This window comes from Dendrobates tinctorius, unplaced genomic scaffold, assembly GCF_039654945.1.
Source record: "Dendrobates tinctorius isolate UK_male_01 unplaced genomic scaffold, ASM3965494v1 ptg000062l, whole genome shotgun sequence".
Lineage (NCBI taxonomy): Eukaryota > Metazoa > Chordata > Amphibia > Anura > Dendrobatidae > Dendrobates > Dendrobates tinctorius.
Window position 1 is genome coordinate 37,957,826 of NW_027361730.1, and position 144,179 is coordinate 38,102,004.

The following is a 144,179-nucleotide window of genomic DNA, read 5'->3' on the forward strand; positions in this document are numbered from 1 at the left end:
TATGCCCTCTCCTTCTCCCACCTGCTAACACTCTGTCTGCTCCTCCTCACTGCCAGTAATATTTCTCCAAATCTTGGTCCTCCTCACCACGTTCCCAGTCATTTCTACCTCCCATCCACGCTCTATCACACATTTCCGTAATCTCTCTCACTTTATACCAATACACCCGGTCCACGCTTCCCCAATCCCACTCACAGGAGCTCTATGGAACTCTCGCTCTGTTTGCAAAAAAACTTTCCTACATCCATGATCTTTTCATTACTAATAAACTTTCCTTCCTCGCTATCACCAAAACCTAGCTCACCCCCTCTGACACAGCCTCTCCTGCTGCACTTTTGCATGGTGGATTCCACTTTTCCCACATCCCCCGCCCCAGCAGCATGCATGGCGGAGGAGTTGGTTTTCTCCTGTCAGATAACTGCTCCTTCACCCCAATCCCACTGCCACCCTCTGTAACCCTCCCTTCTTTTGAGGTGCACTCTGTGAGCATCTACAACCCCTCCAACCTCCAACTGACTGTCATTTACCGCCCCCCAGGGCCAGCCACCACCTTCTTCGACCACTTTACCACCTGGCTACTTCTTTTCCTTTCCGCTGACATCCCCACTATCATCTTGGGCGACTTTAACATCCAAAATGTAGGCAAAGATGCTTACCTGCCAAGGCCACAGAACAAATGCACTAAACAAGGTGCAGCGGACCCATTAAGATGGCACTGGTGCAAAAAGCCCTCTCTTGACCCATCCTCCTTATCTAGCTATCGCCCCATATCACTTCTCCCCTATGCCTCAAAACTACTGGAACAACACATCCATCTTGAACTGTCCTCCCACCTCTCTTCTTTCTCCCTCTTCGACCGCTTATAATTTGACTTCCAGCCGCATCACTCCACTGAAACTGCCCCAAAGTCACCAATGACCTATTAACCGCCAAAGCCAAGTGACAGTACTCTGTCCTCCTCCTCCTGGACCTGTCCTCTGCCTTTGACACAGTGGACCATTCCTTATTACTACAGATCTTCTCATCTCTTGGCATCACTGACTTGGCCCTATCTTGAATTTCATGATACCTAACAGACCGGACATTCAGTGTCTCCCACTCGTACACCACCTCCTCACCTCGCCCCCTATCTGTCAGAGTCCCTCAAGGTAACTAGGAGGATAGCGTGCACTCAAGTCCAATGGCGAGGTGCAGGTGTAACGGACCAGTAGGTCCTATTACTAATAATAGTCAAATTCACCGCACACTCAGAGGGATTTATGCGCTATACAGCGGCGCTCCCACGCCTAGCTGCATGACGCCACTGCAGCTAGGCGTGGGAGCGCCGCTGTATAGCACCCTATCAACAGCCATCTTTCTTGGGCTATTCTCTTGGGAGTTCTATTCCTCTTTATTCAAAGATCCGACTTTCAATTCAGCGATAAAAGTGATAAAGGCTCGGTCTGAGCCGAAACGTCGTGTTATTATATCGCTTCTACTTCGTGCTACATATTCTTGTTTGGCTCCCACATGTTTTGTATATAATAAAATAAGCACTTATTTGCATAAATCCCTCTGAGTGTGCGGTGAATTTGACTATTATTAGAGTCCCTCAAGGTTCAGTCCTAGGGTCCCTGCTCTTCTCCATTTACACCTTTGGCCTCGGACAGCTCATACCATCTCACGGCTTCAGTATCACCTCTATGCTGATGACACACAGATCTACATCTCTGGACCAGATATCACCTCCCTACTAACCAGAATCCCACAATGTCTGTCCGCTATTTCATCCTTCTTCTCCGCTAGATTTCTAAAACTTAATATGCACAAAATAGAATTCATCATTTTTCCCCCCATCTCACTTGACCCCCCCCCCCAATGGACCTATCGATTAAAGTAAATGGTTGCTCACTCTTCCCAGTCGCAAAAGCTCACTGCCTCGGGGTAATCCTTGACTCTGATCTCTCCTTCAAACCACATATCCAAGCCCTTTCCACTTCCTGCCGACTTCAGCTCAAAAATATTTCCAGGATCCGTAAATTCCTCAACCATGAATCTGCAAAAACCCTAGTCCATGCCCTCATCTCCCGCCTTGACTGTTGCAACCTCCTGCTCTGTGGCCTCCCCTCTAACGCTCTCGTGCCCCTCCAATCTATTCTAAAATCTGCTGCCTGAATAATCCACCTGTCGCCCCACTATTCTCCAGCCTCTTCCCTCTGTCAATCCCTGCACTTGCTCCCCATTACCCAAAGACTCCAGTTCAAAACCCTAACCACGACATACAAAGCCATCCACAACCTGTGCCCTCCATACAGCTGTGACCTCGTCTCCCGGTACTTACCGGCACGCAACCTCCAATCCTCTCAAGATCTCCTTCTCTCCTCCCCTCTTATCTCCTCTTCCCACAATTGCATACAAGATTTCTCCTATGCATCACCCCTACTCTGAAACTCTCCAGCACAACATATCAGACTCTCACCTACCGTGGAAACCTTAAAAAAAATAACCTGAAGACCCACCTCTTCCGCCAAGCCTGCAACCTGCAGTAACCACTGATCAACCAAACTACTGTACAACCAGCTCTACCCTCGCCTACTGTATCCTCACCCATCCCTTGTAGATTATGAGCCCTCGCGGGCAGGGTCCTCTCTCCTCCTGTGCCAGTCGTGACTTGTATTGTTTAAGATTACTGTACTTGTTTTTATTATGTATATCCCTCCTCACATGTAAAGCGCCATGGAATAAATGGCGCTATAATAATAATAATAAAATAATAATTTCCAGGCTGTGAAACATGGCTCCTGATTTCATGGGGGAACAAGTGAGCCGTGGTCTGGGCTTGATGATGATTACCAGCCAAAACGTGAATGCCAAACAAATGTATAAATCAGAGCATAGACCAGTATTCTTACCAGGTTCCATACAGTTAGCCTAAAGTAAAGGGACCACAGCTGGAAGAAAAGCATAGAGGCTTTCACTGGGCATTAGTGTAAGAGAATGGTCAGCTATAATATACTGATCTGCCATGATCAACCAGGCAGCCATCTTGTGAAAGTTAGGAAAGAATATATTCAACTTTTACAATAGAACTAATACGATGTACTCTGGAAAAGCAGATGGAGGATATAAAATGAGATCATGCCCATTAACAAATTTAGCAGATGTGCATACACGTAAATTTGATCAACCTCAGGGCTATGAGAAAATAGAACCAACGAATATATGGTAAATATGTGTATTTATGATAGTGTTAGTAGGAAACAGACTTCTACAATTGTCAAATGTATGAATTTATGGGTTTAGTCTAGGAGCAGTAATGAGAAAAATGTCAGTAGCTAGAGAGAATATTGAATTCATAGGTTTTTAATGTGGTTTGGTGAAGAGTTAATTAATGATGTAATATTGTGTTACTTCTTCCTTTGTCCAAAAAGATATGATGTAACCATATACGCCCTTTTGCTATATGTATACAGCTTCCTTTGTTTGCATAATGTATAAAAAGCCCGTTACTATTGCTCGGGGCCATTCCATCGCCATCATGCCACTGTGCCTCACCATGGCCAGGGCACAGAGCCTTATCACCGCCAGACTTCCTAGCGAATCTCTGCCAGTCTGAATTCCTGTTTTTGCCCGCATATTTCAACTTCTCTGATTTTCTATTCTGTTTTACCGTGTATCTCTGAATAAACTTCGACCTCAGCTTTAGAAGATTGTCTGCAATTTTGTCCGGCTCTTCCAACTCTCCCAATCAGGACTTTTTCTTACAATTAGTGCCAGTGAACAGGCCAGGGTTCTGCTAGGAGGGGAGACACATGCTTCATGGATAGCACATGCTGCATAAGGGTATGTGCACAAGTTGCGGATTCTCCAGTGCGGTTTTGTCTGTGGATTTGTATGTGTTTTTGTAAGCTAAATAAAGATATGTTATTTAACAAACAAAAAAAGATTTGTGATGTCATTTCTGTCCAACCTCCTCTTTTACATTTGTTCAACCCACACTCCATTACACACACAGATAGACAGATAGATATGGGATAGATAGATATGGGATAGATGGATGATAGATATGGGATAGATAGATATAGCTATATGGATAGATCTATCCATCCATAGATATATCTAAAGATATATAGCCATATATATTTTAAAAAAAAAAAAAAAACGGGAAAAAAAATGGCGTGGGCTCCCACGCCATTTTCTTCGCCAGAGGGGGAAAGCCGACAACCGGGGCCAATATTTGTAGCCTGGGAAGGGGTAATACCCATGGCCCCTTCCCAGGCTATGAATATCAGCCCGCAGCTGTCTGCATAGCCTTTACTGGCTATTAAAATAGGGGGCCCCCATATATTTTATAGCCAGAAAGGCTACGCAGACAGCTGCGGGCTGATATTCATAGCCTAGGAAGGGGCCATGGATATTGCCCCCCCTGACTACAAATACCAGCCCGCAGCTGCCCCAGAAATGGCGCATCTTTAAGATGCACCAATTCTGGCACTTAGCCCCTCTCTTCCCACTCTTGTGTAGCGGTGGGATATGGGGTAATATAAGGTGTTAATGTCACCTTGCTATTGGTCCAATTAATAATGAGGGTCCCACGACGATCTCCCCTATAGAACAGTGACACCAGGTGATGTCACTGCTCTATGGGTCCTGCCAGTGATGAATTGACAGGAGACAATGCCTCCTGCAGTCCATCACTGAGGTTACCTGAGTTCAGAGTCTCACTTTACAGCTCTGCTGCTTGAGAATTAGGGTAGCGGTGGGATATGGGGTAATATAAGGTGTTAATGTCACCTTGCTATTGGAAGGTGACATTAAGCATGGTTAATAGAGAGGCATCAATAAGACACCGATCCATTATTAATCGTATATTAATAAAGGGTTAAAAAAATACCACACATAAGAATAAAGTCTTTTAATGAAATAAAACATAACATGGTTTTCATCTTTTTATTTTGCTCCTAGATCCAATCGACACCCTCGTCTCAGGAAAAAAACTGAAAAATAATAAACCAACAGTATACTCCCTGTCCGACGCAGTCCAATTAATAATGAGGGTCCCACGACGATCTCCCCTATAGAACAGTGACATCAGGTGATGTCACTGCTCTATGGGTCCTGCCAGTGATGAACTGACAGGAGACAATGCCTCCTGCAGTCCATCACTGAGGTTACCTGAGTTCAGAGTCTCACTTTACAGCTCTGCTGCTTGAGAATTAGGGTTACGGGACCTCTTTCCCAGCGGAGGGATACATAGCTCCGCCTGTCATTTCAGTGCTGGAGCCCCTGGAGAGCGGTCGCATCAGCTGATGCGGCTGTTCTCCACGGGAGATCGTCGTGGGACCCTCGATATTAACTGGACTATGGCGGAGAGGTAAATATAGGTTGCTTTATTATTTTATCTTTATTACAGGAGATTGATGGCTTCGGGGAATTAGGTGTGTGCGGTGAGTACGTACTCTGTTATGTGTTGTATGTTATATGTATGTTCTGTATGTTGTATGTTATATGTTCTGTATGTTAGATTTTGTATGTTATATGTATGTTCTGTATCTTATATGTTCTGTATGTTATATTTTCTTTGTTATATGTATGCTCTGTATCTATGTTGTATAGTCTGTATCTTATATGTACGTTCTGTATATGTTATGTTCTGTATCTTATATGTATGTTCTGTATGTTATATGTTGTATGTTCTGTATCTTACAACATACACAGAACATACATGCATGTTCTGTATCTGACATGTATGTTCTGTATGTTAAATGTTGTATGCTCTGTATCTCATATGTATGTTATGTTATATGCTCTGTATATTATATGTATGTTCTGTATATTATATGTTCTGTATGTTATATGTTGTATGTTTGTTTTTTTACATTCAACACATTAGCTGGATGATGGGACTACTGCTGTCCCATCATTGGCTTTGTCAATCACTGTCAGGGTAGCAGGCATCGCTCGATGGGACTTGTAGTCCCATCGGACGATGCCTGCATACACACACATACATACATACACAGCCCCGCAAACCTCCCGACAGCCCGATGAGCCCCGCGCACACCCCAGACAGCTCCGCACAGACCCCTGATAGCCCGATGAACCCCGCACATACACCATACACGCACAGTCACCGCCCACACTCCGCCCCCACTCTTCCCTCCTCCCGATCTGCAGCGTTTCATCCACAGCAAAGCTGCAGATCTTTAGACCTGCGGTTTTGCTTCGGATCAATGCAAGTCAATGGGTGCAGAAACGCTGCAGATCTGCACAAAGAAGTGACATGCTGCGCAAATGAACCCGCAGCTAATCCACGCTGACTTTTCTGCAGCATGTGCACAGCGTTTTTCACATTCTATTGACTTTAATGGTACTGTACAACGCAGCAGAATCTGCTGCGGACCCGCAGGGCCAAAACCGCTGCGGATCCGCTGTAGAATCTGCAACGTGTGCACATACCCTAAGAAGTCCTAAGGAAAACGGTAACCTACTAGTAAAAGCAATCAGATGGCTATACATGGTTCCCTTTAAGGCTGTGTTTTGTTTTTTTTTGCATCTTTTTTTCTTGCAGGCAAAACCTACTCTCTTGATCGTAAAGACGCTACTTACAAAAAAGCAGGTTTTGCTGCATTTTTATCAGGTACATGTCTCTTGTGCATGCTGATAAAGTTTAGTGAAGGTTTTGCACCAAAAACACAGCAAAACCTGATACCTGCATTTTTTGCACTTACTACTATGGGTGAAAACATTCTGCAAAAACACTGGAAAAATGTGAAAAGTGACATGATGCAGTTTTCCAATTCAGTCCGGAAAAAAATGTGTGCATGAGATTTCTGAAATCTCATAGCTTTTGCTGGTACTGTAAAATGCAGCTTAAAACATGCCTTGGTATCCATATTGCAGTCACCAGACCTAGACTTGCTCAATTCAAGCTCAAAATTTCATTACCACTAAAATCTGTGGCATCATCTGTTACAGTGAGCAACCAGAGTACAAGTTTGTGTGACAAAAATGACAACGTCAACAGATGGGTGAGGCTTTAGGCAAACTATTTTGACTTTAGAACTAAATCCTCATTGTGCCTATGTGCCTTGTTTTTATCTGCCTTGCAATTTTTCTGAATGCAGATTCATAGTATTACCATTTCAGAAAAGTGGGTGAGATTTTTATAAACCTAATGCCCACTGCTTTTTACTTTGCTTTTTTGGGGGGTCTTAAAAAATTAATTTAAATATACTTTTTTAATGGTATAAAATAAGAAAAGTAACTAAGAGTAAGTGCACACGTTGCGAATTGTGCTGCGGATTTAGCTAAAGCCGCAGGTAAATCTGCAGGTCAAAAGACCTGCGTTTTATCTGCGGATTAGCCTGCGGTTTGACACCTGCACAATGGAGCAGGTGTAAAACCGCTGCGGATTCTGCACAAAGTAGCGACATGCTGCAGATTGAAAACTGCAGCAAATCCGCGCGGAAAAATTTGCAGCATGTGTGCACTGTGGTTTTCATTTTACATAGAAAATAAAGGTACTGTACAATGCAGCAGAAACTGCTGCGGATCCGCAGGGCCAAAAACGCTGCAGATCCGCAGCAGAATCCGCAACGTGTGCACATACCCTAACAGTCTTCATATTTTCTACTTTTATATACTGGGGGGAGAAGTGGCTGTCATGTTTGTCATGAAAATGTAGTGTACTTCTAGCTTTCATTACGACTGCAGTAAATATGGGCTGGATCTGCTCATGTGTGCATGGACAACTGTACAGTGATACTGACAAGTAGACCGTTTCATCGAGTGTGGCAGACAGCAGCGATTCTATTAGTTGCTGCTTACTGTATCACGCCCTGAGATTAGATATGTGGACTGATTCACACAATAGTATTAGATACCAAGCTCAGTGAATTGTCACATGTGCTGGGGTTAGATACACCGAGTCTACCACACAGGACAGGGTTAGAAACGGGGCACAGCGGACTATCACACAAGATGGGATTAAATGCATGGATCAGCAGACCATCTCTCACATGATGGTATTTGATGCACGATTCTGCTCAGTCAGTGCAACACCTCACTTCCAAATTAGGCTTTACTGCTGTATCTGCGCAGACATCTGAATTTGGCATTATAGTGACTCCGCAGAGTAGATATTACTGATGTCCTCTGAACACTGCAGCAACAGTCACGGTGACCGCAGTTTGGCAGCCTGGTATTGTACTACTAATCCTGGGCTATCTAGCTATTCTCACCGCTGGAAAAAGTTACTGCTGCAGCCAGGGCTGAGGAGTTGGTAAGCCAAACCTCCAACTCAGACTCCTCAGTTTCCATGACACCGACTCCTACTCCACAGCCCTGACTTCAGCACTGCCCTCATCATTCAGAGCAGCCCTGTGATGTATTCTAGTGGCTAGAGCAGCTTATTAGCCTGGCATTAGTAGTACCTTACCAGGATGCCTGACCAGTACTCAATGCCCACCGCTATAGTCACAACTTGCAGAACACTCAGCGATTACAGGGGGAATTGTAGTTCAGAGCACAGCTCTGGACAATGAAACGCAGCCAGATCAGCTAAGAACTGGACAACCCAGGAGGCATGCCACAGCTGAGGCAGCCATAGTATAGTCTGACCGAAGTCTCCTATGCCCAGGAGCTGCTGTATTTGCATTGTGCTCAATTTACATTTACACCATACAATAACGCACATGGTTATTCAAGTATCGCAACAGAGCTTCTCCCTAAAAAAAAAAAGTAAGCCGATATCATAACTTTTTTTTCCACCATGCCTCTCTAGGACAACCTAATTCAAGGCATACAATGACCACTCTCACCAGTGTGACATTAGTCCATAAAAAGGTGGTTTAACTGGCTTCATCCCAACCATTCAGAAGGGACCAGGTATCAAATATCTGCACCAGTTTGGAAATGTTACCTTTTCCTGACAAAAAGGGGAAAGTCCCCAAAATGTTGCAGCAGGTGCAGACATTTTGTCCCAGATGACACCTCTCTGCTGACTGAGTGCTTTCACATTGCATTGTGTCCATGTGCCGATTGAGCCATAGACTCTAATTGTGATGGCAAAGCAAACATGAGCTCTGTCGTGCCCTTTTTCAGGAATGTATGTCTACAGGAGGTGGACACTCAGGCGCAGTCTACTGAGTGTCCGCCTCCTGTAGGCCTAGACGCCTGAAAATTATGCACCACTACAGTCTTAAGGCCCTGTCGGCGCATCCATATGCCCCGAAAGGGTCACAGAACGCAATGTGAAATCACCCCAAGGCTTACATGAAGCCTGTCACACCTAATCAATATAAGCCAACTTCACAATGGTGAGTGGTGGATGTTTTTATTGTATATTTATATGGAAGAAAAATGTTTACTGTAAACTAATTCTTTATAAAGAGACATTGGAAAGAAAAATAATTCAGTACTAGATACTTTGCCTGTGAAAATTTTGAACTCAAGTGCTTCACAGTGTCAAAGATCACAGCCAGATCCCACCGCTAGTCACCAGTTTGTCAGGGGACCAACTCTGCTGTCTCCAACAGTCAGGACAATTACACATTTGACTGACGAGGGATGGACAAAGCCACGGCTGCTTCCACTACTAGGCCGGCTATTGGGTAACTCGAAGTGAATATATATATATATATATATATATATATATAAATTAATGTATGTGTATATCGGCCACACCCACTCCACATAGCCCCACCCAATCACTAAGCATCTTTCATTTCACCAGAGCTGTTTAAAAGAAGCTGAGCTGTGATTGGTTGCTATGAGCAACAGTTTTCCCACTCCACAACACCTCAGCAGACACTGACCGGGTGGGAGAAATCTAGCATCCCCAGGAACATAAGTTCCCAGCCATTGTCTGCCCCCCCAGAAAGCACGACAAAAATGAATCACCCCCTCCCATGCCCATATACCCATCACACATCCTCCATTCCATAGGCACATCTTCCCTCTTAAAGGGATCTCCGGTATGGAGGTCAGGGCAAATCCACTCAGCGCTCTGGTTCTGACCCCAGACTGACAGGATGATGTGGGATATTAGGGGTAGTAGTTCGGTGGCTCTGACGGGATGTGGGATATTAGGGGTGGTTGTCTGGTGGCTCTGACGGGATGATGTGGGATACTAGTGGTAGTAGTCCGGTGGCTCTGACGGGATGATGTGGGACACTAGTGGTAGTAGTCCGGTGGCTCTGACGGGATGATGTGGGACATTAGGGGTAGTAGTCTGGTGGCTCTGACTGGATGATGTGGGATATTATAGCAGATGTGGCTAGGCAGAGTGGGCGGGGATATATTTTGTAATGATAATTTATTAGAACTAATCATAGTTACTATGCCTGGGCAACGCCGGGCTCTTCAGCAAGTGGTATATAAACTTCCGATTCCCAGCTTAAGGAATATGGAAAATATGTGTAAATATACACACACCCAACCCTGATATGGTCACTGCCGACAGTCACTGCCGACTCCACAACAACAAAAAGGAACCACTAATTGGTTAAACAGGCCATTAGACACCAGTTACAGATAGCGTATGGCTTCAGAGATGCAGTTTAGAGAGCAAGAGGAACAGGGCTACTACATTTTATATATTTAATCCACAATGGTAGACAGCGGTTATAAAGATATATACAAAGATGATGTGCAATGGAAACAATGCAAGCTTTAGTTACATAAAATAAGGAATAATGACAGAATTCCTAACCCTGATGTCACAGAAATAGTTCAGAGCTTAGTGGAAGTACTCCTTAGCAAACCAGACAATACTTATAGCAGGACTGAAATGACAAAACCCAAGTTTTGCTTTTTATTAGGTTACACCCACAAACCTTCCCTTGGTGAGTTTATGTGGGGGCCGATTGTGGAATGTGCTAGAACCATCAGAACTTTAGGAAATCCTCAACTTCCAAGGATATCTGGGCCCTGGAAGTCCCAGACGGTAGAGAATAGCTTAGTTACTCACCGATAACGGTGTTTCTCGGAACCCATGACAGCACCATGGAGAAAGGGGATCCGCCCTTCAGGGACAGGAACCTACAGAAAAAGGGCGGTACCTCTCCTCCGCCTTCAGTTGGTTACAGAGCATCAGAAGGTCTCCAGGTTAGTTAGACAACAGAAATACATACACAATATTATAATACTGCTTACTTATCAAAGCACCGTGCCTAAACGGAAACACTCTACTAACAATAACACGTGCTCACCATACTCGTGAAGGGGAGGGGAATAAGCGGGTGCTATCATGGGTTCCGAGAAACACCGTTATCGGTGAGTAACTAAGCTATTCTCTCTCACCCATGACAGCACCACGGAGAGAATTTCAGAGATTGGTAGCTTAGGGAGGGACCACCGCCTGAAGGACCCTTCTCCCGAAGGTCAGGTCAGATGTAGAGGCTAGATCTAATCTATAGTGCCTAAAAAAGGTCGAAGGTGATGACCAGGTGGCCGCCTTACAGATTTGTTCTATTGATACCTCAGATCTTTCAGCCCATGAGGTCGCCATTGCCCTTGTGGAATGAGCTCTCAGCCCTTCTGGGATGGTATTCCCGCTGGATGAATATGCCAGGGCAATCGCATCCCTTATCCACCTTGCCAGGGTACTCTTGGATGCTTTGAGCCCCTTCCGAGGACCCTGGAAACATACAAAGAGAGAGCCTTCCTTCCTACACTTTTTGGTGGCCTCTAAGTACTGTACTAGGCACCTTTTAACATCTAAAGTGTGGAACTTTTCTTCCCCCTTATTTTTTGGATTTGGGCAGAAGGAAGGAAGCACTACCTCCTGGGACCTGTGAAAATGTGATGACACTTTGGGCAAATAGGCTGGGTCAGGTTTTAAGATAACTCTATCCTCTAGAATTTTTGTGAAAGGAGGCCCCGCTGACAAGGCTTGAATATCGCTCACTCTTCGGGCTCATGTTAGTGCCACCAGAAGCACCGTTTTAAGAGATAGGATTTTTAGGGGTGCCGAGTGAATTGGTTCTAACGGAGGGCCTGTCAGTGTTGAAAGTACCAGATTCAGGTCCCATGATGGTAATCTTTGACTGGCTATTGGCCTCGATCTGGTTGCGGCTTTAATAAACCGTGCTACCCAGGGGTCACCTGCCACATCATGGTTATAGAGGGCGCCTAATGCCACTATTTGTACTTTTAATGTGTTGACCGCCAGACCCTGTTCTAGGCCCACTTGTAGGAATTCTAGGATCTTATCAATCTGAACCCCATCCTGAACCTTTGCCCTAGAGGTGGATAGAAATTTTTTCCATATTCTACCATAAGCTCTCATTGTAACCGGTTTCCTACTCTTTTGTAGTGTAGTTATCAGGTTTTCTGAAAAACCCCTGTCCCTCATCAGTGCCCTCTCAAATTCCATGCTGTTAAATGGAGGTTCGGTGCCTGAGGATGTAGCACTGGGCCCTGCGATAGCAGGTCCAGGAGATCCGGTAGGACCCATGGGTCGGTTACTGAGAGCATTCTTAGCCAGGAAAACCAGGTTCTTTTGGGCCAGAAGGGGGCTATCAGTATCATTCTTGCCCTGTCCTGCCTGACTTTCTTTAGGACTGCTGGAATGAGCATGATTGGGGGAAAGGCATATGTTAGATTCTGTGTCCATGGGAGCATAAATGCATCCAGAGTTAGAGGATTCCCCCTGGGATCTAGGGAGCAGAAGGCGTCTACCTTTTTGTTTTTGAAGTCGGCGAACAGATCCACGACTGGGGTCCCCCACATTTTTACAATCTGCCGAAAAGTGGACTGCTTTAGTACTCATTCCCCCTGTCGCAATTGGGTGCGGCTCAGAAAGTCTGCCCTTTGATTCTCTGTACCGCGGATGTGTAGGGCTGTCAGAGATAATAGGTTTGCCTCCGCTAGTTTGAGGATTTTGGCGGATGTGTCCATTAGGGTTCGGGACCTGGTTCCCCCCTGGTGGTTTATATAGGCCACTGTGACCCGATTGTCCGAAAGGATACGGACATGGTGGTTCTGGAGTAGGGGTAGGAAGTGTGTTAGGGCATAGCCTACTGCTAGAAGCTCCTTTTGATTTGAGGCGGCTCCTAGTTCTTGATTTCCCCATTCGCTCTGAGTCACCTCGTTGTTCTTGTGCGCTCCCCATCCTGTGGGACTGGCATCTGTTGTCACTACGTGTGTTATCTTTGGTGCCCAGGGGATCCCTTTGGACAGGTTCTCCTGGTTTCCCCACCAAGCTAGGGAATGAATAGTGATTGAATTTAGGGTAATGCGACCCTCTAGGTGTCCCCCTACTACTGCTTGGTTGGCCAATACGTCCCACTGGAGATTTCTTGTGTGTAACTGAGCCCATTGAACTGCTGGTAGGCAGGCAGATAGTGAACCCAACAGTGACATGGCCTTCCTTAGTGTCATGGAGGGATTTTGGATTGCTCTTGCTGTAATTTGAGCGATCTTCTCCTTTTTGTGGTTTGGGAGGCGACACTCCTGAATGTTTGAGTCTGGTGTTAGGCCCAAGAATTCTTGTACCCTGCTGGGCTCCAATCTTGATTTTTTTAGATTTAAAAGCCAGCCCAGGTCTTGTAGAGTGTTCATCACCCTGTCTCTCTGTTCCCTGCATTTTTGAGCCGAGCTGCCCGCTATTAGGAAATCGTCTAGATACGGGATTATTATTATATCTTGTTCCCTTATATGAGCCATCATTTCCGCTACTATTTTGGTGAATACTCGCGGGGCTATCGATATTCCGAACGGCAGGGCTCTGTACTGAAATTCTTTGACCTTGCCTTTTATTGAGACGGCTAACCTCAGATACTTCCTGGAGTCTTTGTGGATAGGGACGTGATAATAAGCGTCGCTGAGGTCCAACACCGTCATGTAGCAGTTTGGGAACAGGACTTTGGTGGTAGATTTGATCGACTCCATTTTGAAGCTCTGGTTCTTGACGTATTTGTTTAGCTTTCTCAGATTTATGATTGTACGAAAGGTGCCATCTGGTTTGGTCACTAGAAAAAGAGGGGAGTAGAACCCTCTGCCCATATTCTGCAGGGGGACCTCCTGGAGGACTCCTTTTTTTTTACTAGGCCTAGAACCTCGCTTTCTAGCGCTTCCTGTTCTCGCATGCTGGATCTCAGCGGCGTTGCTACATATTTTTGAGGCGGGAGAGAGAAAAAGTTTATCCTTAGGCCCTCCTGGATTAGGTTTATTATCCAGGGGTTTGTTGAAATTCTCCTCCAGGCTGGAAGGAAAAAGGATAACCTTCCTCCCACCCTTGGCGTACTGTCACTTGGAGGGCTTTTTGTCCCGGGGAGAGTTATTAAAGAAGAAGCCTCTCTCTCTTCTTTTATCATCCCACTTTTGTTCCCTTGGTGGTCTTCTCTGAAAAAACCTCCTATTCCGAAAGGGTCTTTTAAATGCCGCTGGCCCTAAATTTGGGAATCCTTTTTTCTTGTCCCCTGCTTTCTGGAGGATGTCATCTAACGTTTCCCCAAAAAGGAATTTTCCTTCACAGGGGATGGAGCATAATTTCATTTTGGTCTGAAGGTCCCCTGGCCAACTTTTAAGCCATAGTGTCCTTCGTGCCGCGTTTGAAAGTGCTGCTGTTTTGGACGACAGTCTGACTGAATCGGCCGATGAGTCTGCTAGGAATGCAGCCGCTCCCCTTATTACTGGGATAGAATCTAGAATTTTATCTCTAGGTGTCCCTTCCCTCAGCTGTTTCTCAAGTTGGTCCACCCATACCATTAGGGCTCTTGAGGTACATGTCGCCGCTATCGCTGGCCTGAGGTTACCGCCTGCAGACTCCCAAGCCCCCTTTAGAAAGGTATCTGCCTTCTTATCTAGGGGGTCCCTGAGGGTGCCCATGTCCTCAAAGGGAAGGGCGAATTTCTTTGAGGCTTTAGCGACTGCCACATCGAGTTTCGGGGCTCTGTCCCAAGACGTGGATGCCTCCTCCTCAAAGGGGTATTTCCTTTTAAGGGAAGGGACTGTAGTATTTTTCCTGTCTGGCTTGTCCCGTTCCCTTTTGATTAGACCCGTGACGATTTCGTTTAGCGGAAATACTCTCCGTTTTTTCTGGCCTAGCCCCCCGAACATTATGTCCTGGACTGTGTTATCCGGCCTCGTGTCCAATACCCCCATAGTAGACCTTACAGCTTTCACCAGTTTGTCTACCTCTTCTAGGGGAAAACAATGGCGTCCTCCTGTTTCCTCGTCTGAGGAGCCGGATTCTGAGGATTTAGTCGAGATTTCTCCCGATGTGGAAGAGTCTGACTGGGAGATTTCTACCGTGTCTTTTTTCCTCGTTTTATCCTTATGTTTAAGGGATTCGAGGGCACTCTGGACCTCTGATTTAATTGCGGCCCTTAGGTCAGATGCGAAATCCGGAGTCTCCTGACAAACAATTTCTTTTGTACAGGACTCGCATAGTTTTTTCTCCCATGATACCGGTAGGGGTTTAGCGCAAGTGGGACATTCCCTGTTCTTTTTAGCCTTCTTCTTTCCCTAATAAGGGAGAGGGATTGCATTACAAGGGTGACATTCACGAAGATCACTTACCCCAAAAAAAAGGCGCGCGGCTGCAGGTACCGGTTCGGGAGACGGAGTCAGGTCCTGTATAGGCTGATCTCCTGGTGGCGTTCTGCTCCTCGCTGCTGACGTGCTACGCCGCGTGGAGTGACTGCTGGAACGGCACTCTGTTTCGTTCCTTTTGTCGGTGGTGGTGCTGCTGCTGTTTCAGCTGCTGCCTCTGCTCCTGTTGCTGGTCGCTATCCTCCATTATTAGGATCGCTTCCAGCCAGGAGTTTCTGCACCTCACCTTTTTTAAACTTGGCGCCGCGTGACGTCACCGCTCCCCCTGCACGCGCTGGTCGGGGAGCGCGCTCCTGCGCATGCGCCCGGTTCCGGGACCCGGAAGTCGTTGGTCTACTTCCGGGGCAGCGGCCATCTTGGTACTCTCCGTACCATGGCGCTGCTCACGCTCCACCGGGTCCCGCTGAGCCCCGACCTCCTTTCCGGAGTGGCGACTCCGGCGTCTCTCCCCCCCGCTCACTCGGCAGCCCGCATCGGCCCCGGCGGTGGCGGCTTCGGGCACCGCACCTGCCGCGACAGGGGCCTCCCCGCTGCCGATACCCGGACAGGCCGGCCCCGGACTCCTCACAGGTACGCCGTACTGTGGGTCCCTCCGTCAGGGACAGGAACCCAACTGAAGGCGGAGGAGAGGTACCGCCCTTTTTCTGTAGGTTCCTGTCCCTGAAGGGCGGATCCCCTCTCTCCGTGGTGCTGTCATGGGCGAGAATGGTCTTTTTTGTTGCGATTTTATCTTGATTTATATATGAAACATTGCCTGGATAGTATCATCCATCAAACCATTAAGTTGGAGGGGTTAGAATGGCCTTACAATGACGTGAGTAAACGTGTAATGTTCGACCCTTCGCTATGAAGCCGGAAATACGTTTCCCATAAATATTGGATTAGTGCAAACCCCAATATTCAATACGGACTAGTGGCTCCAACATGTGCTTTGATCAGGTTTGTTAGTTTAGAAGTGTTCTTCCCGCCTCTGTGTAATCAAATCCCAGCCTTTGTGTCCCTTTCTGAGCAAATCTCACTGCTGTAATTACCTTGTTACTGCAGGGGGGCGCTGCTTCAATGGAGATTGAAGTGTCAGCGCTCTCACTTGTTATAATTCGTTCTCGCTCTTCCTCAGTCATAATTAATCTCTTGAGATGTCTGTATTGATTTTTATTTTCCTCTGACAGAGCAAACATGAATACACAAAAAAAATTGTTTTATACAGTAATGCTGTTTTAACCCCAAATTTTTCATTTTTACACAAAATAGAAAATAAACCCACAATTTTTTTATACAATTTTCGGGAACAAGTCATACCAAATATGTGATCAAAACTAATGTTTGTGAATGGGTCTGCTCCGATCGAGGAAAGATTGACGTAGGCCACAACAAGCAGGTAGTTTACCCCAGAGGGATTTCAGAGCCAGGAACTTGGGGAGAATCTGATTTGACATCACAGGAAGTCAGGAGATTTTCAGCCAGGCATCATGTGATGGCATTTTAGGTTACAGAATGATTTGGAAATACAAAAGGGGAGCCCATCGGTGGCAGTTAGTTCACATTATTAGTTATAAAGTTAGCAACCCCTTTAAGAACCATTCCCTCCACTACACATTTCTAGATCTGTCACTGTCCATTTTTATCCATTTGTTTTACATTCCTTTACTTCCCTGACAAAAGATTTAAAGTGTGATTTATATACACATTGCCTTGGGTCCTGCTGCAAAAAACAAGCAGCTGATCCATCACGTACTCTACTCATTTAGAGGTGATGTATAAAGATTTTATAGGGAGTTTCAGAACAGAATGACTGTTCAAACCAAGTTCAGGCAATCGGTGCACCCTTGTGGCCAAACATTTCAGCACACCATTCCATCTACTTGTTTTCTATCCATCTCCTCCCTAGTCTCGCTCTGTAAAGCCAGAGCTGTCAAAGAAGAGTTATATAAATAAGCAATATGCAAAGCCACAAAGAGGCACAGAAAGATGCACCTGTATTTTTTTTTCAAAGATAAGTCTGCTCATTCATCCGCTGTCTGGAGCCCTTTTGCACGTGTAGAATTATCCAGTACTTCATACCATTAATTTTCCATTTTCATTTATTCTTAAATACAAATTAGGCATCAGATGACATGTAATATCAAAATCTCTTAATCATAGCTGGGAGACAGGAGGGCACAAATGGCTTGTTAAAACCTATATAATCTGTAATCAAGAACATGAATAATGGCTTAGTACAATATAACTATTTAAGCTTAAAACATCGTTCATAACATTCTCAGATATAAAGTGGGCCTGTCCTAATAAGGGATCCAGAATAAGCGCCTGCTCTTGCATTAACCTTCGTTACATGCTCAAAGAGCAGACATGTTATCTCATAGCTGTGATTAAACGCCCCATGCTCATAAGACTGATGTCAGCCGGACCTGCCTAAGGTCTAATGTATATGAAGGCACCGACCGACTGATGGTCAGGGGAGATATCGATTGCGCATGTCCGATTTCATTATTCTCCTGGAGATAAACTACCAGCCAATATGTCAGTCTGCGGCTTTCTCAGAACACAGGAACGTTTGGCCAAACAAGAGCTACCAAGCTACTATACATGTGAGAGTTGTCAGATGGCCTTCATATGAACAATCGCCCTTAGCGTCGTTTGGCCGACATATGTCCTATATGTCTAAGTCCGGTTTAGAGCTCATGATTTAGGAAAGCTGATGCCATATACTGTATTCATGGATACCACAGAGCACTATGAAGTAATTTGATGTTTCAGTCTTCAGTTTCAAGAGACCTCATAACTGTAATGAGAGCCAGTGTTCATTTAAGCTCAAAAAAACTATTTGTTGATATTTTACAGGGTCCATAAGATCAAAGAACATTGGCACAAGTATTTGGTTTTCCCAAGTTTATTGGAAATGGTATGATACAAACATTTAAACAGCCCCCCGTGGTGTTTTGAAGTTCATGCCAACAGTAGGCTGGGTTACTTGCAGGTTGGACAGGCCGCCAAAGTCCTGAAAATTAAAAGATAAAAAAAATTAATTAACAGATGCTTTAAAACTTCTGTGTGCGTTTTATATATTCCTACGTAAACACCATCAGTATTTTAGATTAAACCATACATTTTCAACTTTATTATTTTCGATATTTAAATGGAACCTGTAACTTAAAAAGCTATAGAGGTAATCTGCAGGTACTGTTTAAATCATGTTAGGATTATTCACTGGAAGTGCAACTACAGGGAGAAAAGGAAGATATTTTCTCTCTGCAGCCTCTGGTGCAGGAAGCGGCTACAGTCCCCACTCATAATACAGCGAGCGTAGCAGTAATCATTCCCCGGCACATTGATAAATCACCTGCTACACATGCACACACTACAGTGCAGTCTGTCATGCAGGGTGAGCGAGAACAGTGCACTCACTGTGTAATAAGTAGTGACTGCACTGAGACTAACTTTGTTCTCTCCCTGTAACTGCTGCTCCAATAAGACCCCCAGACATGTACAAAACCAGGAAAATACTTCCAAATATTTGTAAAAACATAGGGAAACATGGTAAAAGTCAGTGCGACTATAACTTGCTAGTAATATCAGAAATATTGTTTAACAATAATACATCCCAGTACAAATAGTAATACCTTGAGGGTTATTTTATCTATAGTGTCTTAAAGGAACAGGATTTGGGATGTACCAGGGACACCCAAATACGGAAAACCTTTAATATTGCTTTTCCTGCAGTATCAATGACTAGGTCACCGATCAAACCATAATCACTTTCGATGCAGGTACAATTAGAAAACAGCATCTGGATCCAGACTTATATGCCCCATTTGAGTGGAAAAAAAAAAAAAAAAGTTTGCATAACACCTACCAGCAACTTCAGCATTTCCTTGGTGTCAGGGTCAACTTCAATGATCTCTTGATCTAGGGCAGACACCTAAAGAAGATAAAGTGAGAAAGTTAGCTATTCAATTATAGGCACAACCAAGATCTACAAACTTATGCCTCTATAAATTATCACACGGGTTGTTTAAAACGCTTCTCCCAATTTCTGATAAACTGTACTCTACAAAATAGGATAAAAATGTAATGTGTGAGCTAACATTTTTAAAGAATATTAACACTACATCATCTAATGATTCTAACAATAATAAGCCTCCTAAAACTTAAACCAAGTACCTAATTTAAGAATGATAAACTAAAAGATAACTGCATCGAATTTTGGGCCATTCATATGAATTAGTTGAAAGAGCACATCAATACAACCTTAGAAACTGCTATACATCGATCCTTACAAGAGCCCTGGCAAATGTGATTGAGGTAAGAATATCAGGATGTAATAAAGCAAAACCAAAGCGTAGTTAATCCCTTCCTGACAAACCAATTTTCATTTTTTTCCCTTTTGCTTTTTTCCTCCAGTTCTTGCAAGAGCATCATTTTTTTTCTGTCCACATAGTTATGAGGACTTATTTTGGCAGGACAAGTTTTAGCTTTGAATACCACTCATTGTACTAGGAGAGATTTTTTTTCCTTCCATGAAATTGCAAAAAGGAAAAAACAAAAAACACATTTCCACAATGGTTTTCACGGTATTCTTTGTGCGGTAAGTATGAGTAGAACAATACCATGTACAGTTTTTTTTGTTTTAGTGGATTTTTAATTTCTTAGTCTTGGGGGGGGGGGGGGGGGGGGGTGTCTTAAGCCTCTGATCAATCACACTATGTAGGAGGTTACAGCTGTCATTACAACACATCAGATCCCTGTGATTGCATCGCAGGGACTGGAGGATGCCTGTGACCACGCATACTGGAACCGACGTAATTTCAATGCCACTGTCAGGAATTAACAGAGGTACTGAAGTGGTTAAAGTACAGCAAACGCAGAGTGCTCCAGCTGGTATCGTTAGACAGATGCCAGCTACGTATCACAATATAACCGGCATCTGCCTGGTTTGGCTCAAGCTCCATAAACAGAGAACATACACTACTGTTTAAAAGTTTAGGGTCACTTAGAAATTTCCTGATTTTTGAAAGAAAAGCAGTTTTTTTTCCAATGAAGCTAACATTAAATGATTCAGAAATACACTCTATACATTGTTAATGTGGTAAATGACTATTCGAGCTGTAAACGTATGGTTTGTAATGCAATATCTTCATAGGTGTATAGAGGCCCATTTCCAACAACCATCACTCCAGTGTTCTTATGGTACTTTGTGTTAGCCAACTGTGTAAGAAGGCTAATGGATGGTTAGAATACCCTTGAAAACCCTTGTGCAAGTATGTTAGCACAGCTGAAAACAGTTTGGCTGACTAGAGAAGCTATAAACCTGACCTTCCTTTGAGCAAGTTGAGAATCTGGAGCATTATATTTGTTGGGTCCATTAAACTCTCAAAATGGCCAGAAAAAAAAAAACTTTCATGTGAAACTCGACAGTCTATTCTTGTTCTTAGAAATGAGGGCTATTCCATGGGAGAAATTGCCAAGAAACTGAAGAATTCCTACAACGGTGTGTACTACTCCCTTCAGAGGAGAGCACAAACAGGCTCTAACCAGAGTAGAAAGAAGTGGGAGGCCCCCCTGCACAACTGAGCAACAAGACAAGTACATTAGAGTCTGTAGTTTGAGAAATTGACACCTCACAGGTCCTCAACTGGCAACTTCATTAAATAGTACACGCAAAACGCCAGTGTCAACGTCTACAGCAAAGAGGCGACTCAGGAATGCTGGCTTTCAGTGCAGAGTGGCAAAGAAGCAGCCATATCGGAGACTGGCTAATAAAAGGAAAAGATTAATATGGGAAAAAGAACACAGACATTGGACAGAGGAATATTGGTAAAAAGTGTTATGGACAGACATCCAAGTTTGAGGTGTTTGGATCACACAGAAGAACATTTTTGAAACGCAGAACTGAAAAGATATTGGAAGAGTGCCTGACGCCATCTGTCAAGCATGGTGGAGGTAATGTGATGGTCTGGGGTTGCTTTGGTGCTGGTAAAGTGGGAGTTTTGTACAAGGTAAAAAGGATTTTGAATAAGGAAGGCTATCAATCCATTTTGCAAACGCCATGCCATACCCTGTGGACCAGGGCTGTGGAGTCGGTAAGCCAAACCTGCGACTCCGACTCCTCAATTTCCCTTACACCGACTCCAACTCCGACTCCACGACTCCGACTCCCACACATATTGCTTATATTTAAGTGAAAAATGTATTGTAGTACAATGTGAACCTCAGACATTTAATCATTTTTATGATCCAATAATCAAGATATTTAGATAGAACAGAATATATATTGGTGTACTACCCGGTTTTCATTCTTTTTGGTACAGATACGATATGGATAGACAGATATGGATAAATGGATAGATAGACTAGAAATCTGCTCTGCTTTTGCTATTGAGTAACATTATCTATGAGCTCAAAAACCTTTCAGGTGATGCAGTTTTTTAAAAAGATGATCAACTTTTGCAGCTGAAAAACGTATCCTCAAAAAACACAGGAAAAACGCTGTGTGTGAATGTAGCCTTAGATCAGGAATATAACAGCCATTTATAGGACATTTCATAACTTTCCCAAACTCCTATGAAAAAATATTCAGCACATCCTGCATTGAATTACTGTACCCAATTTATTATATATTTTAGGAGTCGGTCCATTTTATACCGACTCCAACTCCACCAAAATGAGCACCGACTCCACGACTCCGACTCCACAGCCCTGCTGTGGACAGCGCTTGATTGGAGCCAATTTCATCCTACAACAGGACTATGGACCCAAAGCACACCTCCAAGTTATGCAAGAACTAATTAGGGAAGAAACAGGCAGCTGGTATTCTATCTGTAATGGAGTGGCCAGCGCAGCCACCAGATCTCAACCCCATTGAGCTGTTGTGGTACGCAAAAATTGCCCATCAAGCCAAACCAACTTGTGGGAGGGGCTTCTGGAAGCATGGGGTGAAATTTCTCCAGATTACCTAAGCAAATTAACTGCTAGAATGCCAAAGGTCTGCAATGCAGTAATAGCTGCAAAGGGAGCATTCTTTGACGAAAGCAAAGTGTTTGAAGAAGAAAATTATTATTTCAAATGAAAATCTTTTTTTCAAACCTTGTCAATGTCTGGACTAGATTCTCAATTCATTTGGCAACTCATTTGATTAATAAAAGTATGAGTTTTCATGGAAAACACAAAATTGTCTGGGTGACTCCAAACTTTTGAACGGTAGTGTTCATAAGACTTACTATTTTGTCTTGTATCAGGAAGGGGTTAAATCCAATTGTCAGACATTTACAGTGGCATTTTAAAAGGTTATATAGCAGTGATTGGAGTCATCTTCAATCTCTGCTGTTACAGGGAGGTGGCAGCGTATAACACACTGACGGTCAGTGTAAACCCATCAAGCAAGCTACCATAGAAAGGATTCTGCCCCATAATCACATCATGATCCTGATGGCTTTATCTTCCTCTGGTAAACTGCTTAGATACTGCAGTCATTATTGCACATGGCATCTGAGCTGGCATAACCACCAGCTATATCAACTCTGCTGACAAGCAAGGATACTGCTATCCAGGGGAAATCTGGGGACACCGTTAAACTTTGCACTTTATAGCAACTATACTCCTCAGACAATTCAGCTGCATCTTTCCTTACAATTCTGCATTCCTCTGTTAGAAGTCACTGCACAAATATGACAGAGCCCATTATAGAGTGAAGCCATGATGCAGTGCTGGACACATTGCCTGGTATATGGTATTGACCTAGAATTCTTGCAATGACATTTCTCCTAATAATCCTACAGGGCAAAAATTGAGCAAAAATCCTGTATCTAAAGCATACACAAAATAGTATTGCAAAGAGTGGGAAATGCTAGACATTGATGCAATATTAACAAATCCTTTATTACATAATTGATTCAAAAAATAAAAAAGGGAGAGAAAAACAGCTGACATGGTTATCAATTAGCAACATACAAAATTAAATGTACCGTCCAAGATGCGTGTACACAAGGGTCCAACCAACATCCCTCACCAATCAGCTGGGTGTTTTTTAGTAGACTGAGCAGCTCGGCAATTGTGTACTACTGCTATCGGCTGCTGCTGACAGATAACTGATTGGCGGGAGTGCAGGGTGTTGGACCCCAGCCCATCAGGCATTGATGACCTCTCCTAAGAAATTTATGCTAGTCTGCAGCAACCCAAAAACAGGCTCTACAGTGTGAATGGAGCATACCCATTTCAGCTTTGTACTCTGTACATCCAGCCACCTTGGGAACTATAAATAACAATCCTAATGATAAGTCCATGTCTAAAGCTCTGGAAAAACACCCCTTTAAATTTCCCCATGCAGTAGTACGACCACACTAAATTCCCAAAACATTTTAGAGTGATCAACAAGGGTCCCCAGGAGCTGACAACAAATCACAGGAGTGGTTTTGAAAAACAAAAAAAAAAAAAAAAAAAAAAAGTCTTTGATATACAGGGTCCATACAGTATTCACAACACTCAAAGCCTGAAGTCATTACAAAAGAGGTTGCCCACTAGTAGCACCCCATCTTAGTTACTGCTTTTGCCATAAATGCTAAGGATAATGACACTAAAAATTCCTAAATACTTTCAGCAATTTTCAAAGTATTGTAACTTTCTGGGTCACTTCCCCTGCATCAGCTATATTGCTTACAGCCATCACTTCCTTTTTAGACTCCTACGCTTTCTGCTGACTCCATTCACTATCATCCATTGTGCTGGGCTGCAAGCAAGCAATGAGCACAGACCTGTCATGCCACCCAAACCCCTCTGTACAGCTTCAGCATACCATCCAGTCCAGGACACTGCTGCAGACAGATAACTGATACAGATGAACTTATAAAGTGGTCAATCCCTTTAACTCATCCAGGTCAACACAAAAAGCAAACACCAGAATTGCATTAAATACAATTAATGCCCTGATAATTTCATTCAACTGGATGCTTAAAACCAACATTTTGCGTCATGTCACAAGTCACAACTTTTAATATCACTTTGTGCCATTTTATTTCCACCGTGTCCAATAACACTTGCTTCACAACATTGCACTGTTACCATAGACCCTCAGAAGTAAATATAAAGCAGCACATTAGGGAGAGATCATTTTTTGTCAGAACCCTTACCTCTGGGACATAGTTATCCCTTCTCTCCCTCTCCTCCTCTTGCAGTTTGATAGAAATGCCTCTGACAGGGCCTCTCTGGATGCGCTTCATTAGATGTGTGACATACCTGCAAGGGAATTTACAATACAGAATATAAATAGAATGCAAACTTCCCCTTCCAACATATGGTCACAAACATATGGGCTGTGTGAACGTTACAGGATTTGAAAGGTATCACAACCTACAAACACGGAAAATCGTTCACTTATGCTTTCCCTGCATTATCAATGACTGGGTCACAAGCAGAGCCACAATCACTTTCGATGCAGGTTGATCAATATATGGTGCAAGGCAAAAAAGAAGGATAGCAAAACACTAAGAGTCCATTACTATGATACAAAAGTTGTAAATACTCCATAGGGCACGTGAAAACTGCTGTATTATTGGTCTGACTGCGATCAGATATTCAGATTGCACTAGGTCATGCAAGTTGGACCGAGCTGAATCATTAGACTGCAGTAGGATGACAAATGAGTGCAGTCTGATTTCCGCAACTCACTCAATATAGAGGAGAAATGTATTTAATCTTCTCAGTGTACTCAGATTCTCTTATCTGAAGAAATCGGATCACACTATGCCGACACACAGCTCAAACTCAGAGTTTGATTAGAGTACAATGTGAATAATCGGACAGATTCTTGTAGATAAGAGAATCTATGTCTGCCTGCCCCACCCATAAGGGTATGTTCCCACGATCAGTAAACGCTGCAGGTTGGACACTGCGTACATCCGGAGCATCCAAATGTCACAGCATAGTGGATGGGATTTCAAGAAATCACATGCGCACTATGTGAGCACCGGCACCAGCAGCATCCCTGCAGAGACGCACATGTGGGGCGTCTTTCCAGACCGCAGCATGTCAATTTATTTTGCAGAGATGCGAGTCTCCGCAAGATAAATGTCACCCGTACAATGTATTGGACGCAGTGATTCCGCACGGTTCAATGAACACATGTGGAATCGCCTGCGTTCAAAAGCCGGCAGCGCTTTGGACGGAGTGGACATGTGCTGCATCCAAAGCGCTGCCAATTCCTGACCATGGGCACATACCCTCAGGCATGGACTCTCCTGTGCAAGAAACACCCAATGGCCAAATAGCACACACAACTGTCACAAATTCTGTCGCCTTATATGATATTAAAATAGGTAGGCCACTATTTGGACAACCCCTTCATGACCGGGCCAAATTTTTTAAATCTGATGTTATCACTTTATGTGGTAATAATTCTGGAATGCTTCAACATATTCCAGTGATTTAGACTTTTTCATGATACATTGTACTTTATGATAATGGTAAATTTAGATTAACACAAAACCCATTTATAAAAATTAGCAATTTTCAAACTTTGAATGATTATTCATTTAATACAGTTAGTCATACCACACAAACATTAACATTTCCCTGATTTTCACTTTACATCAGCACCATTTGTAAAATGTTGTTTTATTTGGTTAGCATTTTAGAAAGTTTAACAATTTAGCAGCAATTTTTCATTTTTGAATGGAAATTTACAAAAAAAAAAAAACCTATTCAGTTTTTACGTGACCTTGGGGGTCCTATGTATTGGAAACCCCCAAAAGCGATAACATTTTAAAAACAACGCCCCTCAAGATATTCAAAACTGCTTCCAGGTAGTTTACTAACCCTTCAGATGCTTTTCAGGAATGAATGCTAAGTGACATGTGACATGAGAGGAATGAAGAAATGTATTTTTACCACCTAAATGTTTCCAACTTCTGAACAGGCCACTATAAGTGGAACACTTTAGGGCCATTATTTGGCCATAAACTGACATAGTAAACATTAGGAGCATACAATCAAGATTTCAGGGTGCTGATGGAGTTAAAGAGGGAGCCCCCATACTCCGCTAACCATCTAGATGCAGTAGTCATTGACAGCAGCATTTAAGGGGTTAAACGGCTATAGTCGGTACCAACACTGATCCTGGCTGAAGCAGCAAGTTGTCAGCTATAGTGTACAGCTGATATCAGCTGGATTGTCACCTGTTGGAGGATGTCATTCTCTTATATTGCATTTCAGTAAAAAGATATATTGGAGGTCACTAAGGGGTTAAATGCAACTGCCGACAAAACCAACAACTTTCTGTACTAGAGCTTGTCCAACCAATAGCTGCTATTGAGCTGCTGTGCACTCACTCTGAACAAACCTCGGGACGTCGGGCAATGGGCAAGAGCAGCTATCGATTACAGACTGCTGATTGTAATAATGCCACACTAGCCCTGCAGCCAGTGTCACGTATGCCTCCGAGACCCATCGCTAAAATGGCTCTGGTGTGGGAGGTGAGTATAAGGTGATCTTAATTTTACATTTGTGGATTGCACTTAAAAAGGTTGTCCGAGTAATTGATAACCCTTTAAGATGAGCAGGAGGCACACTGGGGGCTACAGTGCCCTGAAGTGACAGTACGACTCCCAAGGTGACTCACCCTTTGCTTCTGCATGGGTATTGCCACTCCAGTCAGTCTCCAGCAGTTTGTGACCTGTCGAATTAAGGCTAGTTTCACATTTGCGGATGGAGGAACTGCGGAGGGATTCGGATTTCCTCCGTGAAGCTCTGCCCCCTGCAGCGCCTCCTCTGGTCAGCTCCGCCTACGTCATGCGGCCTGCGTACCTTTCTTTAGCATTGGGTACGAGGCCGTGCGGATGCCTTCGCATGCGTCGTTTTGACGATGCGGCATTGGAACAATATTCCAACTTGTTGCGATCGACGCTGGTCGTCGCATCGTCAAAATGCTAAAGATAGGGTACGCAGGCCGCATGTGGACGGAGGCGGAGCTGACCGGAGCTTCACGGAGGAAGTCTGCATCCCTCCGCAGCTCCTCCACCCACAAGTGTGAAACCAGCTTAAATCCAGTGCTTGTTGGGAGATCCAGAATTCACAAGTCAACGCAAGTCTATGTAATCCAGAATGAGACCCTCATAGACTTACACAGAGCTTGTGATCATTACCGTACCTCTGACTTCCGGTCAGTTAGAAATTGCGGTCACAACACGCAGGAACAGAGCAGCGCAGGGAGCAGCTGAGGATGGCAGCTGGTAAGTATAATAGTAAGGGCAGGGAACTTACGGTAGAATAATAGCACCACTCAAGAGCTGGAAAAAACAAAACACTGGCGTATGCTTTAAGGGTCAGTAGATAAAGTTCAGACAGGCAAACTGCTTTGGTGAAAAAGAAGGATAAAGAAAAAAAATAAATAAATAAAAATAATGAAGCAGCATCTCTTACCCAGCGATCTTGTTGCGCAGCTTTTTGCTGGGGATGATGGCGATCTCCTCACAAACACGCTTGTTTGTGTGGAAGTCATTGCCCAGCCGGGTGTAGTATTTTTCAATGATGACCCGGGCGGCCTTCTTCACGGTCTTTGTTCTGACACGTCCCTATATAAAAAGACACAGATGACAAACATTTAACAAGTGCCACATGCCATTCGAGACTGTACAGCAAACCAGTAAGGCGGCCTTGGGTAGGCCACCAATCAAAAGAAACATGCACTGCAAAATATCTGCAACTAACGCCTAGTAACCGCCAAATCAGGAAAGGATACCTTAAAAGCGCTTTAATGTATATAAATATTTTTTTTTTTTTTTTTAAATGGCCAAGCATTAATTTACCGACCTTGCACATTTACTGCCGGTCTCCACTTGCTGGTTTCTCTCAACACACAGCGCAGACAATCACTGACCGCAGCGGTGACCCAGTGACACATCTGTGCATTGAGACATCACTGAAGCAGGAACTAGACTGGTGGAGGACTGAGCAAAGTAACAGTGAGGAAAATATTGCTTTTTTAGTGTACATACTCACCTTACCACTTACAAGATTGTACGGTAGTTACATTTACTGGTCACAAAGTCCAGCACATACACAAGACGTGTGAGAAAGCCACAGAGCTTGGAAGCCATTGTGAATGGTTCCCAAATACGGAAAAGCTTTCCCAAGATTCTCTACCTGCAGTATCAATGACTGGGCCACGTCCAGAACCACAATCACTTTCGATGCAGGAAGCGCATTTAGCTACAAATAATATCAAGAGCCCATGTGCCACCGATGCCAGATCCAAGGTAAAAGAATCCCATCATCAGATTCATGGCTGCCCGACCTAGACAGACAGGATGAATCAGACAATCGCTGGGTTACTGCTACAGGGTATGTCTTAGTTTGAAAATATTCCCCGACATCAACTGAAGGACCCCATCACACTGGGCTGTTGGCCACACCGGCCGTTATCATTCTAATATGTATAGGGCCTTTATGGTACAGGACAATCTGTAACAGCAGCAACTGACAAACACAACCTGACAACCTAAGGCTGGAGTCACACATAGCGACTCACCAGCGATCATGACAACGATATCAATGTGTCAGGATCGCTGTGCACGTTAGTAACCAGCGCGCTGATGCAGGAAGCTGGTAACTAATGTACACATCGGGTATCCAAGGGACATGCGTCCCTAGATACCCGATGTGTACGTTAGTTACCAGCTCCCTGCATCAGCGCGCTGGTAACTAACGTACACATCGGGTATCTAAGGGACGCACGGCTCTTGGATACCCGATGTGTACATTAGTTACCAGCAGATGGCTGGTCTCCCGCCTGTCACTCGCAGCGATGTGTGGTGACCAGCGACAAAAAAAAAAAAAAGAAAGTCCTGGCCTTTCCTGCAGCGATCCCGGCAGGGGAGTCGGTCGCTGGTCGCTGATCACTGTCACACACAGCGATCTCGCTGGTAAGATCGCTGTTGTGTCACAAGAATTGTGACTCAGCAGCGATCTCGCTAGCGAGATCGCTATGTGTGACGGAGCCTTAAAGGGAATCTGTCACCCCTTTTTTGAGATATCATATAATGATATCATTCAATTGTGTGTCACATAAGGATTCTCTTAGTACTTTTGCTTCCCCCTGACCCCGCACCTTTCACGCATAAATACCTTTTTTATATCTGTTCAGATGTATGTAAACTGCCACGTTCCGGTCCGATGGGCGGGGCTTATTCAGCTGCGCCCCCCCTCCCTGTCTTGCTCTACGCATTTCTTCTTGTGTAGGGCAAGACGGGGGGGGGGGGGAGCAGGTGAATAAGCCCCGCCCAGCGGACCGGACAGCGGCGGTTTACATACATCTGAACCGATATAAAAAAGGTATTTATGCATGAAAGGTGCAGGGTCAGGGGGAAGCAAAAGTACTAAGAGAATCCTTATGTGACAATTGAATGATATCATATATCTCAAGAAAGAGGTGACAGATTCCCTTTAAGACATACAGATTCACACAGATTATACAACACCACAGTGTAGCAAGGACAGATAGGATGCTAGTCCTGCATATCCACCGCCACACTGTACACTAAGCCTCCATAGTACTGTATACATCACCCCTCCCAAACACACGGGCCAGCAGTATATACTGTACACCCCCCCCCCCCATACACACGGGCCAGCAGTATATACTGTACACCCCCCCCCCCCATACACACGGGCCAGCAGTATATACTGTACACCCCCCCCCCATACACACGGGCCAGCAGTATATACTGTACACCCCCCCCCCATACACACGGGCCAGCAGTATATACTGTACACCCCCCCCCATACACACGGGCCAGCAGTATATACTGTACCCCCCCCCATACACACGGGCCAGCAGTATATACTGTACCCCCCCCCATACACACGGGCCAGCAGTATATACAGTACACCCCCCCCCCATACACACAGGCCAGCAGTATATACAGTACACCCCCCCCCCCATACACACAGGCCAGCAGTATATACAGTACACCCCCCCCCCCATACACACAGGCCAGCAGTATATACAGTACACCCCCCCCCCCCATACACACAGGCCAGCAGTAAATACAGTACACCCGCCCCCCATACACACAGGCCAGCAGTATATACTGTACACCCCCCCCCCATACACACAGGCCAGCAGTATATACTGTACACCCCCCCCCCATACACACAGGCCAGCAGTATATACTGTACACCCCCCCCCCATACACACAGGCCAGCAGTATATACTGTACACCCCCCCCCCCATACACACAGGCCAGCAGTATATACTGTACACCCCCCCCCATACACACAGGCCAGCAGTATATACTGTACACCCCCCCTATGCACACAGGCCAGCAGTATATACTGTACACCCCCCCTATGCACACAGGCCAGCAGTATATACTGTACACCCCCCCTATGCACACAGGCCAGCAGTATATACTGTACACCCCCCCCCCATACACACAGGCCAGCAGTATATACTGTACACCCCCCCCCCCCCATACACACAGGCCAGCAGTATATACTGTACACCCCCCCCCCCCCCATACACACAGGCCAGCAGTATATACTGTACACCCCCCCCCCCCATACACACAGGCCAGCAGTATATACTGTACACCCCCCCCCCCCATACACACAGGCCAGCAGTATATACTGTACACCCCCCCCCCCATACACACAGGCCAGCAGTATATACTGTACACCCCCCCCCCCATACACACAGGCCAGCAGTATATACTGTACACCCCCCCCCCCATACACACAGGCCAGCAGTATATACTGTACACCCCCCCCCCATACACACAGGCCAGCAGTATATACTGTACACCCCCCCATACACACAGGCCAGCAGTATATACTGTACACCCCCCCCCATACACACAGGCCAGCAGTATATACTGTACACCCCCCCCCCCCATACACACAGGCCAGCAGTATATACTGTACACCCCCCCCATACACACAGGCCAGCAGTATATACTGTACACCCCCCCCCATACACACAGGCCAGCAGTATATACTGTACACCCCCCCATACACACAGGCCAGCAGTATATACTGTACACCCCCCCTATGCACACAGGCCAGCAGTATATACTGTACACCCCCCCCCCCATACACACAGGCCAGCAGTATATACTGTACACCCCCCCCATACACACAGGCCAGCAGTATATACACCACTGCTCCCTATACACTGCTCAGCCACATACAGTACACCCGTATCCACAGCACAGGGTGTAGGCCACAATCCCCGGCCTGTGCTGCGGATACCACCCGATACAACACTTCACAACCCGACCAGAGCTCACCGCCCCACGGAGGTAAGAAAAAATTCAAAGCGAGGCCGTACACCGCGACACCTCGCACAAGCCCGGCCTCCATGACGCCCTCACAGGCACGGCCACCATCTGTAATCTCCGCCAGGATGGGGAACTGCAGCCGATATCCAATGCCGCGGCATCAGGAGAGTGTCTGGGAGCCTCTGCAGGGCCGAACGAGGAGAATTTCAGGGCGCAGGGGAAGGATGATCACGGATTGTGCGACAGACAGAGTAAGATAAGAGACCCACCATGTTGGACCGAGCTGGTAGAAGAGGGCAAAGGATGCCGGGAGCGAGGCTATAAACAGGCGGAAGCGAGACTGGGGACGGCACTGACGCTGGCGGCCACTAGTGGCTTGGAGGAAAGGTGCAGCACTGATTCATTAGGCCTCTAGGTAAAGGACGGCAGGAGACAGCGTCTATATGTATGTACGCATGCGCATAGGTCATCTATGCATCTATTACGTACACAGAGTAGATATATATATATATATATATATATATGCACTTTGAATAATTTATATGACGACAGAGTATACATGACAGAAACCTGGCGTTTTAACCCCTTCATCCCCAGACATTTTAGTTTTCGTTTTTTCCTCCCTTTCTTCCAAGAGACATACATTTTTCATTTTTACGTCAATATGGCCGCACTAGGACTTGTTTTTTTTGCGGGACAAGTTGTACTTTTCATTGATATCATTCATTTTACCATATAGTGTAGTGGAAAGGTGAAACAAATTCCAAGTGCTGTGAAATTGTAGAAAAAGTGCAATTCCACAATTGTTTTTTGAATTTTTTATTTACCTTACTCACTATATGATAAACCTGATCGGGCAGTGTGATTTCCCAGATCCATACGAGTACGCAGATACCAAACATGTATCGCTTAAAGCAGGGGTGGGGAACCTCAGGCCCGAGGGCCATTTTCGGCCCTCGATTACCTTTTATCAGGCCCTCGAGCAGATTCTCAGGGACCGCATTCTTGGTCAGGGAGCTGTGTTTTAATTGCCACAAACACATTAATTTCTTCTTGCTCTGTTAGCACACACACACAGTGTTCACTAATGAACACTGAAGTGCATGCAATGAAAGATTACCTCCTAACACCAGTGCCAGAGTCAGGATGTACTTTGTGGGCGGAGTTTGTACGGCTCCCGAAGGATGGTCTAAATATCCAAATGGCCCTTGGCAGAAAAAAAAAAAAAGATTCCCCACCCTTGGCTTAAAGGGTGAAAAGAAATTTGTATGAAAATTGTTTTTACCTTTGTCGCCATTTTCCCGAGACCTGCAGCATTTTCCTTTTTCAGGATCTGGGGCCGTGCCTGGGTTATTTTTTGCTCCCGGTACTGACATTTTTATTGATACCATTTTGGGATAGATGCAATGTTTTGATTGGAACTTATCCTGTTATTGCAATGTTGCAGCACCGTGTCTAAGAAAAAAGAAAAACCCAACTAAAAATAATCTTCATTAATGGTAATTAAAAACACAGCAATTTTTCCACCAAAACCAACAGTGGTACTTGCCCTTAGGAGTCACAATCAATATCTAATAATGGATATAGAGCAGTGATGGTGAACCTTTTGAGACCAAGTGCCAAAACCGCAACACAAAACCTTATTTATCACAAAGTGGCAACAATTTAAAGGGAATCTGTCACCCCATTTTAGCCCTATCAGCTGCCGGCACCACCATCAGGGGCTTATCTACAGCATTCTGTAATGTAGATAAGCCCCCGATGTAACCTGAAAGATAAGAAAAACGAGTTAGATTATACTCACCCCGGCGTTCTGTCCCATCCGGCGCCTCCCATCTTCATACGATGATGTCCTCCTCCTTGCTTCTCCCTCTGTTCCTGCGCAGGCGTATTTTATCTGCCCTGTTGAGGGCAGAGCAGAGTACTGCAGTGCGCAGGCACCGGACCTCTCTGACCTTTCCAGGTGCCTGCGCACTGCAGTATTTTATTCTGCCCTCAACAGGGCAGATAAAGTACGCCTGCGCAGGAACCGAGGGGGAAGCAAGGAGGACGTTATCTCTAGAAGATGGGAGGCGCTGGACCGGACCGCAACACCCATCACACCCGACTCCGCCCCCCCGGTGAGTATTATCTAACGCGTTTTTCTTATCTTTCAGGTTTCATTGGGGGCTTATCTACAGCATTACAGAATGCTGTAGATAAGCTCCTGATGGCGGTGCCGGCAGCTGATAGGGCTAAAACGGGGTGACAGATTCCCTTTAACCTGGGGCTGAAGCACAAATCACAGATGACTTGCAAAATACTCCCCCCTTACACACACTGTCCCTCTGCACATTATACAGTTGTGGCCAAAAGTATTGACACCCCTGCAATTCTGTCAGATAATACTCAGTTTCTTCCTGAAAATGATTGGAATCACAAATTCTTTGGTATTATTATCTTCATTTAATTTGTCTTAAATGAAAAAACACAAAAGAGAATGAAGCAAAAAGCAAAACATTGATCATTTCACACAAAACTCAAAAAATGGGCCAGACAAAAGTATTGGCACCTCAGCCTAATACTTGGTTGCACAACCTTTAGCCAAAATAACTGCGACCAACCGCTTCCGGTAACCATCAATGAGTTTCTTACAATGCTCTGCTGGAATTTTAGACCATTCTTCTTTGGCAAACTGCTCCAGGTCCCTGATATTAGAAGGGTGCCTTCTCCAAACTGCCATTTTTAGGTCTCTCCACAGGTGTTCTATGGGATTCAGGTCTGGACTCATTGCTGGCCACCTTAGAAGTCTCCAATGCTTTCTCTCAAACCATTTTCTAGTGCTTTTTGAAGTGTGTTTTGGGTCATTGTCCTGCTGGAAGACCCATGACCTCGTCTTAAGGACGAGAATATAATTTATTTCCAGGAGAGAATGCCAGCCGGGGTGCAGTCAGAGATCGGTGACTGACGCTGCTCATCTGTGTGCCTGTGCCCCAGTCATCAGTATGCTGAATTCTGCCACCAAAAAGGAAGGGACCAGCTGGCTGCAGGCACAGCATTGTTATTATATTTTTTATATTGTGCCCTCCTAGGTAGGTGCCTATTCTGCCTACCCCTCGTCCTGGCCTGCTCACAGTGTTAAAAAAAAAAAAAACACACACACAACACAAAGATTGAGCTTGACTTGAGATGGTACACATGCAGAACATAAATGCATGTTCACATTGGCCACAAAACATATAAACCCTACAAAAGAAAAAGTGAGCAAAAACCCTGCTGTAACTAAGTAAATAAAAAGCAAAAAGTGCATTTAAATAACACAGAGTTCTTAGTAATACTTTTTTTTTAATCAAAAACTAGCATAAAAGCCATCCCACCATGACAAGGTAACTCTGATCGGGACAGTCCTACACTGTCTAATATTAAAAACCTTACCATGTGTCAATGTTGACCTCAGTGTGTGAATAAGGGCAGACAAAAGGACTGGGCCCAACCAGTGGAAAACCAGCCTGGGGAAGCCTTATATACAATTTCCAGCTCAGGAGAGGGAGGCCACACCCCGGCTTGCACAGAATGCAAAAATACAAAGGAAAAAACCCAAAGATTGAGCCTGACTTGAGTTGGTACACATGTAGAACATAAACGCATGTTCACATTGGCCACAAAACATGTAAAACCTGTAAGAGAAAAAGTCAGCAAAAACTCTGCTGTAACTAAGTAAATAAAAAGCAAAAAGTGGATTTAAATAACACAGAGTTTTTAGTAATACTTTTTTATCGGGAATTGTATGTCTTCAATCTACAGCCCATCCCGACATGTGAATAGGGCGGGCTGCCATTTGAATTATACCAGTGATTCTATTTTATTTAATCTTAGAGAACCAGTTTAGTAGTCCAAAATAGGAAATAAATTGGCTTCCATGGGAGCAACATCTGCCATCATAATAAAGGACAATTCCAGACACAAAATAGCAGCCTCCAGTGGTAAGGAATGGAAATGCAGCGCAATTTCTTAAAGTGTATAACAGCAGTACCTAGTGGTCAATCATCAGCAAACAATAGAATCCCGACATTACTTTTCCTTTGAACAGTCTCGATGATGCTTTGCTTGTTTCTTTAAATATTTTTGACACATCTTTAAGCAGTCGGAGCGCATTGATATTTTCTACAGGTTCCCAAGAATTATCCTCAGAGTCATACCCTTGTCATTTTATTAAGTTCTGCAATCAGTTTCTGAATTTTTTAGAGTCCTGTATCTTTTCAACAGTATAATGTTCATGTCCAACCACTACAATAGGATCAGGTGGAGAAGGGTAACTTCCGGAAAAGGATTTGGCACAAAAGGTTTTAGTAAGGAAACGGGTAACGCTGGATGTATCCTCACTGTCCAGGGAAGTTAAAGATGAAAAGTTATGAGCTATCTGGTCAAGCGATCATGAAAGGACCCAGACATCTTTGGCCCAGTTTTTGGTGAAGACATGAAGTTTCAATTTTGTATTGAAATGCCACACCTGATCTCCCACTTGAAAGCTTGGAAAAGGTTTGTAACATGTATCTGCTACTTTCTTATATTTCTCCTGGGCAATTCTTAATATGTCTTATGGCATTTCCAGGTTCTGTTGCAGGGATTGTGTTCTGTCTGTGACTGCAGGGAATAGAAGTTTCTCCGAGAAAATTAGGACGAATTCCTAATTGTTCTTATTTACGCTGAAGATAGTTATTAAAGACATTGGTTGTATGTTTTGGGTAATTTTCCTGCTGCATAATTAATTTGGAGCCAATCAGATACCTCCCTGATGGTATTGCATGTTGGATAAGTGTCTGGTGATATTTTTCAGCATTGAGAACACCATGAATCCTTGTCAAATCCCCCAACTTAGTTTGCTGAAATGCAGCCCCATAGTTACAAGAATCCTCCATCGTGCTTAATTATTGCCTGCAGACACTCATTACTGCACCGCCTTTTATTCATTTGGCAAACAAACTGGCCTGTGGCTCTCCAGACCCAAAACTGACAGCTGCATAGACATACATACTGTCACGCTTGGGTCAGGAGAGCAGCCAGCCAGTCTGAGCATTGCGATGCAATCGTCTGTGTTATACGGCTGTCAGACTGCGCCGTTAGAGACCTTACTGACGCAGCATAACTACTGTATATTGTGTTTTGTTTCTGTTCTCAGCCTTGCCATGGTGTATTACCTGCGACATTAAGCTGTCTTTCACAACCTCACCTTTGTAGCAAAATGAATCTTTCTCGCATCCAGTTTTAAGCTTTCTATGTATCTGTTTTATTTAAAGACTGTGTTTCAACTTACATACGTTATTTTCTGGTAAGCTAATAAAGGATCACACCGAGAATACGTTTGTCATTGCTGGGCATAAAAGTATTTACCGTATATACTCGAGTATAAGCCAACCTGAGTATAAGCCGATGCACCTACCATAATTTTGCTGGGTATGCTTATTGACTCGAGTATAAGCCAGGTATGCATTGTCCCCTCATCCCTGTCCTGCTATGCATGGCTCCCCCGTCCCTGTCCTTGTATGCATGGCTCCCCCGTCCCTGTCCTTGCATGTGTAAGCAGATTGTGGGATGCAGTGACAAACAGGAGGCAGAGCAAGGGTTAACAAATTTAATTAACAATGAAGGTACTCCTCGCAGGGAGATAAACAGTTAAACTGGGAAAGAATAACTGTGAGTAGAAAAATAGCAACAATTCACTCAGTAAACTTATCATGTCTATGGTTTCCTCAGCCAAAAATGTTCTGATGAGGGTAGTAGTCCTTGCAGCTGTCGACAAAAGGTCCTCAGGGGGGGTCCAAGGTTAGCGATCTATCTTCTTGCAGCAGTGGTCGATCTCTGGTACCTTCCACTGAGCCCCTAGTCCAGGGGTGGGGAACCGTATCCTGCCTGCTGCCGGCCCTTTAACCCCCAAGTGCATGGTACGCAGCGTTCATTACAGAACGCTGTCTGCCTGCACATGAATGATGGCATCATCAGGGTGGGCAGGGTTAGCGTCTGGGTGGGCGGAGATAGCGCCCAATGCACTCCCGTCCTCCTATCCCGGAAGAGGAGCTGCTGCCATAATAGAGTCCAGAGCGATCCCTGTGCCCGCAGCTCTGCTCTGTGCCTGTCTGCTGGTGATCTGTGCCCCTCAGCTATGGTCTCACCCTGTGATCTCTGTGCCCCCTCAGCTATGTGCTCCCCCTGTGATCTCTGTGGCACCAGCTATGTGCCCCACCTGTGAACTCTGTGCCCCCTGTGATTTCTGTGTCCCACAGCTATAGACCCCCTTGTGATCTCTGTGCATCCCTGTTATCTCTGTGGCCCCAGCTATGTGCTCCCCCTCCCATACACTGGACCAGCATTGTCAACTCGGCGTTTCACCCAATACGGAGTTTTCTCCCATCAATATTCCAACTTGCCTCGTGGCCTCTTGTCTCAGACCAGCACTCGATCTCCTACTTTAAGAGCTATCCCTCGGAGGGCTGGTGCTTCGTGGTGCTCAAGCTCTCGGAACTTAGTCTGTACCAGCCGGTGAAGAGTCTGCAATCTATATCTATGTTCTCAGAACCAGGAAGACACCCCCATCCATGGGTAGTCTTCTTCTGGGTCCAGCTCCAGCTCCGTGATTTCTCGTCCGCTCCACCCAAATAGTAGAGTATACAGAGTGTATTCGGTTGTACGGTGCATACACCCAGACCAATTCAGCCACACACTCAGGCCAATGATCATCCTCCAAGGTTGTCAACATCTGGATCAGCATCCAGTTGAAGCGTTCACAGGCTCCATTCCCTTGTGGATGATAGGGCGTCGTTCTTGACTTCTCAATTTGATACAGACGATGTAACTCCTCCATCACCCGGCCTTGGAAGCAAGCGCCTTGATCAGAATGAATTCGGTTCGGGCATCCGTACACCCGGATGAAGTCTCGACAGATAGCCTGCACAGCTGACTCGGCAGTTTGATCCCGGGTTGGAGTGACCACAGCAAATTTGGTAAAGTGGTCGGTCATCACTAGACAATGTTCACATCCACAGTCAAGTAATCAATCATCAACAACTCTAAGGGAGCAGAGGTCACGATGGTCTGTGTGGGGGCCCTCTGCTCCAGAGATTTAGCCAGTTCACAGCTTTGGCATCGCTGACAGGCTTCCTCTACTGCAATCTTCAAACAAGGGTGATAGACCAGCTTCTGCAGCCACTGGAAAGTCTTTTCCAGACCAAAGTAAGCCCCTCTCTCTGGGCCTCCGTAGCCACTATGCCGATCAGCTTCTCGGGGACGACCACTTGCCAGGTGATCCCCAGTTCTCGCACCAACTGCACTTTTCGATACAGCAAGCCATCTCTTAATTGAAGCCTCTCCCATTGGAAAATCTGCAGAGCCCCCGGGAACAAAGCACCTCTTTCATTCTGGCTGGGGAGCTGCTTCATCGCCACCCACTGTCTCAGTTGGGCCAGTTCCTCATCTTCCTGCTCCAGCTGCATCCAGTCATCCCGAGGTCGTCACAGCACCTGTTCTCCAGACGCCTCGCCGGTCCCTGCGTTGCCGCCAACGAACTGGCGAAGTCCCAGAAGCCAGGAATCTCTTCTGCCTCTAATTCTTCATCCCGGTCGCATCCCAGCCACTCATGAGTCACTTGGGACAGAGCATCAGCGTGTGTATTTTCAGCTCCCTTCCAATATGCAATCTTGTACCGATACTTCGCCATACGGGCCACCAATCTTTGCTCCAGGGCTCCCAGTTTGGCATTTTCCAGGTGAGCCAAGGGTTTGTTAATAGTTTGCACCAAGACTTCGGACCCCGACAGGTATTCAGCAACCTTTTCGGTCATTGCCCACACCAGCACCAGCAACTCCAGCTTGAAGGAACTGTAGTTATCGGGGTTCCTGTTGTGAATTCACTTTCTGGTCTACCTCTGGTTGCTGGTGAGGGTGATGGAGCTGGTTGTATTGACAGAGGAGTCGTGAGTTCTCTTTCCGGGCTCCCTCTGGTGGTTGCAGGAGGTAATGAAGCTGATCTAATTAACAGAGACCTGCCACCTGATAATGAGGACGATGATTGGACATCTGGAGTCTCTGACTGGATTTAAGACAGCTGACTCCCTCTATCCCTGCTGGTGATTTTCCTGCCTCCTGAGGTCTTAGTTTCCAGTTCAGTCCCTGCATTCTCAAGCTAAGTGTTCTTTGCTATTGTCAACATTTGATTTGGTTTTGTCTATTCAGTTTTGTGTGCTCAGCCAGCCCCGGCTGGGGCTGTGCTGAATTTCCATCCTTATGTTACTGTTTGTGCCAGTTTGCTTTTTGTCCCTTATTAGATTGGCCTCCTTTTACTCTGTTTTCAGAATATGCCAGAGTGCTGATATAGTGGGTGAAGTCTAGTGACTTCAGGGTTTTTATTGCTCTCAGAAGTGTTGGACATTTTTGCAGGGTTTTTTGGCGTGATTGCAGACAGTATCTTTCCTTTCCTGTCCTTTCTAGTTAGTGTGGGCCCCATCGTTTGCTCAGCCTATTTTCCTGCCTGTGTTTGTGTTTTCATCTTGTCTCACCGACAATATATGTTTGGGGGTTATCTATTCCTTTGGGGTCTGCTCTGGGGCTGTTTAGATTTCCCCTTTTCTTGCTTTAGGCTTATTTAGTCCTCCGGCTGTGTCGAGGCGTCTAGAATCATCGTAGGTACGCTCCACGGCTACGGCTAGTTGTGTGGATAGGATCAGGGGTCTGCAATCCGCTTAGTTACCAACCTCTCTGGTTTTCTGTGGCTTAGCTTGGTCTTGTTTTCCTCCTCGGTGACCCAGTCAGAACAGGTTCCATTCGGAGTCATGGAGGGATCGGCTTGTGTAGGCAATCACTCGTTCTTTCCCCTCTTGCATTTGAGATAACACGGCCTCCAGCCCATGTAGGCTCCTGTCGGTGTGCAGAATGAAGTGCTGGGAGAAGTCTGCATAGGCCGGTATTGGAGCTTCTGTCAGGGCCATCTTCAAAGCCTGAAAGACCTCCTCCTGGCTACTTCCCCACTGGATGGTCCGATTCTTCGCACTAGACGGCACTCCTTTGAATAACTCTAACAACACATTGGCGATGCAAGTGAAATTCTTCACGAACCTTCAGTAGTACCCAGTGAGCCCCAGAAAGGCTTGAACATCCTTCGTGGTGGGCCAGTCCTGGATTGCCGCTATCTTCTCATGGGCAGGCCTCACTGCTTCAGCGGATACAACATGCCCCAGATATTCGATCTGCTTGAGGAAAAGGTGACATTTTTGAGGCTTCACCTTCAGGCCGTGCTTCTGCAGCCAACTCAGCCATTGGAGATGCTCCTCAAAAGTAGCTGCATAGACAGTGATGTCCAGATAAATGAGGGTAGCCTCAAAGTTCAGGTCTCCTAAACACCGCTCCATCAGTCGCTGAAAGGTTCCAGGTGCGTTTCTAAGACCGAAGGGCATTCGGTTTAATTCGTACAATCCCACGGGCAGTATGAACACTGTATTCTGCCGGTTCCGCTCAGCCATGGGCACTTGCCAATATCCACTGGCCAGATCTAACAACGAGAAATACTTAGCTTTTCCCAGGGCAGACAATGACTCCTCAGTTCTCAGTAGGGGATAAGAGTCCCGCACTGTACAGGCATTCAGTCGACCGATGTCAAAACAAAATCGCAGGGTCCCGTCCTTCCGCATTAGCACGATGAGATCTGCCCACGGGCTTTGACTCTCCCGAATGCCTCCACTCTACAGCATGTGTGACATTTCTTTCACCTTTTGATACGTCTGAGGCAGAATCTGGCAGTATCTCTCCCGGATTGGTGTGGCACTTCCTGTGGGTATCTCATGAGTTATGGCTGTATTGCATCTGAAGTCATCCTAATGATGGGTGAAGACATACTGGTAACGCTCTAGCACAGCTTTCACTTGTTGTACCTGTTGTGGGGAGAATTCCGACGGTTCAGCTTGCATTTCTTCCAGAATCCGATGCCCCTCTTTCATGCTTCCAGGCGAGTGCTCTGGGGCCATGGTAACGGCTACAGTCCACAGATGTCGTTGTTTCACTGCTATCTGGACGGCCTCTGGTTGCATCAGTTCCTCAGGCATGCCCAGCACCTGTGCTACTTCACTCTTGGACGAGAGGGTAAGACTGTCTTCCCCCAGATTGACACATCGCACCACTATGTTGCCATCATGGACGATGGCTAAGGTTCGAGCAATGAGGAGTCCCGGGGGTATTTGGTCCATTAAAGTTGGCATGATCTGAGCTTCCACTCCTTCAAGTGGCGTGCAAGCTCATACAGGCAGCGTGAGCACGGTCTGTCCAGTGGTAAAACGAGTTTAGCAACTGTGGGGACCACCACCTTCCCCAAGACCTTCTCTTCACTTGATGTTTCTTGAGCCAGGGCAATTCGTATCAGTTGTTGAAACACTTTCCTCTGGGGAGTTCGGGGGCTTCATCTTTATAGAAAAGCATCTGGTGACTCGCTGTTCGGGAGAGTTCTGAGTTCTTTTAGTATATTCATCCCCAAAGTGACGGTGGGGCCATTGCCTGAGTCTCCAGTGGTTAATACAATTCCTTTTCGGCCCATATCCTTGCCACACACGGTAATCTGCATCCAGACCACCCCTGCAACCGGGATGGGGAACTGGTTGGCCGCTGTTAACCTAATCACTGGGCTCCATCGCCTCAGACAGCAGACTGCTCTGCCATCCATTTTGGCCCATACAAGAGGGCACAATGAAACCAAACTTGCGGGACTGCCTTTTCTCCTCCTTGGCTGCTCAGGCTCCAGGCGTCAACCCCCCGCCATGGAGCTCACTAGTTTAACGGCTGCCATGTGAGCGGTCTTCCCCGCCTCATTGGGGTTGCCTCATTTCCTGGAGAGGTACTGAGTGGGGGCAAGTGAGACTCGGGGCTGTTTCTGTTTTTAGATTCTGTCTTTGAATGGGTTCGGAGCCACAGAGGGGGCTTTTCTGAGGTTTCACATTTACTGTATCTCCTTCCGGATCTCTCTGACCCATCCTGGTTCAGCTACGTGTGAAGCAGGTACCTCCCCGGTCCAGACCTTCCCTGCCGAGGCTGCCATCCCCTGCTCCTGTGCATGCTTCCACCCCAATTTCTTAGACATACACGGATTAACATGCAAGCGCTCCCGCAGGGCCTGAGATCGGCTACAAGTTGGTCTCTTAAAATCATATCAGGGGGCCCCACAGCCACATCATCCCACTTGGTGATTGCCACGTGAATCTCCCCCTCACCCTGTACACGGCTAAACATCCGTTGGGTCCCCATGCATCTTCTCCAAAATTTACCTTGGTGAAAGTGTTCCGCTCATGCGGGGGCCGGAACATAACAGAACATCTGGCTTCTCCATCCAGGGCCATCACAGCAATCTCTGCCTGCATAGCGGGAGTCATAGGGTGCATTCTCAGCATTCCCTTGACTCGCTTGGTCCAATCCCACAGCAGTGAATTGCTTCCCGTAAATTTTGGGAGATTGCTGAGCATGGCCCGCAGGGGCAAGCTAGCCCTTGGGGCACCCATGGCTGCTTGGTCTCCTGTCTCTGCTTGTAAACTGTATGCTGCCGACTATGCCAAGTGTAAGCAGGTTGCGGGATGCAGTGACAAACAGGAGGCAGAGCAAGAGTTAACACATTTAATTAAAAATAAAGGTACTCCTCACAGGGAGATAAACAGTTAAACTGAGAAAGAATAACGGTGAGTAGCAAAAATAGCAACAGTTCATTCAGTAAACTTATGGTGTCTATGGTTTCCTCATTCACAATTGCTCCGTTGAGGGTAGTAGTCCTTGCAACTGTCGACGAAGTGTCCTCAAGGGGGGATTCAAGGTTAGCGATCCATCTTCTGGCAGCAGTGGTCGGTCTCCTGTACCTCCCACTGAGCCCCTAGTCCATAAGCTGGTGCAGCCTATGCAACAATAGCTGCAGCAATCCGGGGGTTAAACGAGGGTTGTGGTACACTGTCCGGCAGTAAGCTCCACAGGGTACTATCCTGTAACTGGGCCTGGGCTCTCTGCACGTGCACCGACTTTATTGTCACTGGGCCTCATACACTAGCTGTCTCGCTGGTGGCACCGGGAGCTGCCTGCTGCAGTCCGCCACAGCGCCAGTGCTTTGGGTCCCAAGCGCGCAGCCCACTTTGCTGCTCACATGCTGATGGCAGGAACCCCAATGCTGCTTTGCATGCTTTTCTTTCAGCTTCCAGCCGGGTTCCCTGTCTAAACACGCCCCCACTGCCTTGGTTATGGGGCCTGTCCAGTCCCCAGTTCCTTTCCCCACTGGGAAAAATGGGATGCAGCCTCGACAGTTCTGGACCTGGCTCAATATAGGTACCCACAGCCCGGCCTTCCTCCTTACATATGCCTGGCTCCTTATCCCCTATCCTGGTATGCATGGCTCCCCGGTCCCTCTCCTTGTATGCATGGCTCCTCCATCGCTGTCCTTGTATCCATGGCTCCTTATCCCCTATCCTTGTATGAATGTTTTCTATTTAAAAAAAACAAAACAAAAAAAAACCTACTCACCTTCCTGCGCGCCCTCGATGCATCTCGTTCCGGCACCAGTGATCACTGGCCCCGCTCATTAAGGTAATGAATATTCACTTCACGCCTATGGGAGTGGAGAGGCGTGCATATTCATTACCTTAATGAGCGAGGGTCATGCGATCGCATGGCCGGAAATGCTGCTGGCACCGGAACCAACGAGATGCAGCGAGGACGCACAGGAATGTGAGTAGGATGTCTTCTGGAAGCCGGCGGCTGCAGGTGTCACTGTGCGCGCTGTAAGAGAAATGAATATTAATTTCTCTTTAGCAGCGGGCACAGTTACAGCCGCAGCCACCAGCCCCTGCCTCCTGTGACCCTCTGCTCCATTTCTCCCCCTCCCCCGCTGGCCCTCTGGGACAATTGACTCATGTATAAGCCGAGAGGGGCGTTTTCAGCACAAAAAAATGTGCTGGAAAACTTAGCTTATACACAAGTATATACGGTACATTGATTTTTCTGGCTAATACGGTACCACAGTATAATTTGTAATTGTACATCAACTTACAAATGAAAATGTTGATCATTATCACCAGTTTGATATAATTGGTTACTCATACACCTGACTATAATTTTTCAAAATCAATTACTTTGCTTAAGTGTACCTACAAGAATTGATGCTTGAATGCTAGTTTGAAGGCAAAGAGCAGTCACGCCAAATATCAGTTTCATTTAGATTTCTCTTTTGTTCATTCAATTTGCATTTTGGTGATAAAAATAAACATTTAACACTTCTATTTTTATAAAACATTCTTTTGTTTGCAACACTTTTTCCACACCTGCCTAAACTTTTGCACAGTACATGCAGGCACAGGGACTTGAACATATTTTTTGAGCACATCGAAGTCACTCGGTTAGCACCCGAGCATTCTCAGATAACACCGTTCCCTCTTCAGTAGCGCTCAGTCCTTTTGTTTTGTTGGCTCCATGAGTTCATATGTTTGAAAAATATGTTAAAGTCCAGTATATCCTTAATAAAATTCCAATGCCTTTATTGAAGAATTTCACTCAACATAGTTAATAGCGTTTTAGTTACATAGCTTGAAAAAACACACGGTCCATCAAGTTCAACCTTTCTTCAACAGTTATGCATTGTCTATCACTAGATTATTTATGACCCAAATTTCTATTTGTTGTGAGAAAAGCATCTAGCTTAAAGAACTGCTCTAACTGTAAAGAACCCTTTCCTGTTTAGCAGCCGGAATCGCCATTCTTCCGCACTTCATGAATACCCCCTTTTGTAAGGTCTTTGGAGGAAATAATTCATGCGCCAGTCCTTTGTATTGACCACACATGTATTTAAGCATAGAAATTAGATCTCCTTTGAGGCATATTTTTTCTAAAGTCCCCATCTCATGTAGCGAGATCGCTGTTGCGTCACCGATTTTGTGACACAACAGCAATCTCGCCTGCGATCTCACTACGTGTGACACATAGTGGCGATCGGGCCCCTGCTGCGATGTCGCTGATTGTGCTCGAATGTCCTGGGCCATTTTTTGATCGCTGGTGTCCCATGGGCCAGCATGCATCACTGTGTTTGACAGGGACAACGACGAACGACCTCAATACTACAGGTCTGAGAGACAGGGTCCCAACGACCGTCGTATCATTCCGTATCGTTGCTGCATCGTTGTTGAGATCTGACTCTTTGACATCTCACCAGCGACCTCGTGGCAACGCACTAGCGATCCCTACCAGGTCGCATCTTTGTCGAGATCGCTGGTGCGTCGCCATGTGTGACAGTACCCTAACTTAAACATGCCCAACTTTCCATTCCAAAATTTTGCTGGGAGTTCGGCACCCCTAACTGACCTGTTAAAAGTGTTGTGTGGACAGCCGGTCCTTGTCAGCCCCAACTTCAAGGAAACATTTATCGTGCAGACAGATGCCTCGGAGGTAGGTCTAGGAGCAGTACTGTCGCAAGTGGTGAATGGGGATGAACACCCAATCACCTACTTGAGCAGGAAATTGACCCCGGGGAAGAAAAATTATAGTGTAGTGGAGGAGTGCTTGGCGATTAAGTGGGCCTTGGAGTCACTAAGCCACTATTTGCTCGGACGTCAGTTTAGTTTGATAATGGACCATTCACCCCTCGTCTGGATGAGCAATGCAAAAGTGAGGAATGCTCGGGTCATCAGATGGTTCCTGTCCGTACAAAACTTTAGTTTCTCAGTGGAACATCAGGTGGGGAAGTCACAGGGATATGCGGATGCTCTGTCACGGGCCCCCTGTATGGTGACAAATGTTCAACCCCACAAGTGTGAACAGAGGGGGGGGTATGTGAGGCAGTGACGGGTATTATATGTGAGGGATGCTATGTATCCCCCAGGATGTGCATAGAAGCGTATTAAGACCACTGGTGTGCATTGCAGTCACAGTTATAGCTGTGGTTGCAATGTAGAATAAAATTAAGTGTGATCTTGGACAAGCTATTTGCCTAAGGCAGATTTAAGAAAACCCAGCATGGGCATTTATTTTTAGAGAGAACGACAGGATGGTAGTGGGGCAGTTCGCTCCCTCCAGGCCGGGGCTTACAAGTGGCCCATGGCCACAGATTCCATTTAAAAACCCTTCAGCAAAGCGGTTGAGTGTGTCAGTCTTGGTCTGCAAACTGCAGAACAGATGGCTCTGCAAACTTCAGCCTGTGTAAAGTAACACGGAGCCAAGTGGAGCCAAAGGCCTGGCACCCCTCAGCGTGACAGAGTGGTGCAGTTGCCCCTGCAACCGGCCTCAGATATGGACTGTCTTGATTCTCGGCTGCGATCCGGAGGATACCGCATGTTGTTTATTTTGTGAGGTTTAGACATTAAATATGTTTGCTTTTGGAACTTTCCTGGGTCTTCGCCTCATTACTGCACGGTGTGAACATGGCTGCACTACAAGGGGTAACAATACATTGGGGTGTTAGAGGATTTTCGCTCTTTTTATACATTCTAAAATCTCGTTTGATTTTGCGACTGCTTGACATTCAGCACTGCTGCTCAGCTTACTTGTAACCAGAATACCCAAGTCCTTGTCCTGTAGGACCGCCCCGACCCCAGAGTCACCTTGTCGATGGTGGGACGGCTTTTATGCTATATTTGATCAAATAGAGTATTACTAAGAACTGTGTATTACTTAAATGCACTTTTGTTTTTTATTTATTTGATTACAGCATGGTTTTTCTCATTTTGTCTTTTGTAGGTTTTGTATCCTTCTCCTGTTCTGTAGTCCTGAGTATATTTACGTGTAATCCATATGCCACAATAGGATTACTCCATCCTGGGTGCATTACTCTACATTTATCAACTTTAAATCTACTTTGCCAAATGTTTGCCCATTCAGACATCTTATCCAGATCATTTTTTAATATTATATTGTCATTCAGATTTTAATATCCTAGTAAGATTTGAGTCATCAAAGACTGACACTTTACTCTCAGCTAGGTCATTAATAAAGAGATTAAAAAGAATTGGTCCTAGCACAGATCTCTGTGGTCCCCACTGTTCCCAATACAGATTCCTGCTGTCCCCATTGTTCCCAGTACAGATCCCTGCTGTCCCCAGTACAGATTCCTGCAGTCCCCACTGTTCCCAGTACAGATCCCTGCTGTCCCCACTGCTCCCAGTACAGTTCCCTGTGGTCCCCACTGCTGACAATATCCCATTTAGAGAATGTGCCATTTATCATGAGTCTTTGTTTACTGTAATTTAGCCAATTCCTTACCCATCTGCATATAGCTTCCTCCAGTTATTGCTTCTGTAGCTTCAGTATAAGGCTGTTATGTGGTACAGTATCAAATGCATTTGCAAAGTCCAGATAAATCACATCAGCCGACAGCCACATTACCAATATCCAGATTTGCACTTACCCCCTCATAGAAACCCAACATGTTAGGCTGGGTTCACATTACGTTAGGGAGTCCGTTAGACGGACTGCATTACACCGTTAACGCTGCCATTCAGCCCCAGCCTCGGACCTGGGCTGCAGTGTCTGAGGCTCCGTCACCGCTAGCGCTGATGAGTCATCTGTGCTAACACAGATGATTCATCTGCGCTAGTGGGTATAGCATAACGCGATCGCGTTATGCTATACCGTTAACGCAGCCCGTCAACGCTATGCGTTGAACGGGCTGCTTAACGTAATGTGAACCCAGCCTTAGTTAGATACGACTTATCTTTCGTGAATCCATGCTGGTTGTCAGTTATTATATTATTCTCACCAATATATCTTTGCAGGTCAGCTCTTATGATGCTCTCAAAAATGTTGCACACTACTGATGTCAGGCTTACCGGATGGTAGTTGCCTGGATTAAGCTCAATACACATGGTGTTAAGCAACATCACATTTTTTTGCAATCTAATGTGTATGGCCAGCTTAAATATGCATACGTGTACTTTTCAGTATATTTACATGCATTTATTCAACTTAGTTTTATTTTTCTTTAACTGTACAAAGGGTATTTGCTTATTTCCCTATGTGTTTATTGCATTCTTATAGCTCATTAGACTGACTAAAAAGATACATTTATTTACTGAAAGTACATTGAAACAACAGGCACACATCACAACAAAGTCACTCAGAAAGGAAGATACCTTATGTAAAGTCGAATTATGTAAAGTACAATTCTTTACCTGGAGATACAACTTGTTATATGAGACAATTAGATCAGGCGGACTGTTTGTTTCACAACAGCTAGAGAGGTTGGAAATCACAAAAGACACTTCATTTACAAATAAAAAGATATTAGCATATTTTACAGGCAAACAAAAAATGTCTATCAGTGTGGAAAGCAATTACGGTAGACATGGTCACACATTTTTATTTTTATTGTGCTATGTTCAGGATCTAGTGTGACACAAATCTACTCAGCTATTAGCCCCAAAAATAACTACCAATCTAAATAAACAGAATTCTGACACAATTAGCTCCAAAAATGGTTATATATCTCTTGCACCATCCACATTAATTATATGTTAAAGACATTTTTGCTTTTCCGTTGTCAAAAAGAATGGCCTATGGAGAAAAGAATATGGCTTTCAATTTGATATCATGACCCAAACTTTTAAGCAAATTTCTGTAGCAATGATAGCCAACAGGTACATGGTGTAAAGTTAGACAAAAATGGTTAAAATCGGTGTTAAATTTATCATCCAGCATGAACCAATGAGATAAAAATGGTGGATTTTAAGATCTAGTCAAAGTTTACATTGTCTCAAAATTAAACAATTTTAGTACATTTGTTAAAGTTTGTATGTTAGGTAATAGGAGTGACCAAAGCACAGAAAAGAGCAGATTTGCGAAGACAGTCTAATTTTCAGACTAGACAGTCTTAAAATGCACCAAATTTAGGGCTTTTGCTGTCTGATAATTATTTGCATCTTTATACAATTTTGCCTAATTTATGCATCAAAATTTTGGAGCACAGTGTCACATCCTAAACCACACGTTCCTTCATAAAGCAACATCCCCTTCACACTAGTCCAAAATCCCCTATTGAGCAATGTGCAAAAAGTGTCTAAAACAAATTATAATTGTGATGTAAGTCACATAAGACCATTTTTGGTGCTTTGTGCCCAATATTTTTTATACACGACAGCTTAGTCTGATGATAAACACAATTGAAATATGGTAATTAATTGTTGTACTATTTGGATTTAGATATGTAGTTTTGTGTCCTGCTAGAATCACACGTCCAGAAGTTATTCCTTAACAGGACACTTCTAGACAGACTTTTCCTATAGTATAAAGTCTTTACATTGGCCACTTTTGGGGATAAATTACAATGGACTCTGGACTGCTGGTAGCCGTCCTTTCTGAGGCTTCGGTGTATCTATTTGTTGACTGTTGTAAGTCACAATAACTTTCCTTAGATTCCAGAAGTGACATATCCAGGCTACCATATAATTGTTTCTCTTTTGAAACTTCTAGTCTGTGGAAGGATGTTACAGGAGTTTCTGGATGCCTTATTGATGTTGTACTAGATTGTTGAGATGAAGGATCATGGCCTCTATAAATATTTTTCATATTTGATATATTTAGTTTGTGTGAGGATCCTTCTGGACTCTTCACACTTCTTATTGATGTTGAACTAGAACTTGTCATCCTTGTTTTCAGGTTTATTCTTCGGCTTGACATAGTCTCTGCTGCCAATTCTGAGGTTTGTGTGGAGCAGGGAGGAGAGCTTTCTTCAGAGCCTTGGAATGAGTAACAAGAACTTGCATCAGACTCCTGAGAGCTATCGAAGGTCTCATCTGAGCCTTCAAAAGACATAGTTGATCTTGCATTTTTAAGCTTTGCTCTACTCTCCATACCCAGCTGAGAATTTACACTCATACCCTCTTCCTGAGTACTGTGCTTACATACAATTAGATCATCTTGTTCTCTTCCTCCAGAAGTAATTTCAGTAAAACAGTTAGCACAATGTTTCGATTTACTAAAAGACTTCTGATCTAATGGAGAGATCTCCTGGTCTTTGTTGTTACTTTTCTCTGATTTTGAACGGGTGGCTGTTCCTCTCTTACAGATTTTGTAAGGAGAACGCTGTCCTAAATAGCAATGTTCTTTATCCTCGGACTCAGTATTCACTAACTCTTCAACCTGTATTAGAGATGACCCTTTTCTGTTTTCTGTGTGATTCGAGCTTACACTTGTTCTTTTGGAGTCTTTTCCTTTTGAGATGCTGTCAAGCTTTATTGTAGATCCTATAAAAAATAAAAATTTCACATTTTAATTAGTTATAGAAAACTCCAATAAGAAAACAATTGGTGAACAGATATCAAAAAAAGTTATTCAGTAACATAAAAAGCGCTTTAATTTTTACTAAAATGTGAATTAATGAATCAACGGGCTTATAGCTGCCGCTCACAATGCTGTGAGGGATTAATGAAGTTCCTCTGGGCATGCCTCTATGACAGAGAGCTCGTGGCCAGGGGTGAACCTAGCCTCTCTGCCGCCTGAGGCGAACTGCAAAACGGCGCCCCCCTCCCCTTAGTAAATTTTTAAAATCGGTAAAAATTAATCTGGTTCATACAGATTTACATCTATCCTGTAAAAATTTGTACAATAGTGGACATTTTAATTTAGAGAAATAGATAAAAAGATGTCCGAACACAAGTAGGTCAGCGCCATCACACGCACGTACAAGAACCACACAGAAGAATCCAGAACAAGGGTCATTAATGGCAATGGCAGTCCTGGCACAAGCATATAGACACAATGGCGGCAGAGCTGTGGTCCTGTAGCAGGGCCGGACTGGGACTAAAAAGCAGCCTTGCCACACAAACCCCACCAGCCCACAAACTATATCACGTCCCACCCCAGCTTAGTGAATTTTTGCTATACTTTGTCGTCCCCTCATAACTCTCTTATAGGAGTTATTTGAAGAGCCACGTGTGAATGGCGCCATAATGCGTATGATCGACCACAGCTCCATTACATGTTGCTCTTCAAAGCTACGTTTCTCAGGATCATGGGGTCCCCGCAATCAGATCCACAACAAACAGAAAGTCATCCCCTATCCAGAAGATAGGGGAGAACTTCCAAATTTAAGATAACTTAAACAGGGTTTTCATGACTTTTTTATTACAATTATAGGAATGTAGAAAATAATACACCAATAATGACAATCCAGTGGTCCAATGCTTGTGCAGACAAGTGTATAAATTAGGTGTGTGTGATTTTTTTTTTATCAGATAGCACACTGACCGATATTATACAATGAGGCCGCGCAGAGAAACATTTTTTTTTCCTCAAACTGATTCAGTGTGGGAAAAAAATCATCGTGCTGCGATTTGGCTCTGCAATTGAATGAGACTCACCCATTCAAGTCTATGGGTGGGAGGAAAAAATCGGACACTTCAGTATAACATCCTATATTTACGGTTACATTACAATCTCATGGGAGATTTCAACTATCCAGACATTTGTTGGGAAGAATAGGAAGCATTTAAGGAAACCAGGATGGATGAACACAGAACTTAAGCACATGCTAAAAAGGAAGAAAAAAATGTTTATAAAATGGAAAGAGGGAGGCATATCTAAAGAAGAATATAATGCTGTCTGCAGAACCTGCAGGGCACAAATCAGATTAGTAAAGCTGACAATGAATTGAGGCTTGCAAGAGATGTCAAAAGCAATAATAAAGGATTTTGGGGATATGTCAAAAGTAAAAGAAAAGTCAAAGATGCTATAGGATTTTTACAGGATGAAAATGATGAAATGGTAAGACTGGATGTTGAGAAGGCCGAACTTTTAAATTCCTATTTTGCATCTGTTTTCTCTCAGAAAGGAAATGTAACATCAGCTGTTCTTCACTGTCCTATTAAGGGAATAGAAAAATCCAGGATATCTATAAACAGAAATATAGTGAGGAAACCCTTAGCTAACCTAAATGAATTCAAGTCTCCAGGTCCAGATTAATTACACCCCAGAGTACTGAAGGAGATAGCAGAAGAAATTTTTGAACCTCTCTCCATAATCTTTGAAAATTCTTGGAGAACAGGAGAAGTCCCAGAAGACTGGAGAAGAGCAAATGTTGTTCCTATCTTCAAAAAGGGGAAGAAGGTGGACCCAGGCAACTATAGGCCGGTGAGTCTGACTTCTATACCAGGAAAGATCTTTGAACAAATTATTAAACAACATGTACACTCACTGGCCACTTTATTAGGTACACCTGTCCAACTGTGTGTTAAGACTTAATTTCTAATCAGCCAATCACATGGCGGCAACTCAGTGCATTTAGGCATGTAGACATGGTCAAGACAATCTCCTGCAGTTCAAACCGAGCATCAGTATGGGGAAGAAAGGTGATTTGAGTGCCTTTGAACGTGGCATGATTGTTGGTGCCAGAAGGGCTGGTCTGAGTATTTCAGAAACTGCTGATCTACTGGGATTTTCACGCACAACCATCTCTAGGGTTTACAGAGAATGGTCCAAAAAAGAAAAAAAATCCAGTGAGCGGCAGTTCTGTGGCCGGAAATGCCTTGTTGATGCCAGAGGTCAGAGGAGAATGGGCAGACTGGTTCGAGCTGATAGAAAGGCAACAGTGACTCAAATTGCCACCCGTTACAACCAAGTTAGGCAGAAGAGCATCTCTGAACGCACAGTGCGTCGAACTTTGAGGCAGATGGGCTACAGCAGCAGAAGACCACACTGGGTACCACTCCTCTCAGCTAAGAACAGGAAACTGAGGCTACAATTTGCACAAGCTCATCGAAATTGGCCAGTAGAAGATTGGAAAAACGTTGCCTGGTCTGATGAGTCTCGATTTCTGCTGCGACATTCGGATGGTAGGGTCAGAATTTGGCGTAAACAACATGAAAGCATGGATCCATCCTGCCTTGTATCAACGGTTCAGGCTGGTGGTGGTGGTGTCATGGTGTGGGGAATTTTTTCTTGGCACTCTTTGGGCCCCTTGGTACCAATTGAGCATCGTTGCAACGCCACAGCCTACCTGAGTATTGTTGCTGACCATGTCCATCCCTTTATGACCACAATGTACCCAACATCTGATGGCTACTTTCAGCAGGATAATGCGCCATGTCATAAAGCTCGAATCATCTCAGATTGGTTTCTTGAACATGACAATGAGTTCACTGTACTCAAATGGCCTCCTCAGTCACCAGATCTCAATCCAATAGAGCATCTTTGGGATGTGGTGGAACGGGAGATTCGCATCAGGGATGTGCAGCCGACAAATCTGCGCCAACTGTGTGATGCCATCATGTCAATATGGTCCAAAATCTCTGAGGAATGCTTCCAGCACCTTGTTGAATCTCTGCCACGAAGAATTGAGGCAGTTCTGAAGGCAAAAGGGGGTCCAACCCGTTACTAGCATGGTGTACCTAATAAAGTGGCCAGTGAGTGTATGTCAGTACCTGGATAAGAATGAAGTGATTAAACAGAGTCAACATGGGTTTGTAACTAATAAGTCATGTCAGACTAACTTAATTTCCTTCTATGATGGAATCACTGATTGGGTGGATCAAGGAAATGCTGTAGATATAGTATATCTTGACTTCAGCAAAGCATTTGACAAAGTATCTCATACAATCCTTATTGAAAAAAAATATATTTTATATTTCTTTCAGGGTGCAGTTGGGCCCAAATGGTTCTGCAAACTTGTGGCCTCTGTTCACACGGGATGCATTCTAGTTGGCACTGGGCAGCCCCCCTATATGGTGTTACTAAGAGGTTATGAACCAGAAGCCCTGCATTCCCTGTGTGAACACTGCCACATGCGGATTATTTCTTCTGCACTGGTATACCACACAGCCAATCCCTGATTGTAGGCTGGCTGTTTCATTTGGTATTTATGCACCTGTGCAGCTGCCATTTTACTTGGGTCTCCTGCACCCTGTATTAGTGCAGATGCATTTAGGCCTGTCTAGTTTGTATCTGAATTTTTTGGAGGATTTTTTCCTCTTTTTGAGGTTTTAATGGTGTGACAATCGTCAGACAATTGTATAACAATCGTGTGACAATTGTCAGAAAATCGTGTTACAATCGTCAATCGACAGACAATCCTGTGACAATCTTGTGACAATAGTGTAACAATCATCAGACAATCATGTGAGTCGTGTCTCCCGGAAGGAATAAAGTTAATTTTTTCCTATAGCTGCACTTTACTTGCAGATGAACCATATATCTGTAAGTTAATAGTGTTTGGGGACATGACATATTCCCCTTTAAGACCCATCATCAAGATTTTAAATATGGCAAACACTTCTTGATTCTAAAGAAATGTGAGGTCTGAAGAGAAATCTGCATGGCAAATGGATGACTTATGAACAGAAAGACTTTAACTGAAATAAGGATTAATGAGCAGTGAGAATTTTTCCCTTCTGGCAATAGTTTCCATTAAAGAGATTTCCTTTTAATACATCTTAACCACTGTACAAGATTTAAAGCTTTACAATGTGTTTGTAGAGCTTTATTCTCAGACTGGGCCCAAAAGTGTGTCCCTTTGGCCTTCGTGGACTAGCTTAGTAAATTACACTATGGCTACTCAACCTTTTTTTCTGGGGCCTCAACAGATTGACCAAAATTATGCCGATAGCTGACAATTAGTTGTTCAAGATTATGCCACTCCCCTCCTCACCCAAAAAATATTGCTCAAGTTTTGTTTTTCTTCTTGAACTTATACAAAAAACAGCCATATATTCCAGATCTTATAAAATTTGTCAGACTGGCTTCTGTGATGATGAAGTTTGGACGGTGTTTTATGTAGATTCACAGTTTTCCATATCAATCAACAACACAAACTTATTGGGGCAAAATGGGACAGAAGTTCTCATTTTGTCATTAAGAAACTTGACCATTTGTTCCCAAAATCCAATGATTCGAGGGCGACTCTAGATAAGGTGGAATGCCGAAATTTAGCAAATTTGGAAGTGGTATAGTACATACATCCCTTTGAAAAAGCAGCAATAGCGAAACATGCGTCAGGGCACATGGAATGGATCCCACATTATACACAACATGGGAAAGCAACAACTAGACCTTGGACAGATTTTCTGTTATAATCATTTACCTCTTTAGCTGCACTAGCATTTTATTATTTTCTATATACTGACATTTGGCATAATGTACTGTGATATATAGGTCTAGTGAACTATATAATCAAGATCATTATCAATGACTGGCTATCTTTTTGGTTGCACTCGCCCTTTATTTTCAACTTTATTGGCATTTGATTGTATTACAAGTAGCTAGTTCATTATAATGATACATATTTTTATTTGATGAGAATGCCTGTGATGTGGTCCAAACTCCTTTTTTCTGTTCATGTTTAAAGACCTTATTCTTTTATTTTAATACATATACTGTATGTCTTGTTGAAATTTGTCCAATAAAATTATTATTGATTTTAATACATGTGTAGGTGGTTTGTGAGCACCCTAGACACTCATTTTAGGTTAAATTAACCCCATACTGTATGAGGGAACCCTACATTAGTTCCCACAGCACATGATGGCCCACATATTAACCCTCATATTGTATGAAGGCCTCTACACATTGAGGGCCCCCCCATAGTAGCCCTTAAAATGTATGAGAACCCCCTCCAACACCAAAAGTTTTTAGTAAAATAAAAAATTTCATATACTCATCCAATCCAGGATCCTGATGAGCCTATGCTGGGCAGACCAACGCGTTGATGTCCCTGTACTCCCTCCCGGCCACGGCAGGATGATGCAGTGGCTGAGGAGCCCGGCAAGCACAGGACGTTAGAGTCTGGATGCGTCGTAGTGATGTCACTAGGACTCTGATGTCCTGTGTGTGCAGCCACAGCAGAATGATGAGGTTGAAGTTGAACGGTAGTGCAGGAAGAACGTGTCTCCCTGCTCTACTGCCGAGATTAGTTGTATTGATACAGTTAAGGCTTGCTGTAGCTCTGGATGGGCCTTTATGAGTGTGGGTCCTGGGGCAACAGCCCCATTCCCCAGTAGCTAGGCTACTGATTACTGAGTTACAGATATAATGTTGGGAATTATGAGAAAACATCAGTTCATATGGTAAATCATTTTCATATTCCATATATACATTAAAGCAAAAAATAGCATCCATAAACTTTGCTACCCTTTAACCAGTATATCTGCAACAGATTCAGGAACTCTTATATCTTCTAGTGAGATGTTTTCACTTAGCACAATACATGCTAGGAAATTTTGGTGTATGATCATTTCTGTAGTTACTCACTGCTTTGTGTGCTCGCTGTCTCATTTCCCTCAAACAGAGGAGGGATGTCCATATTTCTTTTATAGTCCATAAATGTGACTCTGTGCTCTCCGGCCTGTTAAGAAAAAGAGTATATTAAAGGGGTTCTCCACTACTAGGATAACCCCTTCTTAAACTAAAGGTTCCGCCCCAATAAAATAAAAAAGCCTATATTCTTCTCCCGTGCCAGCGCCATTCCAGCGGTGTCGGCACTCGCGGTCTGAGGGCTGGGATACGGTGGAATGTCACGTGATGCCTGGCACCCAGTCAGCTCTGGCATCATTGTTCCCACCTTTGGACAAATTGAACATGAAGAGGAAGCCTGGGATCAGCTTCAGCCCGTGTTTCTTCTTCATGCTCAGTTTGTCCGAAGTACTTTTTAATTTCATGATAAGTCTTTAGTTTAAAGATTAATAATAATGAGTGGAGGGTGTGTGAACAGATGCTATGAGGGTCCTGATTTTGGAAGAACATGTTGTGTGGGCAAAACAGTTATAGTTAGATAAGTGTGATAAGGTGATAGGCCAGTCTGAAGAAATGCATTTTTAGACCATGTTTAAAACTGTGGATATTGGGGATTAATTGACTTGTCCTGGGTAGTACATTCCAAAGAATTGACTCAGCACGTCAGAAGTCTTGAAGACGGGAGTGGAAGGTACGAATTATTGAGGTTATTAGTCTTAGGTCATTAGCAGAACGGAGGGCATGGGTAGGGTAGGAGACTGAGACGAGGGAGGAGCATCGTGGAGCACTTTGTGGGTGAGAGTGACAAGTATATATTGAACTCTGTAGCGGATGGGCAGCCAGTGTAGTAACTGGCACAGGGTGGACTAGAGTTTTGAGAGAAAGAGATGGAAGAAAGTGCAAATAGGGTCTTATCCCACAGATTTGACACGATAATCTCTAAGAAAACAGCTCACCTGGTGATGGAAGAAAAAGGCTCAAAATGTCGGCTGCTGCAGGTCCATGGGATGGTTAACGACCATATGAAAGAATGTGCACGAGGAGTGCGGATTACTTCCACGCTGCCACAATAATACAGTTCCAGAATTAATGAAGTGGTGATGGTGGTTTATTCAACGCGTTTCAAGATCTTAATGACCCCTTCTTCAGGAAATGCAACACAAAACATAAAGAAACAATACACTTACATTTCTTAAATTCGCCGTTTTTTTAATCTTGTATGTATTTAAGAAATGTAAGCGTACTGTTTCTTTATGTTTTGTGTGGCATTTCCAGAAGAAGGGGTCATTAAGACCTTTAAACGCATTGAATAAACTACCATCACCACTTTATTAATTCTGGAAATGTATTATTGTGGCAGCGCGGAAGTAATCCACACTCCTCGTGCACATTGTGGCACATGGTGGAGGCATTGGTGTAGCTGTTGTAAAGGAATATGATCCTGGCTGCAGCACTCAGGAGAGGAGAGAGTTCAGTGAGAGAGAAACTGATCAATAGAGAGTTTCAATAGTCCAGACGAGAATTGTTAAGAGCTGCAGTAAGAGTTTTTGCCTAGTTCAAAGTAAGAAAAGGTCGAATTCTAGAAATATTTTTGAAGTGTAGGTAACATGAGCGAGCAAGTGATCGGATGTAGGGGGTGAAGGAAAGATCTGAGTCAAGAGTGACCCGAAGACAGCGGGCATGTTTCTGGGGAGTAATGATAGAACGACACACGGAAATGGCAATATCACGCATAGATAGGTTAGTGGAGCGAGGAAACACAAGGAGTCCAGTTTTTGACAAACTCAGTTTTAGATAGTGTGAGGCCATAATGTTAGAGACAGCGGAAACACAATAACTGGTATTTTGTAGTAATGCAGGGGAAATGTCAGGAGACAATGTGTATAATTGAGTGTCATATGCAAAGAGATGGTGATGGTGCTGAAAAACGAATGTACTGATGGTTTGTCCAATAGGGGAAGTATATAAGGAAAAGAGGAGGGGGCCTAGGATTGATCCTTGTGGAACCCTGATAGTAAGGGAAAGAGGAGAGGAAGAGTAGCAAAAAAAAAAAAGCAGTGAAGTAGTTAGTGGTCAGAGGTAGGAGGAGAACCAGGAGAGAATGATATCTTTGAGACCAATAGAGCAGAGCATAATGATGCAGAGCTGGTGATCCACAGTGTGGAATGCTGCAGAGAGATCCAGGATAATCAGCATGGAGTAGTGACCATTAGAATTAGCTGTTAGTAGAACATTAGAGACTTTAGTGAAGGCAGTTTCAGTAGAGTGTTAAGGGCCTGTCACACTAAGCGATATCGCTAGCAATATCGCTATAACGTCACTGGTTTTGTGATGTTATAGCGATATTGCTAGCGATATCGCTATGTCTGATACTTACCTCCGACCGGCTCCCCCGCTGGCAACCGCTGATCGCTTGAGAACGTCCTGGGCCGTTTCTCGTTGGGCACTTCCTGTGGCGCCGACGAGCGACGCATGCGGGAGGATTGCAGGATCGCCTCGTCTAACAGGTAAGTAGCGACCCCCGACCGCTGCTATGTCGCTGGTGGCAGCTCACTAGCGACCACTTAGCGATGCACCAGCGATCCTGACCGCATCATATCGCTGGTCGGGATCGCTGGTGCATCGCTAAGTGTGACAGTACCTTTAGAAGCGGAAATCAGATTATAAAGGGTCAAAATGATAGTGATCTGAGAGAATGCGAATATGCAGGAGTGGACCAAGCGTTCCAGGAGTTTAGATATGAAGGGGAGATTAGAGACAGGTCTGTAGTTAGCAGCACATTTCTGGTCGAGGGATGGTTTTTTAAGTAAAGGGTGTATGCTGCTTTGTTCATATGAGGAGGGAAAGGTTCACCTTCCAACAAGACAATGAAAGACAATGAAAAAAACAGTGAAATTCCAGGTTGTGAGACAGCAAAATGCAAAAAAGCCAAGGGGTATGCGAATACTTTAGCAAGCCACTGTAGAGGATTGTAAATATCACCTATTATGAATAGTAGATACGCTTTTATTTAACAATAGATAATCTCATAAAAGATTCTTTGTAGTAGCTAGGTCTATGGTTGTGGATACATTGTTTTAAAAAATGGGACTTCGGTGTTAAAGTTTTTATTTCTATTAATATATAAAAGAAACATGAACATGAATGAAATTGTGTGGTTGTGTTGGACAAAGTATTAATACTTGCATATTGCGCACTTTTGCCAATAAAGACCCAAACTACTTTTCTCTGTAAATATCGAATGTAGTGCCCTCAGCTTCCATAGGACGAACAAAGCAGCTATCACCTGATTATACCTTGTCACTACCTCCTTGTTCATCCCTTTTGAAAGCTGAAGATGCGGTGACGTGGTATAATCATTGACTGCTGCCATCGTCATCATAAGGCGGCAGCATTCATTGTCTGCCAAATGGTAAAGATGGGAAGCTGGTGGCCTTTAGTGGCACAAAAAAATATTATTTGCAGGTAATGATGCTTTTGACCAGGCCAACCACACAGCTTAATGCACTAGATAACCTCTCATAATGTCGGTTTAATGTAAAAGAATGTTTGGCAATTTTGAAGTTTTTTTTTATCATACTCAGCAGTAAGTTTCCTGCAGGAATGTCATCTTTTATCTTTGCAAGATCCCATTTTGTGATTTTATATAAACTTGTCATTGGAAGTTCCTGCAATACAGAGTAACATCCTTGTAACTTGAAGCAAAGCAATAGGAATCAATTACATGTTGCTGTCAGCCCATGCCAGTTCCCTAGAATGAATAAATCATTTGTCCCTATCATGTGTCTCTTTTGTAAGAGATGAAGATTATTTTTTAATAAAAATATACGGGAATCCTCCATGTATATCTTTCCATCATACTGATATCAATGTACCCACACCCAGCATGCATTTCCATCTCACCCAAGTAACTTGTGGATATCGGGATATATTTGCTTGTATCCGTTTCACCTTTTCCCACTCTGACTCCCATCGTCCATATTCAGACTCTCGTCTCAGGATTCTCTCTAAAATTTTGCCATTCTCATAGGAAATCTTGTTAAAATTTTGACGTTGTTGGGTAGCATTCAGGCTGCTCATGCGAAAAACATAAAAAGAAACTAGAGCAATAAGGATTATTGGAATCTGACTATTTCAACAAGGAGCGTAATCTTGTTGTAGATGCAACCCCCTTAATTAACCAGTATGGAGAGGTAAAGAGTATTTTCATATATTATAGGTACATAAAATCCAAGACAGCATCCAAACTGACATTGTACAGATTGCAGTATGGAAAACCATCCAAGCCTTGCTGAATATGTAAGAACGTGGAGCAGAAGTGACAACTCCAATACTTTGCAATAAATTTAGCAAGAATAAAAGAAGGGAAGAGCATGGCTAAAGCTATGTCTATGTCAGTGCTTAGTTTGTCTATTTAGGTACCTGCGCTGGGGGTAGAAGTTCCAGTTGTCTACTCGTCCATTAGACTGACGTATGGCACTCAGTCTGTTTGAAAGCATGAGGTTCTGCTTCTCTGTAAGCGCTTGTAGTTCTCGTTTCATCTGTGTTGTGATCAAACATATAAAGCATGAAAGCAAATTCACATGTTGGACGAATGCATCTTTATACAAAACCAAAAAAGTTCTCAGCGAACAATACAACTTCAATGATTACCTTTTCTGAATATGAAACGCCATTTGCTCACTATTCACAAAGAAATATTTTAGATTTTAGCTGACCATCGAAAAAGAGCAGAATGAGTAGAGTTGTCTTTCTAGGCTTACGTTACATAACTCTTTATAGGCTGCTGCTTGTCGCTTTGTGCACGGTTGTGGTCGTGTAATGATTTCTTTCCACTGCCTCCTGTTCACCATCAGATGTAATGTAATATACTTGCTGAAAATAAATTTCATTAGTGATGTGATATATTTCTCTAATTTTTGGGGGCATAAAATTTGTGTTTTGTCTTAACCCCTTAGTGACAGAGCCAATTCGCTACTTAATGACCAAGTCAATTTTTACAATTCTGACAATTCAATTTATGAGGTTATATCTCTGGATTGCTTTAACAGATCACGTTGATTTTGAAACTGTTTTTCATGTTCATGGTAAAATTTCTTCGATATGACTTGCGTTTATTTATGAAAAAAATGGAAATATGGCGAAAATGTTTAAAATTTTACAATTTTCAAACTTTTAATTTTTATGCCCTTAAATCAGAGAGATAGGTCACACAAAATACTTAATAAATAACATTTCCCACATGTCTACTTTACATCAGCACAATTTTAGAAACAATTTTTTTTGTTAGAAAGTTATAAGGGTTAAAATTGACCAGCGATTTTTCATTTTTACATCAAAATTTACAAAATCATTTTTTTAGGGACCACATCACATTTCAAGTCACCCAAAAGTGACACCATTCTAAGAACTTCACACCTCAAGGCGCTCAAAACCAATTCAAGAGTTTATTAACCCTTTCTGTGCTTCACAGGAACTGAAGCAATGTGCAAGGAAAAAGTGAACATTTAACTTTTTTCACCAAAATTTTACTTCAGAACCATTTTTTTTTATTTTCACAAAATCTGTTGCGCAATTTCTCCTAAATATGCCAATACCCCATATGTGGGGGTAAACCACTATTTGGGTGCAAGCAGGGGTGGATTAAGGGTAGCCAGGGCCCGGGGCAGTTCAGACTCTGTGGGCCCCCCTCGTCACGTGACGGGGGTCACGAATCGTAGAGCCACACTCTACATAGAGAATAATGGGGCCTCCAGCACCGACCTCCACCCGCAGAGCCGCACTCTACATAGAGAATAATGGGGCCTCCAGCACGGACCTCCACCCGCAGAGCCGCACTCCACATAGAGAATAATGGAGCCTCCAGCACCGACCTCCACCTGCAGAGCCCCACTCCACATAGAGAATAATGGAGCCTCCAGCACCGACCTCCACCTGCAGAGCCCCACTCCACATAGAGAATAATGGAGCCTCCAGCACCGACCTCCACCCGCAGAGCCACACTCCACATAGAGAATAATGGAGCCTCCAGCACCTACCTCCACCCGCAGAGCCGCACTCCACATAGAGAATAATGGAGCCTCCAGATCCGACCTCCACCTGCAGAGCCCCACTCCACATAGAGAATAATGGAGCCTCCAGCACCGACCTCCACCTGCAGAGCCCCACTCCACATAGAGAATAATGGAGCCTCCAGCACCGACCTCCACCTGCAGAGCCCCACTCCACATAGAGAATAATGGAGCCTCCAGCACCTACCTCCACCCGCAGAGCCGCACTCCACATAGAGAATAATGGAGCCTCCAGCACCGACCTCCACCCGCAGAGCCGCACTCCACATAGAGAATAATGGAGCCTCCAGCACCGACCTCCACCCGCAGAGCCGCACTCCACATAGAGAATAATGGAGCCTCCAGCACTGACCTCCACCCGCAGAGCCGCACTCCACATAGAGAATAATGGGGCCTCCAGCACCGACCTCCACCCGCAGAGCCGCACTCCACATAGAGAATAATGGAGCCTCCAGCACCTACCTCCACCCGCAGAGCCGCACTCCACATAGAGAATAATGGAGCCTCCAGATCCGACCTCCACCTGCAGAGCCCCACTCCACATAGAGAATAATGGAGCCTCCAGCACCGACCTCCACCTGCAGAGCCCCACTCCACATAGAGAATAATGGAGCCTCCAGCACCGACCTCCACCTGCAGAGCCCCACTCCACATAGAGAATAATGGAGCCTCCAGCACTGACCTCCACCCGCAGAGCCGCACTCCACATAGAGAATAATGGAGCCTCCAGCACCGACCTCCACCCGCAGAGCCGCACTCCACATAGAGAATAATGGGGCCTCCAGCACCGACCTCCACCCGCAGAGCCGCACTCCACATAGAGAATAATGGAGCCTCCAGCACCGACCTCCACCCGCAGAGCCGCACTCCACATAGAGAATAATGGAGCCTCCAGCACTGACCTCCACCCGCAGAGCCGCACTCCACATAGAGAATAATGGGGCCTCCAGCACCGACCTCCACCCGCAGAGCCGCACTCCACATAGAGAATAATGGAGCCTCCAGCACCGACCTCCACCCGCAGAGCCGCACTCCACATAGAGAATAATGGAGCCTCCAGCACTGACCTCCACCCGCAGAGCCGCACTCCACATAGAGAATAATGGGGCCGCCAGCACCGACCTCCACCCGCAGAGCCACACTCCACATACATGGCTGCTCTCAGTGCTCTGTGCTGTGCGCACAGGACCTGTGATGAGGTCACAGGAGGGGAGGAGACAGGGGTCACATGATCGGGGGCCCTGACACCTTACCTCCTGTGATCTCATCACAAGCCTTTGCACGCTACCAGCAGCATCAGCGTTCACGCTACTTGTAGATGCTGCTGGTAGCAGAGCACATAATGCCGCCCCCACGGTCACTCACTTTTAGGTGGGGAGAAGATGGAGTGCCATTGCAGCAGCCAGCAGGAATGTGGTGGGGGCCCCCTTAGAAGCTCTTGTGGTGGGGGCCCCGGGGCTGAAGCCCCGCCTGCCCTGCCTATAATCCGGCCCTGCGCGGTGGCGGATTATAATGGGGCAATTTACTGGCCTGGGCTGTGGGCCCCTTAACCCCACTGGGCCCGGGGCAACTGCCCAAATTGACCTCATTATAATCTGCCACTGGGTGCAAGGCAGACCTCGGAAGGGAAGGAGTGCCTTTTGACTTTTTCAATGCAGAATTGGCTGGAAATGAGATCGGACGCTATGCCGCGTTTGAAGAGCCCCTGATGTGCCTAAACAGTGGAAACCCCCCACAAGTGACACCATTTTGGAAACTAGACCCCCAAAGGAACTTATGTAGATGTGTGTTGAGCACTTTGAACCCCCAAGTGCTTCACAGAAGTTTATAACATAGAGCCATGAAAATAAAAAATTATATTTTTTCCACAAAAATGATCTTTTCGCCCAAAAATTTTTATTTTCCCAAGGGTAACAGGAGAAATTAGACCCCCAGAGTTGTTGTGCAATTTGTCCTGAGTACGCCGATACCCCATATGTTGGGGTAAAACACTGTTTGGGCGCACGGCAGAGCTTGGAAGGGAAGGAGCGCTGTTTGTCGCGTTTGGAGAGCTCCTGATGTGCCTAAACAGTGGAGACCCCCCAATTCTAACTACAACCCTAACCCCAACACACCCCTAAGCCTAATCCCAACCCTAGCCCCAACCCTAATCCTAGCCCCAACAGCAGGGCTCAGAAGGGAAGTAATACATTTGACTATTTTAACGCAAAAACGGCTGGAATTGAGCGCAGGCACTTGGAGAGCCCCAGATTTGTCTAAATAGTGGAAACCTCCCACAAGAGACCCCATTTTGGAAAGTAGACCCCTTAGGGAACATATCTAGTTGTGTTATGAGCACCTTGAACTCCCAGGTACTTCATAGAAGTTTATAACGTAAAGCCGTGAAAATAAAAAAAATAATTTTACCCACAAAAATGTACTTTTAGCTCAAATTTTTTTTATTTTCACAAGGGTAACAGGAGAAAATGGACCGAAAAATTTGTTGTACAATTTCTCATGAGTAATTTGCGGAGCCCCAAAGATGCCAGGACAGCAGAAAAACATTGTGGAAACTGCACCTCTCAATTAATTCATCTACGGCTGCAATAACCATTTTGTAACATCCACGCCGGCTTTATTGTGGAGAATTGCATCTGTCAGTCTAGTACCCACACATTATGTCCTCATACAGTGTACTGTCACATTATACCCACCTTGTGCTTCTGGCGATACGCACCTGTAAATTAAGTGTCTTCTCTCTTTTATAATAATGCCAAACATGTGGTCTCTTACTGTGGTTTAGGCACAGTGGGGCTTATTTGGATTATGGAGCACAGAATTCACTGGATTTTATTTGAGGGGGCTGGAACAATGTAGCTTTTCCAGAGCCTTTACTCAACCAGTAATGTCAGACCCCCTATAGTTCCAGTGACAGATGATGGACCTGAGTGGGAGCTGGTTTTGTGCGGGATAAATTAGGGTTTACGTTGGTAACATTTTGGGGTACATAATATTGTTCGATCACTTCCAGAATAAGGCTGGGATCATGTTCTTGTTTTCTATGCTGAGCACTTACATGGGGGTTTCCGTGTAAATCCCACAAAAATGCAATGCAGATGAAATCTCCGAGGAAACCACCCACCATGAGGCAGATGGAGACACTTCGTACTCCATTTTTTCGTCTGCTCCGGTGGTCTACATCTTTTTAGGGGTGCACAGATCTGTGATGGCCCACACTTGTGCACTAAAAAGATGCCTAAAATGATGGGACACCGCTGGAACACAGAACAGTCCAAAGTGACTCCATCTGCCTCATAAATGATTGCTCCGTCCGGGATTTTGTATGAATCGTGGTTTTGGGGAATTTACACGGAAACTCCGATGTAAGCGCTCATTAGATAGCGCAGGATAAATGTGAGCCGAGCCTTATTCCACTTTTGGGGAGGTATAATGAACAAATAGACAGTATAAGAATGGTTGTTTTTTTTTATGCACTGTTCACCGTGTGGTATAAGTGGTGAGGCGATTTTTAAGTTTTGCTGCTATCACACAATAAAAATGCTTTTTTATAAAAAGTGGGTGTTTTTGTTGCCATATTGTGAGAACTATAACTTTTTTATTTTTTGGTGAACAGAGCTGTATGAGGGCTTATTTTTTGCGGGATTAGTTGCAGATTTTTTTGGTACCAGTATGGTGTACATAATTTTTGATCGCTTTTTATTCAAATTTTTCAGACACAGAATGAACAAAAATCAGCAATTTAGTTATGGTTTTTATTTTTTGCGCCTTTCACCGTGCGGAAAAAGTGATATGACCGTTTTGTTCATCAGGTCGGTACGATTACAGCAAAACCAGATTTATATAGTTTTTTTTATGATTTGCTATTTTTACACACTAAAAATAATATTTTAGAAAAATGAATTTGTTTTTGCATCATCCTATTCTGAGAGCTGTATCTTTTTTATTTTTTTGACGAATAAGAAATATTAGGGCTTGTTTTATGCAGGACGGTTTGGTGTTTTCATTTATATCATATTTTTTTTTTCTTTTACATAAGACTTTTTGAGAGCTTTTTATTCCCCTTTTTTCTGAGTCACTATGATGAAAAGCTACATTCTTGGTGTGTTTTTTATTTATTTTTTTACGGCGTTCGCTAAATGGAATAAAATGCCAGTTTTATAGAGCGGGTCATTCCAGCAGAGGTGTATCTAGGCTTTCTGGCACCCGGGGCAAGACTTCGGTCCGGCGCCCCCCCCCCCCCCCCACACACACACGATTTGCACACTTAGTCCTGTATCCACGTGCTGCTCTTCCTAATGTTCAGTGAAAAGAAGTTCGGAAGCTTGTTGTCACAGGACCATAAGTATGAAAGTCTCATATGAGTGAAGTGTCCATGTGATGACTACTGGAACCTGCAGTGCTGAATCCCGACATTGCAGCTTCTGAATTCTCACAACGAATGCACTACACACTTTTAGGATTCTCCCGTACAGGTGGCAAGAGTACACGGTCATATATCAGCACATGTATGTGTTTTATATACTTCTGGCCACATTCCGACTAGACGTGCACAGCATCGCTCGGTTCATTTTCATTGAGTGAAGCCATGCATGTCTAGTCAGCATGTGACCGCATGTATGTAAATTACCGGCACGAGAGAATCCTAACTGCGTGCAGTGAGCACTGTGAGAATTCAGAAGTCTGCAGTCACATAGAATGACTGCAGACTCAGCACAAACCTGGAGAACCCCTTTAATGTTCCTAACAAATAAAAACATGAGAATTAGTCAGTATCACAAATAATATTTACATCCAGGTACCTTATAGATGACGTCGTCTCTGGAGTCGTTCTTCTTTTCTTCTTCTTGTCCTGACCCCATGATGAGTTTTCCCATCCACATCTCGTCTCTGCAGACTTCCATCTTCTCCGGTCTTCTGCAGCAAATCTCCACACGATCCCCTTAAAGATAGAAGTGTTATTATAATGCTCCTAAATAAAAATGTCTGCAATACACTGTCGCTTCACACTATTCCCCTCCCTCCTCATACTGTCTCCTCTAACATCTCTCTGTTCACCATACTGTCTCCTCATATATTTACCCCCTCACTCTCTATACCAGTGATGGCGAACCTATGGCACACGTGCCAGAGAGGGCACGCAGAGCCCTCTCAGCTGGCACGCAGCCTCGCCTCACTGATCCGGAGCTGCACTTCCTGCTTCTCACACGGTGCGCGGAGAGGTGAGTGTGGCCGCTGGTGTGTGTGTGGCCGCTGTGATGTGTGTGTTTGGCGAGTGTGGCCACTGTGGTGTGTGTGTTTGTCAGTGATGTGGAGACGGCCAATGATGGGAGTGATGGGGAGGGGGCCATTGATGAGGAGAGGGCCAGTGATGGGGAGAAGGCAGTGATGGGGAGAGGGCCAGTGATGGGAGTGATGGGGAGAGAGACAATGATGGGGTGATGGGGAGGAGGAAATGATGGAGGTGGTGGAATGGGCAATTTCTACATGATGTGGATCATGATGGGGCATATATCTACATGAAGAGAATCATGATGGGGCATATTTCTGCATGAAGGGGATTATGATGGGGCATATTTCTACATGAAGGGGACAATGATGGGGCATTTGACATGTGTTGGCACTTCGTCATAAATAATTGGGTTTTAGGTTGCAGTTTGGCACTCGGTCTCAGAAAGGTTCGCCATCACTGCTCTATACTGTCTGCTCACCCATACCCCTGACTCCCCATATTGTGTCTGCACATATCCCATCACTCTCACTCCCCATACATTTTTCCCATCGCTACTCACTGTGTCCACATACATTTACCAGTTTGCTCCCCATACTGTCTGCACCCATCCCCCATACTGTTTCCTCATATATGCCCTCATACATACATACTATTCGTTGTGTCCTCAAATCTCCCCACACATTAAATCCCCCATCCCCACTCCAAATCCCCCCACACAAAAAGTACCCCTTCATCCCCTCTCCAAATCCCCCCACACATAAATTACCCCCTAATCCCCACTCCAAATCCCCCCACACACATTAAGTACCCCCATCCCCACGCCAAATTAACCACATCCTTAAAGTACCCCCTCATCCCCACTCCAAATCCCCCCACACATAAAGTACCCCCTCAACTCCACTCCAAATCCCCCCACACAAAAAGTACCCCCTAAGCCCCACTCCAAATCCCCCCACACATAAAGTACCCCCTCATCCCCACTCCAAATCCCCCCACACATAAAGTACCCCCTCATCTCCACTCCAAATCCCCCCACACATAAAGTACCCCCTAATCTCCACTCCAAATCCCCCCATACATAAAGTACCCCCTCATCCCCACTCCAAATCCCCCCACATATAAAGTATCCCCCCTATAATGTCATCAGATTTCTGTCCCCTTCTCCCCATGTTTCTACAGCACATGCATCTGTCTGCACCCATGCACTCCATATAGCGTCCCCGACCCCAACCATCCCTTCCTAGCCCCCAGAGCATGTTCTTACATTTCCACCATTGATCTTCGGTGTCTTCCGCTCCATTACCCCGTCTGGAGCTGGAGCACTTACCACCAACCGCAACGCTGCCTGTGCCCTGTGTCTTCGCCTGTGAAGAGCCGGCGTGTGACGTCAGCAGCGTGATCATGTGACCTGATCACGCTGCTGGCGCTTCATTCATGCAGAAGTGCCGGCGCCTGGCGGCGGTCAGAGATTACAGCAACAAGTGAGTCACGTGTACTAGCGTCTGACACCTGAAGACGCTTGTACACCGAGTCACCGACCGACGCACAGCAATTTCTCTGAGCCGGCTGTCAGTTTGACAGCCCGCTCAGAGAGCGGGAGAATCTGTGTGGGGGCGGCAGAATGCCACCGACTGGGAGCCTCCTCCCTGGACCGCCGCATCAGGAGGCCCGATGGCGCCCCTCTGTCGGCTGCGTCCGGGGCAAATGCCCCGGCTGACCCCCCCCTGGATACGCCTCTGCGTTCCAGATGTGGTGATACCAATTATGTGTACTTTTTTTGCTTATTGTTGTTTTATCAGAAACGCTGCATTTTGAGTGGCAAAATGGATTTTAGTGATTTATGTGCACATTTTTGTTTTTTTTATTACTTTTGTACACTTTCATTGTGGGACATGTATAATTGTTACGGTACTTTGAGCACTGGTCTCATACACTGCTGTACTCATGAACAGCAGTGCATGAGAGCAGTTAGTGTCTCACTGACACTCACCGACTCAGCCTATGAAACCCAACTTATTACTGGATCTCACAGGGCATTGTACCCTGTGGTCATCACATGACTTCAGGATACCATGGTAACCATCGGGACCTGCGATTCTCATTGCGGGGTTCCGATAGTTAATAAAGGGGTCTTGTGACCCCCCGTAACAACTTAAATACCGCTGTCGCAATTAACAGCAGTATTTAAGGGGTTAATCCTCCTCGATCAGCTGCAAAACTGGTCGGTTCCGATCCTGCAAGGTGTTAGCTGTCATGTACAGCTGACACCCGCGGGAATCGCAGCAGACAAGCTGCTATTCTCTTATTCTTCAGCGCCATTAAAAAGCAGCGCTGAGAAATAAGTACCCTTAATGACCGCCGTTAAAAGGCGTATCAGCGGTCGTTAAGGGGTTAAAGTTCCAACAAAGTGGATGAGATTTATTTAACACTGCCGAAATTGACCATTTTTCAGATCCGGAAAATTCACAAATAACACAGCTCGGTCTGCAGCACATCTATGCAGAGCAAGCTGTCAATCATCATGCCGAGGCATGCTTACAAATTTATTTTAAAGGGTTATTCCTACAATCATAATATGTTTAATAAAGCACAGTAAATGCAAACTTATACTGTAATTAAAACACAGACTTAAGTCCAACAAAAATGTCCTTGCACATTTGGACTAAAAATCCTTAAAAAATTCAATACTGCTGAACCTTTTTTGCTGTATTACCGTAATTGTTGAATTTTTTGAAGATTTTTAGTCATGGCTGTCATTGTACTGACCCAAAGAATAAAACTGCTTTATCAATTTTACCACAAGTGGAACGGTATGAATGCCCCCTCCCCCAAAAAAAAGAAATTCTTGAATTGCTGGTTTTTGTTCATTCTGCCTCGGAATAAAAAGTGATAAAAAAATGTAATGTGCCCGAAAATGGTACCAATAAAAACATCGACTCGTCCCGCAAAAAAAACATTGATTTTTGTGAGTACTCACCGTAAAATCCTTTTCTCCGAGACGCTCATTGGGGGACACAGAGACTGTGGGTGTGTGCTACTGCCGTCTGGAGGCTGACACTAGGCATACAAAAAACAAGTTAGCTCCTCCTCCGCCGCATACACCCTCACCCCGATAGCGGGCGGAAACCAGTTTAGTGCAAAAGCAGTAGGAGAACATCCAAAAATTAGCGTTAATGCAGAAAATCATATGTCTGAAAAAGGACCACCCTACATTAAATAAGAATTAAATAAACAAGAGCCAACTGGCTATCAGGGTGGGTGCTGTGTCCCCCAATGAGCGTCTCGGAGAAAAGGAGTACTCACAAAAATCCATGTTTCTCCTTCGTCTCATTGGGGGACACAGAGACTGTGGGACGTCCTAAAGCAGTCCCTGGGTGGGAGGACAACTCACCGATCCAAGCCGCATGCCCTCCTGTCTAAAGGTGTGCCACTGCTGCTTGGAGAATTTTCCTACCAAGGCTCGCATCCGACGAGGCCTGAGTATGCACATTGTAATGCTTACAAAAAGTGTGCAGGCTGGACCAGGTTGCTGCTTTGCATACCTGCTCTGCCGAAGCCTGGTGCCGAAGCACCCAAGAGGCGCCCACTGCCCGAGTAGAGTCCGCCCCTATCCCTGTTGGAATCGGTGCGCCTCTAATACGGTAAGCCTCCTGAATAGTTAGGCGAATCCATCTGGCTATGGTTGACTGTGAGGCTGCGAGACCCTTCCTGCGCCCTTCAGGAATCACAAACAACGAGTCCATCTGGCGAAAAGGTGCTGTCCTTGACACGTACCTCCTGAGAGCTCTTACCAGATCTAAAGAGTGGAGCGCCCTTTCCACTCTGTGTACTGGCGCTGGACAAAACGAAGGCAGAACAATGTCCTCATTAATATGGAAAGAGGACACGACCTTCGGCAGAAAAGGCGGCGGTGGTCTAAGGACTACTTTATCCTTAAAAAAAGTCAGAAAAGGAGCTCTGCAAGATAATGCTCCTAACTCCGAGACCCACCTAATGGAAGTTATGGCTACCAAGAATACCACCTTCCTGGAGAGATATGACAATGAAATTTCCTGTAAGGGTTCAAACGGGGCTTCCTGTAGGACACCCAGGACCAGGTTAAGGTCCCAGGCGTCTATGGGTGCTCTATAGGGGGGCACCAAATGAGAGACCCCCTGAATGAACGTCCTGACCTGCATATTGGTAGCGATCTTTCGCTGAAAAAGGACCGACAAGGCCGAAATCTGCCTCCTAAGGGAACTTGGCGCCAACCCTGCGTCCAGGCCGGACTGCAGAAAAGCCAGGATGTTGGGTACCGAAAATGATAATGGCGCAACCCCGTGTTCTTGACACCAATGAAAGAAAACCTTCCAAGTGTTATGATAAATTTTCGCCGAGGCCGGCTTCCGGGCGCTAACCATTGTCGCAACCACTTCACACCCAAATCCCGCCTGGGTCAGAATCCAAGATTCAACGGCCATGCCGTCAAACACAGGGCCCCTAAGTTCGGGTGGCAGATCGGCCCCTGAGACAGTAAGTCTGGCCGTTCCGGTAGACGCCAAGGCACGTCTGCGAGGAGCTGCACTAGATCCGCGTACCATACTCGACGGGGCCAGTCCGGGGCCAGCAGAATTGCCGGGACCCCCTCTGTCTTGATCTTTCTGATGACCCTTGGGAGAAGCGGCAGTGGGGGAAACCGGTATGGGAGCCGAAACTGGCTCCACGGTAGGATCAACGCATCCACCGCGATCGCTTGCGGGTCCTGAGACCGAGCGACAAACGTGCTCACCTTGGCGTTCTCCCTGGACGCCATCAGATCCACGTCTGGAGTCCCCCACCGTTGGCAAATCTGCTGGAAGACCTCGGGGTGAAGGGACCATTCCCCGGCCGCGACGCCCTGTCGGCTTAGGAAATCTGCTGCCCAATTTTCCACACCTGGTATGTGAACTGCTGAGATTACCGAGTGGTGCCTCTCGGCCCAACGGAGCACATGCTCTATCTCGCGCATGGTTGCCCTGCTGCGCGTGCCTCCCTGGTGATTCACGTACGCCACTGCCGTGGCGTTGTCTGACTGAACTCGGACTGGGCGTCCTGCTAGCAAGTGCTGAAAACGCTGCAGCGCCAACCGCACCGCTCGAATCTCCAACAGGTTGATCGGCAGACGAGCCTCCTGAGGCGACCATTGCCCCTGGGCCGTGTGATGCCGGAAGATTGCCCCCCAGCCGAAAAGACTTGCATCGGTCGTGATCACCAACCAATGATCTGGGGGAAAAGGCTTCCCCTGACGAAGAGAGGAGTCGTGTGTCCACCATTGAAGCGCCCGTCGAACCTGAGAGGGCAACCTGCACTGATGATCGAGGGAGAACGAACTCCCGTCCCAAGCCGCTAAGAGAGCATGCTGCAGGGGACGGAGATGAAATTGAGCAAACAGAATTGCTTCCATCGCCGCCACCATCCTTCCTAGAACCCTCATCCCGAACCGGATAGTGTGAGGGCCCGGTTGTTGAAGACTTCGGACTCCCTGCCGGAGCGCCCGAGCCTTGTCCTGAGGGAGAATTACCAACCCTCGGGAAGTGTCGAAAATCATCCCCAGGAATAAAATCCTCTGAGCTGGGGTAAGGGAAGATTTCTTCCCGTTGATCAACCATCCTAGGCGAGATAGGGTATCCAGTGTGATGCTCACATTCTCTTCGCATGCCCGAAAGGACGGCCCCTTCACTAAGAAGTCGTCTAAGTACGGCAAAACCACTATGCCCCGAGAATGTAGAACGGCCATGACGACCGCCATCACTTTCGTGAATATCCTGGGGGCCGTGGCCAACCCGAAAGGTAGGGCCAGAAACTGAAAATGCCGGCCCTCGATTGCAAACCGAAGGAACCTTTGATGTGGGGGAAAAATAGGGATGTGCAGGTAGGCATCCTGGACATCGATCGAGGCCAAATATTCTCCGTGCTCCATGGACGATATGACCGACCGGAGAGATTCCATGCGAAAACGCCTGACCCTGATGAACCTGTTCAGGAGCTTTAAGTCCAGAACCGGCCTTACTGTTCCGTCCTTCTTGGGGACTGGGAACGGATTGAAATAAAATCCTTGGGTCTTCTCGCACTCTGGTACAGGGACAATGACCCCGTTGCGCTGCAACACCTCGATGGCCCCTAGCAATGCCTCTGCCCGGGATTCTGTTTTGGGAAGCCGGGAAAGAAAAAATCGTCTTGGCGGATCTTTGACAAACTCTATTTTGTACCCGGAACACACTAATTCTGCCACCCATGCGTCGCGCGCCACCGCGACCCAGACGCGGCAGAACCTGCGCAGATGTCCGCCTACTCTGCTGTCCTCGGGTACTGGATGCCTCGAGTCATTTCGCTGAGGGCTTCTGGGACCTGGCCCCCCTTGATCTGGGCGGGCGGCCCCGCATCCTACCCAGCGGGTTGGTTCTATACGTGACCTGACGCTCCTTGTCTTGGTTATAGCGAGCTGGGGTGGAGGTACTGGCCGCTGCCATCCACCCGGGGGTGCGAAATGATCGAAAGCGCGCCTGAGGTTGACGAAAAGGCGGCCTAATCCTTTGCTGTGGAAGGAAGCTGCTTTTTCCCCCTGTAGCATCTGAAATGAGCTTGTCTAATTTCTCCCCAAATAGCCGATTACCCTGAAAAGGCAGGGAAGTCAAAGACTTCTTAGAAATAGAATCAGCTCGCCATAACCTTAACCACAAGGCTGTCCTAATGGCGATTGCATTTGCTGCCGCTACAGCCGCGCCATTAGCCGCATCCAAGGATGCATTAATTAAATAGTCACCCGCCATCGTGATCTGACTTGCTATCTCCGCCACTTCCGACGGCAAATCTCTATCCTGTAGGACCTTGTTTAAAGAATCTGACCATGACATCATGGCTTTGGCTACCCATGTTGCCGCAAAAGAAGGAAAGAGCGCTGATCCCGATGCTTCATACACCGAGCGAGCTAAACCTTCTATGAGTCGATCCGTGGGGTCCTTAATGGAAGAACCGCTAGGTACTGACAACAAGGACCTTGAAGCTAGGCGTGACACTGGGGGATCCACTACCGGAGATTCCGCCCATTTTTTACAAAGTTCCGATGCGAACGGATATCTCGTTTCCAGCGTTTTTTGTCCTGAAAAACGTTTGTCTGGACGTTCCCTATGCCGCTGCACTATATCCTCGAACTCAGGATGAGTGCTAAATACTCTATGTGGTCTCCTGGTCTTCTTAAAGGATACCTTTTGACCTGTAGTTAGGGAGACATCATCGTCAATACCCAGAGTCTGATTGACTGCTTCAATAAGACTGTCTACCGTCTCCCGGTACCCCGGGGTATCCAGGTCCAAGGACTCTTCCCAGTCATCACCTGAACTCTGCTCGCTCCCAGAAAATGGTGACGGTGAGCGAGATGCCACACTCACGGATGCTGAGGCACCGGAGGGGCCAGGAGACGCCGTACGGGCTCTTTTCCTGTGTGCCTGCCTATAGAGTGTGCGGCCCCTGCAGGCCGGAGGCTCTTGTGAGGTGGGTGACCCCTCCCAAACAGGCGAGCCGTCATCTCTACCCCTATCCGGGGCCTGAAGGGTCTCAATCGCCTTTGTGAGCGAAACCATGGACCGAGAGAGTGATAACGTCCATTCTGGGGGATCCAGACCCCTGGGCTCTGTCGCAGGGGAGGGCTCCTGGGCGCGTTCGGAGTCGCAGGCTTCACATAACTTAATAGTTTGCGCTCGTGGGAACATCACCCCACAGGAAACGAATGCGGCATAAAGGAACGTGTGCGTTTTTCCTTTCCCAGACGTACTGCTGGCATCGGCCCACACACAAAAAATCCCTTAAAGGTTTGGGGGGGGTAGACGGAGGGTGAGGAGGGTACTGTGTAGTGCCCTAGTGTGGCTCCGGGACGGGGTCGCACTTACCCGCTCCTGCGCGTCTCTCCCCGTGCTTCAGTTGCCTCACTCCTGGTAGGCTGCGATTCCTCTGTGATCGCGGCCTACCCTGCCTTGCTGCCGGGGCCTCAATTTAATCCGGCGCCTGCCCTGGAGATGGGGGGCGGCGCCGGAAATGACGTCACGCGTAGGGCGGCGCTTCCGCCCGCGGCCCAGGCCGAAGCCGCGGGCTAAATTTAGAAGCGGTCCGCCCGACCGCTACCCCAGCCGCCTGCCTCCCCATGCCCGACTGACGACGGAGGGCGGCGCCGGAAATGACGTGCGCCCAGGGCGGCGCTTCCGCCCGCGGCCCAGGCCGAAGCTGCGGGCTAAACTTAGAAGCGGTCCGCCCAACCGCTAACCCGGCCGCCCGCCTCCCCATGCCTGACGACGGGGGGCAGCGCCGGAGAAGACATGCGCCCAGTGCGGCGCTTCCGCCCGCGGCCCAGGCCGAAGCCGCGGGCTAAATTAGAGCCGGTCCGCCCACCTGGCACGCCGGATTGACCCCTCAGACCGATCTCTACCCCTCCACCTCGGCCATCCGGCTGCAGCTTCCCACAGTCTCCCGGCCGCGCCAATACCCGGAGGGAGGCGAAACAGGTTAGAGGAGCAGGTGGAAGGGTGGGGGGAGGGGAAGGGGAAAGCATGCCTTTCCGAAAATGCTGCCCAGGGCCCTCCACTCGCTCCAGCACATACCTGAGGTACTCTGTTTAAGACGGTGCAGGCACCCTAGCTCCGACCGCCTTGCCGGGGCGAGGAGAGGGACCGTCTGCCGCCATGCAGCACCGCCGTCATGCGTTGGTGGAGTCATGGGGGACGCACAGACTAGTCTTGTGCCTCTGTGCAAGCCCATGGTTTCAATACCTAGGGGTGGACAGGGCTAAGTCTGGCCTAATGTCCCACGTCGCGGGAGAGGAAACGTGGAGGGATACTCGCACATGGTCGCCCGTTGCTGGTTTGGGGAAATCGGATCCTTTCAATAGGATGCGTTGCCCCTGTCTTATCTTCATAAAACAAAAAACAAAGAAAAAAATAGATGTCTGGGGAAAAGTCCCAGATATGTCCCTCGGTGCGGGAAAGGATACGCGGAGGCGATACTCAACGCGTGCTCGCCCGTTGTTGGTTTGGGGAGATTGGACCCTTTCTATAGGATCCGTCGCCCCTGTCACATCTTCATGGTAAACTAGAAAAAAATTAGTGTGGAGAGATCCAGACTGCGCGTGCCTCCATAAGACACTAAGCAAAAAACCGGTTTCCGCCCGCTATCGGGGCGAGGGTGTATGCGGCGGAGGAGGAGCTAACTTGTTTTTTGTATGCCTAGTGTCAGCCTCCAGACGGCAGTAGCACACACCCACAGTCTCTGTGTCCCCAATGAGACGAAGGAGAAAAAATCATAGCTCTCAAAATGTGGAGATGTAAAAACTATTTTTTGCAGTAAAAAGCGTCTTTTAGTGTTTGACAGCTGCCAAACATAAAAACCCGCTACAAATAGTAAATCAAACCCCCCATTAGTTAGGGAAAAATAATAAAATAAAAAAAAGTATTTATTTCCATTTTCCCATTAGGGTTAGGGTTGGCTTTAGGGTTAGGGCTAAAGTTAGGGTTAGGGTTGGGTCTAAAGTTAGGGTTGGGGCTAAACTTAGGATTAGGGTTTAGGGTTGGGATTAGGGTTAGGGGTGTGTTATTGTTAGGTTTGTGGTTAGGGTTATGGTTAGAGTTGGGATTAGGGTTAGGGGTGTGTTGGGGTTAGGGTTGGAGTTAGACTTGGGGGGTTTCCACTGTTTAGGCACATCAGGGGCTCTCCAAACGCGACATGCGTCTGATCTCAATTCCAGCCAATTCTGCGTTGAAAAAGTCAAACAGTGCTCCTTCCCTTCTGAGCTCTGCCATGCACCCAAACAGTGTTTTACCCCCACATATGGGGTATCAGCATACTTAGGACAATTTGCACAACAACTTTTGGGGTCCAATTTCTCCTGTTACCCTTGGGAAAATAAATTGGGTACAAAAAATGATTTTTGTGAAAAAAATGATTTTTTATTTTTGCGGCTCTATATTATAAACTTCTGAGAAGCACTTGGGGGGTTTAAAGTGCTCACCACACATCTAGATGAGTTCCTTAGGGGGTCTAGTTTCTAAAATGGTGTTACTTGTGGGGGGTACATGGTGTTACTTGTGTTTAGCCACATCAGGGGCTCTCCAAACGCAACATGGCGTCCGATCTCAATTCCAGCCAATTTTGCATTGAAAAGTCAAACGGCGCTCCTTGCCTTCTGAGCTTTGCCATGCGCCCAAACAGTGGTTTACCTGAATATATGGGGTATCGGCGTACTCAGGATAAATTGTACAACAACTTTTGGGGTCCAATTTCTCCAGTTACCCTTGGTAAAATAAAACAAATTGGATCTGAAGTAATTTTTTTGTGAAAAAAGTGATATACAAAGAAATTTTACCACTATCATGAAGTACAATATGTCACGAGAAAATAATGTCAGAATCAAAGGGGATCCATGGAAGCGTTCCAGAGTTATTACCTCATAAAGGGATAGTGGTTAGAATTGTAAAAATTGGCCTGGTCATTAACATGCAAACCACCCTTGGGGTAAAGGGGTTAAAAGCAGCGTCCCTCAACATATTCAAATTTGCTTTCAGGTAGTTTATTAACCCTTCAGGTGCTTTTCAGGAATTAATGCAAAGTGCATGACAGGAAACAAAAAGTGTATTTTTACCACTTAAATGTCGATAACTTCTCAACAGGTCACTGTAGCCAGCAGACAGTAAAGGGCATGTCACACTAAGAGATATCGCTAGCAATATCGCTATAACTAGTGACGTTATAGCGATATTGCTAGCGATATCGCTGTGTCTGATACTTACCTACGACCAGCTCCCCCGCTGGTTATCGCTGATCATGCGAGAACAGGCTGGACTGTTTCTCGTCGTCAGCTTCCTGCGGCGCTTCCTGCTGTGACGACGAGCGACGCGTGGAGCCGGGCGGGAGGACGCAGGATCGCCTGGTCTGACAGGTAGGTAAGTAGCGAACCCCGTCCCCTGCGATGTCGCTAGTGAGATCTGCCTGTGTGGCAGCTCACTAGCGACCACTTAGCGATGCACCAGCGATCCTGACAGCGTCATATCGCTGGTCGGGATCGCTGGTACATCGCTAAGTGTGACAGTACCCTAAGGCCGTTATTTGGCCATGAACTACCATGGCAAACCTCAGGGCCACACAATTATGATCTCAGGATGCCGATGGAGTTAACCCCTTTACCCCCAAGGATGGTTTGCATGACCAGGCCAATTTTTACAACTCTGACCACGGTCCCTTTATGAGGTAATAACTCTGAAACGCTTCCATGGATCCCGGTGATTCTGACATTGTTTTCTCGTGACATATTGTACTTCACATTAGCTGTAAAATTTCATTCATATAACTTGCATTTATTTGTGAAAAAAACGGAAATTTGGTGAAAATTTCGCAATTTTCCAACTTTAAATTTTTATGCCCTTAAATCACAGAGATATGGCACACAAAATTCTTAATAAGTAACATTTCACATGTTTACTTTACATCAGCACAATTTTGGAACCAAATTTTTTTTCTGTTAGGAAGTTATAAGGGTTAAAAGTTGACCAGCGATTTCTCATTTTTGCAACACCATTTTATTTTTACGGACCACATCACATTTGAAGTCACTTTGAGGGGTCTATATGATAGAAAATACCCAAAAGTGACACCATTCTAAAAACTGCACCCCTCAAGAAGTTTATTAACCCTTCAGGTGCGTCACAGAAAAATTACTTCAGGTCCAATTTTTTTTATTTTACCAAGGGTAACAGGAGAAATTGGAATGCAAAAGTTATTGTGCAATCTGTCCTGAGTACGCTGATACCCCATATGTGGGGGTAAACCATTATTTGGGCGCATGGCAGAGCTAGGAAAGGAAGCAGCGCCATTTGACTTTTATGGCTGGAAATGAGATCTGACGCCATGTCGCGTTTGGAAAGCCCCTGATGTGCCAAAACAGTGGAAACCCCCCACAAATGACACCAATTTGGAAACTAGACCCCCCAAGGAACTTACTGTATCTAGATGTGTGGTGAGAACTTTGAACCTCCCAGGGCTTCACAGAAGTTTATAACGTACAGCCGTAAAATTAAAAAATCACATTTTTTTCACAAAAATGATCTTTTCACCCCCAATTTTTATTTTCCCAAGGGTAACAGGACCTTAAAAGTTATTGTGCAATTTGTCCTGAGTACGCTGATACCCCACATGTGGGAGTAAACCACTATTTGGGTACATGGCAGAGCTGGGAAGGGAAGCAGCGCCATTTGACTTTTTTGGCTGGAATTGGGATTGGACGCCATGCCGCGTTTGGAAAGCCCCTGATGTGCCTAAACAGTGGAAACCCCCACAAATGACGCCATTTTGGAAACTAGACCCCCCCAAGGAACTAATCTAGATGTGTGGTGAGCACTTTGAACCCCCAAGGGCTTCACAGAAGTTTTTAATGCCTGGGCGTAAAAATAAAAAAATCATATTTTTTCCACACACATGATCATTTAGTCCCCAATTTTTTTATTTTCGCAAGGGTAACAGGAGAAATTGGACCCCAAAAGTTGTTGTCCAATTTGTCCTGAGTACGCTGATACCCCATATGTGGGAGAAAACTACTGTATGGGCACACGTCGGGGCTCAGAAGGGAAGTAGTGACGTTTTGGAATGCAGACTTTGATGGAATGGTCTGCAGGTGTCATGTTGCCTTTGGATAGGCCCTGATATACCTAAACAGTGGAAACCCCCACAAGTGACCCCATTTTGGAAACTAGACCCCCTAAGGAACTTATCTACATGTGTGGTGAGCACTTTGAAACCCTGAGTGCTTCACAGAAGTTTATAACGCCCGGGCGTGAAAATAAAAAAATCATATTTTTTCCACAAACATGATCTTTTAGTCCCCAATTTTTTTATTTTTCCAAGGGTAACAGGAGAAATTGGACCCCAAAAGTTGTTGTCCAATTTGTCCTGAGTAGGCTGATACACCATATGTGGGAGAAAACTACTGTATGGACACACGTCGGGGCTCGGAAGGGAAGTAGTGACGTTTTGGAATGCAGACTTTGATGGAATGGTCTGCGGGTGTCATGAGAGCCCCTGATGTGCCCAAACAGTGGAAACCCCCCCAATTCTAACTCCAACTCTAACCCCAACACACCCCTAACCCTAATCTCAGCCCTAACCCTATCCCTAATGTGAAAATGGAAATAAATACATTTTTTAATTTAATTATTTTTCCCTAACTAAGGGGGTGATAAAGGGGGGTTTGATTTACTATTTATGGCGGGTTTTTATGTTTGGCAGCTGTCATACACTAAAAGACGCTTTTTATTGTAAAAATAGTTTTTGCTTCACCACATTTTGAGAGCTATAATTTTTTCATATTTTGACCCACTGAGTCATGTGAGGTCTTATTTTTTGCGGGACAAGTTGACGTTTTTATTGGTATCATTTTTGTGCATGTGACATTTTTTTATCGCTTTTTATTCCGATTTTTGGGACGCAGAATGAACAAAAACCAGCATTTCAAGAATTTCTTTTGGGGGGTGTGTTTACACCGTTCCGCGTGTGGTAAAATTGATAAGGCTTTATTTTATTATTGATAAGGTTTTATTTTTCGGGTCAGTACGATTACAGAGATACCTCATTTATGTCTTTTTTTATGTTTTGGCGCTTTTATGCAATGAAAACAATTTTATATAAAAAATAATTATTTTTGCATCGCTTTATTCTGTGAGCTATAACTTTTTTATTTTTTCGTTGATGATGCTGAGTGGTGGCTTGTTTTTTGCGGGACAAGATGTCGTTTTCAGTGGTACCATGGTTATTTATATCCATCTTTTTGATCGCGCGTTATTGCACCAACCTTCTCTGTACCTCTTGTGCCCACGGAGGTGTCTCGCACCGGTTCCAAGTCGAGTCCGGCGCGAAGCTTCGCACGCTGTTACCATTGTCGACAGTTTGGTCATCCGGCTAAGGCCTGTTTCACACTTCCGTTTTTTCAAATCCGTCAAAATCCGTTGGTTTCCGTAAAAAAACGGATCCGCCATTTTTTTGCAGGATCCGTTTTTTTGGTCCCATAGACTTCCATTAGTGGTTACCGCGGATCCGTCAAAAAAACAGATCCGTTTTTTTTAAAACGGATCTGTTTGCATCAGTTTCCGTCAAAAAAACGGAAACGGATCCGTTTGGCGGACACAAAAACGGAAGTGTGAAACAGGCCTAACAGGTGCCCGTAGCGCTCGAAAAAACGAGCACGTACCATGGTAGTAGGTGGTGGTCTACCTGATATGAAACCCTTTTCTCCAAACCAGTATTCCGAGGGACGTTAGATAGCGGTGCTTCCACCTGGGAGGTAGAGGTCACGGTGGACTCCGGGGCAGAAGGAAACTTCATGTCCTCGTCCTTCGCCCAAAAGCACGCTATTCCGCTGGTACTACTGCCCCATCCCATGACCATTAGGGTGGTTGACGGTGCATCTTTACCATCTCAGGTTACAGACCAAACAGCACCTCTTGGTCTCTCAATCGCACCCTCTCATCACGAGACGTTGTCCCTGTTCATTTTGCGAGATGGCATCGATCAGGTACTTCTTGGAGTGCCATGGCTCCGCCACCACTCTCCTCATATAGATTGGCCTTTGGGGAGTATACTGGGTTGGAGCAAGAACTGTGAGGGAAGGTGCATGAGGGGCAGTGTCCAAGTAGCCTCCACAGAGGTGCCCGTGGACCTTTCCGCGCTTCCTACACACTACCGGCAATACGCGGATGGTTTCTCCAAAGTATCTGCAGAGATGCTTCCGCCGCACCGTCCATACGATTGCCCGATAGACCTATTGCCAGGCGCGGAACCTCCTAGAGGCCACGTATATCCTCTATCTCTTCCCGAGACGGAGGCTATGTCACATTACATCTGGGAGAACCTGGCAAGGGGTTTTATCAGAAAATCGGTGTCGCCGGCTGGTGCAGGATTCTTCTTCGTGCAGAAGAATGCACAGCAATCTAGGCGTCCCAGACGCTCTGCTCAAACCAGCCCTGTAGGACTGGTTGTTGCTGCCACTTCTGGGTCAGCAATAGCAGCGCAAGCTGTCCTGCAGCAAGCCACCCCAGTGGCTAAGTCCTCTCGTCGCGCTACTGGGCATGCTCACGAGACGATCTCCCATTGGAGATCGGGAGTCATGCTCAGGTCCTGCTCCTGATCTGATTGGTCTATCTCAAAGATCTGGAAGGTCCCGGAAGCGCACAGCTATAAAGGGTCCGCATGGCCCCTCGGCCATGCGCTAGTATAGACTCTACTTGCTACCTGTGTGAATGATGACGGATGCATGTGCCTGCGAATGACTCATTAAGACTCCCCTCCCTCTGATATTACGTGTGTGGATAGGGACTTAGAATTAGAGTCAGCGCCAGTCAGTGGCATGATACAGGCCACAGTGCATATCTTCACCTAACTAGCGTCCGACAGTGCGCCTCCTCTGGGCACTGTCGTATAGCGGCTGAGTCAGTCGCCGCGCTGCAATCAGCAGCATCTGTAGGCGTCCGCGGTATCGACGCCGCACACACTGTAGGTCTAGACGGACCCTGACCCTCTGCTTTGGGTTCAGCTCCTGTGACCATATACCGTGCGTGCAGTTCTCTGAGACCTGTGAGTCCAACAGGCTCAATACTTACGTTTATGTTCCAAGCATCTCTTTGGAGATAAGAGTACGCTCTGTGCACACCGGGTGACGTTCAACCCGTGTGTGATATACCGCCATATTGTGCGTCTGCAATTGTCTAGCAGCGGTGTAACACTTACTGCACGGTGGACCCCGGGCGGCAAACGCACTTATTATTATTTATTTATTAGTGTGTTCCGCCGTCTCTAACAGGATAGTACATCATATGGCAGTAAGGGGTTCAAGAGGGAGCCTCCACACTCTGTTAACCATTTGTATGATGTAGCTACTATTGACAGCAGCATCTAAAGGGCCTTTTACATTTAGCGATGCACCAGCGATCCGACCAGCGATCCGACCCGGTCAGGATCACTGGTGCATCGCTAAATGATCGCTAGTGAGCTTCCACACAGGAAGATCTCACAGCGATGCAGCAGCGACGCAGTGGACGATACTTACCTTTCACACACAGCGATCCTGACGTGCTCCCGCCCGCCTACACGCGTCGCTCGTCTCGCACAGCAGGAAGCCCAGCAGGAAGCGCCTGACGAGAAATGGAGCCGGACATTCTCGCGCGATCAGCGATGGACAGCGGGGGAGCCGGTCGGAGGCAAGTATCACACATAGCGATATCTCTAGCGTTATCGGTATAACGTCACAAAATCAGTGACGTTTTAGCGATATTGCTAGCAATATCGCTATGTGTAAAACCCCCTTAAGGGGTTAAACGGATATGGATGATGCCAACACTGATCGTGTACAGGCAACAGCTGCTGGATTGTCACCTGTATGGGGATGCTAGTCTCATATCTCAGGTCAGTAAAAAGACGTATTGGTGGTCATTAAGTGATATGAACCATTGTGTTTGATTTGCTGTTTATGATTTATGATCTATTAATAACTCTTTGCATCTTACCTGTACTTTTTTCATATTCACAAGCAGATGTATGGGTGTCTGGGAGCCTTTCGTATTTACTGCAGGAACAGCTGTTGCTACCTGTGACAAGAAATGTAATTTTAATCCATTTTGTGAATTCCTTGTTATTTTCTGACCTCTTTTATGTTCCATTTTTCTCCATGTACTTTCATACATAAAGTATATAATTTTCATGTTAAGTCTAGATCATCTTTTAAGCTTCATAAGCAAAAATAAGGCCAATATGCTCCATAATGTTGAATATGGGTGATTTGCTGCATTACCAAACTGATATAATTAATCATTCATTAAACACATGAACATGAAGCTTGTTGACATTCAGAGGTATATACTTTTCTTGCTATATATCTAGCCAATGCTAACACATTGGGTCTGATTTACTTAAATACATACATCAGAATGCTGGATGACTTTGCCCCCCCCCCAAAAGAAAAACAAAAAACTTTTAGGCTAGGTTCACATTTTTACAGTACATTCTGCTTAACGTATACCCCTGAATTACAAAAAAATGTATTTGGACAGTTATTGAGGTGTACATAGAGACCAAAAAGGGCAAGACAGTAAAAAATGTTTTCATCAATGCACTTTGTCGTTTTATATCGTAGTGTGTATTTTTATTGATATTTAGAAAAAAGATGGTTGATCAAGTTATTTTGTTCCAAGAAAACAAAGTACTAAAAGAGGTGTACATTTTTTTGTTAATTATTCTCAATAAGATGTATATTGAGATTAGGGATGTGCGGATAATTTGAAATTCAAATTCATCGCCTTTGCAAATTTTTTTAAAAATAGATTTCATTTCTGTTGCATAAATTTGGCACAAACCACAATACTGAAAAGCTTCTTATCATCTGGAAAACATCCATGTGTATAACTGAGGTCCCCTAGTAGTGTATCAAACCTGTTTTGAGCTCTGTAATGCAAACATATCCGTATTAATGTCCAAGTGAACTTATCTGGCTAGGTGTAAACAGATGGTAAGCGGTGGTAACCATCAGAAGTCTATTTAACCACTGTAGGGATCCACTCATTCTTTGGCAGCAATTTGAGGTAGGCACAGGCACAAATTCTCTTGATGCAAACAAGAGATTTATTTTAGTCCATAAATCTCTCCAACATAAATGTAAACAGCCTTGTCTCAGTACAAAGTAGACAAAACAGTCCATATAAATGAAACAGGCTTCTTGCAGAGCTGATCAGAACACCAGAGGTGTTTTCACGTCAACTCCCAGCCCGAAGAGAGCCAGCTGAACTGCTTTTTATAACCGGTTTCAAGCCCTGGAATTGAAGATATGGGAATGGCCAGTCCCTCACAGCTCTATAGCTGTTCCTAAAACCTGGACCCAAAATCCAAACCCACTAAAAACACCTCTCAGCACTATACATGCTGGAGCCTGCTTCTTCAAGTCCTTCATCACCAAGGCTTCATACCTAGGTAACATATGCCTCCCATCCAGGACTTGTCTAGTTGTCAACTTAAACTTCACACATGAGTTTAACAGTACATAAATTGTTCCATTTTGTGGGCAGATGCCTGCCTTGCTGTTTATACACAGGTGGTGAAAACAGAAGAAGCAGTGTTTTTTTTTTTGCAAAAGTGGAGTGAAAAAAATATCCTTGTCTGGAGAGTTTCAAGACCCTTTTCCTTTGCTAAAATAAGTAGTGACAGATTTTTCTCAAGATGTACAAAACATACAGTGGGGAAAAAAAGTATTTAGTCAGTCAGCAATAGTGATCGGGGGGACCTAGTGAATGAACTGCAGAGAGCTGGGACCAATGTAACAAGGCCTACCATAAGTAACACACTACGCCACCATGGACTCAGATCCTGCAGTGCCAGACATGTCCCACTGCTTAAGCCTGTACATGTCCGGGCCCGTCTGAAGTTTGCTGGAGAGCATTTGGATGATCCAGAGGAGTTTTGGGAGAATGTCCTATGGTCTGATGAAACCGAACTGGAACTGTTTGGTAGAAACACAACTTGTCGTGTTTGGAGGAAAAAGAATACTGAGTTGCATCCATCAAACACCATACCTACTGTAAAGCATGGTGGTGGAAGCATCATGCTTTGGGGCTGTTTCTCTGCAAAGGGGCCAGGACGACTGATCCGGGTACATGAAAGAATGAATGGGGCCATGTATCGTGAGATTTTGAGTGCAAACCTCCTTCCATCAGCAAGGGCATTGAAGATGAAACGTGGCTGGGTCTTTCAACATGACAATGATTCAAAGCACACCGCCAGGGCAACGAAGGAGTGGCTTCGTAAGAAGCATTTCAAGGTCCTGGAGTGGCCTAGCCAGTCTCCAGATCTCAACCCTATAGAAAACCTTTGGAGGGAGTTGAAAGTCCGTGTTGCCAAGCGAAAAGCCAAAAACATCACTGCTCTAGAGGAGATCTGCATGGAGGAATGGGCCAACATACCAACAACAGTGTGTGGCAACCTTGTGAAGACTTACAGAAAACGTTTGACCTCTGTCATTGCCAACAAAGGATATATCACAAAGTATAGAGATGAAATTTTGTTTCTGACCAAATACTTATTTTCCACCATAATATGCAAATAAAATGAAAAAAAAACAGACAATGTGATTTTCTGGATTTTTTTTTCTCAGTTTGTCTCCCATAGTTGAGGTCTACCTATGATGTCAATTACAGACGCCTCTCATCTTTTTAAGTGGTGGAACTTGCACTATTGCTGACTAAATACTTTTTTTCCCCACTGTATCCCTTTCATTTAGACAGGCAAAACAAGTGCACCGTTTTCAAAGTGTAGAAGTGATTGTTTCTCAAGTATGAGTGAAAAATTCCTTTTCTTGGATCCTCAACACCTCTGCTATTCCCAAAATGATTAAGCAATTAAAAAGGCTTTTCATCAAGCCATCCAAAAATGTTCCATTTTTTGGGGAGCAAGAGCAGGTTAGCTTTTGTCAAAGTGAAGAAGCAATGGCTTGTGTTAAATCACCAAGTCTTTCCAAAAATTAGCTCTATTTTGGAAGCCATTTCATCATGTTTGTGTACCCTGAAGAGAGAAGGTTTCACAGCATCAGTACTGTCTAGCACTATAAAACATAGTGGGCAGCCATGAGATGTGTGTGGCAATGTAGGGTCAGCAACAGCAGCCAAAAGATGTGTGGCTTGCATTACTGCAATGGCAGGAACCACAAGGGCAACAGCAGCTGGGCCAACAGCAGTACTACAGAATGAATAACTTGATGGTTAGGGAATAGATGCCTAACCATGGGCAATAGACACTGGAGGTGGTAGAATGGTGTAGAAAACAGACAATGGACAATTAGGTAGATTATTTGGTTGTTTTAACAATTGGCATCAACTGTAGATAAATAAAAGTTGGCACTGATCAATGCTTGATTCATTTTGACAAATGTTGGGTTTTCCGCACTTGCGGTGGACAACCTGGATTGCTTGGGTGTGACAAAGCTATCGGCAACTAAATACTCTCTCTTACATCACACTGGAGACTGGACATGACAGAATGTCCATAACAAACTGGGTCAGTTCTTGTTAAAGGTCTAGTCTGTTGACCCAGAAGTCCAAGAGATTGAGCCTCTGGGTACTATCAGGGCAGGTAACACACCTTATTCTTGTAATAAGTCAACTTGGACTTTAATTAGGAAGCCATAAAAAAATCCCCCCATTTTGCTTTCATAGAGAGGTTTTAAAAGAGTGTAAACCCAATTAAAGGAAAACTACTTAAGGAAGACGCTCCATATTATTAAACAGGCTGCAGGTTTCAGACAATATGGGAAACAAAAAAGATTTCTCTGCTGCAGAAAGGCTTCAAATAGTGCAATGCCTTGAACACGGTATGAAAAAAAGATATTTCCCAAAAACATAAGCGTGATCATTGTGCTTTGAAGAGATTTGTGACTGATCAGGTTTCTGACAAACAAATTTATCAGATTAAAGCCCCTTAGACACGACTGTATGAAACTGGTACTGGAAGAAATAGTACCAGTGTTTTGGATCAGTGTGTCATCAGTGTGAAATCAAAGTGTGTTCAGTGTGCCAACCGTTTTTTTCCGGTATGGATAAAGAAAGAATGAAATTACAAAGCTTATCCAATACTTTGCAATGTTAAACATGGACATCACATGGACAGTACGCAGACAGCACACAAAAGCCATCCGCATGCTGTAAATGTTTTTCACGGACCCATAGACTTGTATTGGCCCTTGTCATCTGTGCTGCAGGAAAAAAATGGACATGTTTCTGTGTTTTGTGTGAGGAAAACACGGATATGTGAGGATCACTATAGCTTATAATGGGTAAATGTGGTATCCATGAAAAAAAACGATGCCACACATACCAGAAGCATGGACATGTGAAGTGGGCCTTGGAGAGCATCTGCTAAAATACCATTACAAAGTAGCAAACAGGTATTTGAAGCTCCTAGTGCTTCTGGTGTTCCAAGAACCTTATGCTGTTGGATCATATAGAAACTTGCGGCTGTGCAAGAACCTACCATTCGGTCACCCCTAAAGAGTGCTCACAAGCAGAAACAGTTGCAGTGGGCCCAGACATACAAGTAGACTACTTTTAAAGCAATCTTCTTTACTGATGAGTGTTGTTCAACTCTGGATGGTCCAGATGGCTGAAGTAGAGGATGGGGGTATTATGGGGGAAAGGAGACAGGCTACTAGGGGTGAATGTGAGAGGATGGGGGCTGAAGTGGGGGCTAAGGCACTGGGTGGTTAATGTGAGAGGATGGTGTATTGTGGGGGCTAGGGCACTGGGATGTTAATGTGTGAGGATGGGGCTATTGTGGGGGCTAGGGCACTGGGGGGTTAATGTGTGAGGATGGGGCTATTGTGGGGGCTAGGGAACTGGGTGATGAATGTGAGAGGATGGGAGTATTATGGGGAGAGGAGACAGGGCACTGGGGGTGAGTGACAAGATGGGGGTATTATGGGGGCTGAAGTGGGGGCTAGGGTACTGGGGGGTTAATGTGAGAGGATGGTGTATTGTGGGGGCTAGGGCACTGGGATGTTAATGTGTGAGGATGGGGCTATTGTGGGGACTAGGTCACTGGGGGGGTAATGTGAGGATGGTGGTATTGTGGGGGCTAGGGAACTGGGGGATGAATGTGAGAGGATGGGAGTATTATGGGGAGAGGAGACAGGGCACTGGGGGTGAGTGACAAGATGGGGGTATTATGGGGGCTGAAGTGGGGGACAGGGCACTGGGGGGTTAATGAGAAAGAATGGGGTATTGTGGGGGCTAGGGGGTGAATGTGAGATGGGGGTATTTTGGGGGTGCTGGAGGGTGAATGTGAAAGGATAGGAGTATTGTGGGTGTTGGAGACGGGATAGGGTACTGGGGGGTGAATGTGAGAGGATTGAGGTATTGTGGGGGAGGGGGGATAGGGCACTGGGGGGCTGATTATTATACCGTCTTGATATGAAATTATATGCACTCCTATCACATGTAATAGTTGCTGTCTTGGGGGGCTGGAGATAGGGAGGTAGGGGGCTTTTTATACTTGCGAGCTGGGTCTTTTATAAGTATTAGTATGACAAGCATAACAATCCAGGTTAATAGCATTAATACATTAATAATGGGTAAACATCTAAGTATTTTTATAACCAGGATAATTATAAGGCCAGTGTCACACTTGCGAGTGTGATGCGAGAAACTCGCACGAGTCTCATGACTCAATACCCGGAACTGCCGCAGGCACTCGGGACCGGTGTGTGCGGCTGCATAGAAATACATGCAGCCGTACACTCCGGTCCCGAGTGCCAGCGGCAGCAGGATGTCAGCCCAAGGATTGCGATATGATCCTTGCATGAGAAATATATCCATCTGTCGGCCCCCTAACAAGTATAACGATGCAGTAAACAAGAGCTGCATTCTATTTAATAATTTCATAAATTAATTATAAAGTTATTAAAGGCTCGGGAAAAATGTCTGCAGTCACTCTGAGACTACAGACTGCCAAATCATGATATGGTGCACCTGCTGTCATGAGACCCAAGACCACTGGTGCAATCAGGCGGTCATGCGACCACATTTGCTATTTGCACATGTCGACTAGATAAGTTTGACTTCTCTCAATAGAAGATAATTGGGAGAAACTGAATGAGTCATTGCACGACCCCCTGCTCACATCAGCGATGCTGGGGCCATGTTACTGTACATTGGGGGACTCAGTTAAATATTAAGTGGGCACTTAAGAAGCATTATTATTTATAGGGTCACCAGTAGGGTAGTTACTGGATGGCAGACGGTGCTGAGGCTGCTGTCAGTCAGTGCCTTGGTGCTGTTACAGCCACCACTCTCTATACACAGAGCGGTGACTGAAACCGTGCCAGTGAAAACCCCTATGACTGGAAGAGCGAGGCTGCTGGGAGGAATAAAGTTAATTTCCTTCCGAGAGAGGGGCTTTCAGTGCAGGCGCTGCACGGTGTGGTGTCAAAACGCTATTAACAATTATACTGTGTATTGGAAGAGCAGTGTTGACATCATTCTATGTATAGGGGAACTATGGGGGACATTATACTGTATATACGGGAGCTGTGGGATCATCATATGGTGTATAGGGGAGCTGTGGGCCCAGCATACTGTATATAGGGGAGCTGTGGGATCATCGTACGGTGTATAGGGGAGTTGTGAGCCCAGCATACTGTATATAGGGGAGTTGTACATGGGGAACTTAGGGGACATAATTAAATATTAAGTGGGCACTTAGACATTATTGTTATAGGGGCACTCAGTATTGTGATCCTCAAAGTTGTACATGGGTATTATTACTTTCTAGGGACAAAATCAGGAGGGCACATGCACAGGAAATTAATATTTTCATGGAGGAAATTTTTACCATCTGGAAATCACAAACAAGGCATTATTACGATGTAAGGGGCACAGTAGTGGCATTACTATGTGGGGCAGTAGGAGCTCTGTTTTTGTACCACACAGCAGGTGCAGTAACAGGGAATCATATGGCAGCAGCGGCGCAGTATTGAGCTATCAGCAGGATGAGGAGTTTGTGCAGGTTGGGAATACATTGTGGAAACACAAGAAGCAATGGGATGAAACTGAAGATACAGATTAGATATTAGAAAAAACTTTGACAGTGAAGGTGATCAATGAGTGGAACAGGCTGCCACGATAGGGGTTACAAGGACACTAAACTTCAGGAAGGCAAATTTCCAACGGATGAGAGATGATCTTGGTGCAATTAACTGGGACGATATCCTGAGACATAAAAATACACAAAGAAAATGGGAGGCGTTTATTAGCATCTTGAATAGGACCTGTGCACAATATATACCATATGGGAATAAACATGCTAGAAATAGGAGGAAACCACTATGGCTAAATAGAGCTGTAAGGGGCGCAATAAGTGACAAAAAATCATTTAGATAATTAAAGCAAGTAGGTAGTGATGAGGCATTAAATAAATGCAGAAAATTCAATAAATTCAGTAAAAAGCAAATCAAGGCAGCAAAGATTGAGACAGAGACTCATTGCCAGAGAAAGTAAAAATAATCCCAAAATATTCTTTAACTACATAAATAGTAAGAAGCTAAAAAATGATAGTGTTGGCCCCCTTAAAAATAGTCTGGGAGAAATGGTGGATGAGGATGAGGAAAAAGCCAATATGCTAAATGACTTTTTTTCAACAGTATTTACACAAGAAAATCCCATGACGGATAACATGATCAGGGATAAAAATTCTCCATTAAATGTCACCTGCTTAACCCAGCAGGAAGTACGGTGGCGAGTACTGCAGGAATTAAGCACAGTCATAGATAGACCATTATTTTTAATCTTTAAAGATTCCATAATAACAGGGTCTGTACCACAGGACTGGCGTATAGCAAATGTGCCAGTATTCAAAAAGGGGACAAAAACTGAACTTGGAAATTATAGGCCAGTAAGTTTAACCTCATTTGTGGGTAAAATCCTGGAGGGTTTTCTAAGAGATTCTATACTGGAGTATCTGGAGAAGAATAACCTAATGACCCAATATCAACATAGGTTTACAAGGGACTGTTCCTGTCAGACTAATCTGATAAGCTTTTATGAAAAGGTAAGTTCAGGACTGGACCAAGGGAATGCAGTGGACGTGGTGTACATGGACTTTTCAAAAGCTTTTGATACGGTGCCACACAAGAGGTTTATACATAAAATGAGAACAATGGGGATAGGGGAAAATATGTGTAGGTGGGTTAAGAGCTGGCTCAGGGATAGGAAACAAAGGGTGGTTATTAATGGAGCACACTTGGACTGGGTAATGGTTAGCAGTGGGGTACCACAGGGGTCAGTTTTGGGCCCGCTTCTTTTTAACATTTATTAATGACCTTGTTGGGGGCATAGAGAGTAGAATTTCAATATTTGCAGATGACACTAAACTCTGCAGGGTAATCAATACAGAGGACAATTTTATATTACAGGAGGATTTATGTAAACTAGAAGCTTGGGCTGATAAATGGCAAATGAGCTTTAATGGGGATAAATGTAAGGTCATGTACTTGGGTAGAACGAACAAGATGTATAATTATGTGCTTAATTGTAAAACACTGGGCAAAACTGTCTCTGAAAAAGACCTGGGTGTATGGGTGGATGACAAATTCACATTTAGTTGCATTCCTGCTGCAAAGGCAAATAAAATAATGGAATGCATTAAAAGAGGCATAGATGCTCATGAGGAGAACATAATTTTACCTCTATATAAGTCACTAGTGTGACCACACTTAGAATACTGTGTACAGTTCTGGTCTCCGGTGTATAAGAAAGACATAGCTGAACTGGAGCGGGTGCAGAGAAGAGCGACCAAGGTTATTAGGGAACTAGGGGGTCTGCAATACCAAGACAGGTTATTACACTTGGGGTTATTTAGTTTGGAGAATCGAAGGCTTAGGGTTGATCTTATTACAATGTATAAATATATGCGGGGACAATACAGAGACCTTTCTAATGATCTGTTTACTCTTAGACCTGTGACGGGGACAAGGGGGCATCCTCTACGTCTGGAGGAAAGAAGATTTAAGCATACTCACAGACGCTGATTCTTTACTGTAAGAGCAGTGAGACTATGGAACTCTGCCATATGATGTAATGAGTTGTTCCCTACTAAAATTTAAGAAGGGACTGGATGCCTTTCTTGAAAAGTATAATATTACAGGGTATATACACTAGTTTCCTTAATATTGCGTTGATCCAGGGAGCTAGTCTGATTGCCGTATGTGGAGTCAGGAAGGAATTTTTTTCCCCAATGTGAAGCTTACTGTTTGCCACATGGGTTTTTTTTGCCTTCCTCTGGATCAACATGTTAGGGCAAGTTAGGATAGGATATGGGTTGAACTAGATGGACTTAAAGTCTTCCTTCAACCTTAATAACTATGTTACTATGATAGGTGGTGAGTTCTCTTTCAATGGAGGTCTTCAAACAGGCTGGACAGACATCTGTCTGAGATGGTTTATTGAATCCTGCATTGAGCAGGGGGTTGGACACGAGGATTATGATTCTACATGTGAATGGTGCTGGAAATGTGAGAAGTCTCTTTGTTGTAATATCTGCATAAGAGTCCTGGCTGGAGAAGTAGACATGTTGGTCTGGGCCAGATGGAAAAGACAGGAAAAGTGAATAACTCCACCTGAAAGGACGTCAGCTGTAAGTCATTATCAGAAACTGCACTGTAATCTCATATATGTTCTGTTGGACTGCTATCTACCACTATGTGTCAACATATGGCGGTAATATCAGTGCTGGTCTTTGTATGGAGATTTATTTTCAATAACAGTGTGGTCATCTCCTGAGGTTCCCTTATACCACCATAGCTATAATCATGATTACCTAGTTAGGGGCCACAAGGAGACACAGACAGAAAGGGCCCCCGTGCAAGAACAATATATGGGCCCTTTGCAGCCCAAGAGCCCCTAAAAATGCAAAATTGCACCCTCTTTGGAGGTAGATATGGGCCCCCTTACCTCTTGCGCCCATGTGCGGTTGCGCAGGTTGCACCAATGATATGTCCACCCGTTAGGGTCCCACACAGATGTTTTGCCCCCCCGAGCTGAACCCCTTGCTACGCCTCTGCTGATAGGGGACAATTCCTTTAAAGATAGCGGTTTTAAAACAAACAATATTCTTAAATCTCCTCCAATAAATGTTACAGCCAAGACCGGTCACCCCAGAATCCCTACTATCTTTTTTGAAATACAAGTGATGCCCCTTTAGACGCTTATTCCCACCACACAAGGCTCAGTCCCTTACCTTTTTTCTGTGTGCTTCATATCTATTTCTGTCCCACTTATCCTGCAGGTAGAGATTTGCAGTTGGCAAAATCGGCTGATATGCCCTGTACATTGTGGACATACAAGAGAGAACTGAAAAGGTTTTGTAGAATAAACATTAAACTCGTTGCTCATGTGACATAAGCGGGGATTATCTGTCACAGAACAAAGATATTATGGCATAAAGGAAATCAAATAGCAGTGTATTCGATATCTTGCAAATGGTCAAGTGTACTTTAGGCAACCTAGGTGCTAATGTTACCTCTTGCTAAATAGTTAATAGCTACGGAGCACTGAATAGCTACTATGCAGTAAACAGTGGATACAGTTCTCATCATTGCAAGCAAGGCACAAAGGGGGTGATTCATCAAAGCTATGGATTGGCATAGATGTCGTGTCTCCATAGAGTCTATGGCGTAGACCAAGACCAGCTCTGTATGAGAGCTGGATGCAAAACTGATCTAGGTCTACTGAAACAACATCCATGTGAGAAAATCCAGCTGTTATGTGATATTTCTTCTTATCCCTGGGTCCAAATCAGTAGCACTGGCAGACCACACATTTGCTATGAAGCTCAAGAATAATCACAACTTCCTGTCATCACAATTCGTGTTATCTTCATCCTCAGAGTCCTCAATAGCACCCCACACAGCTTGATGGCCTCAACAGCCTCCCACTTAGTATGATGGCCCTCTACACAGCTTGATGGCCCCAACAGCCTCCCACTTAGTATGATGGCCCTCTACACAGCTTGATGGCCCCAACAGCCTCCCACTCAGTATGATGGCCCTCTACACAGCTTGATGGCCCCAACAGCCTCCCACTCAGTATGATGGCCCTCTACACAGCTTGATGGCCCCAACAGCCTCCCACTCAGTATGATGGCCCTCTACACAGCTTGATGGCCCCAACAGCCTCCCACTCAGTATGATGGCCCTCTACACAGCTTGATGGCCCCAACAGCCTCCCACTCAGTATGATGGCCCTCTACACAGCTTGATGGCCCCAACAGCCTCCCACTCAGTATGATGGCCCCAACAGACCATCACACAGTACGGTGACCCACATAGGCCCTTGCTTATTATGATGCCCACATAGCCCCTCACCCAATACGATGACCCCACAGATCCCATGTGTGGCACTGAGCCCTCCACGTCTGCCCGTGGTCACAATTTTATTGGTACCTGCCTCAAGAAGCAGATACCATTGAATAAAATGGTGGATAAAGGAGCTAACAGGTCTCTGATCCACCATTTCATTAATTTTTATTTTGAAATATAATAAACCAATTCAAAATATTTTCTCCCATGCAAGGGAGCGTATATTAACATTTTAACAAACATTTAGTAAACACAGATTAATAAAAGAGAAGAGTGACTTGCGAAAATATTTGGCCCCCTGGAACTTTTTAACCTTTTCCCACATATCATGCTTCAAACATAAAGATACCAAATGTAAATTTTTGGTGAAGAAGCAACAAGTGGAACACAATTGTGAAGTTGAACGAAATTTATAGGTTATTTTAAATTTTTGTGGAAAGTCAAATATTGAAAAGTGAGGCGTGCAATATTATTCAGCCCCTTTAACTTAATATCACCTTTGCGCCACCTTTTGCTGCGATTACAGCTGCAAGTCGCTTGAGGTATGTATTTATCAGTTTTGCACATTGAGAGACTGAAATTCTTGCCCACTCTTCCTTGGCAAACAGCTCGAGCTCAGTGAGGTTTGATGGATATCGTTTGTGAACAGCAGTTTTCAGCTCTTTCCACAGATTCTCGATTGGATTCAGGTCTGGACTTTGACTTGGCCATTCTAACACCTGGATACGTTTATTTGTGAACCATTCCATTGTAGATTTTGCTTTATGTTTGGGATCATTGTCTTGTTGGAAGTCAAATCTCTGACCCAGTCTCAGGTCTTTTGCAGACTCCAACAGGTTTTCTTCAAGAATGGTCCTGTATTTGGCTCCATCCATCTTCCCATCAATTTTAACCATCTTCCCTGTCCCTGCTGAGGAAAAGCAGCCCCAAATCATGATGCTGCCACCACCATGTTTGACAGTGGGGATGGTGCATTCAGGGTGATGAGCTGTGTTGCCTTTATGACAAACATATCGTTTGGCATTGTTGCCAAAAAGTTCGATTTTGGTTTCATCTGACCAGAGCACCTTCTTCCACGTTTGGTGTGTCTCCCAGGAGGCTTGTTGCAAACTTTAAATGACACTTTTTTATGGATATCTTTGCGAAATGGCTTTCTTCTTGCCACTCTTCCATAAAGGCCATATTTGTGCAGTGTACAACTGATTGTTGTCCTATGGACAGACTGTCCCACCTCAGATGTAGATCTCTGCAGTTCATCCAGAGTGATCATGGGCCTCTTGGCTGCATCTCTGATCAGACTTCTCCTTGTTTGAGATGAAAGTTTAGAGGGACGGCCGGGTCTTGGTAGATTTGAAGTGGTATGATACTCCTTCCATTTCAATATGATCGCTTGCACAGTGCTCCTTGGGATGTTTAAAGTTTTGGAAATCATTTTGTATCCAAATCCAGCTTTAAACTTCTCTACAACAGTATCACGGACCTGCCTGTTGTGTTCCTTGGTCTTCATGATGCTCTCTGTGCTTCAAACAGAATTTTGAGACTATCACAGAGCAGGTGCATTTATAAGGAGACTTGATTACACACAGGTGGATTATATTTATCATCATTAGTCATTTAGGACAACATTGGATCATTCAGAGATCCACAATGAACTTCTGGAGTGAGTTTGCTGCACTGAAAGTAAAGGGGCCGAATTATATTGCACGCCCCAATTTTCAGTTTTTGAATTTCCACAAACATTTAAAATAACCAATAAATTTCGTTCAACTTCTCAACTGTGTTCCACTTGTTGTTGATTCTTCACCAAAAATTTACATTTGGTATCTTTATGTTTGAAGTATGTTATGTGGGAAAAGGTTGAACAATTCCAGGGGGCCGAATACTTTCGCAAGGCACTGTATGTAGTGAACAAATGGAGAGGATTGTGCAGGAGTATCTAGAAATAAATATCAATACCATCTGGGATGGTTTGGACCTTTTCACATTTTGGTCTTCCGAAATGGAGGAGTGGCCTGAGCTCACCTCATATGCCTTGGAAGTTGTCCCCTGAAAGTGTTGACCACCTAACTTTAATTAAGATGAACAAGTCATGAATCTCCAAGGACTTTTGCACACCAATCGCAGACTGTACAGACTAGGTGATATTGCATTTTCTAGTGTTGCAATAATGTTACATAGCTGCACCCTGTGATATCTTTAGTGTCCCTTCTTTGGCTGCTGTTACTGATGTTAACACAAATTTGTGGAAATTTGAACTGTCATGGTTGGTCTACATCTGCTGAGTTAACTGTAGTGGAAGACGTGTCGGTCCCAATTATAGTATTTCTATTGTGGTGAAATTGATGCCACTTCTGTGGTGTCAGACCCTAATTTCTTTAAATGTGAATACACCTTGTTGAGTGTCCATCTGCTGGGTTGGGCGTAGTGAAAGACCTGTTGGTCCCTATTCTACCATTTCTACTGCCACTTTGGTGGTATCTGCAAATAATATTTGAAAATGTGAACACGCCTTGTTGAGTGTCCATCCTCTGGATTGGAGAGAGACCTGTTGGTCCCTATTAGACTGTTTCTACTGTGGTGAAATTGATGCCACTTCTGTCATGTCTGCCAATAATTTTTGGAAATGTGAACACTCCTGGGTAGGTCTCCTTCCTGCGTGTTGCCTGCAGCAGTATGCCTCCGAGACCGTCAGGCCTCCACTTCCTTGCACTCAACTACCCATGTTACCATCCTTAAATTTTTCTGACAATGGTAGACTAGAAAACTGATATTTGTGCCACCTGAGTGTGGCTCAGCTTGAAAGCAGGTAGAGGTGTTGCATGTGTTATCAGGGCTCCCAGCAAAGGGGCCCTACACCAATCCCTCACCCACCTCATCTTACTTTGATGTTCATTGGAATGCTGTAAATGCTCTTCCAGACTCTGATACCTCATGCCTGGCCGATTGCTGCAGTTCCATGCTGCAATTTGTACTGTGGGTGAATTGAGGCCACTTTCCTGGTACCTGTCCCTCATTTGATGTGTTTTGGCAGCATCTGGGGCCATTCTAAGGTGTTGTGCATGCGTTTGTTTTGCCTCCCATTGACGTGAATGGTGTTTGGTAATGTTCTGCGAATATTGCAAATTCGGCAAACGTAATCCGAATCAAATATTGAAATATTCACTCATCTCTATTGCTGATCATATGAACCTGTGGATTGCCGAGTGGCCAGGGCGGTTGGATTGTTTACATTTGAACACCAGTGACAATTGGAAGTGACTTGCGACGATGGAGGAGAGGTCTGTTGAGCACAGCCATAATATGGATGCGGAGAAAGAGAAGTTTAGGAAAGAAGGAATGAAAAGACGAAGACCTACTATACCTATGACCCATCTGATGATGAGAGGTAGTCTTCAGTCAAGAGGATAAAGCAACCTGTGCAGAAGGAGGAAAAGATGGAGGCACATAGGAAGATGGGAGCCAAGATGAGTCTGTAACTCACCGAGGGACAAAGATGTCTTCCAAAGAGAGCAAACGACAGAGGATTACAGCAGGGCAGAAAGCCATGGACATGAAGAAGGAAGCGGCAGTGAAGCCAAGAAGAGATCAGTCTTGGCAAAATCCATCAAGAAATCATAAAAAGTCCAGAAGAAAGAAGTCCTACAGGACGACCAGAGAAACTCATGTAGATAATGATAATTTTTACATAATTACCATGGAAAACTGTACATTTACAAATACTGTACATATTTTGTCAAATGCTCTGTCATCCAGATGGAAAGACTGAGCAAAATTAGTTTATTTTCAGCTTATCATTTGAAAGGGCCAAACCAATGATGTAAATGACATGTGCTCGTCTAATGGTGTCATAAGAGAACCGTTAATATAAATGTTCAGCATAAAGTTTTATGACCCAGTAGTTGATGTACTTGGATACCTCCTGTAATTCCTTTGAAACTGAATGAGGCGGTAATGCACAAGAGTGATAAAAACTTCATTTAAATGGAATATTGAACCATTATTTTCAGTATTAGTAGGTGTCCAAGTAGTCAAACATTTTTCACACATTCTATAGATCGGGTAATAAATGTTGTTAGTGTACCAAAAACTTTAGCCTCTTCTGCCCGCATGCATTCTGGGCCTTTATCCCTTAGCGCAAAATGACGTAACTGTTCATCCGAGCTAGGATCTGCAAGTGTGGAAGGGGGTTCAAGAGCTAAGCATCCTCCATATGCGGTAGATGACAGCTATGTTATATAGCTGGCCCGGCAGTTGTCTCTAACAAAATCAATCGCTGCTGTTAACCATTTAGATGATGCTGCCAATCTCTGACAGCAGCATTTAAAGGGAGCAGTTGCTGGGGTGCAGACACAGTGGCTACCACCGATGGGTTGCCATACCACCGGGGGTTGTCACCATGCTACTCCTGTGACGCCCTGTCACAGGTTGAGCTCCATATGATGTAATGATTTACACTGTATACTACAGTACTGTTTATCACAGGTTCACGTTCGCTAAGGCGACTAAATAGTTAAAGAAGCTCTCCCATTAACTCCCCCCAAACTTGTGTTTTTGTATGTAATGTAGTGTCAGTTTGTTAATGTACTAATCTATCGCTGTCTTCTCCGTATTCAGTACTGGTCTGCTCTTATCATGAGTGACGTAACTGCTTTTACAGTGTAAACCTATGGAGCGTCAGAACGTTTCTCAATAAACCTACATTGTAAAAGAGACTTCCGTCTCACGCATAGAGTACAGAGTGATCCGTAGAGTCTGAAGAGTGGTGATGTCACTGAGAAGAGGAGCAGAGCTGCACTGGATACTGGAGAAGGTGGCGGTAGGTCAGTATATTAACAACCTGACACTACACTACATACACATATATACAGGTTTTGGGGTAAAAAAAAAAAGTTCATGGGAAGACTTTAGTAGGTAAAAAAAAAAGAAACATGAAAATTAAATTTTAAAAATATTACATTTTGAAACATCCACTTTTGCCTTATCAAAAATAAAGAAATAAAAAAAAAGATTAAATTAACATACAGTGGGGAAAAGAAGTATTTAGTCAGTCAGCAATAGTGCAAAAAAACAGACAATGTGATTTTCTGGATTTTTTTTTCTCAGTTTGTCTCCCATAGTTGAGGTCTACCTATGATGTAAATTACAGACGCCTCTCATCTTTTTAAGTGGTGGAACTTGCACTATTGCTGACTGACTAAATACTTTTTTTCCCCACTGTATTTGGTATGCCGGAACCATAAAAGTCCAGTCTATCAAAATATAAAATTATTTAACATGTATTATAAACTCCATAAAGAGAAATAAAATACAAGTTTCAGAATTGTGATTTTTATTTTGGTCACCCCATCTCATTATATAATGTTGTATGTCCTCAGGGTTCCAAAAAATACAAGCCTTTATAGCTGAAAATTAAATACTTCATAGGTCTCAGAAAATACGAAACACACCTCCATTTTTTTTTTTTTTTTCAAGTTTTTGAATTTTCTTTCACTACTTAAAATTAAAAAAAATCCATGCAGTTTGGTATCACCATAATTGTACTGATCTGGAGAAAGTTATTGACAAGTTCATTTTAATCATGCAATGAACTCCATTAAAAAAATAAAAAATAAATAATGGCAGAATTGATTTTTTTTCATAATTTCATCCCACTTGGATTTTTTTTTACTGTTATTCAGAACATTTTGTGATAAAATTAATGGAGTCATTAAAAACTCTCCTAAAAAACAAGCTCTCAATTTAGCTATGTCACTGAAAAAAGTCATAGCATTATGGTTCATGAAAGCAGGAAAAAAAAAGTAAGTGCAATAATTAAAACTTACCAGCTCCTGAAGGGGTTATTGACTACAGGAAATGTTGTAGTTTTTTGCTTTGCCTTTGACAGGTTATAATTTTTCAAGAATTGTGTGTTTTCCCATGAAATTGACATTGGACTTTTTTCAGGCGACACAGGGATATTTTTTTGATGTATTATATGCATTCTTGTCTATTTTTTGTGTAATAATAGGGGAATCTTTTCTTCAATTTCATGTGTATCATTTTTGCTTCCTCAATAAATGAAGTTTTTCCTCGCGTATAACTCTACACGCGTAGTATATGTTAGCATTACATAGATCACATATGTCAAACAAATCTGTCTGCAGGGTGAGAATATGCAACACCTGGCTGGTCCCCACACTATATTTGGCCTGTGACGTTGGGTGGTTCCTCAAGGGCAGGTCCCCCGTCCGACATGGTGCTTTCATCTGTATCGGCATTCTTGATGCCAATACAGTTGAAAGCAATGATGGAGGATTGAGCGTCAGCTGACGCTCCTTCTCCCATCATTCTCCCTCTGCGTCTGACGTTTCAGCGCAGCAGGTGCAATGATGTCATTATAACGCACCAACTGTGCCCAGGTGTGCAAAGGATCTGAAGACACCATGAAAAGACCAAAGCTGCTTGGGTACGGGCAGAACTGAGTGGATTTTTTATTAATATGGAGCCCATTTTACCAGGGCTGTGGAGTCGGTAAGCCAAACCTGCGACTCCGACTCCTCAATTTCCCTTACACCGACTCCAAGACTCCGACTCCCACATATATTGCTTATATTTAAGTGAAAAATTTATTGTAGTACAATGTGAACATCAGACATTTAATCATTTCTATGATCCAATAATCAAGATATTTAGATAGAACATAATATCTATTTATTGGAATACAACTTTAGAACACAAAAAACTGTAATAAATTGTAAATATGTAATACACTGTATACATGTACACGGTACAGACCAAAGTTTGGACACACCTTCTCATTCAAAGAGTTTTCTTTATTTTCATGACTATGAAAATTGTAGATTCATTCTGAAGGCATGAAAACAATGGATTAACACATGTGGAATTATATAATTAACAAAAAAGTGTGAAACAACTGAAAATATGTCTTATATTCTAGGTTCTTCAAAGTAGCCACCTTTTGCTTTGATTACTGCTTTGTACACTCTTGGCATTCTCTTGATGGCCTTCAAGAGGTAGTTACTGGAAATGGTCTTTCTACAGTCTTGAAGGAGTTCCCAGAGATACTTAGCACTTGTTGGCCCTTTTGCCTTCACTCTGCGGTCCAGCTCACCCCAAACCATCTCGATTGGGTTCAGGTCTGGTGACTGTGGAGGCCAGGTCATCTGGCATAGCACCCCATCACTCTCCTTCTTGGTCAAATAGCGCTTACACAGCCTGGAGGTGTGTTTGAGGTCATTGTCCTGTTGAAAAATAAATGATGGTCCAACTAAACACAAACCGGATGGAATAGCATGCCGCTGCAAGATGCTGTGGTAGCCATGCTGGTTCAGTATGCCTTCAATTTTGAATAAATCCCCCAACAGTGTCACCAGCAAAGCACCCCCACACCATATCACCTCCTCCTCCATGCTTCACAGTGGGAACCAGGCATGTAGAGTCCATCCGTTCACCTTTTCTGCGTCGCACAAAGACATGGTGGTTGGAACCAAAGATCTCAAATTTGGACTCATCAGACAAAAGCACAGATTTCCACTGGTCTAATGTCCATTCCTTGTGTTCTTTAGCCCAAACAAGTCTCTTCTGCTTGTTGCCTGTCCTTAGCAGTGGTTTCCTAGCAGCTATTTTACCATGAAGGCCTACTGCACAAAGTCTCCTCTTAACAGTTGTTGTAGAGATGTGTCTGCTGCTAGAACTCTGTGTGGCATTGACCTGGTCTCTAATCTGAGCTGCTGTTAACCTGCGATTTCTGAGGCTGGTGACTAGGATGAACTTATCCTCCGCAGCAGAGGTGACTCTTGGTCTTCCTTTCCTGGGGCGGTCCTCATGTGAGCCAGTTTCTTTGTAGCGCTTGATGTTTTTTGCCACTGCACTTGGGGACACTTTCAAAGTTTTCCCAATTTTTCGGACTGACTGACCTTCATTTCTTAAAGTAATGATGGCCACTCGTTTTTCTTTACTCAGCTGCTTTTTTCTTGCCATAATACAAATTCTAACAGTCTATTCAGTAGGACTATCACCTGTGTATCCACCAGACTTCTGCACAACACAACTGATGGTCCCAACCTCATTTATAAGGCAAGAAATCCCACTTATTAAACCTGACAGGGCACACCTGTGAAGTGAAAACCATTTCCGGTGACTACCTCTTGAAGCTCAGCAAGAGAATTCCAAGAGTGTGCAAAGCAGAAATCAAAGCAAAATGTGGCTACTTTGAAGAACCTAGAATATAAGACATACAGTATTTTCAGTTGTTTCACACTTTTTTGTTAATTATATAATTCCACATGTGTTAATTCATAGTATTGATGCCTTCAGAGTGAATCTACAATTTTCATAGTCATGAAAATAAAGAAAACGCTTTGATTGAGAAGGTGTGTCCAAACTTTTGGTCTGTACTGTATATATACACAGTATATATATATACTGTATATATATATATATATATATATACACATATATATATATATATATATACACACACACACACACACACACTATGACTTATCTCGGCTAAGATAAAGACTAGATCCTCAGGTTACATTCACACTATGGGCGTAGCAAGGATCAAACCTTGGGGGGGGGCAGAACCTCATACTGTTCCGCAGAACCTCATACTGCACACCTCAGCTGCTGCAGAGCCTCATACTGCACACCCCTACACTTGAAAATAAAGCCTGCACCTTAAGGAAATGTGGTGATGAATGCAGTCTATTTATTCCAACTATCAATTGATGTTGATGTGTTACTGAAGACGAGCAATGCCTGTCCTGGGCGTCCTTTTGGGCAGCTATGATGTCTACTTGACTGGTGCTAAAAAAAAAAAAAAGGAGTGTTAGTCTGTGTGCTATCCGGCTTTCATTCTTTTTGGTACAGATATGATATGGATAGACAGATATGGATAAATGGATAGAAAGAGCAGATTTCTAATCTGCTTTTGCTATTGAAAACATTAGCTATGAGCTCAAAAACCTTTCAGGTGATGCAGTTTTTTAAAAAGCTGATCTGCTTTTGCAACTGAAAAACTCATCCTCAAAAAACGCAGGAAAAACGCTGTGTGTGAATGTAGCCTTAGATCAGGAATAGAACAGTCATTTATAGGACATTTCATAACTTTCCCAAATTCCTATGAAAAAGTATTCAGCACATTCTGCACTGAACTACTGTACTCAATTTATTATATATTTTAGGAGTCGGTCCATTTTATACCGACTCCAACTCCACCAAAATGAGCACCGACTCTGACTCCACAGCCCTGCATTTTACTGTATGAAACACTATGTGGGGAGCATTATACCACATGGAGCACTAGGTTTGGGCCATTTATACTATATGGAGCACTATGTTGGGCCATTATACTGCATGGAGCACTATGCAGGGCCATTATACTGTGTGGAGCACCATGTAGGGTCATTATACTGTATGGAGAAGTCTATGAGGTCAATATACTATATGGAGCACTACAACCCCTGGCAAAAATTATGTAATCACCGGCCTTGGAGGTTGTTAATTCAGTTGTTTATGTTTGCCGAAAAAAAGCAGATCACTGACATAGCACAAAACTAAAGTCATTTCAAATGGCAACTTTCTGGCTTTAAGAAACAGTAAAAGAAATCCAGAACAAATGTGGTACTCAGTAATGGTTACTTTTTTAAACCAAGCATAGGGGAAAAATTATGGAGTCACTTAATTCTGAGGAAAAAAATTATGGAATCATGAAAAACAAACCAACAAAAAAAACCACTCCAACACATCACTAGTATTTTGTTGCACCACCTCTGGCTTTTATAACAGCTTGCAGTCTCTGAGGCATGGACTTGATGAGTGTCAAACAGTACTCTTCATCAATCTGGCTCCAAGTTTCTCTGATTGCTGTTGCCAGATCAGCTTTGCAGGTTGGAGCCTTGTCATGGACCATTTTCTTCAACTTCCACCAAAGATTTTCAATTGGATTGAGATCCGGACAATTTGCAGGCCGTGACATTGACCTTATTTGTCTTTTTTCAAGGAATGTTTTCACAGTTTTTGCTCTATGGCAGGATGCATTATCATCTTGAAAAATGATTTCATCATCCCAGGGCCGTATTTAGAGTTTGTAAATACCATAAATACAAAGGAACCTTTCTAATGAAGGTATATGTGCAGGTTAGGCTCATACTCAGGGACACACTGTTACACCGCTCCGCCATACTCATCCGGCCTCCGCTCCCACGCCGCAGTCGGCCTCCGCTCCCACGCCGCAGCCTCTCTCCACCCGACGGCCGCGGCGGTCACCTGAGACGGGCTCGCGACTGATGCCTTCCCTGCATGCTATGCGCATGCGCCATAGGCCGCGCCTCCTTCCTGCTTCTTATGCTCCGGCTGTGCCCTGACCCGGAAGCACCTTTGGACCAATGGCTGACCAGACGGGGCCATATCAGGCCGCTTCCCCCTGAGGGAGGCGCCTGATCGTTGTGTTTCCTAACACTCTGGCCTCGCTTCATCATGTGCACTCTGCACCTGCAGTTCCAGTCTCGGCTGCTCTTGCAGCAGCTTCTCAGTCCTGCTACCCGTCTTCCTTGTTCTCTTCCGCAGTTCTGTCTCCTGTTGTCCTGCTCCAGTCCTGTCTCCAGTGTTCCTGCCGTCCTGCTCCAGTCCTGCCTTCAGTGTTCCTGCCGCCCTACTCGTCCTGCCTCCAGTGCTCCTGCTGTCCTGCTTCAGTCCAGCCTCCAGTGTTCCTGCCGTCCTACTCCAGTCCTGCCTTCAGTGTTCCTGCCGTCCTACTCCAGTCCTGCCTTCAGTGTTCCTGCCGTTCTACTCCAGTCCTGTCTCCAGTGTTCCTACTCCTGTCATTCCTTCTCGCTCCAGTTTTCTGTCTCATTTCATTCCGGCCTCCTGGTTCCAGTCTTGTTCTGTCATTCTTTACTCCAGTCTCAGTCCTACTCCGGTCCATCCTGAGCCGCCCCTCTCTGTACCGGCTACCGTGGTACTCGAACCCCTGGGTCTGCTCCTAACGGTCCCTGTATAGGGGTCGGTTCCACCTGGCAGCTCGCCCGGGGTCCCTCGGTGCCATGGTCCAGAGGTTCCACTCCCGGAGTTTCCTGCTCCAGACCACCCACGCTAACAGTATGATCAGGCCATGGACTCCGCCGGTACTACGGCTGCTACCCAGAAAGAGTTGCTATTCCTACGGAAGAAACGGGGGCGCATTATGTCAGTCATGAAGTCGATGGACACCCGTTTGTCGGCCTTACAGGTGGCTGATCCTGGAAATGCCACTCAGCTGGCCAGTCTCCAACAGGAGCTGGGTCAGCAGCAAAATACTCAAGCCCACATTTTGTCCTACATAGCCTCCTTTAATAGTCACTTGTCGGCCCTCCAGGCTGCTACTGCAGTGCCGACTCCTCCTCCTGCGTCTACTGCTCTCCCGATGCCCCGCCTCGCCAAGCCGCCTCGTTTCACCGGGGATCCCAAGCTCTGTAGGGGGTTCTTAAATCAGTGTAGTCCCCACTTTGAAAGGCTGCCACAGCAATATCCCTCGGATCGGGCCAAAGTGGCCTTCATCATGTCCCATCTGGAGGGAGAGGCCCTGTCTTGGGTAAACCCGCTCTGGGAACGTGACGACCCAGTCGTCTCGAGTCTCCCGGTTTTCCTGGGAACGTTTCGTAAAGTTTTCAATGAGCCGGGTCGGTTAGCCTCTCTCACTGAGTCACTCTTTAACTTACACCAGGGCTCTCTCACGGTCAGACAGTACGCTATTCGCTTTCGCTATTTCTCCTCCGAGCTCGGCTGGAATAACGCGGCTTTGGTGGGGGCATTCTGGCGCAGTCTTTCTAGTAGAATAAAGGATGAACTCGCAGGTCGAGATACCCCATCCACCTTAGAGGACCTTATCTCGCTGGCTACCCGCATTGACCTGCGCTTCCTGGAGCGCGCTCGGGAGTCAGCGAGAGACAGGCAGCCCTCCAGGTCAGTTTCTCCTTTCACCTGGTCTGCCAGCTCCCGTTCGGTCGGGTCCTCTTCCTTCTCTTTGGGTGAGCCCATGCAGATAGATCGTCTCAGGTTGGCCAAGTTGCGTCAGAGAGACGGGCACAAGGTCTGTGCCTCTATTTCGGTGATTCGTCACACTATGTCCGCACCTGTCCTAAGAGACAGGGAAACGACTCCACCTAGGTCAGGTAAGAGAGGCCTTCCTGGGTGATGATGATCTCTCTCAACCCCTTACGATTTCTGTGCTTTTGGTTTCAGGAGGGAGGCATGGTTCCGAGGAGGCCTACGTGGATTCGGGCTCAGCGGGTAACTTCATTCGGCCGGAAGAGGTGGACAAATACCAAATTCCTGTAGTCACTCTATCTAACCCAATTCAGATTGTGTTAGAGTGTTAGCGACTCCTGGAGTGGACCCTCTGGGTCACGGCACCAACCCTCCCAGGGTGAGCTAGCCTAGTGAGGACCACCCCCTACACAGGGAGTGTCAGGAGCAAGCCCCAGGGGATACGATACCATGACTGCTGGCACCAGGCGGCCGGCTCACAGGAGATACGAGACTGTGTGACTGGAGGGTGCAGGATACTAGGGAACACAGGAGAGTACACGGGAGTGCGCTGCGTACAGGGTAGTGCTAGACGGGTACACATGGGCACATAAGGCGTGTAGCAAGTAACAGAACACAGGAATAGAGTGAATGCCAGGAGGCACGGCGGAGCAAGAAACAAGGGACAGGATATGAGAGGATGTGCCAGGAGGCACAACTGAGCATGAAGCAACAAGGGTTCAGAGCAAGTGCTAGGAGCACCACAGAATAGCAGACAGAGCAGAGGACCTGAGAACAGCGCACAGCCAGGCTGGGACCCAGCTGACCCAGCCAGGAAGCACAACAATAATCAGGCACCTCCCCTAGGGGGAGGTCGTCTGATATAGCACATGACTACTACTGGTTCCGGGTCAGGACCTAGCCAGAAAGCACATGACCACTAGTGGTTCCAGGTCAGGTCCTCCAATACCATAGAGAGGACCGAGCCCTATACAGCACTGACAGGAGCGCGCAAGCGCAAACGTGGCATGGAGGAGAAGACCCGGGGACGAGAGTTGCGCGCGCGCACCCGACGGGGACCCCTGAGGGACCGCCGTACCGGAGGGAGTGACGTCGGGGCCGAAGCCCCGCCTCCTGGTGAGCGCGGCATAACAGTACCCCCTCCTTTAAGCCCCCTCTCTCTAGAACTGGAAAATAGCACCTTGACACTAGGAGCGGGATCCAGACACTTCCTAACTGCATGAGGACCAATGAGATCCAGAGTCTCAATACGAGAAAATTCGGTCTCCTGCCATACCCTGGAGAACTCCACGGACAGAGAGTCGGAGGCAGGTATCCCCGAGACAGGTCGAACCGGCAGAGGCACCCAGACATGCTTGGAGGCCGAAGTGGTGGTGCAGTCATTGGAAGTCAATTCATCCTTAGGAGGCGAGCTGTCGGAGGATGGTTGCTTGGGAAGTCTCTTCTTGGCACACGATGGGCAAGCAGCCACGAAGTCTTTGACGTCCTGAGCAATAGATGGCCACCAGTAATCGAGGGATAAACTGGAGAGTGTCCTCTTCGCACCAACATGACCGGCAGCCGAAGAAGAATGTCCCCAGGATAACACACCTTTACGGTTACCTTTAGACACAAAGGTCTCCCCTGGACGCTGGGGCGTCAACTTGACGGAAGCCACGGTAATTACCTTGGGACGGTCACTTGACGGAGGTGGGGACTGACCCTCAGCCCCCCTGTTGATAATGTCACAAGTCACAGACCGGTTGCTTGAAGGATGTGGAGACTGACTCTCAGCCTCCTTCTTGACAATGTCACCAGTCACAGACGGGATGCTTGACGGATGTGGAGACTGACTCTCAGCCTCCCTCTCGACAATGTAACCAGTCACAGACGGGATGGTGGACCTATAACCGTCGAAGACGAGCAAGCAGGGTTCTTCGGATGAATGAACAGCAGGCAACTCTTTTGACAGGACGGTCCCCAACGGAGTATATCACCAGATTGCCAGTCCAGGGTCGGCCCATGAATACATAACCAAGGAAGGCCAAGAAGAAGGGTATGAGGCGAAGTCGGCAATACGTAGAAGGAGATCCGCTCCCGATGACATGTGCCAATCTGCAACTCAACTTCCTCAGTGACCTGGTTAACGGTGTCCTGCAAGGGCTTATCGTCGACCGGAACTACTGACCTAGGAGACTCCAGGGATCTGACAGGGATGCGAAACTTCTTAACTGCCTCGAGACTAATAATGTTACCCACTGCGCCAGAGTCCACAATAGCTTTCACAGTAAAAGTCTCGAAACCAAAATTCAGGGAGACAGGCACGGTCAGGGGTAGAGAGGAATCACATACACTTGGGGAGACCTCACTTAACAGTCCCAGGCGGAGAGACTTCCCCGATCTCTTGGGACATGAGCGTAGAAAGTGGGAGGCTTCCCCACAATAGAAACAGAGCCCTTGTGCCTGCCTTTTCACACGACGCCGTTGAGCTATCTGGAGGCGATCCACCTGCATAGGCTTAGGTACCGGATCTGCCGCAGATAACTCGGGTAACGGATGAGAAAAACTGCGAGTGGACGAAGAGAGGCGAGAGGACCCTCTCTCTCTGGCTGACTCGCGAGTGCGCTCCTGGAAGCGCAAATCAATGCGTGTCGCGAGAGAGATAAGATCCTCCAAATTGGTAGGGGTATCTCGGCCCGCCAGTTCGTCTTTGATCCGACCGGACAGACCACGCCAAAAGGCCCCTACGAGGGCATCATTATCCCAACCTAGCTCAGAGGACAAAGTGCGAAAACATATTGCGTATTGTCCAACCGATAGAGAACCTTGACGAAGATTAAAGAGGGACTCGGTGGTGGAAGCAAGGCGACCCGGCTCGTCGAACACCTTACGGAAAGTGTCCAAAAAGATGGAAAGCTGAGCGACGAGCGGGTCATCACGCTCCCAAAGGGGATTCACCCACGCAAGCGCCTTACCCTCTAAGTGAGAAACAATAAATGCTATTTTAGCACGATCGGTGGGGTAATGCTGCGGCAAAAACTCAAAATGCAAACGACACTGGTTCAAGAATCCGCGACACAACACAGGGTCACCGCTATAAAGGGGTGGCTTGCATAGGCGTGGAAGCGAGTGTGGAAGCATGGCCTGGGCAGATTGTATGGAAAGGAGCCGATTATCTACCGACGCTATATAGTTGAGAATCTGAGCCTGGGAGTCGCGTTGCTGCGCAAGTTCCTGCTGGAGACTAGCCAACTGGGCAGCATTCCCAGGCTCAGAGGACTGAGAGGCAGATAAACCGGACTCCATGGACTTGAGAAATGCCATAATCCTAATCTGGTTTTCCCGGAGGAACGTCAGCTCCTTTTGGACGGAAGCCGCAGTACCAGCGGGGTCCATGGCCTGATTATACTGTTAGGAGTGATAGAGTGTAAGCGACTCCTGGAGTGGACCCTCTGGGTCGCGGCACCAACCCTCCCAGGGCGAGCTAGCCTAGTGAGGACCACCCCCTATACAGGGAGTGTCAGGAGCAAGCCCCAGGGGATACGATACCACGACTGCTGGCACCAGGTGGCCGGCTCACAGGAGATACGAGACTGTGTGACTGGAGGGTGCAGGATACTAGGGAACACAGGAGAGTACACGGGAGTGCGCTGAGTACAGGGTAGTGCTAGACGGGTACACGTGGGCACATAAGGCGTGTAGCAAGTAACAGAACACAGGAATAGAGTGAATGCCAGGAGGCACGGCGGAGCAAGAAACAAGGGACAGGATACGAGAGGACGTGCCAGGAGGCACAACTGAGCATGAAGCAACAAGGGTTCAGAGCAAGTGCTAGGAGCACCACAGAATAGCAGACAGAGCAGAGGACCTGAGAACAGCGCACAGCCAGGCTGGGACACAGCTGACCCAGCCAGAAAGCACAACAATAATCAGGCACCTCCCTAGGGGGAGGTCGTCTGATATAGCACATGACTACTACTGGTTCCGGGTCAGGACCTAGCCAGAAAGCAGATGACCACTAGTGGTTCCGGGTCAGGTCCTCCAATACCATAGAGAGGACTGAGCCCTATACAGCACTGACAGGAGCGCGCAAGCGCAAATGTGGCATGGAGAAGACCCGGGGACGAGAGTTGCACGTGCGCACCCGACGGGGACCCCTGAGGGACAGCCGTACCGGAGGGAGTGATGTCGGGGCCGAAGCCCCGCCTCCTGGTGAGCACGGCATAACAGATTGCCACCGTGGATGGCAAACTGCTACAGGTGACCGTCACCTTGGTCACTGAAGAGGTGGAGTTGCAAGTCGGAGCCTTACATCGAGAGAAGATAGCCTTTTACGTTTTGCCTAAGCTCTCTCACGCCATTCTACTCGGTCTTCCATGGTTAAGGACTCATCAGCCTGTTCTCGACTGGTCTTCTGGGGAGATACTCCGCTGGGGGCACCCGTGCCAAGCTCGCTCCTCGGTCACCTCCAGACCTCCCGGGTCTTCCTCCAGCTTACAGCTCCTACGTCGATGTTTTTGATAAGAAGGAAGTGGAGGTCCTCCCTCCACACCGGCCGTTTGACTACCCAATTGAACTTGTTCCCGGTTCAACCACTCCAAGGGGCAGAATCTATCCTCTGTCTCCCGCAGAGACCACCGCCATGTCCGAGTACGTCCGAGAGAACCTCGCCAAAGGCTTTATACGGAAATCCTCTTCGCCCGCGGGAGCCGGGTTCTTCTTCATCAAAAAGGACGGAACTCTACGGCCGTGCATTGACTACAGGGGCTTGAATGAGATTACCATCAAGAACAGGTACCCTCTTCCACTCATTCCGGAGCTGTTTGACCGTCTCAGAGGGGCTCGGGTCTTTTCCAAGCTGGACCTCAGAGGAGCCTACAATCTGGTCCGTATCCGTGCAGGTGACGAGTGGAAGACCGCTTTCAACACTCGAGATGGCCATCACGAGTACCTGGTCATGCCCTTCGGTCTTTGCAATGCTCCTGCAGTCTTTCAAGAGTTCGCCAATGAGATCTTCCGGGATCTCTTGTACTCCTGTGCGGTCATGTACTTAGACGACATCCTCGTCTTCTCGCCGGACCTCTCGTCCCACAGAAAGAGTGTCCGCCTGGTGCTTCAGCGTCTTCGGGAGAACCGCCTGTATGCGAAGATCAAGAAATGTCTCTTCGAACAGACCTCTCTGCCATTCCTGGGATACATTATCTCCGATGCTGGTCTAAGGATGGATCCCGAGAAGTCTGCCATCCTCAAATGGCCTCGCCCAGTCGGATTAAAGGCGATACAACGATTCTTCGGGTTCGCCAACTATTACCGGCAATTTGTCTCCCACTTCTCCGCGATCACAAGACCCATTTCTGCGCTCACTCGTAAAGGGTCTACTTCCAAGGATTGGTCTCCTGAGGCAGAGGAGGCCTTTCTGACCCTAAAACGGGCTTTCTCCACGGCTCCGGTCCTGCATCGCCCTGAGAGCGATCAACCTTTTGTACTCGAGGTAGACGCTTCCTCGACGGGTGCCGGGGCGGTACTGTCCCAGAGAACCGCCTCCGGTCGCCTGCACCCTTGTGGCTTCTTCTCGAAGGCCTTTTCTCCATCCGAGTGTAACTACTCGATCGGCGACCGGGAACTTTTGGCCATCAAGTTGGTCTTGGAGGAATGGCGCCACCTCTTGGAAGGAGCTGTCCATCCTTTTGTCATCTTCTCGGACCACAAGAATCTGGCCTATCTCCAGTCTGCCCAGAGACTTAACCCTCGCCAGGCCAGATGGTCCTCATTTTTGGCCCGATTTGATTTCAAGCTCCGATTCCGTCCTGGCAACAAGAATTCCAAGGCCGACGCCCTGTCCAGGGTCTTCCAGCCACACGAATCCACGGAGGAACCTTCGCATATCATTGATCCCACTAGGATCATCACCGTGGCTCCGGTGAACTGGCTTACTCCCCCACTTGGCAAGATGCTTGTGCCAGAGAATCTCAAGCGAAAGGTTCTTCTATGGGGGCACTCCTCCAAACTGGCTGGCCATGCCGTAACTAAGAAGACCCTTGACCTTATTACGCGTCACTACTGGTGGCCCACGCTTCGCCAAGATGTACTCGACTTTGTGGCTTCTTGTCCATCCTGTGCAAAGAACAAAGTGCCATGGAGATCTCCGTCCGGCTTGTTGCTTCCGTTGCCCGTCCCTACGGTTCCTTGGGAAAACATCGCCATGGATTTCATCACCAACCTACCCTGCTCTGCGGGCTGCACAGTCATCCTGGTGGTGGTGGATCATTTTTTCAAGATGGCTCACTTCATCCCTCTGCCCGGTCTTCCCTCAGCGCCGGAGCTGGCCAAAATCTTCATTAGTCAAATCTTCAGACTTCACGGACTACCTCGATGCATTGTGTCTGACCGAGGGGTTCAGTTTACCTCCAAGTTCTGGCGTTCGCTTTGTAAGCTCATGAACACTTCCCTCGACTTCTCCTCAGCCTACCATCCACAGTCCAACAGCCAGGTAGAGCGTACCAACCAGACGCTAACGGTACACTTACGTCACTTCTCTAACGCCCACCAGAACGATTGGGTCAACTTACTCCCCCTGGGCAGAGTTCGCTTATAACAACCATGCTGGTGAGTCTTCGGCCACGTCTCCTTTTTTCATTGTTTTTGGCAGACATCCTGGTGTTCCTCTTCCGATAACTCCTGCCTCCGAGGTACCCGCAGCCAACGCCTTGTCCTCGGAATTTTCTAAGATTTGGGCTGAGACCAACACATAACTCAAGAGATCCGCTGATCAGATGAAGAACTATGCAGACAAAGAGAGGTTGGATTCTCCTCTGTATCATGTTGGCGACAAGGTCTGGCTCCCCTCCAAATTCGTCCAATTAAAACTGCCCTCCTACAAATTGGGCCAACGCTACATCGGTCCGTTTGAAATTCTGGGACGTATTAACGAAGTCGCCTACAAATTGAGGTTGCCTGCTTCGCTCCGGATCCCGAACACCTTTCACGTCTCTCTCCTGAAGCCTGTGGTGCCGAATCGTTTCCATTCCTCGCTTGATCCTGGTCCTCAGCCGGTGGGTGCCGACGACATTTTTGAAGTGCAGGACATTCTCGCTGTGAAAAGGGTTAGAGGTAGGACTTTCTTTCTTGTTGATTGGAAGGGCTTTGGTCCTGAGGAGAGATTCTGGGAGCCTCGGGAGAACATCAATGCTCCCCGTATCCTCAAGGTTTCTTGCAAAGCTCCGGGGGGGCGGCTTAGGGGGGGTACTGTTACACCGCTCCGCCATACTCACCCGGCCTCCGCTCCCACGCCGCAGTCGGCCTCCGCTCCCACGCCGCAGCCTCTCTCCACCCGACGGCCGCGGCGGTCACCTGAGACGGACTCACGACCGATGCCTTCCCTGCATGCTATGCGCATGCGCCATAGGCCGCGCCTCCTTCCTGCTTCTTATGCTCCGGCTGTGCCCTGACCCGGAAGCACCTTTGGACCAATGGCTGACCAGATGGGGCCATATCAGGCCGCTTCCCCGAGGGAGGCGCCTGATCGTTGTTTCCTAACACTCTGGCCTCGCTTCATCGTGTGCACTCTGCTCCTGCAGTTCCAGTCTCGGCTGCACCTCGCAGCAGCTTCTCAGTCCTGCTACCCGTGTTCCTTGTTCTCTTCCGCAGTTCTGTCTCCTGTTGTCCTGTCTCCAGTGTTCCTGCCGTCCTGCTCCAGTCCTGTCTCCAGTGTTCCTGCCGTCCTGCTCCAGTCCTGCCTTCAGTGTTCCTGCCGTCCTACTCCAGTCCTGCCTTCAGTGTTCCTGCCTTCCTACTCCAGTCCAGCCTCCAGTGTTCCTGCCGTCCTACTCCAGTCCTGCCTTCAGTGTTCCTGCTGTCCTACTCCAGTCCTGCCTCCAGTGCTCCTGCTCCAGTCCAGCCTCCAGTGTTCCTGCCGTCCTACTCCAGTCCTGCCTTCAGTGTTCCTACTCCTGTCATTCCTTCTCGCTCCAGTTTTCTGTCTCATTTCATTCCGGCCTCCTGGTTCCAGTCTTGTTCTGTCATTCTTTACTCCAGTCTCAGTCCTACTCCGGTCCATCCTGAGCCGCCCCTCTCGGTACCGGCTACCGTGGTACTCGAACCCCTGGGCCTGCTCCTAACGGTCCCTGTATAGGGGTCGGTTCCACCTGGCAGTTCGCCCGGGGTCCGTCGGTGCCACGGTCCAGAGGTTCCACTCCCGGAGTTTCCTGCTCCAGACCACCCACGCTAACACACAGCTGGGAAATTGCAAACACCAAATTAACAAATGAATAAATATAGGGCAAAATTTTTTCTCAGTACGGCTTAAAGAATCAATTTGGGAAGCACTTTCCTTTGCATACCATGGGCAGTCATTTACCATTAGACGCTAAGTGGCAAGAAAGTAAGTATATAAAGAGTGCATACAATTACCCAGAGTCCGGACCTGCTGCAATGAATCCCTTGATGCGCGTTTCGGTCTCTTCCTCAGAAGGGGTGCGCAAGAGTACAACCACATGAACCCTCTCTTTATACCCAGATCTAAAATCCCTCTTAAGTACACCTGTGGGGAGCTGCCATGTATGAAAACCCAGAAGTGTAATCCACTGCACATGTGTGAAACGTCATACATGTATACTTTGACCAGGTTGGTTAATACAGAAGCATGTGACCTGACATCAGTCCCCCACGTGGTGGTGTGATGAATGAAAACAACACCAGGTCAGTATACCGGCGCGTCATCTAGACATGCCTCCTTCACACACACAAGATCACGCATGCGTGGAACAGCATTGATATTTTCATTCACCTAATTAGGTGAGAAGTCTAATCCCCGATGTCAATACGCGTGTGCAAAGCGTCATGAGTGCCCATCTGAGCATGATTATTCTAGACACAATGACTCATTGTAAGCGGGCACAATCACTGTGGTAGTGTGTCCCTCAGTACATCGCCTCATAGCGCCCCCTTCTTCGACACAATACACAAGTTAAAGGGAGCGTTAATACGGACGGCAGCACTATTGCATTGTTACACACCAAAGGGATTTACATACAACACAATTCAACCCCAGTTCAAATTGGAAACCAAACATTAAAACCATATTGAATTGGTACTACATACATTTATGTATGGTCACATTAATTAAATATCACCCAAATAGATGATGCATGCGGGCCCACATGCAGCATCCAGTGGGAAAAGATTTTAGAAACCAGAAATTTATATAAATATACTTAAAGGCCAATATTTCAAACATATCAGCAGCATAAAGATATATAAAGATAATATATGAAAAAATGTATGAAAAAAGGAGATGAAAATAAAAAAAATAAAAATATAAAAAATGAAAATAAAATAAAAATATATGAAAATAAAAATATTTTTTTTTTTAGAAAAACAAAAATGCTGCCCAGATAAATAAAACAGAATTGTGACAATTTTTTTTTTGATTGAGGGAGGGGGGTGCAGCAGGGTCATCATATCGTGCGTGGAGGAATTTACTGTGGTGGTATCTTGCTGTGTTTGGGGGCACTTTTATTGGCATCAAACGTTATTATCGGTACTATTCAAGGCTTTAATTTTTTTCTTATCATATATTTAAATTAGTACATTGGGCCATATGCTTTTCGCTGGTCTTACATAACATACAGTGGGGAAAAAAAGTATTTAGTCAGTCAGCAATAGTGCAAGTTCCACCACTTAAAAAGATGAGAGGCGTCTGTAATTTACATCATAGGTAGACCTCAACTATGGGAGACAAACTGAGAAAAAAAAATCCAGAAAAATCACATTGTCTGTTTTTTTTTCATTTTATTTGCATATTATGGTGGAAAATAAGTATTTGGTCAGAAACAAGCAATCAAGATTTCTGGCTCTCACAGACCTGTAACTTCTTCTTTAAGAGTCTCCTCTTTCCTCCACTCATTACCTGTAGTAATGGCACCTGTTTAAACTTGTTATCAGTATAAAAAGACACCTGTGCACACCCTCAAACAGTCTGACTCCAAACTCCACTATGGTGAAGACCAAAGAGCTGTCAAAGGACACCAGAAACAAAATTGTAGCCCTGCACCAGGCTGGGAAGACTGAATCTGCAATAGCCAACCAGCTTGGAGTGAAGAAATCAACTGTGGGAGCAATAATTAGAAAATGGAAGACATACAAGACCACTGATAATCTCCCTCGATCTGGTGCTCCACGCAAAATCCCACCCCGTGGGGTCAGAATGATCACAAGAACGGTGAGCAAAAATCCCAGAACCACGCGGGGGGACCTAGTGAATGAACTGCAGAGAGCTGGGACCAATGTAACAAGGCCTACCATAAGTAACACACTACGCCACCATGGACTCAGATCCTGCAGTGCCAGACGTGTCCCACTGCTTAAGCCTGTACATGTCCGGGCCCGTCTGAAGTTTGCTAGAGAGCATTTGGATGATCCAGAGGAGTTTTGGGAGAATGTCCTATGGTCTGATGAAACCAAACTGGAACTGTTTGGTAGAAACACAACTTGTCGTGTTTGGAGGAAAAAGAATACTGAGTTGCATCCATCAAACACCATACCTACTGTAAAGCATGGTGGTGGAAACATCATGCTTTGGGGCTGTTTCTCTGCAAAGGGGCCAGGACGACTGATCCGGGTACATGAAAGAATGAATGGGGCCATGTATCGTGAGATTTTGAGTGCAAACCTCCTTCCATCAGCAAGGGCATTGAAGATGAAACGTGGCTGGGTCTTTCAACATGACAATGATCCAAAGCACACCGCCAGGGCAACGAAGGAGTGGCTTCGTAAGAAGCATTTCAAGGTCCTGGAGTGGCCTAGCCAGTCTCCAGATCTCAACCCTATAGAAAACCTTTGGAGGGAGTTGAAAGTCCGTGTTGCCAAGCGAAAAGCCAAAAACATCACTGCTCTAGAGGAGATCTGCATGGAGGAATGGGCCAACATACCAACAACAGTGTGTGGCAACCTTGTGAAGACTTACAGAAAACGTTTGACCTCTGTCATTGCCAACAAAGGATATATCACAAAGTATTGAGATGAAATTTTGTTTCTGACCAAATACTTATTTTCCACCATAATATGCAAATAAAATGAAAAAAAAAACAGACAATGTGATTTTCTGGATTTTTTTTTCTCAGTTTGTCTCCCATAGTTGAGGTCTACCTATGATGTAAATTACAGACGCCTCTCATCTTTTTAAGTGGTGGAACTTGCACTATTGCTGACTGACTAAATACTTTTTTTCCCCACTGTATATTCCAACATATTATTCTAAGATATATTACCGTAAGTATAATGTACTTTTATTTATGAGACTAAAGCTTTAAGTTTCCATATGAAAAAAACGATCATTATATTTGATAAGGAAAAACTCTTACAAAAAGGGTTGAGCATAAACCGACTTACTGAAAAAAACCCTATTAAAATGTAAATTTTATTAAGTACCTTTAAAAAACCCTTAATCCTGATTTTTGATACAAATATCCCTTACTCCATGGGCTAACTGGGCTTCCAGCATTACTAAAGAATGAATGATAACTTGCAGATGAAACTGATCTACCCAGTCAAAAAGCCAGTTAAATGTATCTGGCCAGATATAACAAACTGCAACAGGAAAAAATTCCTGCAAGAACAGCCCATAAGGCCGGTTTCACATTTGCGCTTTATAGCGCAGTGACGGCCTGCGCACGGCCGCCTCTAAGCCCTGCCCCCTCCCGGCTCCCTGCCCACCCCATCCGGTCATCGCCGCCTACTAGCGCACATGGACGCTTGCGATCTGCGCACCCTATCTTTAGCATAGGGTGCGCAGATCGTGCGCTAGCAGGATTTTGCCGTGCACTGCGCACTTTTGAAGGTCTTGCTTCCTGCCCGTCCTTGTCGTCAGCCACTTGCACATAGTGTTCCCCTGAGCTGGCCGTCTGGTCCCAGCAGTCGTGGTGGCTCACCCCCTTGGTCTTGCCCCTGACGCTCCCTGTATAGGGGGTGGTTTCTCACAAGGTAAGCTCGCCCTCGGTGGGTGGGTGCCACGACCCAGAGGGTCCACTCAAAAAATCGGCTCAGCAGAAGCTGAGTCCGTCACATGCAGAAGGCCAGTCTTCTGAGTGTCTCCTCTGGTGTGATATTAACTGAAGACAAAAGAACCAAATATAAGGATCAGCCATAAACGTACAAAGAGGATGTGACAGAGCGGCACTACTAATCGCTATATTTCTAACCATCCCGCGAAGTGTTGGGAATGGAAACATCTGTAAGAAGAAGGTAGAAAAATGAGTTGTGTATGGAAGATGCAATCATTCTGTAGCATTCATGGCCAGTGACAGGATTCCCCTCTCTACCTATGAAGCTCACGTTCTGCTCAGACCGGCGCTGTCAACATCTGTTGGGGATCATTTTGGCTTTCTGGTATTTTTTACAGCAAATATCTGCAGTTCTTTATTTACCCCCAAAATTACTGGAAACCGGACACATCCCAAAGATAAAGAAATGTGGAGCTGTCGGGCGCTGTCTGACCATGGGACAGAGAATGGTTAACAGTGTGAGGAATTTCACCTGATCCAACGCAGGCTGAAGGTCCAGTCCACATGGTCTCTGCTATAATCTTGACTTGTGTCGAAATCTATCAAAATCCTATAAAATAGCAGAACAGTCAGAATAGGTTTTGGGCACTTGGGCAGATACCATTGCCCAGGGTGTACTGTTACTGGAAACGTTGGGAAACACTGTGTGTTTAGGAGGCATTGCCGGGGCAAAGGTAACATTGGGCAACGTGCAGGATATGACGTTATATATCCAATATCTGCCCTCCCCCATTATTATGTGCTGTATATGGAGCACTTTATTTCATGGAGGAATATTCGGAATAATAGACTTCGGGCCGTTCTCCGCTCTGCAGGAGCCGTTCCATATGGAGGACGGAGCTGATGATAAATATTGGACCCATCCAGATGGAAGGTGTGAGAAGTGGTGACAGCGGAGTATCAGCCGCCGGCTCCTCATCATGTACATGTCTCTATGTGAAGTATTAGGGTAAATAAGAACAATTAGTAACAGAAGATCTCGGGTTATTCTATATGAATATGTGATGAGATAAATCAGCCGTTACTTTTATTGTATTACAGGTTTATACCTGAAGTATCGCTGTGGCTGCAGGTGTCCGTCTTCACTCTCCTCTGAGATAAAACAGACTGAGAATAATGGACGTTTGTGTTTTTTTTTCAAATTCAAATCCAGCAATCCTATTGGTTGTTTATTGTCATGGTGACAGAAGTCACTGATAATTTACAGGGACATGACAGTATTTTTGCCCTATAGTGAATTTTACTATATGTAGCACCCCTTTGTTACCATTTAAGTACATAGAGATGTGTTGTAATTCCCTGCACAGATGATAGAAGCATCACTATGCAGCTAAACTATATGATGGACCAGTGTCCCATTTATTCTAAAGATTGGTACGAGTCCCAGGTATTGGGTTCTAGCAATATATCATAATTTGCCAAAAACCCTGTAATTGATTCTACTTCATTGTATTTTGTGTGGTCATGATATCTTATTATCTAGTCGGATTGCTCAAGGGAGTTTTTATTGTGTAATTTAAATTAAGAATAGTAGTGTTGTCACCTAGGAGAAGCATGTTCAATAAATATTAGGTTTAGGGTCCCAGCAAAATAAAAAAAAAAAAAGGTGCGCCTATCTTTCCGCTTAAAGAGGCTGCTGTATTCTATTGTTTGCACAGTATGAAGTCACAGCCTCTTGCACCTGTTCACACTTGCATTATTCTGTTCAGAGGTACTGATCAGTTTTTTGTTTTTCTTTTGTAGTATACTATCAGAGGTGGCGATGGCCTTCATCATTGCTCACAACATCTGTGCCCCTCCAAACCTTAGGGAAAGCAGCAGTCATCTTTAGCTAAATGATGACAATGACGGCTAAATTCTTTCCATTAACATGTTGTTCATCCACACACCCATTTTTATTAGTTTTTATTTTATAACTCCCTATTTAATACTTATACACCACAGACCGAAGTTCTTTAAAAGGGTTGTCTTATCTTCATAAATGAGTAATATTGCAATATGCTTGAGAAAACAAGGATCGCTGCAATTCACTTGCTATAAAATATCTTCTCCGTTTTCAAAAGTGAGGAATTTTTAATTTTGTTGGGTACTATTTGTTGCTTTGGTTATTGGTTACAGCTGCTGTCTATCGGAGGTGACCGGTCTCCTCATCGAGCGCAGAGCTCCCAACCTCTTTTTTATAGCGTTTGCAAGAGCTGCTCTGAAGGACACTGGACTGATGGATCTGGCCAGCTTCAGTGCGGCCTTGGCTTTCAGCATCGAACAGCATATAGTTTGTGTCAAACTGTCCGATAAACTTGACCAAACGCCGGGGGTCTCAGAACCCGAATCCCCACCAATCAGTAGTACTTAACAACCTCTATGATATAAATATTTTTAAATGGTAGTTACCTTTTAAGGCCTAACCTCTTGGCCAAGTTCTATCTCCTCAGTATTCTTCTGGTCAAAAATCAAACAAAATCATTAATTATCCAATATTTTCAAGATGAAACTTGGACAATTTTTCATATGCTCACCAGCAGCCGACCATATATATTAGGAGGCCATCGATCAAACTATACTTCAGCCAATCGTACAGTCGTCGGCCATCTCTCCCATACACAGGCAAATTCTCATTAAAGGGAACCTATTACATCCACAAAGCTGCCAAACCGCCAACACAATGTTATATTGGCTGATCCATGCATTGCAACACACTGCTTGATGTCCCACACATTGTTCCTATATTAGAAAAAACATGTCTTATGCACAGATCATTGTTTGCAGATGAACCAGGACTCGTCCGGCAGCTATTGAACATTTCGAAGACCATTTTCCTATCTTAGAGAATTCCCATGTGTCCGTAAAAATTGGATGCTATATTGTGTCTTCACATTGTATCTGATTTTTTGCACAATGGGTGAGTCTTATACGACATATGGAAGAAACTAGTGTGTGTTGTGATTTTTTTTCACATGCAGATTTGGTCTGTAAAATAAAAACAAACAAACAAAAAAATGCTCATCTGTATTCCTAAGGATACTATTGAAGACAGTAAAAAAATAAAAATAAAAAAGTTTAAAAAAATAAAAAAAACACACGTTCAATCACCGCCATTTGTCTCATTGAAATAGGGATTTTTGTGTACTCACCGTAAAATCCTTTTCTCTGAGCCAATCATTGGGGGACACAGACAGTGGGTGTTATGCTGCTTGCCACTAGGAGGACACTAAGTAAACGTAGAAAAAAGTTAACTTCTCCCCTGCAGTATACACCCTCACGCTGGCTGAGATTTCTCCAGTTCGGTGAAAAAGCAGTAGGAGCATTAAACAGTCAACAATAACCATAACTATGTCAAAAACTAAGGATGCTACAGTGAGAATAGGCTAAACAGGGAGGGGGCTGTGTCCCCCAATGAGTGGCTGGGAGAAAAGGATTTTATGGTGAGTACACAAAAATCCCTATTTCTCCTACGCCTCATTGGGGGGACACAGACAGTAGGATGTCCTAAAGCAGTCCCTGGTTGGGGAGCATACAACTGCTAATACCCCATGTACCACTGACTTAGCACTGTGGTACTGCCGATTGCAGGATGCGTCTGCCAAGAGCTGCATCTGCCGAGGCCTGAGAATGAATTTGGTAATGTTTTGTATGCAGACTGGACCAAGTCGTAGCCTTGCAGACCTGTTCTGCCAAATGGCCCAGGAGGCGCCCACTGAGCGAGTCGAATGCGCATTAATCCCTGCTAGGACAGGTGTGCCCTTGACATGGTAGGATTCCTGAATAGCCAAGCGAATCCACCTGGCTAGCGTGGCTTTTGAAGCGGCTAGACCCTTCCTATGTCCCTCTGGAAGTACGAACAGGGCATCTGACTTGTGGAAGGGAGCCATCCGCAAAATGTACCATCTCAGAGCCCTAACCACATCCAGAGTGTGGAGGGCCTTCTCAATGCGATGGACTGGTGCCGGACAGAAAGAAGGCAAAACTATTTCCTCATTGAGATGAAAAGACACGACTTTTGGCAGGAAGGACGGGGATGTCCTGAGAACTGCCTTGTCTTGATGAAAATTCAGGAATGGAGAACGGCAGGACAGGGCTGCCAATTCCGATACTCGTCTGATTGACGTAATTGCCACTAGAAAGACCACTTTCCAAGAAAGAACAGTCCGCGGTATGTCCTGCAGGTTCCGAGCACCAAGTTAAGATCCCATGATTCCAATGGTCTTTTATAGAGAGGCGCCACATGGGAAACTCCCTGAATGAATGTCTTCACCTGAAGTTTGGTGGCAATTTTCCGTTGGAATAGCACTGACAAGGCTGAAATCTGGCCCTTGAGCAAACTAAGCGAGAGACCTGACCTTAATCCAGATTGTAGGAATTCCAATATGGAAGGAATAGAAAACACCAGTGGGGATAGACCCTGGTCCTTGCACCACAAGAAAAAGGTTTTCCAGGTGCGGTGATAAATGCGCATGGACACGGGCTTCCTAGCATTAATCATGGTGGAGATCACATCGGGAGAAAAACCAGCCTGTCTTAAAATCCAAGATTCAACGGCCACGCCGTCAAATACAGGGCCTCGGAGCTCTGGTGGTAAATCAGCCCCTGAGAGAGTAGATCCATGCGATCTGGAAGCCGCCAATGAGTTTCGGTGACCAGTTGTACTAGTTCTGTGTACCACGCCCGGCGTGGCCAATCTGGCGCTGCCAGGATTACTGGTACTCCTTCTGCTGATTTTCTTGATGACTCTCGGGAGCAAGGGAAGAGGAAAGATCTACGGGAGCCGAAACTGGTACCACGGCAAAACTAGGGCATCCGCTCCGATGGCGGAGGGATCGCGCAATAGGGCAGTGAACCGAGGAACCTTGTTGTTTAGTCTTGAGGCCATGAGATCCACATCCAGAGTCCCCCAACGATGGCAAATCTGCTGAAAGACCTCCAGATGAAGAGACCACTCTCCTGAGGTAAGGCCCTGGTGACTGAGAAAATCTGCCGCCCAATTCTCTACGCCCGGGATGTGGATCGCTGAGATGGGCGAATGGTTGGTCTCGTCCCAATGGAGGATGTGACTCACTTCGTGCATGGCCATCCTGCCCCGAGCACCCCCCTGACGGTTGATATACGCCACAGCCGTGGCGTTGTCGGATTGGGTCCTGATGGGGTGACCTGCGAGAAGATGGTGGAAACTCAGGCTAATCTGATTACTCGTATCTCTAAGATGTTGATGGGGAGACGTGATTCCCGAGCTGACCAGCGACTCTGTGCTGTGTGGTGATGAAAAATCACACCCCAGCCCAGAAGACTGGCGTCGGTGGTCACCACTGACCATCGTACCGGGAGAAAAGACTTCCCTTGACTCAGGGAGGATTTCAGTGTTCACCACTTGAGGACTTGTCTGACCCGTAGAGACAGAAGGAACCGACGGTCCAGGAAGAACGGGTTCTTGTCCCAAGATAACAGCAACGCATGTTGTAAGGGACGGGGATGGAGCTGTTACCATCTTTCCAAGAACACTCATGCTGAAACGCATGGAGTGAGAAACCGGTCGGGAAAGAGTCCGCGCTGCCCGTTGTAAGGCTCGGGTCTTTTCTGGAGGGAGAATGAACAACCCGCGGGAAGTGTCCAAGATCATTTCCAAAAAGGAAATCTGATGAGCCGGTGATGGTGAAGATTTTTCGAAGTTTATCTTCCAACCCAGACGAGAAAGTGTATTTACTGTTATATCCATGGATTCCTCGCAGGCTGGAAGGGACGGACTCTTGATGAGCAGGTCGTCTTATACGGCAGCACCACCACCACTTCCCGAGCGTGGAGAATGGCCATGACAGCCGCCATGACTTTGATGAAGACCCTGGGTGCGGTGGCGAGTTCGAAGGGAAAGGCAACAAACTGGAAGTGTTCCTCACGAATTGCAAAACGCAGGAACTGCTGGTGGGACGGGCAGATCGGAATGTGAAGGTACGCGTCCTTGATGTCGATGGATGCTAGGAACTCTCCTTTTTCCATTGAAGCGACAACTGATCGGAGAGATTCCATTCGGAATCGCCGTACCTTGACAAACTGGTTTAACAGTTTGAGATCCAGTATAGGTCGCATCGTCCCGTCCTTCTTTGGAACCACAAAAAGGTTTGAATAAAAACCCCTGAACCTTTCGTCCTGAGGGACCGGAATGATGACTCCGTCTCTGCAGCGCCTGAACGGCCCCCGAAAGAAGGCCGTTGTCTTTTTCTTGGGGGTGAGGACCGGAAAAAACGTGTCGGGGGGGGGGGTTGGGAGAAAATTCTCTCTCGTATCCGGAGGACACCAGTTCCCTGAGCCACTTGTCCTGGACGACCGCGAGCCAGGTGTGACTGGTGGAAAGTAGACGACTGCCTACTTTGTCGGTGTTTTTCCAGATACCACAACAAGTAACTGTGTAGAAGATCTATGGTATCTAGCTCCCCTAGATACAGATGTGTTGAGTTCTCCTTCCAGGCTCCCTCTGGTGGTAACTGGAGGTAGTGAGGCTGATTTAATCAGTAGTGATCTGCCACCTGATAATGAGGATGACGATTGGACCTCAGGAATCTCAAACTGGATTTAAGACAGCCGACGCCCTAGTCTGGTGCTGGTGATTCCTTCTGTCTTGTCAGGTCTTTGTTTTCAGCTCTGTTCCAGTCATCTAAAGCTAAGTTTTTCTGCTAATGTTCACACTTGATTTTGTTGGTCTATTCAGTTTTTTGTGTGGTCTGCCAGCCCTGGCTGGGGCTGTGCTAAATTTCCACTCTTATTTATCTGTATTTACCAATTTGCTTTTTGTCCCTTATTAGATTAGCCTCTTTTTGCTCTGTCTCAGAATATTTCAGAGTGCTGATATAGTGGGAGAAGTCTAGTGACTTCAGGGTTAATTTTGCTATCAGAAGTGTTGGACTTTATTTTTGTAGGTTTTTTTGCAGATTGCAGAGTGTCTTTCCTTTCCTATCCTTTCTAGTTAGTTTGGGCCCCATCGTTTGCTCAGTCTATTTTCCTGCCTGTGTTTGTGCTTTCATCTTGTTCCACCATCAATACATGTGTGGGGGCTGTCTTTCCTTTGGGGTCTGCTCTGGGGCAGTTAGTTTTCCCCTTATCTTGCTTAAGGCTTATTTAGTCCTCCGGCTGTGACGAAGCGTCTAGGACCATCTTAGGTACGCTCCACGGCTGCTGCTAGTTGTGCGGTTAGGATCAGAGATCTGCAATCTGCACAGATACCAACCTCTCTGGTTTTCTGTGACTTAGCTTTGTTGTTTTTTTTCTCCTCGGTGACCCATTCATAACAGAGACTGTTGTGAGTTCTCCTTCCAGGCTCCCTCTTAACTGGAGGTAGTGAGGCTGATTTAATCAGTAGTGGTCTGCCACCTGATAATGAGGATGACGATTGGACCTCAGGAATCTCAGACTGGATTTAAGACAGCCGACGCCCAAGTCTGGGCTGGTGATTCTGTTATGAATGGGTCACCAAGGAGAAAAAAAACAAAGCTAAGTCACAGAAAACCAGAGAGGTTTTTGGGGATTATTTTTATTACTATGGAGTACATCTAGTGACTGTTCATTGCCTTGCGTTTGAGAACCTTTTTCTCTAGGGATATGTGTATTTAGTTTTAATAAATCTGCAATAAATTGAGCATATAAGTACAACACTGGTTTATCCATAAGTAGCAGTTCCTTTTTCAATCATAAGATAATGTGGTACTTTGTACATCTGCCTTTGAGAACATTTTCTCCAGAGATATATGTTTAATTGTTAGAAATCTGTAAAAAATTGAGCATATAAGTGCAGTATTTGATCATCCATATGTATCAGTTCCTTCTCTAACTATTAGACAAAGTGGTATACTGTACATTGGCTTCCTGATTATGTCTACCTTGTCACATTATGTGCAATGTATATGTGTATTTTGCAGTTTGAGTCCCTATGAGGACCGTGTATTGAGCCACTTATTATTTTACCATGTTATACTGGATAACACACGTGGGCAGTTTGTGGATCGAGTCTATAACTGAGCATCGGGTTATTGATATTTTTAATCCTGTAGATCTATATCTGTGTCTTTCCAAAATTAACTAGCTCTACAGTACTGTGAATTAATCACTTAATTTGACAATCTTGCACGCAATCTGTATGTGTTATCTTATTTAATTAGCACAGCATGAGTATGGGCAACGGACATGCGATGTGGTGACTAGGATACCTATGAGGGCAAAAACCGGGAATAGGGATATAGTTATTTGGGCATGCGCAGATAAACTTTTCACTCTTGGGCGCTTGCTCCTACTTATCTGCCGTGACTATCGCGATTCTCTCTAGAGTGAGATTTGGCCCATGCGTAGCGGAGTATGAGAATACTGGCAACGGACATGCGCTGTAGCGATCGGAATACCTACAAGGGTAGAAACTGGAAGTAGTGATTCAGACATCTGGGCATGCACAGAGAAACTTTTCATCTTTGGGCGCTTGGCCCTATCTGTCTGTTGGAGGTATCGCGGTATTTGCTATCATGGGATTTGGCCCAGGTTTACGTGGAGGAATGTGGGGACTCTGCAGGAGATGTATCAGGGAACCGGAAACAGCTGACTGACACGCAATCAGCTGACACGCACGCCACGGCACATGTTGGTGCGCTATGCTCTATATAATGGCGGCTAACGGTCACGGACTTCAGGCATCATACCATGAGAGGGGATTGTCCCTGACCATCTAGGCACATTCTGTACATCTTATGTTCAAGATATGTACTCCACTTTTTCTATCATACTCCTGATGAACCTCGGAAGAGGGGTAACACGTCGAGTTTATATTGGAGTTATATCTGGTGACAAATGGGTTAATTAACCCCTTCCTATGGTTTCTTTGTATGGTCATGTGGATAGTTTGAACGTACCTCTTGATACTTTTCAAACCATACTGTCTATGAAAGAAGGGTTAAATTGAATTTCTGATCTGTTATCTATTTTATTATGATATTATTGGAGAGAGGGATCATCCAATCTCCCTCTTGTATTACTACATGATCATGAGGAACAGCTTGCATGTACTTGTACATCTTTAGGTTGTATAGTCCATGATTGAATGGATTTTTTGGAACTCTCAGACTACGTATCTTGGTATGCTGCATATTGTGTAAGAGTTTATGGTGTGGATATGCTGTTAACATACAGACCAGAAATAATTGAACAAGTTTTTCACCATTTTTGGCATAAGATGCATTGATAAATCGCCATATAATATATGCACATTTTGTATTTTTTTTTTTTTATGTGTTTTGATGTGGTGCACCACACCAGTTTTTTGTCTTTTTTTTTTTGAGGGGGTTTTTATGGGGTATTTTTTCATATATATCAGTGACCTGTGTATGAACTATTGTGAGAGGATTTGTGCTGAGGTGATTATATCTAATAATGTTTTCTAAATGTATAGTGGTTTAATATTTTTTTTTTTTTGGTCTTTTTGGGGGGCCTTATCTATATCTAAAAACAACCCCATGAGATTAGTTTGGTTATGAGGATGTTGGGAGAATATAAATCTCTAGATAGAGATCATTTATTATAATATACATCTCAATTGAGAAGAACACCTGGAAAGAAATCCAAGAAGACTTCACTTAGACACTTATCTTTCTCACCTACCTGTTTAACACCTTGTCACAACCCTGCCCCTATAGGGCCCTATTAGGGTTAGCAGGGAGAGCCGTCGAGTGGGGGGGGGCAATGCACAGGTCCTAGGACTCCAACCTCCGCTGACAGGTAGGGATACACAGGTCAGTATAGGGACAGGCACCTCCCTGTGGTGTTCATTCTTTTGTGTATAATGCATTACTAATTTTAGTGTATTTTTTTGTACAATTGATCATTAAAGGTTTGACATTTTTAGCAGGAATATATGAGATAACTGTGAATTCTTTGATTTAATCTCATAAAAATATTTTTTGATACTGTGATTCAATCAGTTGTTTTACAGAGCACGAGAGGAACTCCGCAGGTTAGTGTACACATAAATAACACGTCCTTTATACCATTAAATTTCCAACACCCAAGGGAGTGTATAATGCTAATAATGCACTAAATTTAATCCCAAGGAGAAGGAGTAAGGGACGGGACAGAGTCAGCTCTAGTACATGCCCGGATAAACCTGTCCGCCTATTGTTTGCCAGGTCGCAGTTGAATAAGGCTGCTAGGGCTGAGACGTGTACTTTGAGGGTACTGACAACTAACCCCAACTCTAAATCTTTCTGCAGAAATTCCAGTACTGCCACTATCGGGACTTCCTCTTCCCATATTGGGCCTGAAGTAGATAAATTTTTTCCATATCCTCCCATAGGGTCTGTTCTTCACAAGTACCCAGGTTGCAAAAGAACTGGATAAGATCAAAGTTTTGAAGGCTGCAGGTCCTGACGGCATCAGTGCAAGGCTAATCAAAACCTGCGGGCACCAGCTGAGATCATTACATATCTGTTCAATATGAGCCTGAGAATAGGTATAGTACCACAACTGTGGAAATTATCGTGTGTGGTACCAGTGCCGAAGAAACCTTATCCAAAAGACCTTATTGACTATAGACCTGTAGCATTGACATCACACCTGATGAAGGTACTAGAGAGATTGGTTCTCACACGTCTCCGTCCTCTAGTGAGCTCGGATATGGACCTTCTCCAGTTTGCCTACAGGCCGGGCATTGGTGTGGATGATGCCATTATCCACCTTCTAGATAGGACTCTCTCTCACCTGGAGAAACCTGGGAACACTGTGAGAATAATGTTCTTCGATTTCTCTAGTGCTTTTAATACCATACAGCCAGGTCTACTGAGAGACAAGCTGGGCCTTGTTGGCGTGGACCTCCAACTCTCCACCTGGATCCTTAACTACCTCACGAACTGACCTCAGTTTGTAAAGGTTCCGGACAGTGTGTCAGACACGGTGATCTGCAATACAGGGGCACCTCAAGGTACAGTTCTTGCCCCTTTTCTCTTCACACTGTACACTGCGGATTTTAAGTGCAACTCATCTAGCTGCTACTTGCAGAAGTATTCTGATGACTCTGCAATAGTAGGCCTCATCACAGGAGAAGATGAAAGAGAGTACAGAGATACTAACCAAGCTTTTGTGGAGTGGTGTCAGAGGAACCACCTTAGGATTAATTCCGGGAAGACCAAGGAATTGGTGGTGGACTTTCGCAAGGGAAAAAATCCACCAGTAGTGGTGAACATTCAGGGAAATGACATTGAGATAGTCGACACCTATAAGTACTTTGGTGTGATCCTCAATAATAAGCTTGACTGGGCCCATCACTTGGATGCAGTGTACAGGAAGGGCCACAGTAGGCTTTATCTGCTCAGAAGGCTGAGAGCCTTCGGAGTTAGGGGGGGCACTCCTTGCATCCTTCTTCAACTCTGTTGTAGCATCAGTCATCTTCTTTGGTGTGGCGTGTTGGGGTAGTGGCATATCAACCAGGGACAGGAATAGGCTGAACAAACTGATTAGAAGGGCCAGCTCTGTCCTGGGATACCCCCTTGATCCAGTTCAGGAAGTAGGCGACAGGAGGTTACTGGCCAAGGTGAGCTACATGGTGCAGAATGATTCCCATCCCATGCATGAGACCGTGACAAAGATGTGCAGTACTGTCAGTGACCGGCTACTTCATCCTAAATGTGAGAGGGAGCGCTATTGAAAGTCCTTCCTTCCTGCTGCAGTTAGGCTGTAAAACCAGCACTGTCCAAAACAGAGAATGATCCAAACAGTGAACTGATAGATCCAAAGTTGTGATAGTCCGGTTATATCTTTTCTTTTTTTTTTTTCATATATGTACCTACCTACTGTCAATGTAATGCCTTTATGCATCTGTATCTGTACTTGTTCCTGCCTTGCTGCTGTAATGCTCTGAATTTCCCCATGGTGGGACGATTAAAGGGTTATCTTATCTTAAATTTTTTGTAGTCACTGTTTTTCTGCTACTGTGTAAGGTGGATATTAACCCTGCTGAGAATCCCTTTTTCTCTAGTAGTGACCTTTCAAATTCCAGGCTGCCAAATGTAGCCCGGATCTCTGAGGGTGATTAAAGGGACCCTGTGTTAGAAGGTCCTAGACCCCTGTCACTGACATCACTCTCAGCCAATAGAACCATGGTGTTTTTGGCTAAAAAAAAGGGAGCTATCATAATTCCTTTGGCTCTGTCCCCCTGATCTTCCTCAGAACCGCTGGTATGAGGCATATTGGAGGGAAAGCATACAGGAGACCTGATGTTCACTCTATCCTGAAGGTGTCTACTGCCAATGGTCTGTATGCTGGACTTAGGGAGCAGAATTTCTGAACCTCATGTTGGCTTTGGAGGCGAAGAGATCTATACTGGGTTATCCCCACATGTGCACTATCCGTTGAAAAATGGATTCTTTTAGGCACCATTCTCCTTGCCTCAAGTGGTTCCTGCTCAGACAGTCTGCCTTCAGGTTGTCTACACCTCGGATATGCAGAGCCAATAATGAAAGGAACTGGTGTTCTCCCAGAGTCATGATCCAGCCTCATGCTGCTTAGCGGAGGCCCTCTGACGAGAGCAGTCACCTTCAGCCTAAAAGGGCCGGTGACTATCTGCATCAAGGACTGAGAACGGGTGTCTCCCTGGTGGTTTACCTATGCAACCACTGCTTGGTTGTCCTGATAGGACTCTCACGTGGTGTCCTCTTTAAGTGTGGTAACAATTCTTTTAGCGCTTTTTTGATTGTTAGTTCTCAATCGTTTGAGGATAGATTTCTTTCATCCTGGGCCCAGGATCCTAGGTGGGCTCCCCACCCCCAAGGACTGGCGTCCGTTGTGACCACCTAGGAGGCTGTGTGTGTGTGTGTAGGGTACTCCTCTCGGAGATGACTATCTGTAACCACCACCTGAGTCACTGGAGTACAGAGTCCGGGAGGGTGAGCTTTTGCTCTAACCATCCCTGAAGTTCCCAGTTGCTCTGCAGCACACGCCCTTACAGTTCCCTTGTGTGGAACTGAGCCCATTTCACTGCTGATATGCAGGAGGTGAGGGACCCCAACACCGACATGGTCCTTCACAGAGCCATTTCTGGCTTTTTTTTTTTTTAAATTTCCCTTTCTCCTTCTGGGAGGTGATATTCCTGCTCCATTGAGTCCACTGTTAACCCCAAGAAAATTCTGGATCATTGCTGGTTCCAGTTTGGATTTTTTTGAGGTTCAGCTGCCACCCCAGCGTCTGTAGTGTTTCCATCACTATTCTGACTTGTTCTTGACAGTAAGAGAGACTTCTTCCCCCTATCAAGACATCCAGATATGGTATCACCAGAGTATCTTTTTTTTTTTTCTGAGGTGTGCTGTGACTTCTGCAATTAATCTTTGTAAAAACTCAAGGGCTATCGCTACTCCAAAGGGCAGAGCCCCGTATTGAAAGTGACGTCACTGAAACCCAATCTGGACTGCCACTCTGAGACATTTGCGGCCTTATTGCCGGATCAGAATGTGGTGATAAGCGTTCTTGAGGCCCAGGACTGCTATATAACACTGAGGAAGGAGGAGTTCTACTGCTGATCTTATCGTCTCCATCTTGGAAGGCAGGATTATCAGATACTTGTTGAGGTCTTTTCTGATTTATAATTGTCCATCAGGAATTGTCTGGGGTGTCTTTTTTTTTTTTTTTTTTAAATAGGGGGGAGTAAAACTCTCTCGTTCTACCAGAAACTCTTCCAGGACATGTTTGTCTAAGAGTGAGATTGCTTCCCCTTCCAGACTGTCTTCCTTGAGAGGACTGCATATATCCTCGTGGAGGCCAGTGGTGGAACTTTAACTCCAGATCTGATCCCACAATTTGCCGGATCTAGGTGCTGGACGAGATCCTCTCCCAAGCTGGGAGGAAGTGCACCTGAGAAGGCCTGTCACTGGGAGGGTTTTTCGGTGTCTTTGGAGGGCTTGCCGAAGTAGAAGCCTCTCCCACCTCTGGATTGTATGTCAGAGTTGTCTCCATCCTTATACTGCCGTCTCCTGGATTTCCGGCCCTTCTGAAAGGAGCACCGAAAAGGCCTGAAACGGCTTTTTGGGAAATTTTCTTTTGTTGTCGGCTTTTCCTAATACATCATCTAATGCCTGTCCAAAACAGGAAATTTCCCTCACATGGTAAAGAGCAGAGTTACCTCTTTGCCTGTGTGTCCCCCGGCCAGCATTTAAGCCATACTGCACGGCATCCCACATTAGCCAAAGCTGCTGAATCTGCTGCTAGCCTTGCTGAATCCTGCTGAAGCCTCAGCTAGGAATACTGCCGCTGCTCTCATGGCCGGTATTGCCTCTAAGATAGTCTTCCTGGGGGCTCTTTGCTCTTAGCTGACCCTCCAGGTTTTTAATCCATATCTTAAGGGATCTAACCACACCAGTGGCCGTGATGGCCCGCCTTAGTGCCCCAGCCGAGGCCTCCCAGGCTGTTTTAAGACAATTATTTGTGTCAGAGGTTCTTTCAGGGAACCTAAATCCTCAAAGAGCAGGGAGGACTTCCTGGTGACCTTTGAAATTGCTATGTTCTTTGGAGCCCTATCCCAGGATGAGGATGTCTCTTCCTCAAAGGGGTACTTCCTTTTCAGGGAATTGTTTATCTGGGACTTCTCTGGTTTTTCCCATTCCCTTTTAATGAGTCCTTGCCACTGTTAGTTAATAGGTTATCGAACATGAGTTCTATGGCTTTCGCATCTACCAGGCCCATGGTAGGCCGGACTGCTTTAATAAGCTTGTCCGTACTGTAGTTTGCATTAGGAACGTATCTTTCTCATCTGAGCTACTTTCTCAGTAGCGAGATTTAACTGAGTCCTCCTCTGATCCCTATGGAGTCCTCCTGAGAGATTAATGAGGGGCTGGCCTTTACTTTGCTATCCATGCCAATTGACTGCAAAGCCTTTCCTGATTTACAGACTTCTGACTGGATCAGGGATCTCATGCTCTCAGCAAAGAGGGTGTCTCTTCCGCTACTGTTTTATCAATACAGGACTGACACAACTTTATTCCTAAGGGACTTTTTTTTTTGCATAAGGAGTATTCCTTATTAAATCATAGAATCATAGAATCGTAGAGTTGGAAGGGACCTCCTGGGCCATCTGGTCCAACCCCCTGCTCAAAGCAGGATTCGCTAAATCATCCCAGTCAGATGTCTGTCCAGCCTCTGTTTGAAGACTTCCATTGAAGGAGAACTCACCACTTCTCGTGGCAGCCTGTTCCACTCATTGATCACTCTAACTGTCAAAAAGTTTTTTCTAATATCTAATCTGTGTCTCCTCCCATTCAGCTTCATCCCATTGCTTCTAGTCTTTCCTTGTGCAAATGAGAATAAAGTTGATCCTTCTACAATGTGACAGCCCTTTAGATATTTGTAGACAGCAATTAAGTCTCCTCTCAGTCTTCTCTTTTGCAAACTAAACATTCCCAAATCCTGCAACCTTTCCTCATAAGACAGGGTTTGCAGACCGGTCACCATTCTGGTCGCTCTTTTCTGAACTTGCTCCAGTTTGTTGATGTCTTTTTTAAAATGTGGTGCCCAAAACTGGACACAATATTCCAGATGAGGTCTGACCAAAGAGGAGTAGAGGGAAATAATGACTTCACGTGATCTAGACTGTATGCTTCTGTTAATACATCCTAGAATTGCATTTGCCTTTTTTGCTGCTGCATCACACTGTTGACTCATATTCAGTCTGTGATCTATTAGTATACCCAAGTCTTTTTCACATGTGCTGTCACTTAGCCCTATTCCTCCCATTCTATATATGCTTTTTCCATTTTTATTGCCCAGATGTAGTACTTTGCATTTCTCCCTGTTAAAAACCATTCTGTTAGTTGCTGCCCACTTCTCCAGTTTATTTAAATCTTTTTGAATCCTCTCTCTCTCTTCTCTAGTATTAGCTATCCCTCCTAGCTTTGTGTCATCAGCAAATTTAATCAGTTTACCCTCAATGCCTTCATCTAAATCATTGATAAAGATGTTGAACAATACAGGGCCCAGGACAGAGCCCTGTGGTACCCCACTTGAGACATTCTTCCAACTGGATGTGCAGCCATTTACGACCACTCTTTGGGTCCGATCACTAAGCCAGTTATGAATCCACCTAACAGTTGCCTTGTCCATTCCATACTTAATCATTTTTTCAATAAGGATTGTATGAGAGACTTTGTCAAATGCTTTGCTGAAGTCAAGATATACTATATCTACAGCATTTCCTTGATCCACCCAATCAGTGATACCGTCATAGAAGGAAATTAAGTTAGTCTGACATGACTTATTAGTTACAAACCCATGCTGACTCTGTTTAATCACTTCATTCTTATCCAGGTATTGACATACATGTTGTTTAATAATTTGTTCAAAGATCTTTCCTGGTATAGAAGTCAGACTCACCGGCCTATAGTTACCTGGGTCCACCTTCTTCCCCTTTTTGAAGATAGGAACAACATTTGCTCTTCTCCAGTCTTCTGGCACTTCTCCTGTTCTCCAAGAATTTTCAAAGATTATAGAGAGGGGTTCAAAAATTTCTTCTGCTATCTCCTTCAGTACTCTGGGGTGTAATTCATCTGGACCTGGAGACTTGAATTCATTTAGGCTAGCTAAGTGTTTCCTCACTATCTTTCTGTTTATAGATATCCTGGATTCTTCTATTCCCTTAATAGGACAGTGAATAACAGTTGATGTTACATTTCCTTTCTGAGAGAAAACAGATGCAAAATAGGAATTTAAAAGTTCAGCCTTCTCAACATCCTGTCTTACCATTGCATCATTTTCATCCTGTAAAAATCCTATAGCATCTTTGACTTTTCTTTTACTTTTGACATATCCCCAAAATCCTTTATTATTGCTTTTGACATCTCTTGCAAGCCTCAATTCATTTTCAGCTTTAGCTAATCTGATTTGTGCCCTGCAGGTTCTGCAGACAGCATTATATTCTTCTTTAGATATGCCTCCCTCTTTCCATTTTATAAACATTTTTTTCTTCCTTTTTAGCATGTGCTTAAGTTCTGTGTTCATCCATCCTGGTTTCATTAACTGCTTCCTATTCTTCCCTCTTTTCGGAATTGTTAACAACTGTGCTTTGAGAATTTCATTTTTCAAGATTTCCCATCCTTCCTGGACATTTTTGTCTTTAAGGATATCCAGCCATTGGATCCCTCCAATTCTCTTTCTGAATCCCTTAAAATCTGCCTTTCTGAAATCTAACCTTGACGTCTGAGTCTTCACAGGTCTTCCGCCTCTAGTTATCCAAAATTCTAAAATAGCATGGTCGCTACCTCCTAGGGTCCCAGCCACTTTTACCTCCTCAACCATTTCCTCCCTGTTTATAAGGATTAGATCCAAGGTAGCAGTTCCCCTTGTTTTCTCCCTTACCTTTTGGAAGATAAAGTTGTCAGCAAGAGAGGATAAGAATTTCCTTGACCTGTTAGTTTTGCCTGAGAGAGATTCCCAACAAATGTCTGGATAGTTGAAATCTCCCATGACAACTATGACATATTTTTTGGAGAACTTGGCCATTTGATGCATAAAGAGTTCATCCATAGCTTCAGCTTGCACAGGCGGCCTGTAGTAAATGCCTACAATGGTGTCCTTTCCATTGTTCTGTCCTTGTATTCTTACCCAAACAGTTTCCACAGAACTCCCAGTCTCTGAAGCTTCAATCTCTGTGCAGATATACGCGTTTCTAACATACAATGCGACACCTCCTCCTCGTTTATCAAGTCTGTTTCTTGCAAATAAGTTGTATCCTTCTAGTCTTGTATTCCAATCATGTGTATTGTCCCACCAAGTTTCAGTGATTCCAATGACATCATATTTCTTTTCCTGTGTTAGTAGTTCCAATTCTCCTTGTTTGTTGCCCATGCTTTGTGCATTAGTATAGAAACATTTTAGTTTGTGATTGGTTTCTCTTTCTCCAATATTTTTATTAATTAGATTATTTCGTCTTTGTTCTTCCTTTCCACTTCTAATAGCAGAGTTCTCAATAGCATTTGTCAGGTGTATGGCTTTTTCTGGTCTTTTGCTTCCCTTCCCATGTTGTTCTAGTTTAAAGCTCTCCTTACAAGTGTAGCAAGGCGACTTCCAAATACATGCTTACCAGTCTTCGTAAGGTGCACCCCATCTCTAGCAAGTAGTCCATCGTATAAGTAGTTCACTCCGTGATCCAGAAATCCAAATCGTTGCTGACGGCACCATCGACGTAGCCAGTTGTTCACCTGCAGAATCTTATTCCACCTCCTTGTTCCATGGCCATCCACTGGGAGGATGGAAGAGAAGACCACCTGCGCTCCCAGTTCTTTCACTTTCTTACCTAAGTCTTCAAAGTCTCTGCAGATGGTTTCCAGGTCGTTTCTTGCAGTGTCATTTGTCCCCACATGTAGTAGCAGGAATGGGTAGTCATCTGTAGGTCTGAAGAGTCCTGATATCCTGTCAGACACATCTTTAATTTTTGCACCTGGAAGACAACACATTTCTCTTGAAGTTATATCCGGTCTGCAGATAGCGGCCTCAGTTCCTCTCAACAGGGAATCCCCCATGACCACCACTCTCCGTTTCTTCTTCACAACATTTTTCTTTCTCCATCCAGGAGGACTCTGAAGGCGTACAAGGTTGCTGCTTGTTGGCAAAGTCTTATCCTGATGTATTTCTTCATCGTTTTCCTGCGTGAGAGCCTGGTACTGGTTTCTGAGCAGTATGGGTGCTGACTGCCTCCTGATCCTCCTGCTTCTCTGGGTCACATGTCTCCATTCCTCTGTTTCTTCAGGTGCACTTCGAATTTCTTCTCTTTCTGTAACATGAAGAGATAATTCTGCTCTGTCTAAGAACTCTTCACCTTCCTTAATGATCTTCAACGTAGCTAACCTCTCTTCGAGATTTTGCAACTTTTCCTCCAACAGGGACACAAGCTTGCATTTGTGGCATGTGAAGTTTGGCTTTTCCACTGGTAAGTCTGTGAACATGTAGCAAGAAATGCAGCTCACCAAATGGCTCCTGGCCTCTTCCATCTTGAGATTTCTTAAAGACGATGAAAGATGAGCCTATCGGCGCGCGGTTTTTCCGATTTCCTCTTTTCAGCTGCAACGGCCAAAACCCAGTGATCGTTGAGCTCGCGGAGACTCTTCACTTATCCCAGAAGGCACTGGGAATATGCAAATGATCTCCTCAAGACTCTTCCCCTGGTTTTCCGATTTCCTCTTTTCAGCTGCAACGGCCAAAACCCAGTGATCGTTGAGCTCGCGGAGACTCTTCACTTATCCCAGAAGGCACTGGGAATATGCAAATGATCTCCTCAAGACTCTTCCCCTGGTTTTCCGATTTCCTCTTTTCAGCTGCAACGGCCAAAACCCAGTGATCGTTGAGCTCGCGGAGACTCTTCACTTATCCCAGAAGGCACTGGGAATATGCAAATGATCTCCTCAAGACTCTTCCCCTGGTTTTCCGATTTCCTCTTTTCAGCTGCAACGGCCAAAACCCAGTGATCGTTGAGCTCGCGGAGACTCTTCACTTATCCCAGAAGGCACTGGGAATATGCAAATGATCTCCTCAAGACTCTTCCCCTGGTTTTCCGATTCCTCTTTTCAGCTGCAACGGCCAAAACCCAGTGATCGTTGAGCTCGCGGAGACTCTTCACTTATCCCAGAAGGCACTGGGAATATGCAAATGATCTCCTCAAGACTCTTCCCCTGGTTTTCCGATTTCCTCTTTTCAGCTGCAACGGCCAAAACCCAGTGATCGTTGAGCTCGCGGAGACTCTTCACTTATCCCAGAAGGCACTGGGAATATGCAAATGATCTCCTCAAGACTCTTCCCCTGGTTTTCCGATTTCCTCTTTTCAGCTGCAACGGCCAAAACCCAGTGATCGTTGAGCTCGCGGAGACTCTTCACTTATCCCAGAAGGCACTGGGAATATGCAAATGATCTCCTCAAGACTCTTCCCCTGGTTTTCCGATTTCCTCTTTTCAGCTGCAACGGCCAAAACCCAGTGATCGTTGAGCTCGCGGAGACTCTTCACTTATCCCAGAAGGCACTGGGAATATGCAAATGATCTCCTCAAGACTCTTCCCCTGGTTTTCCGATTTCCTCTTTTCAGCTGCAACGGCCAAAACCCAGTGATCGTTGAGCTCGCGGAGACTCTTCACTTATCCCAGAAGGCACTGGGAATATGCAAATGATCTCCTCAAGACTCTTCCCCTGGTTTTCCGATTTCCTCTTTTCAGCTGCAACGGCCAAAACCCAGTGATCGTTGAGCTCGCGGAGACTCTTCACTTATCCCAGAAGGCACTGGGAATATGCAAATGATCTCCTCAAGACTCTTCCCCTGGTTTTCCGATTTCCTCTTTTCAGCTGCAACGGCCAAAACCCAGTGATCGTTGAGCTCGCGGAGACTCTTCACTTATCCCAGAAGGCACTGGGAATATGCAAATGATCTCCTCAAGACTCTTCCCCTGGTTTTCCGATTTCCTCTTTTCAGCTGCAACGGCCAAAACCCAGTGATCGTTGAGCTCGCGGAGACTCTTCACTTATCCCAGAAGGCACTGGGAATATGCAAATGATCTCCTCAAGACTCTTCCCCTGGTTTTCCGATTTCCTCTTTTCAGCTGCAACGGCCAAAACCCAGTGATCGTTGAGCTCGCGGAGACTCTTCACTTATCCCAGAAGGCACTGGGAATATGCAAATGATCTCCTCAAGACTCTTCCCCTGGTTTTCCGATTTCCTCTTTTCAGCTGCAACGGCCAAAACCCAGTGATCGTTGAGCTCGCGGAGACTCTTCACTTATCCCAGAAGGCACTGGGAATATGCAAATGATCTCCTCAAGACTCTTCCCCTGGTTTTCCGATTTCCTCTTTTCAGCTGCAACGGCCAAAACCCAGTGATCGTTGAGCTCGCGGAGACTCTTCACTTATCCCAGAAGGCACTGGGAATATGCAAATGATCTCCTCAAGACTCTTCCCCTGGTTTTCCGATTTCCTCTTTTCAGCTGCAACGGCCAAAACCCAGTGATCGTTGAGCTCGCGGAGACTCTTCACTTATCCCAGAAGGCACTGGGAATATGCAAATGATCTCCTCAAGACTCTTCCCCTGGTTTTCCGATTTCCTCTTTTCAGCTGCAACGGCCAAAACCCAGTGATCGTTGAGCTCGCGGAGACTCTTCACTTATCCCAGAAGGCACTGGGAATATGCAAATGATCTCCTCAAGACTCTTCCCCTGGTTTTCCGATTTCCTCTTTTCAGCTGCAACGGCCAAAACCCAGTGATCGTTGAGCTCGCGGAGACTCTTCACTTATCCCAGAAGGCACTGGGAATATGCAAATGATCTCCTCAAGACTCTTCCCCTGGTTTTCCGATTTCCTCTTTTCAGCTGCAACGGCCAAAACCCAGTGATCGTTGAGCTCGCGGAGACTCTTCACTTATCCCAGAAGGCACTGGGAATATGCAAATGATCTCCTCAAGACTCTTCCCCTGGTTTTATTCTTAGCTTTTGATTTACCCCTTTTTTAGGGACCTCCAATGCTCTACCCCACTGATGTATGTAAAAAGAGGGGAGAGAGGAGACGAGAGAGAGATAGAGAACAGACAATATCGTACTGGACTTTCTCGAAGCTCACTTACCACTCGGACGTTTCACAGGACGGGTACCGGATCTGGAGGCTGACTGGTCTTGTTCCCTTGTCTCCCATAGGGACTATGGACCCCTCCTTTTTAACACCATGACAATCCGCCCGTACGCTGTCCGAGTGGTTTCCACTGCAGTTATGGCGCGTCTGGCTCTTCTCATCTGAGCGAGACCGCCACTCCTGTACCTCCTGGTGCGGCTGTAAGTGATCTGGCGAAAGGCTCTCAATCTTACAAGCTGCTTAGCTGCTGCTGTTCCTGATGAGAGCAGTCACAATCAACCTAGAATGGCTGGTGACCCATGCCAGCACTTCTGACAGCAATATCCCATATTTTTTTTTTATTGACCACCTGGTTGATCCTGCACCTGCCGGCCGCTTGCACTCCCTGGATATACTCCCACGCAAGCGTACTGCAGCTGGCCTGTGCGCGCCCCCGGCAACCACCTCCGGTGTGCGCTGCATTGTCTAGTGCCTAGATTATTACCCAGGTGTATGCTTTCCGGCTGAGGATAATGTATGCGCTCGCCCCCGGCACTCGCTGCTGACCTACTGTCCTGAGGATGCTGCGTGTGTCTTCTGCTTCCGGAGCACGCTGGAGCCCTGTGCTCGGATGTCCCCCTCAGCTGCGCGTACCCGACTTCCCCTTCCGGTGCGCGCCCTGGCCTGTTGCGGCATTCCCTTGCCATTGGCCGCCTTGACACCTGCTGCTGCCCTCCTACCTGCAGCCCCCATGGACCTGGTCTCAGGAAGAAGCCTCCACGCTGCCCTGGCCACCGCTGTTTGCAGGTACTATTTCCTAGGGCAGTCCACGGTGTCCTGGCTTGTGTTCAACAGGGAGGGTCCTTTAAAAGGTAGCCTCTGAGGAGTTTTACCTCTGCCCGGGCACCGATGTGTCTCACGGGCTGCATGGCCACCAAATGTCAACAGGGAGGGAGCACAAAAGTGGCCTCCGTGGACTTCTATGGGGTATATCGGCATCAGGGAGGGTACACCCAATGTGGCCTCCGAGGCTCTAACTTCACCCGGGCATTTGCCTCACAGGCTGTGGCCATGCACTCGCTCGGGGGGGGGGATGGGAATACATGGCCCCCGAGGCGACCACCGATACCTGATGACCGGTGCCTGCCAGTAATCATCCGACCCAGGCATCCTCTTCTTTCTTCAAGAATCTTTAAGAGACTTCATCTTGAGGGTTCCCCATCGAGGACAGGAAACCAACTGATGCGGAGAGGAGCCACACCCCTTTTATCTTGAAGGTTTCCTTTTCTTGCTGGGCGGATCCCCTCTATCGTGGTGCCGTCATGTATGATGGAAAAAAGTCTATCTCCGGTGTTCCCCAGCGTTGGGTCAGCTGGACAAAGACCTCCTGGTTGATGAGTGTTTTGAACCTTCTCCTCGCTTAGAAAGTCTGCCACCTGATTTTTTTGAGCCTTTCAGGTGTACTGCCATGATTGATTTTACAGTCAGTTCTGCCCAGGAAAATATTGCGTCTGACAAATCCTGCAAGTGACGGTGCCTCAGACCTGCCTTATGTAGAAGGAAAACTACTGTTAAGTTGTCTGAGAAGATCCAGATGTGTTGATTTCTCAATTCTTCCTGATATCTCCTTAATGCTTCCCAGACTGCTCTGAGCTCTCTGTGGTTTGAAGACCTGTCACGTACTGATGCGAGCCAAGTTCATTGGCGGTAACTTCCTTCCATGTGATCCCCTTAGCCTTTGAGGCTTGCATCTGTAGTGATGTTTACACACGGAAACGCTCTCCAGGGTCTTCCTTTCTCGAGGTTCGTTGCACTGGTCCACCATGACAGTGACCTCTTTACCTTTGTTTATAACCGCATCCTGTTGTCCAATGACGCCTCTCTGCCGTCCCATGCCGCATGGACCTCCCGCTGTAAGCTTCTTGAGTAGAATTAACACCATTGAACACTGGGAATACATGAAGTCATCAGGCCCAGGACGCTCATGGCCTTCCTTATGGAGATGTATTTCCGTATCGCCTAAATCTCCTGTCTGTGTATCGGAAGAAAAAAAAGAGTATTCCTGTTTTGAATCCAGGAGAACTCTGAGAAACAGCTTCTCTCTGGTCTGAAATTTGATTTTTCTAGATTAGTCATCCCAGCCTCTCCAGGACTGACACAGTCAAGTATTCCTGCATCTGTTGCGGAGTCTGCTACCAGCAGCAGGTTGTCTAAGGCCTGTTTCACACTTCCGTTTTTTCAAATCCGTCAAAATCCGTTGGTTTCCGTAAAAAAACGGATCCGCCATTTTTTTTCAGGATCCGTTTTTTGTCCCATAGACTTA

General features: G+C 45.5%; 2 protein-coding genes and 3 non-coding genes across 5 annotated transcripts; all 5 read right to left on the bottom strand.

Annotated features, from left to right (window-relative positions):
• Positions 1 to 18,414: 18,414 nt before the first annotated feature.
• On the bottom strand, positions 18,415 to 32,224 carry RPS17 (ribosomal protein S17). The gene is made up of 5 exons (XM_073579562.1): positions 32,075 to 32,224; positions 27,949 to 28,100; positions 24,663 to 24,768; positions 19,394 to 19,459; positions 18,415 to 18,538 (listed from the first exon to the last, which is right to left on the bottom strand). Exons 1-5 carry the CDS (start codon positions 32,075 to 32,077, stop codon positions 18,458 to 18,460), a joined length of 408 nt encoding a protein of 135 aa, XP_073435663.1. The 5' UTR covers positions 32,078 to 32,224; the 3' UTR covers positions 18,415 to 18,457.
• LOC141093155 (small nucleolar RNA SNORA71) lies at positions 19,184 to 19,309 on the bottom strand. The gene has a single exon (XR_012233001.1). It is a non-coding gene; the product is annotated as a small nucleolar RNA SNORA71 (small nucleolar RNA).
• LOC141093159 (small nucleolar RNA SNORA71) lies at positions 24,847 to 24,972 on the bottom strand. Its single transcript, XR_012233004.1, has one exon. It is a non-coding gene; the product is annotated as a small nucleolar RNA SNORA71 (small nucleolar RNA).
• On the bottom strand, positions 28,596 to 28,726 carry LOC141093157 (small nucleolar RNA SNORA71). Its single transcript, XR_012233002.1, has one exon. It is a non-coding gene; the product is annotated as a small nucleolar RNA SNORA71 (small nucleolar RNA).
• A 17,838-nt stretch (positions 32,225 to 50,062) lies between the features above and the next one.
• On the bottom strand, positions 50,063 to 64,580 carry LOC141093120 (uncharacterized). Its single transcript, XM_073579600.1, has 5 exons — positions 64,128 to 64,580; positions 61,412 to 61,530; positions 60,893 to 61,061; positions 57,008 to 57,101; positions 50,063 to 51,012 (listed from the first exon to the last, which is right to left on the bottom strand). Exons 1-5 carry the CDS (start codon positions 64,326 to 64,328, stop codon positions 50,063 to 50,065), a joined length of 1,533 nt encoding a protein of 510 aa, XP_073435701.1. The 5' UTR covers positions 64,329 to 64,580.
• Between the last annotated feature and the right edge of the window lie 79,599 nt (positions 64,581 to 144,179).

What these genes read in the sequence shown, in the direction of transcription:
- RPS17 (XM_073579562.1), bottom strand. An exon ending in CTGCGCAACAAGATCGCTGG is followed by an intron (nt 24,769 to 27,948) that starts GTAAGAGATGCT and finishes ATTCCCTTGCAG; the next exon opens with GTATGTCACACATCTAATGA. An exon ending in GGGATAACTATGTCCCAGAG is followed by an intron (nt 19,460 to 24,662) that starts GTAAGGGTTCTG and finishes TATCTTCTTTAG; the next exon opens with GTGTCTGCCCTAGATCAAGA.
- LOC141093120 (XM_073579600.1), bottom strand. Translation starts at nt 64,328, where the DNA reads ATGAGATCACAGGAGGTAAGGTGTCAGGGCCCCCGATCATGTGACCCC. An exon ending in AACTTCTACCCCCAGCGCAG is followed by an intron (nt 61,062 to 61,411) that starts GTACCTAAATAG and finishes TCGCATGAGCAG; the next exon opens with CCTGAATGCTACCCAACAAC. An exon ending in GATATCCACAAGTTACTTGG is followed by an intron (nt 57,102 to 60,892) that starts GTGAGATGGAAA and finishes TTTTCTTAACAG; the next exon opens with GCCGGAGAGCACAGAGTCAC.